Source organism: Nycticebus coucang, chromosome 11 (assembly GCF_027406575.1).
Source record: "Nycticebus coucang isolate mNycCou1 chromosome 11, mNycCou1.pri, whole genome shotgun sequence".
NCBI lineage: Eukaryota > Metazoa > Chordata > Mammalia > Primates > Lorisidae > Nycticebus > Nycticebus coucang.
In genome coordinates, this window is record NC_069790.1 from 11,080,329 (window position 1) to 11,224,507 (window position 144,179).

Genomic DNA, 144,179 nt, shown 5'->3' on the forward strand with positions numbered 1-144,179 from the left:
ACCAAGGGCGACAAAGTAAGACTCTGTCTAAAAAAAGAACAACCCAGAAAATGTGTTTCCATTTACCAAATCCTGGTCAAATGTAATTCTCAAGACCTCATACTCCTAGACATAGGACGTAGGTGGAGTCTCCCCACTTGGGTCTTTCCCTCTGCCAGAGGCTCTGGTGCTTTTTACTCTTTCTGTTTCTCTTTCTGTCTAATAAATCCTATCTTACCACTGATCTGTGGTCCATGGGTTCATTCTCCGAATCCCTGAGACCAAGGACCTACCGAAGAAAGAAATTCCGGTAACAATAGGAAAGAAATGCACTAAATCGTGCATTATTTGTGGATTCAGAAAAAAATATTTTGAAAGTTTTAAAAATATTCTTAATGACTGCCTGTTTTATAGATGTATTATGATTTATACTGTAGGGTATAGGGAACCCCAACCCTCAAATCAAGTAGGTGGAATAAGCATGTCATGATTTAGGGAGAGAAATCTGAGAGGTGAGTCTGGAGCTCAGAGGACTGAGGGGCTTAAAGACAGGACCTGCTGCTCGGTACAGAGGGAGTAGGCTGTCCAACCTGGTGGCATTACGTGACGTGAGTAGGAGGCCATTGTTTTGAACTAAGCTCCTGCTAGGCCCCAGCAGACCAGAATGGAGTCACTCACGCTAGGTGTCACATCATCCCAGTGATCTTTGAAAGAGCCAGTTTTTTGGCTGGGGCCGGGTTTGAACCCGCCACCTCCAGTATATGGGGCCGGCGCCCTACTCCTTTGAGCTACAGGCACTGCCCCAAAAGGGCCAGTTTTTAAAAAATCATTCATAGCAGCAGATTGGAAAGGTCACATTTCTCCTGAGCCAGCATGACAATAAAGTCCCCTGTTTTAACCCTATCAGGAATGTAACTTTATGGAGTTTTGCCACTGCACTCCAGCCTGGGCAACTGAGTGAGACTCTATCTAAAACAGAAAAAAAAAAAAGAAAAAGAAAGAAAGAAAAGAAAGTAACTTTAAAATAACCTTTTTGGGGTGGTGCCTGTGGCTCAGTGAGTAGGGCGCTGGCCCCATATACCGAGGGTGGAGGGTTCAAACCCAGCCCTGCCTGAACTGCAACAAAAAATAGCCGGGCGTTGTGGCGGGCGCCTGTAGTCCCAGCTACTTGGGAGGCTGAGGCAAGAGAATCGCGGAAGCCCAAGAGCTGGAGGTTCCTGTGAGTCCTGTGATGTCGTGGCACTCTACCAAGGGCGGTAAAGTGGGACTCTGTCGCTACAAAAAATAAATAAATAAATAAATAAAATAACCTTTTTGTTCCCTGTTTCTGCTTCTTCAGTCCTTTTCTGCCTACAAGGCCAGCTCAGGTCTTTGGAATGCCCTTTCTAAATCTTCAGATGAGACACTGCCTGATTCATGGATCACTGATAAAAGTCAATTGATATTTAAACTAAATTTGTTGCTTTTTAGCAATGGGCTATGGGTGGAGAGGATGGAGATGTCTGAAAACACTGTGGAGTCATGGTGAGCGAATGGGTGGGGCAGCATGGGCTGGAGCAGGCCTTTCTCCCTGAAGGTCTCACCGGGCAACTGAGTCACCAAGGCCACTTCCCCACAAGGGCCTCCTTGGCCATGGGTGAGGTTTAGAGAAAAAGTGGCAGGTGACTGCACCTTCCCACCAGGGTGGTTGGCCTGGGCCAGAGGAGTGTGGGAGGGAGAATGGGGATGGCCGCTTCACATCAGGGTCCCCTGGACATAGTTTTGTCCTTTTGGCTGCAAGGATCTTGGAGAGCTTCTCAAATGTATGACAAACTCCCACTCCTGTTTTGTTTCCTCATACCTGCTCCCACAGCTCCACCTTCTGAAGCTTCTGTAACCCTGTAGTTTGACTCCTGGCCTGGCTTAGCGGGCCAAGTTTATGACCCTGTGTCTCTCCCCTTTGCTCCTTGTTAACTGACTGGCTCCATCTTTTCTTGTTTCTTGAAGTTCAGAAAGGATCTGTGGCTGGCCAGTTGGCTGATTTCAGCCAGGGCTTGGCGAGTCTCCCGCTGAGTTGGCTCCCACACTGAGTAGTGAAGAGAGGAGGGACAGAAAGCAGGACAGAGGACATGGGGGGCAGTCAATGTGTGCATCGACACACAGGGTCAGCGGTCAGGAGAGGCAAGCTGGACATGGTATGTGGACTGCACACCCAGCTTGCCACCGCTACCTGGGACCAGTGCAGCGGCTCGCAGCTGGTCTCCCGTTGCTTCCCTTCCTTCCACACTCTCTTCTCAGCATAGATGCCCAGCAGCCTGGCTGCCCTGCCGGTTCTAGCTCAGAGCACTGCACAGGCCGGGGCTCAGTCAGTCACAGCCCTCCCATGGTCCACCAGGACCCCAGGCTATTTGGAGGCTCTGCCTCACCATCGGCCCCAGACCCCACATCTGGCATGCCCAGGCTCCACCCCAGGTCCCACTCAGGCCCCACTCCAGACTTGGCAAACGTATTAGAATTTTAAAAATAGCTTTTATTGTTTTTATTTTCTTTGTCACAAAAGTAATAAATATTTGTTTTCTTTCTTTTATTTATGTTTTTGAGACAGAGACTCACTTCGTTGCCCAGGCCAGAGTGTGGTGATGTCATTATAACCCACCGCAACCTCAAACTCCTCAAGCCTGCCTCAGCCTCGCCAGTTGATGGAATAAGCTCACATTTTGTTTATTTATTTATTTATTTATTTATTTAGAGTCCTACTTTGTTGCCCTCGGTAGAATGAGACATAGCTCACAGCAACCTCAAGCTCTCGGGCACAAGTGATCTTCTTGCCTCATTCTCCCAAGTAGCTGGGACTACGGGTGCCCACCATAACCCCTAGCCATTTTTAGAGATGAGACCTCATTCTTGTTCATGCTGGTCTTGAACTTGTGACAAGTTCACATTTTAATAGAGGTGGAGTCTTGCTTTTGCTCAGTCTGGTCTCCTCCTAGCCTCAAGCAATCCTCCTGCCTTAGCCTCCCAAAATGCTAGAATAACAGGTTGCCCATACTTATAAAATATAAAAATAAGTAGATAGAATTAAATAAAATTTGCTTCAATCCTATCTCCCAGAAAAAAAATTTTTTTAGTGTATTTTAGTTTATGTTCTTTTGGTATTCCAATTGTAATATTCCAACAGCCCTAGATCCCATGGCAGGTATTTATATAATACAAGAGTACAGGGTAGGCTCCGTCACCCACGCCCCCTCCACCCCGCCCCCCAGTAGGGGCCAACAAGGCTGTTTCATGGGCCTGCAGGCATGGTCTTTGGGGTGCCCTCCATGCTCCTCTTTTTGCCTCTGTCTCCTAGTTGCCTGTGACCAGCAGGCCCTTTGGCTGTGGCTCCAGCGGACATGTCCACACCATAGGCATCATCTTCATTTGCTTCCAAATCTCTGAACACTGAGTCAGGTAAGGTGCTGACATCTTCAAGGTGAGACCAAAAGTCAGCTATACCCCAAACCTTGCTGGCTGGTCAAAGAAGGGATGAATTTCCGCTGACACTCCCCCTTAGATTTTGGATTTGTCTATTTGGCATCTGTTCCTCTGTTCCTCACAGGGCTAACTGTATTAGCCATATTTTTTCCTCCTCTCCCCTCCCTTCCCTCTCCTCCTCCTTTCTTTCTCCCATCCTTTCCCTCTCCTTCCCTCTCCTCCCCTCCCTTCCTTTCCCTTCTCTTCTTTCAATAGGTTTTCTTTGTCACCCAGCCTGGAAGGCAGTGGTGTGGGTCACAGCTTACTGCACCCATGAACTCAGGGGCTCGAGTGATCCTCTCACCTCAGCCTTCTGAGTAGCTATGACTATAGGTATGCACCACCACAACTGGCTAATTTTTTAATTTTTTTTATAGAAATGGGATTTCATTCCATTACTGAGGTTGGTCTTGAACTCGTGGCTTCAAGCATTCTCCTGCCTCAACCTCCCAAAGTGCTGGGATTATAGGCATGAGTCACATGCCTTGCCTATAGTTTCTTATTTTCTTTATTTTATTTTATTTTTTGAGACAGAGTCTCACTATATTGCCCTAGGTAGAGTGCCATAGCGTCCCAGCTTACAGCAACCTCAAACCCTTGGGCTTAAGCTCTTCTCTTGCCTCAGTCTCCCAAGTAGCTGGGACTACAGGCGTCCACAACACCCGGCTATTTTTTGGTTGTAGTTGTCATTGCTGTTTGGCAGGCCCAGGCTGGGTTCGAACCTGCCAGCTCCAGTGTATGTGGTTGGTGCACTAGCCACTGAGCTATAGGTGCTGACCCTCTTTTTCTCTTTTTTTTTTGAGACAGAGTCTCACTTGTCATCCTAAGTACAGTGCCCTGGCATCATAGCTCACAGCAACCTCAAACTCTTGGACTCAAGCGATTCTCTTGTCTCAGCCTCCCAAGTAGCTGGGACTACAGGCACCCACCACAACACTTGGCTATTTTTAGAGATGGGGGTCTCTCTATTGCTCAAGGTGGTCTCAAACCTCTCCAGGCAATCACCCACCTCAGCCTCCCAGAATGCTAGGATTACAGGCCTAAGTTACCATGCCCAGTTATTTTCTCTAGTCTTTTTTTTTTGAGATAGAGTTTCACTTTGTCGCCCTCGATAGAGTGCCATGGAGTCATAGCTCACAGCAACCTCCAACTCTCGGGCTTAAGCAATTCTCTTGCCTCAGCCTCCTGAGTAGCGGAGACTACAGGTGCCCACCATAATGCCCGGCCATTTTTGGTTACAATTCTCATTGCTGTTTTAGCTGGCTGGGGCCTAGTTCGAACCTGCCACCCTTGGTATATGGGACCAGCGCGCTACCCACTGAGCCACAGGTGCTGCCCCTATTTTTTTTTGTGTGTGTGTGTGGTTTTTGGCCAGGGCTGGGTTTGAACCTACCACCTCTGGCATATGGGGCCAGTGCCCTGCCTTTGAGCCACAAACACTGCCCTATTTTCACTATTCTTTTTTTGGAGACAGAGCCTCAGGCTGTCACCCTGGGTAGAGAGCTGTGGCATCATAGCTCACAGCACCCTCCAACTCTCAAGTTGATTCTCCTGCCTCCGCCTCACAGGTAGCTGGGACTATAGGCGCCTGCCACAATGCCCGGCTATTTTTTGGTTGCAGCTGTCGTTGTTTGGCAGGCCCTGGGCTGGATTTGAACCTGCCAGCTGAGGTGTATGTGGCTGGCGCCTTAGTGGATTGAGCCATAGGTGCCAAGCCCCTATTTTCTCTATTCTTAACATTCTGGCATTTGTGACCTTGCTGGCTAAGGAAAGATTGCCCCTCCTAGGGCTAGCTAATTCTTGTAAATAGCCAGGGATCCCTGAGAACACACCTTTTTTTTTTTTTTTTTTGTAGAGACAGTTTCACTTTATTGCTCTCGGTAGAGTGCCGTGGCCTCACACACCTCACAGCAACCTCCAACTCCTGTGCTTAGGCGATTCTCTTGCCTCAGCCTCCCTAGCAGCTGGGACTACAGGCGCCCGCCACAACACCCGGCTATTTTTTTGTTGCCATTTGGCCGGGGCTGGGTTTGAACCTGCCACCCTCGGCATATGGGGCCAGTGCCCTACCCACTGAGCCACAGGCGCCGCTGAGAATACACCTTTTATATGCAAACTAACTAGCACCCACTCCCCCAAGCTCCTTTATCAAACAGTCCTCTACCCTAAATCAACACAGGGTGAGGTACCAGACAATAGGGATAGCTCCAATACTCCAAAGCTCAGCAGAATTATTCAAACTAGCCAGTTTAAACTGCTCACCCTGCCCTGCCTCACGTTTCTCATAGTAACCCCAATAAAGGACCTGGGCTGTTTTCCCCAGCTCCTGCTTCTGCCTCCTGACCAAACTAGTGCTTCTCTCTCTTTTTTATTTTTTTAACTTTTAAAAAAATTTTTTAATTTCAGCTTGCTTGTTCATTCTTCTTCGTTTGAAGTACTTTTTTGTTGTTGTTCATTTTCTTCTTCTTTTTTTTTTTTAATGTTCTTCCTTTGGCGATTCTTTTTCCCGTTGTCTCCCCAGTAGCTGGGATTACAGACGCCCACCACAACGTCCAGCTGTTTTGATGTTTCTTTTTGTTGTTGTTGTTGTTGCAGTTTGGCTGGGGCTGGGTTTGAACCCGCCACCCTAGGCATATGGGGCCGGTGCCCTACTCACTGAGCCACAGGCGCTGCCCTGTTTTTGATGTTAGTAGAGATGGGGTCTTACTCTGGCTCACTGCTGCTCATACTGGTCTCGAACCTCTGAGCTCAGGCAATCCACCCGCCTCGGCCTCCACAGAGCTGGGACTACAGGCGTGAGCCACCACGCCCGGCCACTTAGTGCTTCTCTGTGAGGCCCTGCAGTATCTCTTGATTCTAGAAAAACTGTGAATAACATTAAACTTTATTTTATTTTATTTATTTATTTATTTTTTTTTTTATTTTGGCCGGGGCTAGGTTTGAACCCGCCACCTCCGGCATATGGGACCGGCGCCCTACTCCTTGAGCCACAGGCGCCACCCTATTTATTTTTTTTGAGATAGAGTCTCAAGCTGTCGCCCTGGGTAGAGTGCTGTTGCGTCATAGCTGACAGCAACCTCCAACTTGGGCTCAAGTAAGCCTCTTGCCTCAGTTTATCTATTTTTAGTAGAGATGGTGGTCTCAATTATGTTCAGGCTGGTCTCAAACTCGTGAGCTCAAGCAATCCACTCGCCTTGGTCTACCAGAGTGCTAGGATTACAGTCATGAGCCATTGAGCCTGGCCTAAACTTGTTTTTAAATGGCAAACAACAACAACAAAAAAGCCAAACTAACAACAATAGCATCAAAAAGAATGCAATCCTTAGGAATAAGTTTATCAAAAAGTGCAAAACTTATACTGTAAAAGCTATAAACTACTGTTGAAAAAGAACACTTGAATAAATGAGGAGTTATCCTGTGTCATGGACTGAAAGACTTAATATAACTGAGATGCCTTATTCCCCAAATTTATCTACAGAGTCAATCCCTAGGCTTTTAGTTTTTGCAGAAATTGACATGCTAATCCTAAAATGTATATGAAAATCCAAGATTTGACAAAACTCAACATTTTTTTTTTGAGACAGAGTCTCACCCTGTTGCCCTCAGTAGAGTGCTGTGGCGTCACAGCTCACAGCAACCTCAAACTCTTGGGCTAAAGCAATTCTCTTGCCTCAGCCTCCCAAGTATCTGGGACTACAGGTGCCCGCCACAACACCCTGCTATTCTTTTGTTGTAGTTGTCATTGTTGTTTAGCTGACCCTGGCTGGGTTTGAAGCTAAATTAGATATAGAAGTAATGTTCCTCAACACAATAAAGGACATATAGCAAAGCTCACAGCTAAAATCATATTCAACAGTAAAAAATTGAAAGCTTTTCCTCTAAGATCACAAAAAGACCATGATGCTCCCTCTCAGCATCAATTCTACCCAATATAGTACTGGAAATCCTACCAAAGCAATTAAGCAAGAAAAAAGAAACAAAAGCCATCCAAATAGGAAAGGAAGAAATAAAATTGTCTCTGTTCACTGATAGATAACAAGATCTTATATATAGAAAACCCTAAAAACTCCACCAAAAAACTGTTAAAACTGATGAATTTAGTAATGTTGCAGGATACAAAATCTACATACAAAAATCAGCAGCATTTGAACCCTCTAGTAAGGAATCTGAAAAAGAAAACAGTCCCATTTCTTTAGCCAAGGAAGTAAAAGATCTGTACCCCGACAACTATAAAACACTATTAAAATAAATTGAAGATGACACAAATAATGGAAAGATATCTCATTCAAAGATTGGAACAGTTAATATTGTTAACATTTCCATACTGCTCAAAGTGATTTATAGATTCAATGCAATTCCTATCAAAATTCCAATGGCATTTTTCACAGAAATAGAAAAAACAATCCTACAATCTGTATGTAACCACAAAAGAACCCAAATAGCCAAAGCAATCTTGAGGAAAAAGAATAAAGATGATGGCGGGGTGCAGTGGCTCACTTGGGAGGCTGAGTCAGGTGCATTGCTTGAGTTCAGGAGTTTGAGACCAGCCTGAGCAAAGCGAGACTCTAAAAATAGCCAGGTGTTGTAGGGGGCACTTGTAGTCCCAGCTACATGGGAGGCTGAGACAAGAGGATCACTTGAGGCAAGAGTTTGAAGTTGCTGTAAGTTATAATGCTGTGGCACTCTACAGAGGGCAACAGTGAGATAGTGAGACTGTCTCAAACAACAGAAAAAAAAAAGAATAAAGATGGAAGCATAACACTACCTCATTTCAAAATATATAATGAAGCTATAGTAATCAAAATAGCATGGTTTTGGCATAAAAGCAGACATCATCCAATGGAACAAAGTAGAAAGCTCAGAAATAAACCCATACATTTATGGTCAGTTGATTTTCGACAAAAGTGTCAAGAACATACAATGGAGAAAGGAGAGTGTCTTCAATAAATAGTATTGGGGAAATTCCACACGCAGGGAAATAAAACTGGACCTTTACTTCACACCATATACAAAAATCAACTCAAAATTAATTCAAGACTAAAATTTAAAATCTGAAACTATACACACAGAAAAAAAAAAAACGTAGGGAGAAATTTCCACAAAATTGGTGTGGGCAATGAGTTTTTGACTATGATCCCCAAATCACAGACAACAAAAGCAAAAATAGATAAATAGAATACATCAAACTAAAAAGCTTCTGCATAGGAAAGGAAATAAATCAACAGAGTGAAGAGACAACCTAAAAAATGGGAGAAAATAATCTTCAAACCATACATTTGATAACAAGTTAATACCTAAATCATATAAGAAACTTAAACAACTCATTAGTAAGAAAACAAATAACTCAACTTAAAAATGGGCAACAAAACCTGAATATTTATTTCTCAAAAGAAAACATACAAATAGTCAACAGATACATGAAAAAACCTTCAACACCACTAATCAGCAGGGAAATACAAGTTAAAACTACAATGAGATATCATGTTACACCTACAAGAATTGTTATTATCAAAAAGATAAAAGACAAGTATTGGTAAGGATGTGGAGAAAGGAAACCATTGTACACTGTTGGTGGGAATGTAAATTAGTCCAGCCATTCTTTCTATCTATCTATTTTTTTATTTTTATTTTTTTTTATTGTTAACTCATAGCTGTGTACATTATTGTGATCAAGGGGTACAATGTGCTGGTTTCATATGCAATCTGAAATATTCTCATCAAACTGTTCAACGTAGCCTTCATGGCATTTTCTTAGTTATTCTATGTAGACATTTGTATTCTGCCTTTAGTAAGTTTCACCTGTACCCATTCTAAGATGCACTGTAGGTGTGGCCCCACCCATCACCCTCCCTCCAGCCTAATCTCCCCACTCCCTTCCCCTTCCTTGGCCCTTTCCCCATAGTCTTGTGCTATAGTTGGGTTATAGTCTTCATGTGAAAGCTATAATTTAGCTTCATAGTAGGGCTGAGTACATTGGATACTTTTTCTTCCATTCCTCAGATACTTTGCTAAGAAGAATATGTTCCAGCTCCATCCATGTAAACATGAAAGAGGTAAAGTCGCCATCTTTCTTTAAGGTTGCATAATATTCCATGGTGTACAAGTACCACAATTTGCTAGTCCATTCGTGGGTTGTTGGGCAGTTGGGCTTCTTCCATGACATAGCGATTATGAATTGGGCTGCAATAAACATTCTGGTACAGATGTCTTTGTTATATTGTGATTTTTGGTCTTCTGGGTATAAACCTAGTAAAGGAATTATAAGATTGAATGGCAGGTCTATTTTTAGGTCTCTAACTATTCTCCAAACATCCTTCCAAAAGGAACGTATTAGTGTGCATTCCCACCAGCAGTGTAGAAGTGTGCCCTTTTCTCCACATCCACGCCAACATCTCTGGTTTGGGGATTTTGTTATGTGGGCTACTCTTACTGGGGTTAGGTGATATCTCAAAGTAGTTTTGATTTGCATTTCTTTGATGATTAAGGATGATGAGCTTTTTTTCATGTGTCTGTAGATCATGCATCTGTCTTCTTTAGAGAAGTTTCTCTTCAAGTCCTTGGCCTACCCTGTGATGGGATCACGTGTTCTTTTCTTGCTAATATGCTCGAGTTTTCTGTGGATTCTGGTTATTAGACCTTTATCGGAGGTATAACCTGCAAATATTTTCTCCCATTCTGAGGGCTGTCTGCTTGCTTTACTTACTATATTCTTGGCTGTGCAGAAGCTTTTTAGTTTGATCAGGTCCCAGTAGTGTATTTTTGATACTGCTTCAGTTGCCTGGGGAGTCCTCCTCATAAAATATTCACCCAGGCCGATTCCTTCAAGAGTTTTCCCTGCACTTTCTTCAAGTTATTTTTATAGTTTCATGTCTTAAGTTTAAATCTTAATAGTTAATGGTGAAAGGTGTGGGTCCAGTTTCAATCTTCTACAGATTGCCAGCCAGTTCATCCAGCACCATTTGTTAAATAGAGAATCTTTTCCCCACTGAATGTTTTTAATTGGCTTGTCAAAGATCAGATAACAGTAAGTAGCTGGATTCATCTCTTGGTTCTCTATTCTGTTACAGACATCTACTTCTCTGTTTTTGTGCCAATACCATACTGTTTTGATCACTATTGATTTATAGTACAGTCTCAGGTCTGGTAGCATGATTCCTCCTGCTGTGTTTTTATTGCTGAGTAATGTTTTGGCTATTTGAGTTTTATTCTGATTCTATATAAAACCAAGTATTATTTTTTCAAGATCTTTAAAATATGACAATGGAGCTTTAATAGGAATTGCATTAAAATTATATATTGCTTTGGGCAGTATAGATATTTTAACAATGTTGATTCTTCCCAGCCATGAGCATGGTATGTTTTTCCATTTGTTAACATCTTCAGCAATTTCTTTTCTTGAAGTTTCATAGTTTTCTTGTAGAGATCTTTCACGTCCTTTGTTAGGTATACTCCCAAATATTTCATCTTCTTTGGCACTACTGTAAAAGGAATAGAGTCCTTGACTGTTTTTTTAGCTTGGTTATTGTTCGAATATATAAAGGCTACAGATTTATGGGTGTTGATTTTGTAGCCTGAGACATTGCTGTATTCCTTGATCACTTCTAAAAGTTTTGTAGTAGAATCCCTAGTGTTTTCCAGACACATGATCATATCATCTGCGAAGAGCGAAAGTTTGATCTCTTCTGACTGTATGTGGATACCCTTGATCACCTTTTCTTCCCTAATTGCAATGGCTAAAACTTCCATTACAATGTTAAAGAGCAATGGAGACAATGGGCAACCTTGCCTGGTTCCTGATCTAAGTGGAAATGATTTCAATTTAACTCCATTCAATACGATATTGGCTGTGGGTTTGCTGTAGATGGCCTCTATTAGTTTAAGAAATGTCCCTTCCATACCAATTTTCTTTTTTTCTTTCTTTTTTTTTTTTTTGTAGAGACAGAGTCTCACTGTACCGCCCTCGGGTAGAGTGCTGTGGTGTCACACGGCTTACAGCAACCTCTAACTCTTGGGCTTACACGATTCTCTTGCCTCAGCCTCCCGAGCAGCTGGGACTACAGGCACCCGCCACAACGCCCAGCTATATACCAATTTTCTTAAGTGTTCTGATCAGGAAGGGATGCTGGATATTATCAAAAGCTTTTTCTGCATCAATTGAAAGAATCATAAGGTCCTTATTTTTTGGTTTTTTTTATGTGCTGAATTACATTTATAGATTTATGTATATTGAACCAGCCTTGAGACCCTGGGACAAATCCCACTTGGTCGTGGTGTATAATTTTTTTGATGTGTTGTTGGATTCTGTTTGTTAGGATCTTATTGAGTATTTTAGCATCAATATTCATTAGTGATATTGGTCTATAATTTTCTTTTCTTGTTGGGTCTTTCCCTGGTTTGGGGATCAAGGTGATGTTTGCTTTGTAGAATGTGTTGTGTTAGGTAATATTCCTTCTTTTTCTATATTTTGAAGAGGTTTAGTAGTATAGGTACTAGTTCTTCTTTAAAGGTTTGGTAGAATTCTGATGTAAAGCCATCTGGTCCTGGGCTTTTCTTTTTAGGGAGATTTTGTATAGTTGATGCTATTTCAGAACTTGATATAGGCCTGTTCAACCTTTCCACTTCATTCTCTTGGTAGGTGGTGTGCTTCCAGGTATTGGTCAATTTCTTTCAGATTTTCATATTTCTGAGAGTAGAGTTTCTTGTAGTATTCGTTAAGGATTTTTGAATTTCTGAGGAGTCTGTTGTTATTTCATCATTACCATTTCTGATTGATGAAATTAGAGATTTTACTCTTTTTTTCTGGTTAGATTGGCCAAAGGTTTATCTATTTTATTGATCTTTTCAAAAAACCAACTTTTTATTTATTTATTTATTTATTTATTGCAGTTTTTGGCCAGGACTGGGTTTGAACCCACCACCTCTGGAACATGGGGCTGATGCCCTACCCCTTTGAGCCACAGGCACCGCCCCAAAAAACCAACTTTTGAATTTATTGATCTGTTGTATAATTCTTTTGTTTTCAATTTCATTTAATTCTGCTCTGATTTTGGTTATTTCTTTTCTTCTGCTGGGTTTGGGGTTGGAGTGTTCTTCCTTCTCCAGTTGCTTGAGATGTCCCATTAAGTTATTAACTCTCTTTCCGTTTTCTTGAGGAAGGCTTGCAGTGCTATAAATTTCCCTCTTAGGACTGCCTTTGCAGTATCCCAGAGGTTCTGATAACTCATGTCTTGATTGTTGTTTTGTTCCAAAAATTTGGTGATTTCCTTCTTAATCTCATCTATAACCCATCTATCCTTCAACATAAGGTTGTTTAGCTTCCATGTTTTTGTATGGGTATGCAGGTTCCTGTTGTTATTGAGTTCAACTTTTATTCCATGATGGTCTGAGAAGATGCAAGGAATAATTATTATTTTTTTAAATTTGCTGAGGTTAGATTTGTGGCCTAGGATGTGGTCAATTTTGGAGTATGTTCCATGGGCTGATTAGAAGAATGTGTATTCAGTTTTTTTGGGATGAAATGTTCTGTAGATGTCTGTTAAGTCCAGATGTTGAATGGTTAAGTTTAAATCTAAGATTTCTTTGCTTAGCTTCTTTTTGGAGGATCTATCCAGCACAGCTAAAGGGGTGTTCAAATCTCCAACTACTATGGAACTGGAGGAAATTAAGTTGCTCATGTCTGTTAGAGTTTCTCTTATAAAATGAGGTGCATTCTGGTTGGGTGCATAAATATTAATAATTGAAATCTCATCATATTGAGTATTACCTTTAACAAATATGAAGTGTCCCTCCTTATCCTTCCTTATTTCAGTTGGTTTAAAGCCTATTGCACCTGCAAATAGGATTACAATGCCTGCTTTTTTCTGCTTTCCATTTGCCTGGATTATAGATGACCATCCCTTCACCTTGAGTCTATATTTGTCTTTTTTTTTTTTTTTTGTAGAGACAGAGTCTCACTTTATCACCCTCGGTAGAGTGCCGTGGCATCACACAGCTCACAGCAACCTCTAACTCTTGGGCTTAGGCGATTCTCTTGCCTCAGCCTCCTGAGCAGCTGGGACTACAGGTGCCCGCCACAACGCCCGGCTATTTTTTTGTTGCAGTTTGGCCGGGGCTGGGCTTGAACCCACCACCCTCAGCATATGGGGCCGGCGCCCTACTCACTGAGCCACAGGCGCCGCCCCTATATTTGTCTTTTAATGTAAGATATGATTCTTGTATACAGCAGATATCTGGCTTGAGTTTTTGTATCCAGTCCACCAACCTGTGCCTCTTTAGAGGATAATTTAAACCATTCACATTAATTGAGAATATTGATAAGCCTTTTGAGAGACCGATGGACATTTTTAATCCTTTTGTGACTGTGGAAGTTGGAATTTGATCAAAATTCTGGGTGGGTTTACTTTTGTGGTGGAGGATTACGCTGGTCTTTATGGAGGATAGGTCTGAGAATATCCTGGAGAGCTGGTTTAGTTATGGCAAATTTCTTCAACATGTGAATGTCATTGAAGTATTTAATTTCTCCATCATAAATCAAACTCAGTTTAGCTGGGTACAGGATCCTGGGTTGAAAGTTATTTTGTTTTAGGAGATTAAAAGTCAATGACCATCCTCTTCTATCTTGAAAGATTACAGCAGAGAGATCTGCAGTTATTCTAATATTCTTGCCCTTGTAGGTGATGGTTTTCTTTTGTCTGGCTGCTTTCAGAATTTTCTCCTTCATATTAACTTTAGTGGAATTGATTATGATGTTTCTGGGGGATGTCTAATTCAGGTTGAGTCGTGCTGGAGTTCTGAAACTGTCTGCTATCTGAATTTCAGAATCTCTTGGCATGTCTGGAAAGTTCTCCTTCATAATCTCATAGAGAAGAGACTCTGTGCCTTGTGAAGCCACTTCATCACTTTCAGAGATCCCTATAAGATGAATATTGATTTTTCTTTTTTCTTTTTTTCTTTTTTGGTAGAGACAGAGTTTCACTTTATGGCCCTTGGTAGAGTGCCATGGCATCATACAGCTCATAGCAACCTCCAGTTCCTGGGCTTAAGTGATTCTCTTGCCTCAGCCTCCCGAGTAGCTGGGACTACAGGCGCCCGCCACAACGCCCGGCTATTTTTTGGTTGCGGTTCAGCCGGGGTCGGGTTTGAACCCGCCACCCTCGGTATATGGGGCCGGCGCCTTACTGACTGAGCCACAGGCGCCGCTCCTGAATATTGATTTTCTTTGAATTATCCCAGAGCTGTCTGAGAGAGTGATCTGTTTTTGCCCTCCATTTCTCTTCCTCTTTGAGAGTGTGGGAGCGTTCAAAAGCTTTGTCTTCAATGTCAGAAATCCTTTCTTCTGCTTGCTCCATTCTGTTACTAAGGGATTCTACTGTGTTTCTCAGATCTTCGAGGGCTGCAACTTCTTGTCTCAATGTATCAAAATCTTTGGTCATTTGGTCTTTGAATTCGTTGAATTCTTGAGACATCTTTTGGGTTACTGCTTGGAATTCTAATTCAATCTTATTTGCTATCCAGATTCTGAATTTGATTTCTGACATCTCAGCTATTTGTTTGTGCATGGGATCTTGTGCTGTGTCTGCCCCATTGATCCTTGGGGGAGTTGATCTACTCTGATTATTCATATTGCCAGAATTTTTCTGTTGATTTCACCTCATGATGGTTTTTCACCATTGCCTCTGGCCGTTCTCAGAGTTGGGGAGGTGTTTTTCCAAGTTAGACCCCAGCTGGATCACTCTATTGTTGCTGTATCTTTGTAGGGAGTGACCCTGTGTGGTTCCTCTGGGGCTGCCCCAGCCGGGGAGTTCTCTATCTATTTTTGAAACAGAGTGAATCACTGTATGCCCTGGGTAGAGAGCCCTGGTGTCATAGCTCACAGCAATTTCAAATTCCTGGGCTTAAGTAATTCCCATGCCTCAGCCTCCCAAATAACTGGGACTACAGGTGCCCACCACAATGCCTGGCTAGTTTTTCTATTTTTACTAAAGACAGGTTTCACTTTGCTCAGGTTGGTCTCAAACTCCTGAGCTTGAGTGATCTACCTGCCTTGGCCTCCTAGAGTGCTAAGATTACAGGCGTGAGCCATCACACCCAACCACATCCAGTTATTTTAGAAGATGGTATGGAGGCTCATCAAAAAACTATAAATAGGAAAAAAAAAAAAAAAACTACAAATAGGCGCTTGGTGCCTGTGACTCAGAGGCTAAGGTGCCAGCCACATACACTGGAGCTGGTTGGTTCGAATCCAGCCCAGGTCTGCCAAATAACACTGACAACTGTAATCAAAAAATGGTCGGGTCTTGTGGTAAGTACCTATAGTCCCAGCTACTTGGGATGCTGAGGCAAAAGAATCACGTGGGCCCAGGAGTTTGAGGTCACTGTGAGCTGTGACGATGCAGCACTCTACAGAGGGCAACGAAGTGAGACTTTGTCACAAAACAAAACTACAAATAGAATTACTGTATGATCCAGAAATTTCACTTTTTGGTGTATATCTACAGGAATTGAAATTAGTGTGTTGAAGAGATGTCTGCAATTTTTTTTGTACTCTTTTTTTTATTGTTTCAAGTTAATTGAGGGTACAAATAATTAGGTTACAGTGTTTGTATTTGTTAGGCATAATCCCTCTTATAATTGTGTCCCACCCCCAAGAGGTGTGCCATACACTCTAATATTGTGCCCATTAAGTGGGAGCACACTCACCCCTCTCCCTGCTCTTTTATGGTTTGTGCTTCTCTCTCTCTCTCTTTCTTTCTTTCTTTTTTTTAATTAAATCATAGTTGTGTACAATAATGCAATCATGAGGTACTACGTGCTGGTTCCATATACGGTCTGAAATATTTTCACCGAACTGATTAACATAGCCTTCATGGCATTTTCTTAATTATTGTGTTCAAACCTTTATATTCTACACTTAGTAAACTTCACCTGCACCCTTCCAAGATGCACCATAGCTGTGGACCCACCAATCACCCTCCCTCCATCATTCCTCCCCCTCCTTTCCCCTCACTTGCCCCCTTCCCCATGTTCTTGTACTGAGATTGGGTTATATCTTTTGTATGAAAGCTATAAATTAGTTTCATATTAGGACTGAGTACATTGGGTACTTTTTTTTCCATTCTTGGGATACCTTGCTAAGAAGAATATTTTCCAGCTCCATCCATGTAAACATGAAAGAGGTATAGTCTCCATCTTTCTTTACAGCTGCATAATATTCCATGGTGTACAAATACCACAATTTATTAATCCATTCATGAGTTGATGGGCACTTGGGTTTTTTCCATCACTTAGCAATTATGAATTGGGCTGCAATAAACATTCTGATGAGATGTCTGCCTTTCTATGTTCATTGTGGAACTACTTATAATAGTCAAGATATAAAATCAACATAAAGGTCCATGAATTGATGAACAGAGCAAAAAATAGAGTATATGTATAAATAGAATATTATTCAGCTTTGGCTTGGTGCCTATAGCTCAGCATCTAGGGCCCCAGCCACATACACTGGAGCTGGCAGGTTCGAATCCCGCCTAGGCCTGCCAAACAACAATGCAACTACAACCAAAAAATATCCAAGCATTGTGGCAGGTGCCTGTAGTCCCAGATACTTGGGAGGCTGAGGCAAGAGAATCACTTAAGCACAAAAGTTTGAGGTTGCAGTGAGCTGTGATGCCATGGCACTCTACCCAGGGCAACACAGTGAGACTCTTGTCTCAAAAAAAAAAAAAAAAGAAAGAAAGAAAAATAATAATATTATTCAACTTTAAAAAAGAAGGAAGTTCTGGCTCAGCGCCTGTTGCTCAAGCGGCTAAGGCACCAGCCACATACACCTGAGCTGGCGGGTTCGAATCCAGCCTGGGCCCACCAAACAACAATGATGGCTGCAACCCAAAAAATAGCCGGGCATTGTGGTGGGTGCCTGTAGTCCCAGCTACTTGGGAGGCTGAGGCAGGAGAATCGCTTGAGCCCAGGAGTTTGAGGTTGCTGTGAGCTGTGATGCCATAGCACTCTACCCAGGGCGACAGCTTGAGGCTCTGCCTCAAAAAAAAGAAGGAAGTTCTATCATTCCTGACAATATGAATGAAACTGAGGGGGCTTTATATTAACTGAAGTAAACCTTGCTTCCACTTAAGTGGAATCTAAAAAAATCAAACATAGAATTACAGAAGTAGAGAGTAGAATAGTGGTTACTAAGTGAAGGGTGGGGAGGTGATAGATGGGAAAAGGGGAAATCTTGGTCAAATGGTACAAAGTTTCAGTTAGATGAAAGAAAATCATTCTAGTCATCTATTTCATGTGATTAGTTAATAATACACATAGTGTATATTGCTGGTCGCAGTGGCTCACACCTGTAATCCTTGCCCTCTGGGAGGCTGAGGTGTGAAGATCTCTCGAGCTTAGGAGTTCAAGACCAGCCTGAGCAAGCTCCAGACCTTGTCTCTACTAAAAATAGAAAAAAAAAAATTAGCTGGGTATTGTGGCAGACACCTGTAGTATCAGCCTCTCAGGAGGCTGAGGAAAATTGCTTGAAGCCAGTAGTTTGAGGTTGCTGTGAGCCAGGCCGACTGCATGGCATTCTAGCCTGGGCAATCCAGTGAGCAATTTCAAATTGTTAAAAGAGTACATTTTATTTATTTTTATTGTTGAGGATTCATTGAGGGTACAGAGAATCAGGCTGCACTGATTGCATTTGTTAGGTAAAGTCCCTCTTACAATTGTGTCCTGCCTCCAAGAGGTGTGTCACACACCATGACCCTTCATCCCCCTCCTGCCTTACCTCTGTCCAGTCTCCCCTCCCCCCACCCCCCACCATGTACTAGGTCATTAATTGTCCCCATATCAGAATTGAGTACACTGGATTCTTGCTTCTCCATTCTTGCGAGGCTTTGGTAAGAAGAAAGTATTTCAACTCCATCCAGGTTAATACAAAAGATGTAAAGTCTCCATCTTTTATACTGGCCGAGTAATATTCTAATATTCCATTGTATACATATGCCACAGACTTTTAATCAATTCCTGGATTGATGGGCATTTAGGTTGTTTCCACAGTTTGATGATTGTAAATTGAGCTGCAATAAACAGTCCTTATGATAAAATGATTTTTTTTTTCCTTCTAAGTAGATGCCCAGTAATGGGATTGCAGGATCAAATGGGAGGTCTACTTTGAGTTCTTTGAGGATTCTCCCTACTTTCTTCCAAAAGGGTTGTATTAGTTTGCAGTCCCACCAGCAGTGAAAAAGTGTTCCTTTTTCTCCACATCCATGCCAGCATCTGTAGCTTTGAGATTTTGTGATGTGGGACATTCTTACTTGGGTTAGGTAATACCTTAGGGTGGTTTTGATTTGCATTTCTCTAATGATCAGGGACAATGAGCATTTTTTCATATGTTTGTTAGCCATTCATCTATCTTCTTTAGAGAAGGTTCTTTTGTTGGGACAGAGTTTCATTATGTCACCCTCGGTAGAGTGATGTGGCATCACAGTTCACAGCAACCTCTAACACTTGGGCTTAACCGATTCTCTTGCCTCAGCCTCCCAAGTAGCTGGGACTACATGTACCCGCCACAACGCTCAGCCACTTTTTTGTTGCAGTTGTCATTGTTGTTTAGCTGGCCCTGGCCAGGTTCGTACCTACCAGCCTCCGTGTATGTGGCTGGTGCTGTAACCACTGTGCTACAGGCACTAAGCCAAGAGAAGGTTCTATTTATCTCTCTTGCCCACCGATATAAGGGATTTTTTTTTCTTTTGAGTCAGTCTCAAACTGTCTTCCTGAGTAGAGTGCCGTGGCATCACAGCTCACAGCAACCTCAAATTCTTGGGCTCAAGTGATTCTCTTGCCTCAGCCTCCCAAGTAGATGGGACTATAGGTGCCTGCCACAACACTTGGCTATTTTGTTGTTGTTGTTGTTGTTGTTGTTGTTGCAGTTGTCACTGTTGTTTTAACTGGCCTGGGCCAGGTTCGAACTCACCAGCTTCAGTGTATGTGGCCCGATGCCCTACCCCCTGAGCCCTGGGCAACATCAGGGATTTTTTTTTTTTAATGTCGATTAATTTGAGTTCTCTGTAGATCCTAGTTATCAAGCTTTTGTCTGATTCATAATGTGCAAATATCTTTTCCTATTCTGATGGTTGTTGCTTTGCTTTGGGTTGTTGTCTCTTTAGCTGTACAGAAGCTATTCAATTTAGTTAAGTTCCATGTGTTTATTTTTGTTGTTGCAGTTGCTGTTGATGTCTTCTTCATAAAGTCTTTCCCCAGTCCAGTAACTTCAACTGTTTTCCCCACAGTTTCTTTGAGGATTTTTATTGTTTCATGCCTTAGATTTAGATGTTTTTTTATCCATCGTTAATCAATGTAGTTAGTGGAGAAAAGTAAAGGTCAAGTTTCAGTCTTTTACATCTGGTTATCCAGTTCTCCCAGCATCATTTATTGATTCTTTCCTCCAGTGTATGTTCTTGTTTGGTTTATCAAAGATTAGGTAGTTATAAGATGTTCATTTCATTTCATGGTTTTCTATTTCGTTCCAGATGTCTATATGTCTATTTTTGTGCCAATACCATGCTGTTTTGATCACTACGGCCTTGTAGTGCAGCCTAAAGTCTGATAGGCTGATGCCCCCCAGCTTTGTTTTCATTACTAAGAATTGGCTTAGTGGCTGGGCATGGTGGCTCACGCCTGTAATCCTAGCACTCTGGGAGGCCAAGGCAGGTCGATTGCCTGAGCTCATAGGTTCAAGACCAGCCTGAGCAAGAGCGAGACCTCATCTGTGAAAATAGCTAAGGCTGAGACAAAAGAATTGCTTAAGCCCAAAAGTTTGAGGTTGCTGTGAGCTGTAACACTATGGCACTCTACCAGGAGCAACAAAGTGAGACTCTGTCTCAACAAAAACAAAAACAAAAAAATCCCTAAGAATTGCCTTGACTATACGGGTTTTTTTCTGGTTCCACACAAAATGAAGAATTATTTTTTCCAAATCTTGAAAGTATGATGTCAGTATTTTAGTGGGGGATTGCATTGAATCTGTAGATTGCTTTGGGAAGTATAGACATTTTAACAATGTTGATTCTTCCCAGCCATGAGCATGGTATGTTGTCCATTTGTTAATATCTTCGGCTATTTCTTAATTTTCTTCATAGAGGTCCCTTACCTCTTTTGTTAGGTACATTCCTAGGTATTTCATTTTCTTTGAAGCTACTGTGAAGGGAACTGTGTCCTTGAGTAGCTTCTCATCTTTGTCTCTATTAGGATATACAAAGGCGGGCGGCGCCTGTGGCTCAGTCAGTAAGGCACCGGCCCCATATACCAAGGGTGGCGGGTTCAAACCCAGCCCCGGCCAAACTGCAACCAAAAAATAGCCGGGCGTTGTGGTGGGCGCCTGTAGTCCCAGCTGCTCGGGAGGCTGAGGCAAGAGAATCGCTTGAGCCCAGGAGTTGGAGGTTGCTGTGAGCTGTGTGATGCCAAGGCACTCTACCGAGGGCCATAAAGTGAGACTCTGTCTCTACAAAAAAAAAAAAAAAGGATATACAAAGGCTTCTGATTTGTGGATATTGATTTTATATCCTGAGACATTACTGTATTTTTATTTTATTTTATTTTTATTTTTGTGAGACAGAGCCTCAAGCTGTCGCCCTGGGCTCACAGCTCATAGCAACCTCCAACTCCTGGGCTCAAGTGATTCTCCTGCCTCCGCCTCCCAAGTAGCTGGGACTAAAGGCGCCCACCACAACACCTGGCTATTTTTTGGTTGCAGCTGTCATTGTTGTTTGGTGGGCCCAGGCTGGATTACAACCTGCCAGCTCAGCTGTATGTGACTGGCACCTCAGCCACTTGAGCCACAGGCGCCAAGCCTACTGTATTTTTTTTAAATCACTTCCAGGAGTCTTGGGGTTGAGTCTTTGGGGTCTCTAAGTATAAGATCACATTGTCGGCAAAAAGGTAGAGTTTGACCTCCTCTGCCCCCATTTGGATGCCCTTTATTTTCTTCTCTTGCCTGATTGTATTAGCTAGAACTTCCAGCACTATGTTGAATAGTAATGATGATAGAGGACAGCCTGTTTGGTTCCTGTTCTAAGTAGAAAAGCTTTTAGATTTACTCCATTTACTATAGAATTAGCTGTGGGTTTGTCATAGATGGCTTCAATCAGTTTCAGAAGGGCGGCACCTGTGGCTCAGTCAGTAAGGTGCCGGCCCCATATACCAAGGGTGATGGGTTCAAACCCGGCCCCGGCCAAACTGCAACCAAAAAATAGCCGGGAGTTGTGGTGGGCGCCTGTAGTCATGGCCACTTGGGAGGCTGAGGCAAGAGAATCGCTTAAGCCCAGGAGTTGGAGGTTGCTGTGAGCTGTGTGAGGCCACGGCACTCTACCGAGGGCCATAAAGTGAGACTCCGTCTCTACAAAAAAAAAAAAAAAAAAATCAGTTTCAGAAAAGTGCCACCTATGCCTATATTCTTCAGTGTTCTAATTAGAAAAGGATGCTGGATTTTATCAAATGCTTTTTCTGCAGCTACTGAGAGGATCATATGGTCTTTGTTTTTGTTTCTGTTGATACAGTGAATAATGTTTATGGACTTGCATATGTTAAAACAACCTTGCATCCTTGGGGTGGAACCTACTTAATTGTGATGAATGATTTTTTTTTTTTTTTGTAGTTTTTGGCCGAGGCTGGGTTTGAACCCACCACCTCCGGCATATGGGACCGGCGCCCTACTCCTTGAGCCACAGGCACTGCCCATGAATGATGTTTTTAATGTGTAGCTGTAAACTGTTGGCGAGGATTTTATTGAGAATTTTTGCATCCATACTCACTAGTGAAATTTGGTCTGTAATTCTGCATCTATAATTCATTAGTGAAATTGGTCTGCGATTCTCCTTTTTAGTTGAATCTTTTCCTGGTTTTGGTATCAGGGTGATGTTTGCTTCATGGAGCATGTTGGGGAAGATTTCTTCCTTCTAAATTTTTTGGAATAATTTCTGCAGCATGGGTATAAGCTCTTCTTTGAAGGTTTGATATAATTCTGGTGTGAAGCCATCTGGACAAGGGCTTTTTTGTTGTTGTTGTGAGATTTTTTTATTGTTTCTTTGATCTCAGTTCTTGAAATTGGTCTGTTCAAGAGCCTTGATTAAGTCTAGGGAGAGGGTGTAATTCCAGGTTTTGATCCATTTTCTCCACATTGTCAAATTTCTGGGCATAGAGTTTCTTGTAGTACTCAGAGAAGCTCTCTTGTATCTCTGTGGCATTTGTTGTTATTTCTCTTTTATTGTTTCTGATTGAGGTTATTAGAGATTTTACTTTTCTTTTGGAGTTAATGTGGTCAAAGGTTTATCAATTTTATTTATTTTTTTGAAAACCAACTTTTTGTTTTGTTAATTTTCTGAATGATTCTTTTGTTTTAAATTTCATTCATCCCTGAATTAATTTTTGTTATTTCTTTTCTTCTGCTGGGTTTGGGATTAAATTGTTCTTCTTTTTTTAATTCCACAAGATGGCTCACCAGTTTGTTGATGTGCTTTCTGTTTTTCAAGTGTAGGCATCTAATGTAATAAAGTTCTCTCTTAAGACTGCTTTTGCTGTATCCCATAGGTTTTGGTAACTTGTGTCTTCATTTTTGTTATGTTTGAGGAATTTTATTTAATTTATTATTATTTTTTGAGACAGAGCCTCAAGCTGTCGCCCTGGGTAGAGTGCCATGGCATCACAGCTCAAAGCAACCTCCAACTCCTGGGCTTAAGCAATTCTCTTGCCTCAGCCTCCCAAGTAGCTGAAACTACAGGTGCCTGCCACAAAACCTAGCTTTTTTTTTTTTTTTTTGGTTGTAGTTGTCATTGTTGTTTGACAGGCCTGGGCTGGATTTGAACCCACCAGCTCTGGTATATGTGGCTGGCACCTTAGCTGTTTGAGCTACAGACACCAAGCCATGTTTGAGGAATTTAATGATTTCCTCTTTTATCTCTTCCTGAACCCAACTATCATTTTGCATAATGTTGTTTAATTTCCAAGTCTTTGTGTGGGGATGAATGTTTTTGTTGGAGTTGAGTTTCATCTTTATTGCCTTGTGGGATACAAGGTGTAATTTCTATTCTTTTAATTTTTCTGAGGTTTGCTTTGTATCCTTGGATGTGGTCAATTTTGAAGTACGTACCATGGGCTGATGAGAAAAATGTATATTCCTTAGCTTTGGGATGATTCTGTGTATGTCTATTAATCTCATTTGTTCTAGGGTCACATTTAAGTCCTTTGCATCTTTGTTTAGTTTCTTTTTAGAGGATCTGTCCAGTTTTGTCAGAGGAGTGTTAAAGTCCCTATTATGGTGTTATGTGATATCATATTGTTCAAACCCTTCAAGGTCTGTTTCATAAACCTGGGAGCATTTAAGTTGTGTGCACAAATATTTAAAATTGAAATGTCTTCTTGTTGAATTGTTTCTTTGACCAGTATAAAGTGTCCACCTTTGCCTTTCTTAATTTTAGTTGCTTTAAATCCACTTGTATCTGAAAATAAGATTGCAACCCCTCCTTTCTTCTGATTTCTATTTGCTTGAAATATTGTTTTCCATCCCTTAACCCTGAGTCTTAATTTGTCCTTCAAGGCTAGATGTGTCTCCTAAAGAAAGCATATGGATGGCTTGTGCTTATTTATCCAATCAGCCAGCCTGTGCCTCTTCAGGGGTGAGTTCAATCCACTGACATTTATTGAGAGAACGAATAAATGTGGTAGAGTTCTATTTCTCTTAGTTTGTGGAAAAGTCCATTGTGTAATTTTACCCTTTGGGCAATTGTGGAAGCTATGTTTTGGCCTTTTGCTTCTGGGTATTTACTTTGCTAGGTGGTCAGTATTGAGAATAGGTCCCAGTATTTCCTGTAGATCTGGTCTGTGGCAAATTTCCTCAATGCTTGTGTATCAGCAAACAATTTCATTTCTCCATCAGTTTTGAAGCTTAGTTTAGTAGGATATAGAATTCTGAACTGGAAATTGTTTTGTTTAGGAATGTTGAAGGTGGGGGCTGGGCATAGTGGCTCACACCTGTAATCCCAGCACTCTGGAAAGCTTACTTGGGTGGATTGCTTGAGCTCAGGAGTTTGAGACCAGCCTGAGCAAGACCCCATGTCTAAAAAATAGCTGGGCCTTGTGGTGGGTTCCTGTAGTCCCTGTTACTCAGGAGGCTGAGGCAAGAGGATCACTTGAGCCCAAGAGTTTGAGGTTGCTGTGAGCTATGACACCCTAGCACTCAACCCCAGGCGACTAAGTGAGACTCTGTCTCCAAAAGAGAGAGAGAAAAAAAAAAAAGAATGTTGAAGGTGGATGACTGTGCTCTTCTGGCTTGGAAGGTTTCAGTTGAAAAGTCTGCTGTCATCCTAAAGGCTTTGCTTCTGTAGGTCAGTTGGTGCTTACTCCTGGCTGCTTACAGAATTTTTTCTTTCATTGTGGCTTTGTTATTTTTGTTTGTTTGTTTTTGAGACAGAGTCTCGGTTTGTCACCCTCGGTAGAGTGCTATGGTATCATAGCTCACAGCAATCTCAAACTCTTGGGCTTAAGCAATTCTTTTGCCTCAGCCTCCCAAGTAGCTGGGACTACAGGCCCCCGCCACAATGCTATTTTTTTGTTGTAGTTGTCATTGTTGTTTAGCAGGCCCAGGCAGGGTTCAAACCCACCTATCTCGGCATATGTGGCCAGAGCCCTAACCACTGAGCTATGAATGCCAAGCCTGTCATCCATATTTTGACTTCCCCTTCTGTCAAGTCCATTAATTCTTTATAGGTGGAGTCTTCTGGAGTAACTGCCTCATGGTCCCTGGGGGAGTTCCTCTGTATTTTTTTTTTTTTTTTTGAGACAGAGTCTCACTATGTCACCCTTGGTAGAGTGCTGTGGTGTCACAGCTCACAGCAACTTCAAACTCTCAGTCTTAAGCGATTCTCTTGCCTCAGCCTCCCAAGTAGTTGGGACTCCAGGTGCCTGCCACAATGCCTGGCTATGTTTTTGTTGCAGTTGTCATTGCTGCTTTTTAGCTGCCTGGGCCGGGTTTGAAGCCACCAGCCCTGGTGTATGTGGCTGGCACCCTACCCACTGAGCTACAGGCACCACCTGTTTTGGTTTTTCATGTTGCTTGAAGTCTTCTGTTGGTTCCTCCTCATGTGTTCTTTCTTCTTGCTCACTTCCTTGTCCTCCTTTTTATTTCTCACTGCCTCCTTTGTTTTAAACAAAAGTCCTTTGCTCTTGATGACAATATATTGCAATGTATTGCTAGGATAGTGGCGCTGTGGTTTTTTTGGAGACAGAGCACAGCCAGCAACCTCTATGGTCCTTATTCTAAACTTAGTTGCCTTTGGTGATTGCCTAATTGTTTCCTCAGCATTCAGACCCTGGCAGGGATTTTAAAGTTCACAAGAATCCATAAAGGGCAGGTCTCACAATGCCCCCTGACTCTAGTTCCCAAGGAGTGTGGGAATCCCTCAGCTTGTTTCAAGAGTGGAGTTCTGATCCCGGCAGGTGGAATCAAGATGGCTGTGCTTTAGGCCCCTGCTAAGACCTCCCAGCCACCAAGACCTTCTTGCTAGCCACCAAACTTATGGCAAGTCCACTCCAACCCACATTCAAATGTAGTTGTCGTATAGTGTTTTGAGTCCACCCACTCTTTCAAGCTTGCCACTCAACAGTTTCCCCATACCACTGAAAACTCCAGAAAGGCTTCTTCCTGTCTGGACCTTTAGGGGCAGTCAGCTGATCCCAGCTGGTTGCAATCACTTGCCTAATACATCAGATTTCCACCACTCAGGATCATATGCTGTACCCAAATAACCACCTCCTCACTGTGCACCCTGAGCTATGACTCTGGGTAAGGTCTTTGCAACAGGTATGGCCGGGTTCTGTTTTTTCCCCGTCATTCTAGGAGTGCTCAGCTCAATGAGCCTTCTGGTCTGCCATCTTGCTCCGCCCCCTTATTTATTTTTTGACAGAGTCTCACTTTTGCCCTGGGCAGAGTGCTGTGACATCATAGCTCACAGCAACCTTAAAAGGAGGGTGGTGGGTTCAAGAACACTTGGGGTTTTAAGAAAGTTCCCATGGCAATATAGGTCCATGCAATCTCCCCCACCCCAGCCCTTCTCCAGCTCTTTGGCCGGGGCAGGAGGGTGAGGACACAGGAGGAGGGGTCTGTGGAGAAGAGTGAGACTGGGGGGCACAGGAACAAGGTCATAGCCATGGTGTGTGATGGGGTTAAGTAGGGCAGCCTCTTTAGGAACCTTGGAGAGGATCTCTGGCTCTCATTCAGGGAAGTCTTTGATGATTTATTTCAGGGATTGAGCAAGCCAGGTGTGACAGTGGATACTGGAGCCAGTGGAGTGTGGAACCTGAGTGGAGTCCTGGCATAGAGACTCACTGGTTGAAGGACCACGAAATTCTATGCAGGGAGATTTGCCACTATTTGTGTTCTGTCCAATCCCAATTGAATACTATCCTGAAGGGGAGCTCACTGCCCTGTCAGTTGGGACTGAAGTAGCATTGGGTATTTAGTCTAATTCCCTGTTTCTATCAGAGGAAGGGAAACCTAAGTGAGGGCCTCCTAGTCGTCTCAGTGGGACGTGACAGCTGCTTCCTCAGGTGTAAACACCTATGCACAAGCGCAGGGTTGGAGTGAAGGCTCAGTCCCTCACTTGGTTGCCCCTGGACAGAACTGGCTGAAATCACAGAGCTCACAAGGTTGGCAATGCCCGTCAACTGACCAGTTACTTGAAAGTGACACAGGTGTCACTACTGGGCGTCAGGGGGCACTGCAAGCTCTCAGGCCTGGCTCTGAAACTCCCTCCCTAGCAGAGCAACCTGGCAATCTCCCTGACTTACTTTGGGCATTTTGGGTCTTTTATATCCAGAAGAGTACAAGGAAGCCATGTTGGGCCCAGACTCTGATCCCACCTCACAGTGACATGAGGTCTGCTAATCCTTCAGCTCACCCCACTCTGCCCAGCAGTTGGACAGAGGTGGGTTGGCACCAAGCCCAGATGCAGTGCTGTTGTAGCCCACACCTCAACCACACGACGCCAGCTAAATCTGTGTGGCTACCCGAAGCCATGACCCAACACCACTCTTGTTGTTCTGTTCACATACACACTCACAACTGCTCCTGACCCATTAAGTCTCGTATAACCACACAGGATGCTCCCTAGATTTTTTTCCCCAACATTTCCAAAGGGGACAATTAAAAACTAAAGCTGAGGGCGGCGCCGGCTCCATATAACGAGGGTGGTGGGTTCAAACCTGGCCCCGGCTGAACTGCAATCAAAAAATAGCCGGGTGTTGTGGCAGGCGCCTGTAGTCCCAGCTACTCGGGAGGCTGAGGCAAGAGAATCGCTGAAGCCCAGGAATTGGAGGTTGCTGTGAGCTGTGTGATGCCATAGCACTCTACTGAGGGCTATAAAAAAAAAAAAACCAAAAAAACCCTAAAGCGGCAAAAAAACTAGGGAACCATTTGTATGACGATGTGTTGAGTATATCACCACTTAGCATGAAAATCCTGGTGGCAGTGACATCTGGTCCAGTGTGGTCTCCCTGTCCCCATCTTCCCAGAGCTTCCACAAGTTCTCCTTGCAGGGTTCTCAGGGCTGTGGGCCTGCACACAGAAGGCCAAGACTCCACCTACTTCAACAGTTTCTAGGGGAGCTGTGCCTGTTCCTGTACTCACAACTGTCTCCAAAAGGGCCTGTGGGTGGTTGACACTGTGCTGAACTTGACCAGTTTGGGCTCTGCTCACCCAGATGTTCTGCCCTTCTGGCCAGCCTGGAAGCTTTTTTTTTTTTGTGTGTGTGTGTGTGTGGTTTTTGGCTGGGGCTGGACTTGAACCCGCCACCTCTGGCATATGGGGCCGCCACCCCAGCCTGGAAGCTTTTATGGGCAAATCCCAGCTTCCCTCACTGCAGCTCACCCTGAAGCCATGTTTCCAAAAGGTCTTTAGATTGTGGTGGCAATAAAACCCTGGCTCACCAGCATGTCAGGTGAGCTGGACAGTCAGTGGTGAAGCTGACGGCCAGCTCCCTCCTCTGTGTAGGACATGGCCAAAAGCCTCTCCAGGCAGATAGCAGTTTCCATATAGCTCTAACCCATCCTGCCCCAAAGGGCTGCATTAGGTACAGAAAGGTGTGCAGTTGTCAGGGGCAGGAGTGTCTGACTCTAGGCCCTGCTCCACCTGGCACTGGTTGGTGGCCAAGCTGTGAAGGCAGTAGCAAATCAAGGAACACAGGTAGGTGCTGCCTAGAAAGCAGGTGGCAGGTAGAGGTTCAAGGGACACTGAGCTCTTCCTCAGGGGTGGGACTGGCCAACTCCTCAAGAGGCCAATGCCTCGCTTGAGGGATGAAGATAATAGGCTCTTGGCAGAGGGGACTAAAAACACATGTCGGCAGGGAGGTCTCATCTCCAGGTTGCGAGAGCTGGTGGGCACCAACTAGCATGTCTGAGTCAGGTAAGCCCGCAGGCACACTGGTCAAACCTCACCTGTGGAGGTGCGGAGTGCAGAGTACTTTTTTGCAAGGTGGAATGAGGAAGAATACCCAAGAGCAGTGAGAGCTCAGAAATAAGGCTGTACCCAAAGGCAACATGGCAGCCAAGGCAGCTTCTGCATGCCTTGCTGTGGCCTGTGAGGGAGGGCAGAAGGCCATGGGGCCTGGAGCCCCGGTTTGGGCAGAGCTGGGTTGGGGCATAACATGCAGCAGGACAGGTGGTAGTCACTGCTCCCCATCCAACAAGGAGGGGCTGCTTCCCAGGCAGGTTGAGAGGGGCCTAGTCCAGGCCCATTCTCTCAGGGGAGAAGGCAGAACAGACAAAAAGATGCAGCAGGGCGGCGCCTGTGGCTCAGTGAGTAGGGCGCTGGCCCCGTATACCGAGGGTGGTGGGTTCAAACCCAGCCCCGGCCAAACTGCAACAAAAAATAAAAATAGCCGGGCGTTGTGGCGGGCGCCTGTAGTCCCAGCTACTGGGGAGGCTGAGGCAAGAGAATCGCTTAAGCCCAGAAGCTGGAGGTTGCTGTGAGCTGTGTGACGCCACGGCACTCTACTGAGGGCGATAAAGTGAGACTCTGTCTCTAAAAAAAAAAAATGCAGCAGACAGGCCCATGGATAACTTAGTTTATGGGTCAAGCCAATGCACTGTAAAGTTGTTTTTGTTCTTTTTTTTTTTTAACCAAAATAAATAAATCAGATCTGTCCCTGTGTAGGTCAAAGTGATAGATGAAAGGCAGCTGGCCCCTTGGATACGGCCTGCCTCTCTCACCCCTGCCCCTCTTCTTCCTCTTCTGACCTGCTTTGGCACAGCAAAGAAAATGATGCATCAGACAGTCTCCATTAGGTTAAAGGGAAATAGCAGAAAGAAAGAAGAGTGGTGGGAGGAGGGAGAGGCCACAGGAGGAGGTAGAGGGTCAGCAAGATCAAGACAGAGCAGCCAGTGCTCTGGCTGTGGGGACCCCAGCAAGGCTTCCTGGCCACAGAAACCTTGTGGGCTCCAGGTGCTGCCCAGTCCCAGGTGAGGGTGAAGGGGACATGCTTGGTCTCCCAGGCAAAGCCCAGGACCCTTGAAGAGGCAACAGAGAATGGACACTGCAGAGACTGACACCGCCCTCCCCGTGCCACGTCAGGCCAAGGCTCTCTCCTGCCAGCTGCCTGTCTCCTCGGTTCACTCCATAGCCTTGGCTGCCCTGCAGACCTCTGCTAGTATGTCAGATCTCACCCCAGGATCCGTGGTGGATTGGAAGGCTTGGCCCCACGATGAAACTACCCTAGTCTCAAATACAAGAGCCTGTACCTTGCTGGGTAACAAGGTTGCCAGCACAGTGGGAAGCCACGTGAGGCCCAGTCCCTGTCCTGGGAGGGTGGTGCTGGTGGAGAGGGTCACGGCCAGAGCCTTCTCTGTGGGGGCTCCTTTGCTCCTCCTGCTCCTCACTGCCTCCGTAAAAGCCACTCAGCTTGACGGAAGTCAGCTCAGTCTGAGCAGCGTCTGGCCTGTGGGGCAGCCAAGCACTCAAGGGGGGCAATGACCTAATTCCTACAAGAGCAGAAGGGAGAGGAGTGCAGCACAGAGAGAAGGGCAGAGGTGTGGGCAGTGCTGAGGCACTATTCTTTAGTTGAGAAGCGAGGGGCAGTCATGGATGTGGAGAGGGCAGCAGCCCGAACAATCCTAGGCAGCATCTAAGTGAAGTTCTTGAAGGCGTCTAGGTCAAAGGCTGTGTCCAGGAGGCGCTGTAGCTCCGTCAGGTGGGTCTTCTTATTGCCAGTGGCTGGGGCAGCTGCTGGGTCCCGGCCAGCATACCTGAGAGAGAGAGAGATGGGGAGAGAGGGAGAGAGACAGAGACAGAGAAGGGTAGAGACAGACAGGGCGTAGTGAGGGCAATGGCCACCAAGTGGGCCAGGCCTCATCCCTCTCTTACATGTACCCCAGTTATGACCTGCTAGTCTGAGGAAGGGATCCTGCAGCCTCCCTGGCAGGGACCAAGTCCTTACCAGACGGGCTTGGCGCGGCTGATGGTGGTCCGAAGTCTTGGCTTCACATAGTCATAGTAGCCTTGGTTCTTGTGCTCCTCCTGGCACCAGACCAGCTCCGCATTGGGGTACTTCTGCACCTCTTTCAGCAGGAGGTCAAAGGGGAATGGTGACAGCTAGGGGACAGCAGGGGTCAGGCTAAGAGGGAGACATTCAGAGGGCAGGCAAAGTAGAGCACAGGGAGGCTGGCATTCCAGAAGGGCAGTCTGATGGTGGCTATTCTAGGTGGGGAAGTCCAGGGATCTAGAATTCCCCACCTCTGTCAGTGATGTTCTGTACCAGACACCTAGCACCCTGCAGGAGGGACACTGGCACCTAGATGCCATGCCATGTGCCCTCACCTGCTCGATCCTTGTGATGGCCACCTGCTCCACCATGTCCCTTGCTTTGCGCTCCCGCGTGAGGTCATAGTACACCTTGCCGGTGCAGAAGAGAAGCCTCTTGACATTTTCTGGGTTCTGAGCTGCAGGGCCATCTTCTGGGATTACCCGCAGGAAGTGGGTTCCTACAAGAGAGTTCCCATGGTCAGGCTAGTTCTCTCAGGAATGTGGCCAAGATCAATCCAGGGCCTGTCCCACTATGTGTGAGTGGAGGATCCCAAGAGACAAGGCTGTGCCACACGCTGCTGCCAGCACTCATGTTTTTTTTTTTTGCAGTTTTTGGCTGGGGCTGGGCTTGAACATGCCACCTCTGACATATGTGGCCGGCGCCCCACTCCTTTGAGCCACAGGTGCTGCTCCAGAACACATGGTTTTTAAGGGTCAGTGATGCTTTCCCCTCACCAAGTCTCTGATACCCATGCTATGTGCTCAGACCAAGAGCTCTCTGAGAAGCACGATACATAACAAATACACAGCAAACAGGAACTTTGGATATCAAGTAACATCAGGTTATTATACAAAACAGCTTATCACACGACTTCTAGTACAAATAAGTATATTAAAACACTCCACCTCTTCTCCATTCATACTAATGATTTTACAAATATAAGAACTTTCACATAGTCAGAGAAAACATTCAGCTACTGGAGGCTAAGGCTGCTGTTCATGAGAAAAACACAACAATGCTTACTTGAGGGAACCATATTTAAAACAAGGTCTCACTTTCACAGTGAAAATTCTCAACAAATGAGGAATACATGTAGAGCAGTGGTTGTGACCCACAGGAACTGTATTAAAGGGTCCTGGCATCAGGTTGAGAACCACTGACGTAGAGGAAACAATCAATGTGATAAAGGCCATATGTGAAAACTCACAGCTAGCAATATAACCAGTGGTGAAAGACTGAAAGGTTTTCCTCTAAGATCAGGAACAAGGCTAATGTGCACACTCTGGCCACTTCTATTCAATATAGTACTAAAAGTTCTTAGCCAGGGCAATTAGAGAAGATAAAGAAATAAAAGGCACCTGCTCGGTGCCTGTAGCACAGTGGTTACGGCACCAGCCACCGCACTGAGGCTGGCAGGTTCGAACCCAGCCTGGGCCAGCTAAACAACAATGACAACTGCAACAAAAAAATAGCCAGGCACTATGGTGGATGCCTGCAGTCCCCACTACTTGGCAGGCTGAGGCAAGAGAATCACTTGGGCCCAAGAATTTGAGGTTGCTGTGAGCTGTGACGCACAGCACCTCTACTGAGGGTAATATAGTGAGACTGTCTCAAAAAAAAAAAGAAAAAAGAAAAAAAAAGGCCCCAAAATAGAAAAATGAAGAAGCAAAATTATCTGTTTACAGATAATATGCTCTTGTATGTAGAAATCCCTAAAGATTGCATAAAATACTGCTGGAAGTAAATTCAGCAAAGTAATAGGACTCAAAACTCAACACACAAAACTAAGCTGCACTTCTATATACTAATAATGAATAATGTGAAAAGGAAATTAAGAAAAAAATTTCATTGGGCCAGGCGTGATGGCTCACACCTGTAATTCTAGCACTCTGTGAGGCTAAGGCGGGAAGATCTCTGAGCTCAGGAGTTTGAGGCCAGCCTGAGCAAAAGTGAGACCCCCATCCCTACTAAAAATAGAAAAAATTAGCCGGGTATTGTAGTGAGTGACCGTAGACACACACACACACACGGCAAAATATAGCTCATGCCTATAATCTTAGCACTCTGGGAGGCTGAGATGGGCAGACTACTTGAGCTCAGGAGTCTGAGGCCAGCCTGAGCAAGAGTGAGACCCCATCTCAACTAAAAATAGAAAAAGTAGCCAGGCAGTGTGTGGGCACCTGTAGTCCCACCTACTTGGGAGGCTGAAGCATGAGGATTGCTTGAGCCCAGGAGTTTGAGGTTGCTGTGAGCTATGATGATGCTATGGTACTCTACTCAGGCTGACAAAGTGAGAGATTCCATCTCAAAAAGAAGAAAAAAAAAAAAAGATTCCATTTATAATAGCATCAGAAAAAAGAAAAAAAAATAATTTAATCAAACAGATGAAAGACTTGTTCAGTGAAAACTGTAATGTCACACTGTTCAAAGAAAAAGATAGAAATAAATGTGAACACATATTTTGTTTATAGGTTGGAAAACTCATTACTAAGAAGTCAGTACTACTTTCCCAAAGCAATCTACAGATTGAACGCAATCAATCTCTATGAAAATCCCAATCATATATTTTATAGAAATAGATAGTTTATCCTAAAACTTATAAACTCAAGGGACTCCAAATAACCAAAACAAATTTTTTTTTTTTTGTGACAGAGCCTCAAGCTGTCGCCCTGGGTAGAGTCTGCAGCATCACAGCTCACAGCAACCTCAACCTCCTGGGCTAAAGCAATTCTCCTGCCTCCACCTCCCAAGTAGCTGGGACTACAGGCGCCCACCACAACACACCGGCTATTTTTTGGTTGCAGCCGTCATTGTTGTGGTGGACCCGGGCTGGATTCAAACCCGCCAGCTCAGGTGTATGTGGCTGGCGCCTTAGTCCCTTGAGCCACAGGCACCAAGCCAAAACAATTTTTTTTTTTTTTTTTTGAGACTGAGTTTCACTATGTTGCCCTTGGTAGAGTGCTGTGGTGTCACAGGTTACATCAACCTCAAACTCTTGGGGTTAATTCTCTTGCCTCAGTTTCCCAGTAGCTGGGACTATAGGCGCCCTCCACAAGGCTCGGCTATTTTTTAGTTGTTGTTATAGTTGCCATTGTTGTTTGGCAGGCCCAGGCCGGGTTCAAACCCTCCAGCCTCAGTTTATGTGGCCAGCACCCTAACCGCTGTGCAATGGGCACCGAGCCAACCATAACAATTTTGAGAAAGCAAAACGAAGTTAGAGGAACCAGACCTCCTGATTTGAAAAGTTACTACAAAGTTACAGTAATCAAATTAGTGTGGTGCTATCATAAAGACAGACATACAGACCAATGAAATGGAATAGTGAGCGAGCTTAGATATAAACCCTCATATACAGGTCATATGATTTTTGACAAGGGTACCGAGACCACTTAATGGAGAAAAGTTAGTCTTTCTTTCAAACAGTGCTGAGGAAACTGAATATCCACATTGAAAAGAACAAAATTTGGATCCCTTATACATGGAACAACACATACATGAAAAAAATAACTCAAAATGGGTCAAAGACCTAAATGTAAGAGATAAAACAAACTTTTAATTTGGCAATGATTTCTTAGATATTAACAAAAGGCATAGGCAACTGAAGAAAAAAAGACAAACTGGACTTCATAAAAATTAAAAATAGAATAAAATCCCACAGAATGGGAGAAAATAAAAACCCATAGAATGAGAGACAATATTTGTAAATCATATATCTGAAAAGGGATTACTATCTAGACTATGTAGAGAAATCTTAAGACTCAACAACAAAAAAACGACCAATGAAAAAATGGGTAAAGGCTGGCTTGTTACTCATAGCGCAGTGGTTACAGTGCCAGCCACATGCACCAATGTTGGTGGGTTTGGGCCTAGCCTAGGCCAGCTAAACAATGACAACTGCAACAAGAAAATAGCCAGGCATTGTGGTAGGCACCTGTAGCCCCAGCTACTTGGGAGGTTTAGGCAAGAGAATTGCTTAAGCCCAAGAGTTTGAGGTTGCTGTGAGTTTTCATGCCATAGCTCTCTACGGAGAGTGACATAGTAAGACTCTATCTCAAAAAAAAAAAAAAAAAACTGGACAAAGGATTTGAATAGACAGTCCAAAGAATATATACAAATGGCTGACAAGCACATAAAATATCATTAATGTTCCAATGTAAATCAAAATCACGACATACCATTTCACACTCATTAAGATGGCTACGAAAACAATTCAGAAAATAGTGCTGACGAGGGTGCAGAGATGTGGAGCACTTGTGCACTGTGGGCAGGATATAAAATGATGCAGCCACTGTGGGAATGTTTGGCAGTTCTCAAAAAATTAAAAATAGAATTACCATATGGTCCAGCAATCCCACTTCTAGGTACATACCCAAAAGAATTGAAAACAGGGACTTGAAGAGGTATTTGTATACTCACATTCATAGCAGCTTTATTCACAATAACAAAAATGTGGAAGCCATGGATGAATGGATAAGCAAAATGTGACATATACATATAATGGAATGTTATTTAGCCTTAAAAAGAAAGACTTTCCGGCAGCACCTGTGGCTCAGTGACTAGGGTGCAAGCCCCATATATCGAGGGGGGTGGGTTCAAACCCAGCTCCGGCCAAACTGCAACAAAAAATAGCCAGGCATTGTGGCGGGTGCCTGTGGTCCCAGCTACTTGGGAGGCTGAGGCAAGAGAATCTTGCCTAAGCCAGGAGTTAGAGGGTGCTGTGAGCTGTGACGTCACGGCACTCTACCAAGGGTGACAAAGTGAGATTCTGTCTCTAAAAAAAAAAAAAAAAAAAAAAAACAAACCAAAAAAAAGACTTTCTGTTATATACTACAGAAATGATGGACACCGTAAACCAGGGGTGCTCAATCTTTTTCTCTGTCGCACACTGGAGGAATAAGTTGTTTTAATACACAAACAGTAACACTAAAATATACAAATACTAATGGAAGCTGACTAGGAAAAATAAGGTCCATGTATACTTTTAGTGACACCTGACACCACAGATAAGCAAAAAAAGTCCTCGCAAAATCAGCATGTGGACTGTGAGCCACAGGTTGGACACCCAAGTAATATAGACATTATGATAAGTGAAATAAGCCATCCACAAAGGACAAATACATATGATTCCACTTACACAAGGTTTCTAGGGTAGTAAAATTCATACAGACACAAAGTAGATGGCAATTACTAGGGGCTGGGGGAAGGGCAACAGGGAGTCATTGTTTAATGGGGACAGTTTCAGATTTTTTCTTTGGAGACAGAATCTCGCTTTGTCACCCTTGGCAGAGTGCCCTGGTGTCACAGCTCACAGCAACCTTGAACTCCTGGGTTTAAATGATTCTCTTGCTTCAGCCTCCCAAGTAGCTGGGACTACAGGCACCCACTACAATGTTCAGCTATTTTTAGAGACAAGATCTTGCTGTGGCTCAGGCTGGTTGAACCTATGAGCTCAGGCAATCCACCTGCCTTGGCCTCCCAAGGATTTCAGCTAAGAGTTTCAGATTTTCAAGATGAAAAGAGTTCTGCAGAGAAATGATGGTGATAGTTGTACAACAATGTGAACGTACCTAACGAGTCACTGAACTACATATTTAAAAATGGTAGAAGGGTGGGCATGGTGGCAAATGCCTGGCAATCCTAACAACTTGGCAGGTTGACACAAGAGGACTGACTGAGGCTGTGAGTTTGAAACCAGCCTGAGCAACATGGGGAGATTGTGTTTCTACAAAAAATAGAAGAATTAGCTGGAGCAAGCCTATAGTCCCAGCTACTCAGGAGCCTGAGGCAGGAAGATTGCTTGAGCCTAGGAGTTTGAGGTTGCAATGAGCTATGATGATGCCATTATACTCCAGCGTGGGTGACACAGTTACACCTCTGTCTCACAGGAAGAAAAAAAAAAAGTTAAAGTAGTGATTTTATTTTGCACATTTTGCCACAATTAGAAAAAATTGGGGCCAGGCGCAATGGCTTATGCCTATAATCTAGCACTCTGGGAAATTAAGGCTGGTGGATGCTTGAGCTTAGGAGTTCAAGATCAGCTTGAGCAACGCGTTGTTAAGACCTATTCTCTGCTAAAAGTAGAAAAAGTAGTTCAGCATTGTGGCAGGTGCCTGTAGTTCCAGCTACTTGGGAGGCTGAGACAAGTAGGATCGCTTGAGACCAGGAGTTTGGGACTGTTGTGAGCTATGATGCCATGGCACTCTATCCAGGGTGAAAGAGTGAGACTGTCTCAAAAATAAATTCTGAATGACATGAGCCTGGCTTCACACAAGCGCAGCTGGCATGTTACTGGACAGGTCCTACCTCCCAGTATCTTTTCCTTTTTCCTGAAGGACATATTGTGGGGCTAGGCCTTGGAGCTGAGACTGAGCTGCCACTTGCCTATTGGAAGAGACCACAAGCAGTGGCACCACTCTCAGTCTCGGACTCACTGTGCTGGCTCTAATTGAGTCCTGGAGCACTCACACGAAAGAGGCAGCAACTCCCAGGCTGGATGTGAGGTATGACATTTGACCAACTTGCATGTAAGCTGTGACTTTATACATCAGGTATCATGGGTCTTTCTTTACTCCATAACCAAAAATGTGGCAAAGCCATGGTAAGATTCACAAATACTGGGCTGTGCCTGTGGCTTAAGGAGTAGAGTGCCAGTCCCACATACCAGAGGTACCGGGTTCAAACCCAGCCCTGGCCAAAAACTGCAAAAAAAAAAAAAAAAAAGATTTAACAATACCAGATCCACAGTGCAGCAGCAGAGAACCCCCAAACCCACCGTTTCCCCAAGGAAATCGAGGAAATGCCTATCTCTCTCACACCCACCTGGAAGCATCTCATCAAAGCTGGTTCTGGCCTCAGGGTGGCGCAGCAGGGATTTGGGGGTGAAGATAATTAACTGAAATACAAAACAACAGGCTCATGGTGGACTAGGTTCTGAAGATTCCAGAAGGAGAGTTCAAAGCAAAGGTCTGCCTAAGCATGGAACGTCAGCACATTAGAACACAATGACTTGCCCTCCCAGCTTGCAATGGGAGCATCATATCAGAAGAGACAGGAGGCGAGAAGGAAGAAGAAGGACCATCAGTTTCCCCGCTGTTCACCTTCCTCAACCAGGAATCCACAGGACAGTCCCTCCCTCCAGGGTCTCTATCCCAGCCTGCTCCAAGCCCCCTGCACCCTACCCTGTGCTTCCCTGTATTCAGGAAAGAGCCCTGAGCCTCTTCTGGGCAGACCCAGAGCAAATGCACCCACAGCCTACCTAAAGTGTGACAAAACTGGCACTAGGCTTTCCTGCCTTGTGGGCCCTCAGGCTGTTGGGGACACATGGAGTTGTGAACCTCAACCCTGCACTCCTACCCTACAGCATCCCCAGGCAGCAGGCACTCACTCTCCTGGACCCTTCCTCCACACTCTTTCTCATGGAGCACTTTTCCCACTTAGACCTCTAATCAATGTCTATTCACCCTCTGACACCCTAGGATTTGTTGCCTAGGGAATCTTTACTCCTTTGGCACCTGCCAAGATTCATCTTTCCTCTAGAGCTCAAGGAGCTTCTATGATACCTTGTCCATTCTCTTCACGGGGTGGGTCTACAGCCTCAGTGGAGCACTCTGCACATGGTGCCCAACAGTACTCCAGCATGGGGATGAGAATATGCAGTTTCCAGGTGGCAGCAGTGAAGAGGAGCACACCCGGCTCCCTGATACTATGTTCTATCTACACCCCCCTGTAGGTGCTATCTAGCCAACTGAGCAGACTAGTGCAGCAGGCTAGTCCTAGTGTGACCAAGAAAGGTCCTGCCACTGACCGGCTTCCGGAAGGGCAGCAAAATCTGGCGTCGTAGGACATGGAAGAAGTTGCCAGGGGTAGAGCAGTTAACAACAATCCAATTGCAATCATACAGCTGATTGATGTCGAAGTTGGCTTCTTTAAGTTCCTGCAGCAAGGAAGGAAATGCTAGAGGCCAGGTGGTAGCACCGAGTGTTCTGGGGTGTCTGGGGCAGAGGGGTGCCCGACTCATCGGAGATGTGAGCAGACACTAACAAGAGCGAGTCCAGCTGGCCTTACACCCTGGGGAATCTCAGTCCCACCTAATCCCCCCATTTCTCTGAGTTACTGCTCAGCATCAAACAGATGCTATTTTAAGGGACATAAGTTCTACCTGAAACCAATTTTAATCTTCCTTCAAAAGTGACTTCCAATAGTCTTCTTTGAGCTCTTTAAGTTTCATTAAAATCGTCCCAAAGTTCTCTCCTCCAGTGTCTGCCTGAATCACGAGGCAAGGCAGCTGCCCCCCTCAACCCCGGAACTCTTGCTGAGGTGTGCACATGGGTGTTTCTGTGCTGTCAGCAACATCAGGAAGCAAATAAAGGGAGCCCTGCACTTTCTTCTGTGCTCTGAGAAGTCTCTCATTTTAGGGAGACCAGCAGTTACAGGGCCACACCTATCAGCCAAATGAGCTTCTAGGCTGAAGAAAGGGGCAGGACCAAGGTCTGTGTGACACCTCAGGACGTTTAGAGAGGAGGTTTCTCCCCAGATGGGCATGGACCGTTCTACTCACTGGTAGGATGTCTGGGTCATCATTGCACATCTGCAGGAACCGCTCTGGGCGGGCAGAGGAGTGTTCTGGACCCTGGAACCAGACACACAGGGTACAGTTTGGGAGCTCTTGCATGCTGACATTTGCTGCTCCTCCTTAACTGACTTGCTCACTTCTGGTTATCTTTTTTCCTGATGGCAGGATTCAATTCTTTCCCCTTGCCACCAGCAAAGCACTTGGCTCCTTATTCCACACCAGAGCTTTAAGATTGTGCCACACTGAGTCCTCTGTAGGGGGGAGGTGAGGGAGCCGAGGAGGCTGAGCTGCTGGCAGCAGGTGCCGAGTGTCTCGCAGACGCCTGTGCGTCTGGATGGTCCACATCAGCACCGCCTGCTTCTCATCCACAGCAGGGGTGGGGGGGTGGCAGCGTAAGGGGGTGGGGCGGATATGGGGCATGCCGGCCACATCCAGAAGGGCTACTCTGCCGTTTCAAAGTGACATTCCCATCTCAGATGGGCGAGAAACACCAGCAGAGTCTTTAGAAGTCTGGTGCGAGCCACTGGCTCCGGTGCCAGTCTTTGCAGTCAGGGTCCCTAATCTGGCCCAAGTCCTAGGTCTCCCAGGAGCTCACCATGCCCTCCATGCCATGGGGCAGCAGCAGTACGATGCCATTCTGCCGCACCCACTTGGCTTGTCCTGGGCAGATGAACTGGTCGATGATGCACTGGGCAGTGTTGTGGAAGTCACCAAACTGGGCTTCCCAGAGGACCAGGGCATTAGGACTGGCCATGGCAAAGCCCAGTTCAAAGCCTATAAGGGATGAAGGAAGGAGAAAACCGTATCCAGGACACCCATCAGTGGGCAGGTGGGGGCGGGGTAGGGGAGCCTGGCAGCATGGGCTCTGGGCACTCACCCAGCACACCATACTCAGACAGCGAGCTGTTGCACACAGTGTAGGGGGCCTGATTGGGCCACAAGTGGTTCATGGGGATGCAGGTTCTCTTGTCGACATTCTGGTCATGGAGCACGTGGTGGCGGTGGCTGAAGCAGGACAACAGAGATAATAACCAGGACCTGACCTGACAGCAAATGCGCTGGGGACCCACATGGAGTGCAGAGATTACCATTGCTGAGACCTGGACTTCCCACCAGGCAATGGCAGAGTTTAGCACTACTCAGGTCTTAAAAGGAGCGCTCAAAGAAAATCAGAGAGGTACTTTTAGTCTGAGACAAATGGGACTTAGTAATTGTCTTTTAGAAAATAAACACCAACGGCCTTCCCTTTCCATCTCTTACTCTTTGAAGGGCAACAAAACCACAGAGTGTTACCTGAATGTGCCACGCTCCACATCCTGGCCGCTCAGCCGGATGTGGATACCCTCCTTCAGGAGGGAGCCGAACGCCATGTACTCTGCCAGAGCCCAGTCCACAGTCCGGTTCTTTACCAGTTCCCCGCGGGTTTTCAAGATCCGACTCAGTCCTGAACAAACATAGCTCTCAGCTGCTGCAAGCCCAGGCCTGTGTGCGGCTGCCCCACTTCCCAGCATGCTAATGGGAAGAGCAGCCTTCCTCACCTATTGCTTCCAGGTTCGTAAATGGATAGAAAAGCTGTGACCTTAGTCCCCTCTTTGCTACTGAGCAAATGTAGGACCACAAGGAGGTGAGAGGTGGCCCTACCCAACCACCCCATGGGTTTTAAGCAGGGCAGGGAGGGAGTCTCTGCAGGACATAAGACAGGCCAAGCACAGTCCTGGAAAGTTGTTGCCACTGGCTGCACCCCAACATTTCCATAGCTCAGCACAAGCTTGTTACCTCCATGAATGGTAAAGTTCTCCACAGGCACAGAGCTGGCCACGTTCCCAATGTGTGTCAGAATATCCTCTGTCAGGCCAGTGGAGGGGCAGGACATGCTCCTGGGCTGCCCATCCAGAGTGAAGAAACCTAGGAGAGGAAGAACAGCTGAGGCAAGGCACCTGCTTCAGAGAAGGAGATACTGCAAAGAAATGGCTGTACTTTTCCAGGGACTAAACTGTGGCAGAAGGTGATTTTGGGGAGAAATCAGAGTGAGAGTGCAGCCTAGACGGTGTTCCCAGAAAGTACTAGCCTGGGGGTCTGAGTCAAGGGTCCACAGGGGGTCCTGCTGAAATGGTGCACACCACTGTGTGCTGTAGGGCAGAGGGAGGGGCTTGAGTCTTTTTCTGTAAAGGGGATTCATAGTTTTATGAGGTTCACAAAGGAGCTTATTGTGGTCCTGTTTCTTCACTCACCAGGCCAGGGGGAGTCAAGCCAGTGCTTGATGTGCAAGATCTTCTCATCTTTGGATCTGGCAAAAGCTTCCTCACAGATCTTATCGTACTTGGAAATTTCCTCCTGGAGGGTTGGTACAACACAGTAGTATAGGCACAGTACACAACCACTGTGCACATCCATGTGCGCCCACCGGCCCCACGGGACACCCATGTGTGCCCACTTGCACCCCACAGATGTGCATTCCTGAGTGTGCGTCTCGGCCTCTTGGTTTATTCCTCCCCAATATGTGTAATCTTTCTAAGATTTCTGAGAAGACTGCAGAACATCATTCTTTTCACTACTGATACAGTAGAGCCTCCATAGCTGAACACCTCCATACGTTGACCTAATTTTCACAGACTGGACGTGCACCACATGTACATATCAATACAGCAGGCCTACTTCCTTATGTTGATCACCTCCGTATGTTCACCAGTTTGTCACACTTCCTTGGGTGGTCACCACATAGAGGTTCTACTGTTTCTTCTCCATATTTGTTGGGTGGAGATCCAGCTCAGAGTTTGAGGTTCCCCACCCTAGTATTTTTCCTTAAGAACTGGCCCAGTTTTCATGGTTCCTAACATGGCTCCATCCCCAGGATTTGTCCTGATCTGGGCCCTCTTTGGTTTCTGTGCTTCAGACATGGCTCCTCATGTTCCCTATTCTCCTCTCCCTTCTTTGAGGCATCCCTCACAACCAACTAGCACTTACCATCCAGATTACACCAGTCCCATTACCAACGTAAACCGTCCATGTACCTCTCACCCCTGCACAGTTGGTGTCAACTGAGAAAACCTATTAAGTAGCCACTACCTCATCTCCAAAATATGCCCCTCTTTTCCCCAAAACACTGCTTAAGGCTGACCATCTTCACAAAACATAGCCCAGACATTCCCAAAAGGTTACGTATTGAAATGCTGCAGCTGTAAATATTTCACACACTTTCAAATGGATCTTCCTAACAGCAAAAGTGAGAATGAGCCCTGTGGCTGGCCTTTCTGGTGCTCTCCAGCTCCAGGAAGGCTGTAGGACAGAGCGCAAGGACGCACCTCGTACTCTGGCTGGTTGACCACGCCCTGTGACACCAGCAGCTCAGCATATTTCTGCAGCACTGGCTTCTGCTTGCGGATCTGCTTGTACATGAGCGGCTGTGTGAACATGGGCTCATCCATCTCGTTGTGGCCGTTGCGACGGTAACACACCTGGTCAGAGCCATGAGAGAGGACATCAGGGACTGTGGCCAGCCCTTCAGGAAGCAGTGATGTTGGGGCACCTGCCTCATCTTCCTATGTGATGGCAACACGCTGCATGCCGCCTCACTTGAGCATCACTAGAATTAGGATCCTATCTCTCCTTCACACAGCAGAGTTGCTTTGACTGTCAAATGATGTAGAATGAGAGTGATTTAAGAATACAAACCGTTCACAAAGCAGCCCCACCACTATACCAGGAAAGCCCAGAAATAGCCCCCTTCACCACCACAGCCCCTGTCTGGAGAGTACTCGGTATATGTAGGCCCAAATACTTGGAGGTTAAAAAAAAAACAGCTTGTGTGAGGCCCACCACTAGAGATCCCTGAAGTTACTCATCAAGCTAAGCTCTGCTCCTTGGGACACAAGGGTACCGAGGCCAATAGGAGTGGGCTAGACGCTTAGCTCAGAATGTGCTGTCCCTGGAGTCACTCACCAAGTCAACAACCACGTCCTTGTGGAAGGTGCTTCTCCACTCGGCTGCCACCTTGCACACGTACATGACAGCTTCAGGGTCATCTGAGTTCACGTGGAAAATGGGAGCGTTCACCACGCGGGCTACGTCAGTCGGGTAGGGGGAAGAGCGGGCCATCCTTGGGTCTGTGGTGAAGCCAATCTACAAGGAACATACAACCTGGCAGATGGCACCTGACACAGCCAGTGCAGGGATGAGAGGGTGGCAGGCAGGGCCGGGCATAGGCTGCACCTGCCACTTGGCTACTCTGAGACAGTGCCCTAAACAGCTGTGAGGCTTCCCCCACTCTTCAAGTTTTGTTTGATTTTTCTTAGTCTGATAACAAAATTCATACTTGTTCAACGTAGAGAATTTAGAAGAGATATTATAAAAAAAAAACCAGTTACTTATAATTCTATACACTACTGGGTAAATATTTTGGAAGGCAGACATACGCACCACTATACCGTCAATGCTGCCTGGTGGGGTAAATATTTTGATGTCTTCACTTCTATACATATTTCTTTCTTTTTCTTTTTTTTTAGAGACAGAGTCTCACTCTGTCACCCTCAGTAGAGTGACATGGCATCACAGCTCACAGCAATCTCCAGCTTTTGGGCTTAGGTGATTCTCTTGCCTCAGCCTCCCGAGTAGCTGGGACTACAGGCACCCACCACAATGCCCGGCTATTTTTTTTTTGCAGTTTTTGGCCGGGGCTGGGTTTGAACCCGCCACCTCTGGCATATGGGGCCGGTGCCCTACTCACTGAGCCACAGGCGCCGTCCGGCCCGGCTATTTTTTTAATGCAGTTTGGCTGGAGCCGGGTTTGAACCTGCCACCCTTGGTATATGGGGCCGGCGCCCTACTCACTGAGCCACAGGCACCACCCATATATGCATTTTTTTTTTTTTTTATTAAATGTATAGCTGTGTACATTGATATAATCATGGGGCATCATTCACTAGCTTCATAGACCGTTTACCAAGTTTCACATATACCCTTGTAAGATGCACTGCTAGTGTAATCCCACCAATCCCCTTCCCTCTATCCACCTCCCCTCTCCCTCCCCTCCCTTTCCCCCTTCCCCCTATTCTTAGGTTGTAACTGGGTTATAGCTTTCATGTGAAAACTCTAAATTAGTTTCATAATAGGGCTGAGTACATTGGGTACTTTTTCTTCCATTCTTGAGATACTTTACTAAGAAGAATATGTTCCAGCTCCATCCATGCATATATGCATATTTACATAAACAAATAAGTAAATTATACAGGATGGCCATAAAATTAGCATGCAATTTAAAATAGTGTGCAATTTAAAATTGTACATGAACTTTATGGCCACCTTCAGAATTCAGAAATGAAATTTAACTACTAAATAGTATATATATATACTTAAAGTGTGTGTGTATATATATATATATAGTATATAAATACATATATTTACATATATAAATATATTTAAAATTTAGGATCTTAGGGCAGTGCCTGTGGCTCAAAGGGGTGGGGCGCTGGCCCCATATGCCAGAGGTGGTGGGTTCAAACTCAGCCCTGGCCAAAATCTGCAAAAAAAAAAAAAAAAAAAAAAAAACCCCAAAATTTAGGATCTTATTTCTGTATTTTTGTACTTTATTAATATCGTGACCATGTTTTTTGGAAAAGAAAATTTATTTATTTATTGTTTGAGACAGAGACTCACTTTGCTGCCCTCAGTAGAGTGCTGTGGCATTATAGCTCACACCAACCTCAGACTCTTAGACTCAAGTGATTCTCTTGCCTCAGACTACTGAGTAGCTGGGACTACAGGCGCCACCACAACACTCGGCTATTTTTTAGAGATGGGGTCTTACTCTAGCTCAGACTGGTTTTGAACTCCTGAGTTCAGGTGATCTGCCGGCTCTGGCCTCCCAGAGTGCTGGGATTACAGGTGTAAGCCACTGTACCTGGCCTTCAAAAGAAAGTTTAAAGGCTTCATAACATTCTTCACCACTTAGATGTACTAAAATTTAATTATATATTCATAATTTTTATAACCAGCGTTTAAAATTTTATTTTATAAACTATTTCATGGCTCAGCCCCTGTAGCACAGCGGCTAGGGTGCCAGCCACATACATTGGGGCTGGTGGGTTCGAACCTGGCCAGGGCCTGCCAAACAAGGACAACTAGAGCAGTGCCTGTGCTCAGCGGTTAGGGCGCCGAGGCAGGTGGATTTGAACCAGGCCCTGCTAAACAATGCTAAACAATGACACTGCAATAAAAAAGTAGCCGGGTATTGTGGCGGACACCTGTAATCCCAGCTATTCGGGAGGCTAAGGCAAGAGAATCGCTTAAGCCCAAGAGTTAGAAGTTGCTGTGAGCTGTGATGCCACAGTACGCTACGGAGGGTGACATAGTGAGACACTGTCTCAAAAAAAAAAATATTTCAAACACAGGGTATGATATCATTACTACATTGCTCCCCCATGAGGCCGTCATCCAACGTTTCACCATATTTGTTTCTGGGCCTTTCTTACACATATGTCATAGCTGAAGCCTCAGCCCACATATGTCCCTGACCACAAACCCCTGAAATCAGAGGACACTTCCACAAGTTGCTGTTTGTATTTCATGTGTCTTATCTTCAGAGTTTTGTTGGGAATTTAATTTTTTTTTTTTTTTTTTTTGAGGCAGAATTTCACTTTGTCAACCTGAGTAGAGTGCTATGGCTTCATAGCTCACAGCAACTTCAAACTCAGTGTACACTGATTCACTCACCTCAGCCTCCTGAGTAACGGGACTACAGGTACCTGCCACAGTGCCCAACTATTTTTAGAGATGAGGTTTCACTCTTGCTCAGGCTGGTCTTGAACTCAAGAGCTCAAGCAATCCACCTGCCTTGGCCTCCCACAGTGCTAGAATTACGGATGTGAGTTAAATTTTGATATACAGTAGAATCTCTGTAAGTTGACTACCCAAGGGACTGTAACAAACTGGTCAACATACGGAGGTGGTCAATGTAAGGAACTTATATTGAGTACATGTGGTGAATATGTGGTCTCTGAAAATTAGGTCAACTTGGCGGCGCCTGTAGCTCAGTGGGTAGGGCGCCAGCCACATACAGTGAGGCTGGCGGGTTCGAACCCAGCCTGGGACAGCTAAACAATGACAACTACAACAAAAAATACCCTGGCATTGTGCGGGCGCCTGCAGTCCCAGCTACTCGGGAGACTGAGACAAGTTAATTGCTTAAGCCTAAGAGTTTGATGTTGCTGTGAGTTGTGATGCCATGACACTCTACCGAGGGTGATACAGTGAGACTATGTCTCAAAAAAAAAAAAAAAAAAAAAAAAAAAAAAAACCACAAAGAAAAGAAAATTAGGTCAACTTAAGGAGGTGGTCAATGTTGATAGGTGGTCCACTATGGAGGTTCTATTGTAATTTCAAACTCATGAGAAACTCAGAAAATATTACAAAGAACTCCCAGACAGGGCGGCGCCTGTGGCTCAGTGAGTAGGGCGCTGGCCCCATATGCCAAGGGTGGCGGGTTCAAACCCAGCCCCGGCCAAATTGCAACCAAAAAATAGCCGGGCGTTGTGGCGGGTGCCTGTAGTCCCAAGCTGCTCGGGAGGCTGAGGCAAGAGAATCGCGTAAGCCCAAGAGTTAGAGGTTGCTGTGAGCTGTGTGATGCCACGGCACTCTACCTGAGGGTCGTATGTGAGACTCTGTCTCTACAAAAAAAAAAAAAAAAAAAAAAAAACAAAAGAACTCCCAGACAGTCTTCACTTAGATTCAATTGTGGACCATCCTTGTTTGCTAAGAGCAAGGACATTCCTTTACCTACCTAGCCACAGTACAGCACTCAGCCTCACACAATTTATATCTGTAATTATCACTAAGCTACAGTCCACACACACACACTGTATCCACTGTCCTAATATTGTCTGTATAATCTTCTTTTCCCTCAGTCCAGTATCTAAGGCCAAGATACTACACTGCATTTAGTTGTCACATCTCTTTAGTCCCTGTTACTCTGGAAAGTTCCTCTGCCCTCCTTGGTTTTTCATGGCATTGACATTTTTGAGAGTATTTACATGTTTTTAAACCATACTGTTATGTAATCTATGTTCCTTATACATGATATCATGCTCTAAGTACTGTGTAAATCCTTTGCAACGTGCCTTTTGTTTAACATTTGTTTTTATGATTTCTCCGGTTTGAAACGTGTAGCTGTACTTCCTTTAGTAGAACTTAGAAATGACATTTAACTACTAAATAGTACATAGAGTGTACATGTATTTTATCCATTCTTCTATTGGTGGACATTTAGGTTGTTTCCAGTTTGTGGTTAATGTAACATCACTGTACACCTGCTTATATAAGTCTTCTGCAAACACTGAGTTTATCTGTAGTCTACTTCTAGGAAGGGACAACTTGAGCCATGGGGACAGGCATTGCAACTTTTTCTGAATGCTACCATATTGCTCTTCAGAGTGGGTGTTTGACTCACACTCCTATCAAAAGCATATGAATATCCCGCATCTTCCACTTACCACACTGTGACAATTTCCTTAGAATGTTAAACTTTTTAGTGGATGTATAGTATCCCTTCCTATGGCTTTGTCAATTTTTATACAGACTATTCTGTTATTGGACATAGTTTGTTTACTAATTGTAACAAATGTTCTTGTACAAAAAAATTTAGCATCTGCTTGTTTACTTAGGAGAGAGTGATCTATTGATGGATCAAATGATTATTTGTCTCACTCAGTCTGTCACCCAGGAGGTTTCTAGAAGGTCTATTCCTATTTTTAATATGTCCTGAGCAAAACAAGAGCCTAAGCTATGCGGCCACTTCCTTTTCTACTATGTCTTTACTGACTTCACACCACATCATGAGCAGTGAGTCAAAGCAGTTAAGAGATTAAAAAAGAAAAAGAGAAGGTAGTGCCTGTGGCTCAAAGGAGTAGGGCGCTGGCCCCATATGCCAGAGGTGGCGGGTTCAAACCCAGCCCCAGCCCAAAACTGCAAAAATAAATAAATAAAAAAGAAAAAGAAAAAGAGCAAAACCATGGGTCCTAGGAGAGGCCTAAGAATTCTGTATTTATCTTAAATGGCTTTTGAATAATTTCCTTTGTTACACTGACTGAAGCACAGATCAGAAATAGTGAGACACTAATGAGAACATTAAAAAATGATGTACTGGCTTATTGCCCGTCGCTCAGTGGTTAGGGTGCTGGCCACATGCACCGGAGCTGCTGAGTTCGAACCCAGCCTGGGCCTGCTAAACAATAATGACAACAACAACAAAAATAGCTGGGTGTTGTGGCAGGCACCTGTAGTCCCAGCTACTTGGGAGGCTGAGGCAAGAGAATCACTTAAGCCCAAGAGTTTGAGGTTGCTGTGAGCTGTGATGCCCCAGCACTCTACCAAGGGTGACAAAGTGAAACTCTGTCTCAAAAAAAAAAAAAAAGTTTTCTGCATTGTACAAGTTTTTAATAACATATTTTTATAATAAGAAAATAATGAAATTGCTGATTCAGATGTTCTAAGTAAGAACCCTAAGTCAAACCCTCTGGCTGATGCAAGGTACCTGGTTGTTGACAACCACGTGCACCGTGCCGTGAGTTGTGTAGGATGGCAGGTCGCTGAGGTGGAAGGTCTCATAGACGATGCCCTGGCCAGCAAACGCGGCGTCCCCATGCAGCAGGATGGACATGACCTGAAGACACCAAAGGAGACCCCTAAATACCACATGTCCTAATCACCAAGGTCACAAGGCAGAGAGGAAATGTGTCATCATTTCTTTCAAAAAATAATTTGTTTGAGATAATTTCAAAGACAGAAAGCAGAAAGGACCCCCAGCCCCCTCTTCCCAGTCCAATTTGCTAGTGCCTTGGTGTGTCTTTTCCACACAAAGGTACTCTGTCATCCTGCCATCACTGTCTGTTTTGAGCACAGGAGAGACAGCCACAGACCCAATGTCCCCATGGGTTTCTCTCCAACAAGATCACTCAGACCTTCCTCTCCAGGAGCAGCACTGGCTCAGCCACCGAGCCCAGACTCCATGTGGGAAGGGTGGCACTGGCTTCCCCGTCTCTTCAGCTCCTCGTCTTCCCATCTTCACACCCTGACAGGCCTTAGGTACTCATTCGGGAAGGACACACTGCATTAGCTCAGGTAAACTCTGGTCACCTGGATAGGCCAGGGTCTGCCATTCTCCCTATAACTCACCATTTTCTCCTTGGTAACGAGGACAGTGGTAGTATTTTATGAGGAGAATCTTGAGATTCTGGGCTAGAGTTTCATGGTGGCTCATGCCTCTAATCCTAGGACTCTGGGAGGATGAGGCAGATGGATTGCTTGAGCTCACAAGTTCGAGACCAGCCTGAGCCAGAGCAAGATCTTGTTGCTAAAACCCAGTGCCTATAGTCCCAGCTACTTGGGAATCGCTTGAGCCCAAGAATTTGAGGTTGCTGTAAACTGTGATGCCACGGCACTCTACCCAGGGCAACAAAGTGAGACTCTGCCTCAAAAAAAAAAAAAAAAAGAAACTATATTCTGTCTCTTCTCAAACCTCCACCCCAGCTTCAGCATCACTGACAAAGGCACCTAAATTAGCCCTCTGGATGGTTGATGGATGGCAAACACCAATTTGGGTTTCTCCTACATTTATTAGGTGCTATTCTCTGCAAGGAAGAACTTTCCTCCTGCCCCATTTATACATTTGTATTAATATGGACTCATCGTTCCTATTTTATTTGATAGTTTCTATGTAACTCATCAATATCGTTGGTTATTTTGAGGCGCATGTTGTTCCAAAAATGGGGGAGGGAGCTCCTCCCAGCAGCCTCCTGTGTCTCTGGACAGGTCCCCGTCATCACGAGCGCTCTCCTGCTTTCTGGTACAACAGAGCAGTGCAGCCTTATGTTTTGCTGTCCCTGCTTAGCCTTGGAATCAGCTGTTTCTCTAAGGACCCTGGTTCCTCTAACAGACAATGGGATTTAAGACCAATATTTGTGTGCTCACTGCTACTAGGATATCATCATTTCTAGGCCCATTCAAGACACAGCTAGAAAACACGTGTGCATCTACATGCGCACACATACAGGGCTATTTCTGTGAGTGTGTATATGTAATAAAACTATGAGTTCATACTGATACCTTCAAATTCCAATTCAACACCTTCCTAAGCCACCTCCTTCCATACCTATAAATATCTCCCACAGCTGTGACACACTCTGTTCCCATCTCCTTAGATACGTTTACCTACTTGCTCAGCGTCCCTGATGCACCAAACATGAGAGCCCTTTGCACCTCTACTCCTTGGATACACAGCCTATGCCTCTCCAAACCCTTTGTCTCAGGGTTCTCCAGAGAGAAGCAGTAATAGGATAGTAGGGTAAGGAGAGAGAAAATGATTAATTTTTAAGGTAATGGGCTGGAAACCCAGGGAGGACCTGATGTTGCGGCTTGAGTCCAACGATCATCTTTGGATGACCGGCAGAATTCCTTCTTCTTTGGGGATCTCAATCTTTCTTTCAAAGTCCTTGAACTTATCAGATGAGGCCCACCTATATTGTGGAGGGTCACGTGCTTTATTTAAAGCCCACTGGCTTAAATGCTAACCATCTAAAAAACGTCTTCACAGGAACTAACATCTAGACAGGCATTTGGTCGAACAACTGGGCACTGTGGCTGGGCAAGCTGAAATAACACTGCCCATGGGCCTGCTGACCTGTGCCTCCCTGAGTTGCCATCACCACCCTGCTTCTCACTACTATGTGAAGTCTTCCTTGCAAGGAAGGGAGGGCTCATGATTTCCTTGTTAGAGACAAAACCTAGAATGTTTTAAAAATGAAACCACACGTCTTGCTTTTTGGTGAATGTGATGGATGTTCATTAGAACAAAAGGACATGGGCACAAGCTGCTGGTTTGCTCAGGGTCCCCTGGGAGGGTTGTAGAGCTCTGACACAATGCCCAGATTGGCTGCCTTGTTGAGTGTAGAAACCACTGATTTTAAGTCACTGATATTTCATTTTTTCCCTGATTCCCACAGTGTGTCATTTCTTCCTGCAGATACTTTTCAGTGTAATCTCAGTCTTTTGATGGATACTTGTAGTTAGTCTCCTCATCCTGAGATTTTCCCTGATCTTCAGGTGACATCATTTTGCTACTGCCTTGTCATACTACAGAGAGGTAACTGGCTACAGAAATCTCCTCTCACAGATGTGAGGAATCTCCATGTGTCTGATGGCATGACCCTGGCAGCCTGACGCATGTCTCTGGCAGGGGCGGGTTCTCCTTGCTATAGGTTGCACTGCTGCAGTGAGGATGCGCTTTCTTGGACAAATAGCCCAAAGGCCACATTAACACTGAGCCAAACTGGGTCAGTTTCACAATCACACATGAGGTTGTGAGATGACCCCAGCTACATTTATAGAAAGTATGCAATTTTTCTTGAATGCTGGGAGTTATGTAACACACATTGCAGCTCCCTGAATTCTGGATTTAACAGAAATCCAAGGGTGTCAAAAGAGTAGCAGGAACAGGCATAAGGCTGAGCCTGCTGCTGATCTGGCTGAGGACATGTAAGGGCTTGGGGCAAAATGAGGGGGTAGCTCAGAAAGAGGAACTGGCAGCTGTCCACACCAGGACAAGGGCAAACAAGTGACCACACAGTGTGTGTGGACATGAAAACAAAGGGACAGCCCAGAATTGGCTACGTGCAGATTTGTGACCAAATAGAGGCTAACCAGCTTCCTTGTCTTGACATCAGACAAAAGGACCAATTAGTGTGACTATTCACAGCAGTTTTTTAATATTCCCCTGCTGTTTCTCTAATAATTTTATTCCTTTTTGGGAAATTTCCAGTATTGTAAGTATTGCTCGAGTACATTTCTGTCCATAATTTATGAATGTAGGAGTCACCCAAAGTTTCTGCAATCTTGTTCCACTACTCAGTCCTTGGGCAAGCATCCTAGCTAAGGATGCCTGAAATTCCAAAGGCACCAGCCACCCCAATGCTGGTTTTCCCTATCCCCAGCCAATCTCTCCTAGGATAAGCACCCCCAGACACCCAGCGTCGTCACTGGTCTTGGGTACTGCATGTCTCCCAACAAAGGCCTATTTGCATCTACTTGGAGTTTCTTTGGTACTATCCTGACCCCTGAACTCAATGCTGTGGTGCAATGACCTCTATGTCCCCATGAGTAACATTTTTACTTTATACTGAGTGCTGATCAATGCAGGAATTATTTCCTGTTCCCAATGAACCCCCAGTCTGACTTTATGACCCGTAATTGTGGTCTCTCTTCCACTAATCCTCTAAGCATAATACTAGTACATCTATAGTACTTTCAATTACGGAACCCAGTAAACTAATAATTGGCTCCACCTCTAAGAAAGCTGACTCTCTCTCTAGGGCCCACCTGGGAGGCTGGACTCTCCCTGCTCTGTGTCTCTGCTCCTGCCTTTCATCTTTATCTACATAAATCATGCCATTTTTGCAGTATGACAACTACCTACTCGGCTGAGGAGAGGCCTGACTGCTTTCTCTCCCTTGTCCGACTCTAGCCCATACCCACACATACCTCTCCTGAGGCTCTCCATGGTTAACTGCAGTTTCCTACCACACTGTATGTTCTATTAGCTTCCTTATGCATGATTTAAAAAGAAAAGAGACTCCTGAGGCAGGCTGGTGATTTCTCCTTTATATGTTCCCCAGAACACACACAGGAGACATTATAATTTTTTTTTCGATTATTTATGCTTTTTCTGATAACTTGAGTTTTAGGTCACCATTAAGTAATAATAACACTATTGCCTATAGATAGAATTCTATCTTGAGGGTAAATAGTTGTAACCCACTGAGGATTTCTATACACCAGCAGACTGCTGCTCTAACTTCCTTTTTGAGACAGTCTCACTTTGTCCTACTTGGTAGAGTGCTGTGGCATCACAGCTCACAGCAACCTCCACCTTTTGGGCTTACGCGATTCTCTTGCTTCGGCCTCCCGAGTAGCTGGGACTACAGGCGCCTGCCATGACGCCTGGCTTTTTGTTGTTGTTGTTATTGTTGCAGCTGTCATTGCTGTTTTAGCTGGCTGGGGCCGGGTTTGAACCTGCCGCCCTCAGTATATGGGGCTGGTGCCCTACTCACTGAGTCACAGGCGCCGCCCCTGGTGCACTACTTTTAACTCACGGTTCACTGTGGCACAACTGAAAATGCGGAAGCAGGACCCCTCTCACACCTGTGAGCCTGTCCCTCCATCTCTTGTGACCTCCTACCTCAGCTAGCAGCGAGCCCATTTCTCCTGATATCTCTCAGTGCCCAATTGCTGCTCACGCTTAACCACACTTTTCCTTACAAAGATTCTCCTCTTTTTCAGTGGAAACACCTCTTTGTCCACCAACAGCAATGGCAAATCTGGCTCCTCTATAGACATATGAAGGCAAAGGCAAACTCCATACCTAGTTCTGGCGATTACAACTTTGAAAGGAGATATATTTATAAGCAGGACTATTTTACTATTGTTATTCTTTTAAGTTTGTTTAGAATATTTTGTTAAAACTCCAGAATCGTACCACCATGGGCTCTGGGCTGTATCAGCAATTAGAGCCCCACATTGCAATGTGGGGCCAGAGGAACCTTCCTCACAGGCCTCTCCCAGGGCCTTACCTTTTTCCCCTCCGTGTCCCCGCAGTAAAACTGCTCAGCTTTTGTCTTGCCCATCACCACAGGGTCTGCAGCCTCAAGGTGGGAAGGGTTGGCCACCAGGGACAAGGTGATGTTCCTATCAGTCACACGGTTGATCCTCCGGTGATACATGCCCAGATGATACTTCACATCTCCAGAGCCCTGATGGGGTAAACGTTGAGTCTGGGCCACAACAGTGCTTTTATATAGGATGTCTACCTTTTGGACCCTGACACTGAAGGATGGGAATGCCTTTGCCCAGATTCACTCCTACCCAGGACATAGGGATTCAGATCCTTGGCCAGAGGGAACATCCTTGTGCCCAGAGGACTGTGGGACTGCTGGGCCTCTGACTGAGAGAAGGGACACTGCCACTTCCCTTGTTCCAATGTTGAAATTCTTCCAAGGAAGGAAACCCATAAATGGTACAGAAGAATGGAGCCCCTGGTAAGTGGTTCTGAGAAACAAGCGCAGCAAGGGGCCTTGTGTAGGCTGAGAATATGCCGAGTGTGTCTCTACATGGGTGCCTTACCTCATCAGCTGCCTCCAGCTTTGAATCAAACTGACAGAAAATCTGCTCCAGCTCCTTCCTGATGACATTCGCAAGCACATTCAGACGCCCCCTGAGACATATTGGGGGAAGTGGGGTGAGCAGAGCCTGGGTCGGGCTCTTAGACAGCAGGAAAAGTTGCTATCAGCCCCTCCTCTTTCCCAAGACATAGTGCTTCCTTCTTCTCTAAGAGTAACTGTGACCCAGACCCCGCCTTCTAGGCACGCAAGACCATAATGTGGTAGGCAATAGAAAGTGCAGAAATACCATGTGCTGGTGGCTTCCTCAGCCTCTCCTGCCTCCCTGTGCCCCACCCCTAGTTCTGAGATCTTGGCCTCCCATTCAATGTTAAGGAAACAGCTTTCCTTCCAGGTTAAGACCCTGACAAAAGCATCAGGGTTTAGCTATTATAAAAATGCAATGTAAGGTCAAACGCCAGTGTGAAACCATATGCGGCCTTAGCTGTGATAGTGACTCTGCGGAGTCCTCCAGGGGCAGAGGATTTGAGAACCCCCTGCAAAACAAGACACCCTCACATATTCAATGAGTTCAGGTTCACAACTGGCAACAGAGGAGGGAATGGTTGCTCACCCAGGGCCCCAACCTGGTGCCTCTTTCGCAGCCCACAGGCACGGCAGAACACCAGTGGGGTGTGTTCCTGGCAGTACCTGTGAGGCATGCCCATGATCACGTAGTCCACTCCATTCTCACTCGACTTGTCAATGATGGTCTTAAGGGCAGGGATCAGCACCTCGCAGCCTTCCAGACCAAAGCGCTTCTCGGAGGACCACTTCCGCTGCAGAAATTCCTCAAACCTGCATGGGGAACAAGCCACCTTGAAGCGTTGTGTCATGAGGGCCAGTCCTAAAGTCATGCTTTCCTGAATGACAACGGGAGGCTCTCAGAGGCTGACTGACTTGCTTAGTGGTGGCTCTTCACATGTGTGTGGCTGCAGCCATACCTACTCCTCAGCCAATGGGCTGCACACAGGCCCAAACAATACACTTGGGGCCACTGCTTCCCTGGGAGCATGTGCCCTGGGACCCTGGGCCAGACTCATACCTGGTGGATCGCACAAGCCTGGCTAGCAGGGTCCGCTTCTCTTCATTGGTGAATTGCATGATCCCAGGGGTTTCAAACTTCTGCCGGATCCACTGGCACTGCTCCAGGTCATTGATGAACATGAATTCCACCCCGATGTGCTGGCAGTAGGCCATCTATCCACAGACACACACAGGCAAGGGACTTCTAACCACATTGGCTGAATGACAAGAGCTGAACGCCCATTCAGCCAGAAGGTAGGAGAGGGGCAGGGCAGGGCAGGAGCAGGGGTTCCTTCTCAATCCCACCTGAGCCAGGCGGCCAAGGAAACAGACTCGGAGGGCTGGCAGGCCAAGGCTCTCCTCACAGGGCCACGAAGTATTCCCTTCAAGAACCTGGATCACTCACAAGAACCTCCTGCCCTCCAGAGGCCAGGCCAAGGAGCAACCCCAGTTCCATTCCATTACCTTCATAGCAAGAAGCACAGGCCTTATCAGCTGTGGGACTGAGTCCCTCTCTAGGAAAGGCAGGCTGTCCTCAAGTCAGACATGTACCCACCACCCCTATCAGGAAGGCCCATGTGCTGCCATGGGCTCAAAGGCCATTTAAGATTTGCACAATTTTTTTTTTTTTTTTTTGTAGAGACAGAGTCTCACTTTACTGCCCTTGGTAGAGTGCCGTGGCGTCACACGGCTCACAGCAACCTCCAGCTCTTGGGCTTATGTGATTCTCTTGCCTCAGCCTCCGGAGCAGCTGGGACTACAGGCGCCTGCCACAATGCTCGGCTATTTTTTGGTTGCAGTTTGGCCGGGGCTGGGTTTGAACCCACCACCCTCGGTATATGGGGCCGGCGCCCTACTCACTGAGCCACAGGCGCCGCCCCAAGATTTGCACAATTTTTAATTTCTTTATTTTGGAGATAGGGTCTCTCTCTGTTGCCTGGGCTAAAGTGCAGTGGTGTCATCATAGCGCATTGCAACCTCAAACTCTTGGGCTCAACTGATCAGCTTGACTCAGCCTCCCCAGTAGCTGACACTACAGGTGTGTGCCACCAGGCACAGCTAATGTTCCTGTTTTTCTGTAGAGAATATTGGTATGTTGCCCTATCTGGTGTTTTTAACTCCTGGCCTTAAGCAATCCTCCCACCTTGGTCTCCCAAAGTGCTAGGATTATAGGTGTGAACCACAGTACCTGGCCAACTCCTACTTTTTAATAAATGACTGTTCTCAGCAACAAAGAAGCAGGATTGCCTACATGACTAAAGTAAGGGTCCTGAGCAGACCAGTATTTCCTTTACTGGGTCCACACTCCAAGGCTCGGAAGAATAGGAGACAACCGAGAAGAGAAGAGAAAGATTTCTGAGAGGAGGCTCTGGGCTCTCAGAAATCCATGCTGCAGAGGCCCAGGCCCAGGGCTTGATCTGCACAGCGTCCTGGAGGACCAGAATGAGGGTCTGAAAGCACACTCCAAGTTGGCATAGAGTAAAAAGGAAATGGGCCCCGCTGTAGCCATAGAGACACTTTAAAGACCCTGGAAACAACTTTAACTGTCTGCACAGCAGTCACCACTGCCAGAGTACTCAGAGCATTAAGTCCTGCTCAGCACCTCCTGTCTGTGACCCCATCTGGTTTTCACAATAGACAGGGAAACCAGCTGTCAGGGCAGTTAAAGGTCTAGATCAGGCAGTTCCAGATCTAAGATCAGGTCCCTGTACTATGCGGGATGGGGGTGAGGTGGGGAGTGTGGGTCTTCTTACACACAGGCCACATGACTATGAAACAAAGCAAACTTTGTCTGAACTCAAAATTATGGTTAACTGCAATATGCTAGTTATCATCCTAGTCAACAGAAGGAAATTCTGCAGCAGTGATGAAAGGAAGAGAAAGAGGAAATGCTATTGGGACAGATAGTGGTATTTAAGGTATTTTCATTAAACCCTGCTAAGGTTTGGATGTTCCCTCCAAACCTCATGTTGAAATCTGATCCCCAGTGCTGGAGGTGGGGCCTAATGGGAGGTGTTTTGCTCCTGGGGTACAGATCCCTCATGAACAGATTAATGCCCTCCCTCAGAGGTGAGTTTTCACTCTATTATTTCCAAGAACTGGTTGCTAAAAACAGCCTGGCACCTGCCCACCCCTTGCTTCCTCTCTGGCCACATGATCTCTGAGTGCTCCCCTCTGCCTGAGCAGAAGCAGCCTGAAGCTCTCACCAGATGCATGAGTTTTCCAACCATCAGAATCATGAGACAAATAACTTTTTTCACTACACTCAGCCTTAGATATTTCTTCATAACACAAAATGGACTATGACAACAGTAAATCATACTTCCTAATGACATCAATGACGATAAAACTGGGAATTTTTAAATTGGATGCACAAAAAGTCCACAGTATGAATTAGCTCCCTGTCCCTAACATTTTAGCTAATACTAGCTCATTTTACAGACATTTAGGGAACCACAGTGCCTGACCAACCAGCAGAAGAAAGCATATTTCTGTAGACATCTGTTCAAGAAGGCATGGCTCAGCATGGCTATTCATATCAACAAAGACGACTCACCCTCCCTCGGGTCCATGTCAGAGTTGCCAACCCAGTGACTAGCTCCCTGTCCACTCTTTGCTGTCTTAGCCCTAAGTGACTTGCTGGGGAGGGGGAGAATCTTCCTTTCATCACTGCTGCTGTCCACGAATGCAGACGCAGCACAACTACCTGCAGGCCTTTCCTTTTTATACTTGATGGGGGCAGAATTCCCATTATTGAACAATTCAGTTCAGTTCAGGAAACTGTTCAGTTAAAAGCTCTAGAAATCAGTACCTCTCCAACATTATCCACATGATGTTGTCTATTAAATTAGAGATATAGTTACTAGCCTCTGGATCATGTTTTGTTTTTCCTGTTCTTGTTACATTTCAAGGAGAAAAGGGGAGCAAGTTTTAGGAACTGAGTTTCTCTAAAGAGACAAATTTCAAGAAGCCAAGAGGTCACTTCCTTTAATGTTTTAAAGAGCTATAAGTTGACCACTGTGTCATGTGACTAATGGCTTAAATTATACCTGATTATGCCAATCTAACACATACACACATAAATAAGTCAAGTACCACCATCAGGCAAGATGCTGAGGAGCTTATGCAAATGTCTGTAAACTATTGTGACAACAGGGTCATCTATGCCTGGGCCACTCTGGGGACAGGAGTGATTATACCTTGTAGGGTCCAGGTCCAACTGTCCCAGACAATAAGAGCCAACTCCAGGGCTCTAGCATCAACTGGGCTGAAAGGGAGGCATGCTGGACCTATGTGTCAGCCTAAGAAGGAGCGGTCAGCAGGCAAGGGTGGTCAATGAGGAGGGATCTTTAACATGCTGTAGGCTCTAAATCCCTTTAACATGACAAAATCAGGACTATTTGGGACTCAAGATTCAGAGAGGAAGTTAGCCACAAAGGACATTAGCACCCCTGCCCTGATTCTGCTCTTTGGGAAGAAAGGTGCTGAAGGGGCCCCTGAAAGGAGACACTGCGGCTTGCTATGGAGATGGCAACCCTAGGGGAGCTTTCCAGTGAGAGAGCTTAATGATGAGCTGCTGGGCTCCCCAACGGGACTCCTCTGAGGTGAAGGGTGCTAGTGCTAAGTCAGCTCTCTGTGCAGGCTGGTCTCGTGAGATAGCGGCCCTAACAGGATCAGATATAAGAAATTCACTCAGGGAGTGGGGTGAGGCACACAAGCAGCTAAGTATTGTGCAGGCAGGGCCACCTGGAGAAAGACTATCCATATGAGTGCTGTTTGGGGTGGGGTGGGGGTGTGTCTAGATACCACGAGAACTTCTACAACACCAGTATCCAATAGAAACATAATGTGAGCCACGTGCAATTTAAGTTTTTCTTATAGAAACAGATGAGATTAGTTTTTCTCTTTGACTCAATATAGCAAACATATCTTTTCAATATTTAAAAGTTATTGGGCTGGGTGCAGTGGCTTATGCCTATAATCCTAGCACTCTGGGAAGCCGAGGGGAGTGGACTGCCCTGAGTTCACGGGTTAGAGACCAGCCAGAGCAGAGTGAGACTCCATCTCAAAAAATAGCCAGGTGTGGCAGGTGCCTATAATCCCAGTTACTCGGGAAGCTGAGGCAAGAGGATCGCTTAAACCCAAGAGTTTGAGGTAACTGTGAGATATGATGCACGGTACTTTACGCAGGACGATAGCTTAAGACTCTGTGTCTTACCAAAAAAAAAAAAATATATATATATATTTATATAAATATATATATATATAAATATATATTTTTAAATTTTTATATTTACAAGTGGCTACTGGCTCCCATGAGGAATAGGGCAGAACTGGAGGTTAAGGCTAGTGTGGTGATGCTGGTGCAGATAAAGATGCTAGGAAGGTTAACACTGAGCACTCCTCATTGACTGCCCTTGCCTACTGACCGCTCCTTCTTAGGCTGACAGGTCCAGTTTCTACCACCTTCTCTCCCATAAGCCCGGAAGTGAGGAATGAAGGTGGGGAAGCAGCTCCAGGCTGAGATGCTGACCACAATGTAGGATATTTAATGTGCTTGTCACAGACTGCAGAAAATGCCACCATCTAACACTCAGATCTTTTCCTGCCACTCTGTAGCCAAGTGTTGAACCACTGACAAGAGAATTTCAAGTTAAACCTCACTAGCAGCAGCAAGGGCTCATATGTGGGGTGGCAGGGGATTCTGACTTATGGGACCTGGGCTGTGATTTGGGAATTGAGGTTTCTGAAAGCTCCCCACGGGGTTCTAATGTCCAGCCATGAGAAGATAGACTCTCTCTCTCTCTCTGAGAGTCCTGTGGCCAGTGTGGTTCCACACAAACTTGCTGGGAACTGTCAGGTGCTATCTACAGATTCAGAGTCTGCATGACAGGCAGAGTCCAGGCAATCTGTGCATTCAATTTTTTTTGGGGGGGTGGGGGGGGGAACAGAGTCTCACTATGTCACTTTTTTTTTTTTTTTTAAGAGACAAGAGTCTTATTTTGTCTCCCTTGGCAGAGTGCTGTAACATCACAGCTCACAGCAACCTCCAGCTCTTGGGCTTAGGCAATTCTCATGCCTCAGCATTCTGAGTAGCTGGGACTACAGGCGCCTGCTACAATGCCCAGCTATTTTTTTGTTGCAGTTTGGCCGGGGCCGGGTTTGAACCAGCCACCCTCGGTATATAGGGCTGGGGCCCTACCCACTGAGCAACAGGCCCCACTCCTGTACATTCAATTTTGAGGGACTCCATTCCAGAGTATTTTCTCAGTCTGTTTTATCTTTGATTCTTTTGCTCTAAATACCATGAGCAGCAGTAAGTACTAGTTAATAGCTAACACTTGGCACGGACCTATCATTGCACGCATTCTTCCTTCTGGAATGGGCACCAAAGTTACCCTTCTACTGAGGGAGGCTACAATTTGCCCAGGATGGAAGGACTAGACACAGGCCACCTAACCCCAAAGCCATATCTCTTATCTGCTATCTATAACGTGTGTGCATGAAAAAGAGTTCCCTGGCATGCTCAGCACTAACAAAGTTCAGCAAGGAGAGGGAAAAAGGAAGTAAAGTCTAAGTCAGAGCAGCACGGAGGGAGAAAGGGGAGGAGCCCCAGCATTTGGCTAATTCCCAGCTTGGGGCTTGCGCCTCAGAGCCAACTTTCCAGGGAATGTCACACATCTGATATAAACCCTCACTGGGATTTGACAACAGAATTTTTTATCACTCTCTGCGACTGATCACAAAAACAGGTTTCTATCTGCAAAACAGCAAAAGAAAAAGTTCTCTCTCACAATCTTTAAAGGAATGGGGCCAAGAAAAAAAAAAAAGAAGAAAGAAGAAATCTAGTCTTAAAGCCATCCTGCTAACACAGGTTCTTAGTAAGTCCAATAGACTTTTCTGGAAACTGTACCGTGTTCTTACCTCTAGCCGACGAATGATTTCCCGCAGAGGAAGTGCTGACTCCTGTCCTCCGATGAAAGTAGTGGTGGGCAAGTGGAAGACCTTGTCAAGATCAGATTCATCCAGGCCGTAGAATCCTGCAGGGTGATGTGGGCAGGACAAGCAAGATGAGGAGAGACAGGGAACAGCCATGCAGGGAATCACAGTTTATGGAATGGGAAAGGAACTCCCCAGGGGAGCAAAATGAGAAAAAAAACTATATAAAAAACCCCTATGTAAAAACAAGTAATGTTTTACAGCCAGAAACATAAATTTTAGCAATAAATTAAGCTGAGAACATTACCGGCTAATAGGCATATTATTAGTTCAGTGCATTAGTTATTCATAATGTAGAGACTAATTTATTTCAAGGTCCCAAAGATAAAAAACAATTTTGGGCAAGGGAAGAGAAGGCCATGAAAAGCCATGGGGTAAGTCAACTGAAAACGAAATAAAAATAGTTAAGGTGAGAATTAAAGAAGAAAATGAGGAACTGATAATAGAATAGCAGATCATATATAAATGTGGTGAATGAGAAAAGGCTGGGGGACTAAAAAGTGAGGGAAGAACAGTTACCAGTAGCCAAGCAGTATGTTAGAGAGCTGCTGGACAGGGGTCCAACAGTGGGCAGCAGAACAGTGTGCAAATAGCCCCTGACCTCTGATTAAGGATGGTCCTCTTCTCCCGAAATTCCCAAACTGCACTTTCTAAGCCCATTCTGCAGGCAATACTTGGCAGCCACAGATCTAACTCTCCCTTCTTCCCAATCCAGTAACTCCTCAAGAACTAAGTAATCACTAATGTTCTCTGGAGCACTAACTATGAGGAAGATGCCTCTTTTTCAAACCGATAAAGGGTAAAGATGGAAGGGCTCTTTCTTTGGCATTATGTTTGGTTCATCTTGCAATAATAGTCAAAGCAGAAGGCTGGTAAATGGCACCGTATGTTCTTTTTCGGGTTTGGCACTTTCCCTGACATAATACATCTCTTAGAGTAGAGCAAAGAGCACAGTTCAAGAGTCACCAGCACTTGAAAACCTTACACCAGCATTTTCTCAGGCTCCAGGAATGAAAAGTGAACCTGTAAATAAGTATTCTACAAAGTTTCCAACATCTAACTAGACAAGACGCAATATTCTCATTGTTTCCTGGCCAAATTAAGTGTAAGTAAGAGCCACTGTGACACATAAGGGTCCAGTATGGAATTAATAGTTAATTAATATAATTATAACTAATTAATATAATATAGTTAATACACAGTTTGCCAATGCAACTGTGTACTCGGGTCCCTTGAGAGATTTATAAAAATGTATGCTTCCAAGCTCCAATTCTGGTATTGAATCAGTCTGAAAGTGGGCCCAGGATTCTCCCCAAGTAACTGATTCAAGCTGGGTTTAGGAGTTACAGCTTTTATTTATCTAATGCTTTAGGAAAGTTTTACGTCTTAAAAGCAAACTGTGTTTTCCAAGCTTTATTTGTTTTATTAAAACAAAAGAAAATCTGGCTTTTTTAAAGCTGAAGGGTGACAGTAGAAGCTTAGTTCGAGCTACTCACCCATTTCCTCCTGTTAGTCTGTCAATAATAAGGACATAGCAAGCACCAGAGCCTAGATAAAGCATGTGACTTTTGTCATTTACAGCCCAAGCTTTCGGGCAACTGCCCTATGGTGTTTATGAAGGAAAAACAAAATCACTTTCGAGAAATGAAATGTGTTAATGAAAAACTTCAGGCCAGGGGACCAGAGGATCCAATTAACATACATTTTGTTAGAAAGCATTTCAATTGTGGCATTAACTAGTCCGGTATATCCTTGTATATGAGAACTGTGTACTGGTCGCGATCTTTCAGCATGACAATGCTGTGAAGTACAGGCCTGCAGACATCCCTAGGCCTTACCATGTGACAGTCTTTCATGTGTATCACCCCGAATTCACAGTTCTTAGGCTATACTGTTGAGCCTCAGAACTACCTGCCATGTCTAGTCCTTTTAGGCATTTGAGAAATCTTCAGATGCATGTTTTGGGAAAGGTAGACATTTTTACCCTATTCCTCCTACTGAAAGTACAACTAAAAACCTTAGACATTACAGGTAAAATAAACATAAGACAACCCTGAAAGATAGAAAAAATGCAGACCAGTCAGGTAGGTCTTAAGGAAAAATACAGCGGGGAGTTCCCTGGGTTTTCTCGTTGCTGCTAATACCCCAGACTCAAGAGTAGAAAAACCAGCAACCCCCAAAGTATAAGGGGTGTATTTGATATCAAAAGCCCAACAAAAGCTGCTCTCTATCCAAAGGACCAGCAAAAGGACAGCCTATCAAGATAAAAAAACCTTGGGTCAGCACCTGTAGCCCAGTGGTTAGGGCACTGGACACATACGCCAGGGCTGGTGGGTTTGAACCTGGCCAGGGCCTGTTAAACAATTACAACTATAACAAAAAAATAGCTGGGTGTTGTGGCAGGCGCCTGTAGTCTCAGCTACTTGGGAGGCTGAGGCAAGAGAATTGCTTAAGTCCAAGAGTTTGAGGTTGAGGTGAGCTGTAAATGCCATGGCACTCTACCAAGGGCAACATAGTGAAACTGTCCTCCCCGGCCCTGCCCAAAAAAGATAAAAAACCTTTTAGATAGTAACTGCTCTACTCCAGCCAACACCACAAAAAATACTGTGGTCCCACACTCACTCTCACCAGGCTATAATGAATCCAAGCCCCAAACCCATCCCTGAGGTTTCAGAGAAGACCCAAAGGGGAGGCTAGAATTTCCTCCTCTACGGGAGGTAATGCATCAGACCCCTCCCACTACCCTAATACTAGTGGAGACATAAGGGGACCAGGACTTTCATCCCGCCTGTAGTAACAAGATGGTGCCCTCCCCTTTCTACCATATAGTAGTGTCCAGATGTAGTCTGCTATAACAGAAGATTTGAATGAGATCCTGACTATCATAATGTCCCCAGAGTCTTGGTTTCAATAAAATATTTACAACAACAATAAAGAATATCTCAGACTGAATAAGAAAGGGTACTCAACAGATATAACCATGATAACAGAGATGGAGCCATCATAAAACAATTTCAAGGAGCAACTATGAACATGATGGAGACAAAGTGAGTTATGGAATACAAAGGCTCAGCAAAAAACTGAATGGCCAAACAGGTATTAAAAAAAAACTTTAATTGACAGGCAATGGCAGAATGAAAGGGCAGAGAATCAATGAATCTTAAGGCAGAACAATAGAAATTAACCATTCTGAAAGAAAGCAAAAACTGAGTACAGCCTCAAGCATATGCAGATACTAGACTACAACAAGAATTTTTTTTTGGAGACAGAATCTTAAGCTGTCACCCTGAGTAGAGTGCCGTAGCATCACAGCTCACAGCAACCTCCAACTCTTGGGCTTAAGTGATCCTCTTGCCTCAGTTTTTCTATTTTTTCTATTTTTTTTTTTTTTTTTAGTAGAGACCAGGTCTTGCTTTTGCTCAGGCTAGTCTTAAACTTGTGAACTCAGGCAAACCACCCCTGCCTCGCCGGCCTTCCAGAGTGCTAGGATTACAGGCGTGAGCTACTGTGCCTGGCCTATAACAAGATATTTAATACATGTGAGTGAAATTTCAGAAGCAGGAGAAAGAAGTTACTTGGCTTAAATGTTCTCAAATATGGCAAAATACCCAAACTCACAGATTCAAGAAGCCGAGTGAATCCACTGGATATGCTCAAAGAAATGCATGCCAAAACACATCACAATTAAACTTCTGAAAATTAAAAACAAAAATGTTGAACACAACCATTGTAAAATGACACCTTGACTACGGGCGGCACCTGTGACTCAACGGAGTAGGGCGCTGGCCTCATATGCAGGTGGCCGGTTCTAATGCAGCCCTGGCCAAAAACTGCAAAAAAAAAAAAAAGACACCTTGACTACAGGGAAAAAATGATTTGAATGACAGAGAATTTCTCATTAGAAACCATAGAGGCCAGAAGGAGTGGCATACCACTTTCCAAGACCTGAAAGAAAAGGATTCTGTCTAACCAGAATCCTGTATCACCCAAAAGTATCCTACAGGAATGAAGGAGAAGTGAAAAAAAATTCTCAGAGGAATGAAAATTTAGTTTGTCACTAATAGACCTACCCTAAAAGAATGACCAAGGAAGTTCTCTAAATAGAAAGGAAACAATAGAAGAAGGAATCTTAGAACACCAGGAAAGAAGAATATAAAAAGCAAAAATCTGGATAAATACAATAGACTCTCAATCTCCTCTGGGTCTTCTAATTAGGTTTGATGGTTGAAGCAAATTTATAACAGTGTCTGATGTGTTTCTACGTGTATTTATAGAAGCTATTTTTTTTAATTTTATTTTTTTAATTAAGTCTTTTGTACATAGCAGAGAAGCTATTTAAGACAACTATATTATAAATGGAGAAGAGTAAAGTAAGGTTACACACTTAACTTGAACCATGTAAGTGATGATACCAAAAGACTGTGACAAGTTATATCTACATAATGTAATAATACCTACAGCAAACACTAAGAAAGCTATACAAGAGGATATACTCAAAAACACCATAAGTAAAGATAAAATTTTAATATATGGATTTACAATCCACTGGGGGACAGGAAAATGAAAAGAATAGAAAATAAGGAAGAAAATGGCAGTACATCAACAAATACATTAAATATAAAACGATCTAAACATACTAAAGAGACTGATGAAGTGGATCTAAAAAACCCCCAACTAGATACTTATCTCTAAGAAACTCACTTCAAATATGATATAAGCAGGTTGGAAGTAAAAAGATGAAAAAATATATCAGGCAAACATTAGTCAAATGAAAAGTAGCAATAGCTATATTAATATTGAATAAAGTAGACTTTAAAGGAACATTATATTATGAGACATAGCAACCCTATACAACAGAGCTGCAAAATATGTGAACCAAAACCTGGCAGGACTAAAAGAGAAAGACAAATTGCACATTTATAGTTGAAGACATCAATGCCCCTCTCTCAACAACTGATTGAAACACTAGACAGAAAATTGGCAAGGAGAGAGAAGAACTCAACAACCAATCATCAACTAACAGCATGTAATTGATATTTACATAACACTGTCTCAACAATAGCATTCTTTTCAAGTACTCATGGAACATACACCAAAACATACAATATACTGGGCCATTAAAAAAATATCAACAAACTTACCAGAAATCACACTAGGTGCATTCTCTAATCACAATGAAATCAAACTGTAGTACCCAGCCAAAAGACCCCTAAAGGCCCCTAATTGTCTCAGCCTGAGTCCCCTGCACGTCTCAACTCCCCCCCCTTGGGTTAATTCCTCAAACAGGTTTCGGAATAGAACAAGGAAGTTCTCTGAGTCCCAAAGACTCCTAGCCACAGGTAAAACAATGGTGGAACTTACCCCAACCCCCTAGCAATAGCTAACAATGGTGGAAACCTTACTCAAGCAAAATTTCCCAAGCCAAGTTTGTCCCCATGCCAGCTGCCACGATGTAACCCCCTGACTTGCTGTAATCCTGCCCTCGTACCAACCACCACCCTGTAGCCCCCCCGAGCCAACTCTGTAACCCCACCCCTGGGCTAACTAACTGCCATGTTCTGCTTTTGTTTTTACTTGCTTGCATGGTAACAAAAATGGTATAAAAGACAGCCTGCTTTTCTCTTCAGTGCCTTTGCCTCTTGGGCTGCGCCCTGCCTGCACAGGTGTAATAAATCACCACAGTCCCCTGTGCAGGTATAATAAATCACCATGGTCCCCTGCGCAGGTGTAATATATCACCATCTGATTTATACCTAAAGTGGGGTCTGAGTCTTTCTTACAGGTGGCACATGAGTACAACAAAACTAGAAAGCATTAATAGAAAGGTAACAGAAAGTCTCTCAACAACAAGAAACTAAATAAGAAACCAAAACGTCTGGCTCGGCACCTGTGACTCCAGCAGCTAAGGCGCCAGCCACATACACCTGAGCTGGCGGGTTCGAATCCAGCTTGGGCCCACCAAACAACAATGATGGTTTCAACAAAAAATAGCCAGTGTTGTGGCGGATGCCTGTAGTCCCAGCTTCCTGGGAGGCGGAGGCAGAAGAATCGCTTTAGCCCAGGAGTTGGAGGTTGCTGTGAGCTGTGATGCTACAGCACTCTACTCAGGGTGACAGCTCGAGGCTCTGTCTCCAAACAAAAAAAAAAAAAGAAAGAAAAAAAAGTCAAACTGAATGAAAATGAAAATATAACAACACATCAAATTTGGTGAGACACCTAAAGCAGTACCAAGATGAATATTTATAGCAGCAAATGCATACATCAGAGAATAGAGAAAGTCTCTAATAATCAATAACCTAAGTTCCTACTCCAAGAACCTAGAAAAAGGCAAAAACCACAAGCAAAAAACAATAGGCAAAAGAAAGAAAATAATGAGCAGAAATCAATTAAGTTGAGAGCAGCAAAACAAGAGAAAAATCCATGAAACAAGAAGCTGGTTCTTTAAAAAGATCAATAACATTGAAAAAAACCTCTTGCCAGACTGACAAAAACAACAAAAAAAGAGTACAAAACTCATGAATATCAGGAACAAATCATAATTTCAGATATCAGAAAGATAATAAGGGAACGCTATGAATGACTCTATACATCTGACAACTTTACTGTTGCTTGAAAAACACAAACTACCATTACCCAGAAGAAATAGATAATTTGAACAGCTAAGAATGACTAAGAAGGAAATCTAATAAAAATCTCTTGAAAAAGAAATCTAAGAGATGGTTTTGCTGAAAAATCCTATCAAATGTATAAAGAAACATTAACACCAATTTATACAATCTCTTCCAGAAAACAGAATAGGAAGAACACTTCTCAATTCATTTTATGAAGACAGAACTATCTCGATAACAAAAGCAAAGTACAAAAGAAGAAAATTACAAAATATATAGCTATAGCAATATATTAACAGGATTATACGCTATGAACAAAAAGGGTTTATCCTATTATTTCTAGTTGGTTGAATATTTAAAGCTTGATCAATAAAATCTACTATATTATCATTAAACCTTTTATATTAAAGAAAAATCATATGATCATATCCACAGTTGTAGGAAAAAGCTGGACAAAACTCAATATCTATTCATATAACAAAACTATCATAAAAATAGGAATAGAGGAGAATGTCCTCAACTTGATAAATAGCATCTGTAAAAAATATCTACAGCTAGATTATACCTAATAAAGACTGAATACTTTCACCCTAAGAATAAGGTATAAGGCAAGGTTCGGTGGCTCACACCTGTAATCCTAGCACTCTGGGAGGCTGAGGTGAGTGGAATGCTGGAGCTCAGGAGTTTGAGACCATCTTGAGTTGACTGACACCCAGTCTACTAAAAATAGAAAAAAATCAGTCAGGTGTGGTGGTGGGTGCCTGTAGTCACTACTACTTGAGAGGCTGATGTAGGAGGAGTGCTTGAATCCAAGAGTCTGAGGTTATTGTGAGCTCTGATGATATAACAACACTCTACCCAGAGCAATAGAGTGAGAATCTTCTCAAAAACTAAAAATAGGAAAAAACAGCCAGGTGTGATGGTGGGTGCCTGTAGTCACAACTACTTGAGAGGCTGATGTAGAAGGACTGCTTGAATCCAAGAGTTTGAGGTTATTGTGAGCTATGATGATATAACACTCTACCCAGGGCAACAGAGTGAGACTCTGTCTCAAAAAAAAAAGAAAAAGAAAAAAGACATAAAGATATCTACTCTCACCACTTTTTTTTTTTTTTAATTGTTGGGGATTCACTGAGTGTACAAAGAACAAGGTTACACTAACTGCATTTGCCAGGCAAAGTCCCTCTTATAAATGTGTTCCTCCCCCAAGAGGCAGCTCACAGCAACCTCAAACTCCTGGGTTAAAGTGATCCTTCTGCATTAGCCTCCCAAGTAGCTGGAACTATAGGTGCTTAGAACAATGCCTGGCCCATTTTTCTCTTTTTAGCAGAAAAGGATTTTCACTCTTGTTCAGGCTAGTCTCAAATTCCTGAACTCAAGTGATTTTCTCAGTTCTGTCTCCCAGAGTGCTAAGATACAGAAGCTGGGCCACCACACCTGGCCCACTCTCACTCACCACGTTTATTCAACATGGGGCTGAAAGTGCTAAGTACTCCAATAAGGCAAAAAAAGGAAATAAAAGACACACAGATAGATTGGAAAGGAAGAAATAATTTCCTATTTTTAGATAACCTGTCTATATAGAAAATCCTGAGGAATCTATAAAAATAGTCCTAGAATAAGTAAGTTTATCAAGTCTCAGGACACAACATAAACACAAAAATCAACTGTATTTCTATACACTACCAATGACTATATGGATACCAAAATTAAAAGGAAATAATACTTAAGTGTAAATCTAACAAAATACGTGTGGAACTTAATGCTGAGAACTACAAAAAGGTAATGAATGAACTCAAAGAAGATCTAAATAAATGAAGAGATGTACTACCTATGCTGATGGATTGGATAGAAACACAGTAAAAACTTCAATTTTCCCCAGATGGATCTGTATGTTTAACATGATTCCTTATCACAATATCAGCAAGGGGGCCAGTGACAGTTGTTCAACACCCACAATTCTAGCACTTTGGGAAACTGATATGGGAAGAATGCTTGAATCAGGAATTTGAGGCTGCAGTGAACTATGATGGTGCCACTGTGCTCCAGCCTGGGCAACAAAGTAAGACTCTATCTCAAAAACAAACACAAAAGCTGGGCGCAGTGGCTCACACCTATAATCTTAGTATTCTGAGAGGCCAAGGCAGGTAGGATCCTTTAGCTCACAAGTCTGAGATCAGCCTAAGCAGGAGACAGACCCCAGCTCTAATAAAAATAGAAAAACTAGCCAGGCATTGAGTGCCTATAGTCCCAGATACTTGGGAGTCTGAAGCAAGAGGATTGCTTGAGCCCAAGAGAATGAGGTTGCTGTGAGCTATGATGATGCCATGGCACTCTACCCAGGGGGACAGAGTGAGATTGACTTAAAAACAAAACAAAAACAAGAAACAAACCCACAAAAATACTAAAACAAAAAACAGGTCAGCAAAATCTTATGTAGAAGGAGACATGCTTATTCTCAAATTTATATAGAAAGGAAAAAGTCCTAAACTAGTCAAAAGCAATTTTGAAAATAGAACATAAAGTTCAAAAACTGCAGTAATCAATATAGTGTGGCACTTATGAAAGGACAGACATATGAATAAGAGGAAAAGATCAGAAAAGCCAGAAATAGACCTACACAAATAAGTTCAGCTAATTTTTGAGGAAAGTGCAAAGGCAACTCCATGAAAGAATGACAGAATTTTAAGCTAATGGTGCCAGAACAACTAGACATTCATAGGCAAAAACATAAAAATAACAGTAAAAGAATCTTGATATAAACTTCATAACCTATATAGAAATTTACTCAGAATCGATCCTAGATTTAAATGTAAAAAACAAAGAAATACAATGCAAAGCTTTTGGAAATAAAACCTTTAGAAAAATATGTAGGGAGAAAATCTTTGAAAGTGTTCACAGTCCAAACACCAATCATGATCCATAAAAAGAAAACTGATAAACTGGACATCATCAAAATTAAAAAAGTTTGCTCTGCAAAACTCTATTAGCTGGGCAATGAGAATAATCTAGTCCTTCAACAGATGAATGGTTAAAACAATTGTGGTACTACTACACCAGGGAAAATTCTCCACTATTGATACACACCAACAACCTGGAATAATCTCTAAAAAAATTATGCTGATTGCAAAATGCCAGTCCCAAAAGGTTATACACTGTGATTCCACATGTATAACATTCCTGAAATGACAAAGAACATAGCAGTGGTTGCCAGGGGTTAAATGTGATGAGTGGGACAGGAGGGAATAGATGTGGCTATAAATAGATGTGGCAAAACATAATAAGGCATCCTTGTGGTGACAGATACTCAGATTCAGTGCAGTGTCTGATGATACAATGTACAACTTCACAAGATGTCACTACTGGGGAGATTGGCCAAAGGGCACAAGATCTCTCTGCGATTTCTCACAACTGCCTATGAATCAACAATGATCTCAAAACAAAAATTTAAATTAAAAAGTAGAGTCTCACAGGCATTATGAGTAAGATGGAAAAAAAAGAGAACTGCTTAAAGAAGTCAGAGCGAAAGGAAGAAATCAGCCACCAAGGTGGATGACAACAGGCAGATGATTCCCCAGCACCTCAACTCTGGATTCTGTAAAGGTGTTCTGCTCAGAAGCGAGGGGCATCAAGGATTCCTGGCAAGTTTTTCTAATACTTCAGTTATCCTTCAAACATGGAACATTTTGGAAGTAAATGTCCAAAATGCTCAGGAAGCATAATCTGGAAGAATCCAGAGTCCAGTCAAGCTGGAGCATAGGAAAGCCACCATGCAGAGCTGAACATGGCCTCAGGTCTCCAGCTGGCTACCGCAGAAGCTGAAGGTGAGAGCTATGCTGAAGATGGGAGTCATAGTGAAGTAATGGTGAAACTCAAGTGAAAATGAAAAATGCTCTTCGGGACACAAAATGGACAGAAACAAAATGACACCAGGTAAGTAACTTGGAAACATATTTCAGAACAATTAACAAACTTAAAAACACTTGGCAGAAGTTTTATCAACTTTCCCCAAACTGCATGCTAGGAAAAGTTGCACATCCTATTCAAATGAAGTCCTCAACTCTGGAAAGGTGAAAGGCTCATTATTTTCATACCTCCTACTGTTAGCATTCGAAGTCGTTCCTTGAAAACTGCAAGATCTGAGAAGCAGAGTGGGGTAGCATGGGTGAGCGCAGAAGGAAAAAGACAGGTGAGAGTTAGTTTAAAAACACCCGAAACACCAAAATCCTTCACCGTTACTGCAGAAACAGATAAACATAAACACTAACACAGGGACACACACACACCAAAGGAAAAGTGGGTAGGTTATGTGGCCAGGGGATGAATTCATGAGAGCTATTATGTTAAACATGGGAATTGTCCATAGAACAGCTGGAATGAGGGAAATCAGAAGTAGGCGGGCCAGCTCCCCTGACACTGGTTAGCCATCAGGCGTTTGAGAGCTCCTCATCTGCCTACCCTCAAGAAGTAGCTGACACAGCACTCTTCTGGAAAGTTGCGTATACCTCAATCTAGACTACTTTGGGATGAAAAATTGAGGAAAAGAAAGTGGAAAAGCCTTATTTTTAGAGCAGCCATTTCTCAGGACTAGATTCAGGCAGTACATTAGACTCTAAATCCTAAGATTCTGAAGAATTCTAAAGAATGCACGGGGTCCTTGGTCTCCCCTCAAGAAGGCAAACTAGAATAGAAGAGCTTGGTAGCTGAAAATAACCCAAAAGCCATAGCTATACCTGCAGACTGTCCAATTCCCTCTACCTGTGAACTTTTCACTTCATTTCTACCATATCAAAAAGCTTTCTTGGCCAGTGGTGAAGATCAAGATGTCTATCTGGATATACAAAGTATGTTCCTGACCCTTTGTTGCCTGGGTGTGTGGACCTGGAGGATGGGGTCAGGAAGGCAGGTGGTAACAGGTATACACAGAGGGGCTGATGGCTGAGCACTTCCTTAGAAGCCGATGGTAACAACTCTGAGTCAGAATGACCCTAACAAGCAGGCCTGCTCTCCAGACTCTCACGCTGGTGGAGGCACTCTGGGTAAAGCTCTGTCTCTTTCCCCTAGGATCCAACAGTGTGATCCATGAAGACCTCAGAGCCAAGTTACTCTTAAGACAACAGAACACACAAGTCCTGTATAAGAGTTTCAACACTGCTCAGGGCAAGGATGAAGAATCTTGCCTTTCTCCTTAATTCTTTAGAATCAAGACATGAGACCATGTCAAGCAGTCATCAGCATGCCCATGGAGCACAATGTATGCTGACCACTGGAGAGCAGTCAGGAAAAGACCCACACAGGGGAGGGCCCCAAAGGTACCTCAAATGCTCATTCTCGTTAAAAAACAACTTAAAAGGGCGGCGCCTGTGGCTCAGTCAGTAGGGCGCCGGCCCCATATGCCGAGGGTGGCGGGTTCTAAACCCAGCCCCGGCCAAACTGCAACCAAAAAATAGCCGGGCGTTGTGGCGGGCGCCTGTAGTCCCAGCTACTCGGGAGGCTGAGGCAAGAGAATCGCTTAAGCCCAGGAGTTGGAGGTTGCTGTGAGCTGTGTGAGGCCACGGCACTCTACCGAGGGCCATAAAGTAAGACTCTGTCTCTACAAAAAAAAAAAAAAAACAACTTAAAGGCAATGTGGTAAAATATTTACATTCTAGGTGCTCAGTATGTGGATGCTTTTATTTCTATCTGTACTTTCTTGTGTTTTTAAAATAAAAGGTGAACAAAAGACACAAACCAAAGAAGAGAAAAAGAGAAGATACTTTGATTGTCACAATATACAGAAAGCACAGAGATTTCCCGCACTTGAGTGCTTTGAGGCAGGGATGTGACATTACGAGCTAGCTGTGATTTGGTCTACCCATTCCTGAGCATCTACGGTCAAAGAACCCTCTCAAACATCCCATGTCTACTTGGTCCCGGCCTCACTTCTCTCAAGGGTGACCTTATTCCTCCATGATTTCAACCCCCTACTGTAGGTATGTGCTTGGCTCAGTGGTGCCCTCCTGAGTCACTCAGCCAATCTCATTTCCAGCTCCTCAGTTACCTGCAGTACAGCATGCTGCATTCTCGATCACCCTGAAATTATGAAAGTTGATTAAAAAAATCAACTCTATTTTGGCTTATTCTCAGCCATCAAGGGAGCAAACCAGAGAGCCCTGGAAGGTCAGGGTGATATGGGGGAATGCTGTCATTGTTTACTGTGCTGTTAATGACTCCTACAAGTTGTAGGAGAGGCAAGAATTCATTTAAGTAGCTGAAATGCTGATTTGTTTTTAGACTTTTTTTTTTTGTAGAGACAGAGTCTCACTTTATCGCCCTCGGTAGAGTGCCATGGCATCACACAGCTCACAGCAACCTCCAACTCCTGGGCTGAAGCGATTCTCTTGCCTCAGCCTCCCAAGTAGCTGGGACTACAGGCGCCCGCCGCAACGCCCAGTTATTTTTTGGTTTGCAGTTCAGCTGGGGCGGGGTTTGAACCCCGCCACCCTCGGTATATGGGGCCGGTGCCCCACCGACTGAGCCACAGGCGCCGCCCTGTTTTTGGACTTTTAAATTGACTTTTTAACTACTTAACTCAAGTTCATTTCCTAAAAGTGATAGTAGGAATTTGCAAACATCAATGGTAAACACTTTCCTCCTGTTTCTTTAAAGAATGTTTTTAATTCACCTTATGTTTAAATCTCACATTAAAGTACATCGCAATCATTTTTTGCCAATATGAGAAGTTATACTATAGAATTTATATAGAAACCATAGACGATGGCATTTTTAAGTGGGGATCTAACTCAAATGCCCTATTTGAAAGATAAGAGAAAATTGAGGGGAAAAATTAACAGGAATGTTCTGCATCTTGGGCTGAAAACTTTCTCTCCTTACCCAAACTAAACAAGGAGTGGATGACTAATATAGAATGCAAACCCTAAGGCAAAAATAGCCCATCTTAGTTAAACCTGCAAATCAACCTGTTCCTAATTAAGCAAGGTTTGATGAAAGGAATCCATTGAGCCTCACTAGGTGTCTGATTCGATTTGTTTGTGATTTTGGTGCCAAGGAACCTCACTATGGAGTGTGGGTGACAGGAAATACATACTCAAGAGAATTCATGTTGGAACTCTTGACCCTCCTTCCCAAGGGAAAATGGGGTCTACAGTATAATCTGGCACCAATTAAGATGTGCTTCTGGGGATTCACCTGGAAACTGGCCCCCAACGTAAAATTTTGTTGGAACAGGTATTTCTGGTCCAGCCATCAATTACCTGCACAATTATGAAACATAACCCATATCTAATCAAGAAACTGTTTTAAAATTAATTTTTAAAACTTTAAATAAGGGCGGCGCCTGGGGCTCAGTCGGTAAGGCGCTGGCCCCATATGCCGAGGGTGGCGGGTTCAAACCCAGCCCCGGCCAAACTGCAACAAAAAATAAAAATAGCCGGGCGTTGTGGCGGGCGCCTGTAGTCCCAGCTACTCGGGAGGCTGAGGCAAGAGAATCGCTTAAGCCCAGGAGTTGGAGGTTGCTGTGAGCTGTGTGAGGCCACGGCACTCTACCGAGGGCCATAAAGTGAGACTCTGTCTCTACAAAAAAAAAAAAAACTTTAAATAAAAATAAATTACTAACCCACCATCTCAATATTTTTGTTGCATTCCTAAGCAGCTCTATGTGCATGCATTATCTGATGACAAATCCCACCATCCTGGGACTATTTAGGTGGAGTTCTGTGTCTGCTGAGTTTCTCATAACTGACAAAAGCCTAATTGTTAATGGTCTCTCCCCTGTTACTTCAGAAACCAGGAGAACTTCTGAGAATTGATAGGTGGGGTCCTAGGCTAGCATTTTCCAACCTTTCAAAATTGGTCAGAAGAGATCAGAACTCAATGGAAACCATACCAGATATTCCACTTTACTTAAAAAACTCAGAGCAGACAGAACTCCCCTGCTTGCACTGCTAACCAAGTAAGCCTGCCATGCAGGTGCTGAGCGGGCAAAGTGTGTTCAGGGCAGCAGCATCAGTGCCCCTTGCGAATGGCTTTGCTGACACAGCTCCTGCCCTCATTGCTGCCCCTTGCCTGGAGCTTTTCCAACAAATGGGTGGAACACACTTTGCCAGAAACACCAAGGACTATGTTCAAACACAGGGTTGTGATGTTTCTCCAAAGACAAGGAAAAACTGTGTGACCTGCATCCACACAGAGAAGGGAAATGGGCTGAGTAGAGGAATGGGAACAATCTTAGCTCTCCAAAAAGATGGCATGCAATGTGGGACACCACTGGACATAGTCCATGAACTGTCTACACATTGGTCACTGCATGGTCACTTAACCCACCCCCACCCACTGTGCAGCAAGGTGGGTGGTTCGCTGCCCCAGATCCTCCCACCCCCCATACAGAATGCTCACTTCTTACTTTACAAGTCCCTGTATGAGGCTTGGTGCCTGTAGCACAGTGGTTACAGCACCAGCCACATGCACTGAGGCTGGCAGGTTTGAACCCAGCCTGGGCCAGCTAAACAATGATGACAACTGCAACAAAAAATAGGAAGGCATTGTGGCAGGCACCTGTAGTCCCAGCTACTCGGGAGGTGGAGGCAAGATAATCACTGAAGCCCAAGAGTCTGAGGTTGCTGTGAGCTGTGATGCCACCACACTCCACTGAGGGTGACACAGTGAAACTGTCTCAAACAAAAAACAAAACAAAACAAAACAAAAAAAAGTCCCTGTATGAGATGCTATATGGCTCCCTTGTTATTTGGGTACAGCCCATTCTTCACTGTTGCTAAATCCTGTGTGATCCTGGCCTTCTTGCTCGACCTCTCAGTTCCTGAGTTTATCTCATTACCAGAGAGTTCAGCAGATGCTCATCTTAAAAAATTGTTAATGAGCCCATCAACTCACACTCACAGAGCTTAGAACCTCCAGGCACTACTCTTACCCTAAGGAGTTTGTTTAATTTTGAAACCACCTTAGCAGGTAAGTATCATTATTCCTGCTCTACAGATGAATGAGGCACAGAGAGGTTAAGCAACTAGCCCAAGGTCACATAGCCTGTAACAGCAGGACTGAGACTGAGGGGCAGTACAGCTCCAGAGTCCAGGCTGTGAGGTGTGAATGAAATGATGAATCTTCAAGTGTTCTACGAACTGTCTAGTGGTCATGTCTACCTGTTGGTTTCTTGAAGACCTGCATACACCAAGGGTGAGAGTTCAAGACCAATATTTCTACAGATTCAAATGTATAATGAATTTATGCTATTTCCATTTTTTACACTATTTCCATTTTTTACACCTAAAGCAAGTATTATGATTTTTTAGGATTAAAACACACTTTTGTCCTGCAAAGTGGACACTGTTCACTGACTGTTAGTGGTTCCAAAGGGTTCCCCACCAGAGAGGTCAAAAGTCTCTCTTCCACAAAGGATTTCAGGAAGCTTTGAGGTCACTTCTATGGATTTTAGCCTCATGGCTTCCAAAGTCCTTTGGTCCTTTTCACAACCATGTTGTTGCTGAACCTGGAACCACAAAGCTCACAGAAACAAATACCTCGAGAGGGTGATCCAGGGTGGAATATAAGGCAAGGCCTGGTGACGGCCTGGGAAGAACTGCAGAGGCAGGATACCTAGATTCTGGTCCACGACAGCCACTAGTGAGATGGGAAATTAGGGGATGGGTATGTTGATAGCACTTGGGGTTTACCCTTCAAAGATCACACTTGTTTAGGACCATCTGGGGGTGTGCCCACTTGATCTAATCAGTCTGAAGGTGGACAGAAGATAGCTTTAGTGCTTCCCAAGTAATTCTAGTGTGCAAAGTTGGGAAGAGGAGCTGGGCCAATGCAGGTTTTGGTGGGAGAGGGTGAAACAGTCACCCTACTTGTTCCTTTCTAGTTGGAATTTTTTTTTTTTTTTTGGAGACAGAGTTTCATTTTGTCACCCTCGGTAGATGGCCGTGGTGTCACAGTTCACAGCAACCTCAAATTCATGGGCTTAAGCGAGTCTCTTGCCTCAGCCTCCTGAGTAGCCGGGACTACAGGTGCCTGCCACAACGCCCAGATATTTTTAGAGGTGGGGGCTCACTCTGGGTCAGGCTAGCTTCGAACCTGTGAGCTCAAGCAATCTACCCACCTCAGCCTCCCGGAGTGCTAGGATTACCATTGCACCTGGCCTCTAGTTCAAATGTTTTGCCACATGTGGAAAACTATTATCCTCTCCCTGGCCTGACTACAGAGGAACATTTTCCTCCACAGAGATGGCTCCCAGAAACAGATCCCTGTGCTCTTCATCAGAGAGACACGAGTCCAGCAGCCAGGGGAGGAGTTCCACCCTGTTCCAACAACCTGGAAGAGGCCCTGCAGGTCTAAAAGGCTCTGGGGGCAGTGCACACAGAGAACCAGAGAGGCTGTGGTCAGACTGGGGATTATGGGAGGAGAGTTACTACACTAAGGAGTAAGGAGTAAGACAAAGGCTCTAGAACCCCCCAGGGGCACTGCAAAGGTCCATTTCTTGGGTGCACAAAGTTGCTACCACTAAATGCAGTAGCAGAGTTCATCTCACATCTATTCTGTAATCTGAACTGGTCCAATGCATTAAGATTCAAGAGGATTTCGCTAAACTTCCTTCCTAAATCCACTGGGCTAATATGACATGGAGGGAACCTTTTATTTAAGAGTGTTTTTGAAATCAAGACAAAAAAGCAATTACAAACCATCCATGTCAATTCCAGAATCAATGATGTTTGATGCCTAACTTTACCTGATTAAGGTGTGATCCCCTAGTCATAATTCAGTAATGCCTGTAAAGACATCTGGGCACTGCAGAGCCTAAGACTGTTTTTCTGTACCATTTCCGCAAAGTGCCTGCAAAGAGGCTAATTCCATTCCCTCCCCAAGAGCAGTATTAGACAAGTAAGTGATGATCAATTTCATCAGCATGCACAGTGTCTGTTGTGAACACCCTGGCCATTTTCAAAATTAGTCACATCATTTCTTTAGTACAGGTTAGCAGCACAGTGGCATAAAGCAGACTAACTCTGGAAAGCAACTGCAAGTGAGAGCCCAGCCACGACACCCACGTCACCTCACAAGGAGGAGGCGGTGCAAGGGGGAATATCTTCTGGCAACTGTGACAAAACCCCAGTTATAATCCACACATGCACCTCCCAAAGGCCCTGGCCTCCTAACGCTGTGGGAACGTCTTCCAAAGTTTCCTTGGTGTGATCACCAGCAATTACAAATCGAAGACCCAGACTACACAACTTGCTCTGAAATTTGCCCTCTAAGGGACACAAATGGCCTCCAGTCAAAGCCAAGGCACACGGGGCTTTGGAACATGATGGCTGTGACAGCAGTTCCCGAGCAAGGCCTCACAGATGTGCCTCATTGAAGGCAGCGCTATACTAAGATTTGGAAAGCTGAAGCCAAAAGAGCGATTCTCTGAAGTGCTTCTGATCCACCTGCCCCAGGTGGACAAACTTTGTCCCTGTGCCACAAACCTTTTAGTCCAAAATTTTATTTTCCAATTTTGAGACTTAAGACAATCTGGCTGAAAAAGTGGGATAAAAATAGCTTGCCCAAAACACACTAAGGCTGCAATACCAATAAATTTCAAGTGATCAGAACAAAAGGAAACTTAAGAGCCTTTCCCTCCTGCCTGGACATCCTGGCTACTACAGGCTGTGGCACAGCGAGAGGAGCTCAAGCAACGCAGCTGACTGCTCTCAGACCCTCACCAAGTTTGTCTGTGGATGAGATAATGTCAGCGGGCACGGAGGAATCCAGATCAGCATCCAAAATCCCCAGGGGGTCCAGCTGTGCTACATGGTGCCCTCGTATCTATGAGTGGACCAACGATGAGAGGGAAGGACACACACAAAAGGACAGGAGAAAAAAAAGAGGGAAGGGGTAAAAAAAAAGCAAAATTACATTAAAATTAGCATTTACAGATTAATTCTCACCCACGTTTGAAGAAACAGTTACTGGAGCATCATCAAAATTTACACAACTAATTCCGAGAGGATCAAGTTTTGCAATGTGGTGACCCCTGACCTGGAAGTAATAACACAAGTAAGTCATTAAGCAGATCCAGCAAGCTGTGAGGAGCGGTAAAGAGTTACACTTCATGCAAACCTTTCCCAAAGAGGAACACAGCACCAATGAACCCATACAACAAAATTAGTTTTTAAAAGTCTTGGAATAGTTTATTCTAAAAGCACTACTGTACATTAATGCAGTTTATTAAAAAAGGGATGAACTTCTCAGATTATAATAAATTTGGGCAATCTGAAAGGATCCATTTTTATTTCTTATTTTTTTTATTGATAGAATCACATAGATACCTGCCCCAACGCCTGGCTATTTTTTTTTTGATTAGCAGGCCCAGGGCAGGCTCGAACCCACCAGATCCGGTTCATGTGGCTGGCGCCCTAACCACTGAGCTACGGACACCCAGGCTGAAAGGATCCATTTTTAGGGACTTTTTTTTTTGTGAGACCATCTCACTATGTTGCCCTTGGTAGAGTGCCATGACGTCACAGTTCATAGCAACCTCAAATTCTTGGGCTTAAGCATTAACTCTTGCCTCAGCCTTCCAACCAGCTGGGACTACAGGCGCCCACCACAACGCCCAGCCATTTTTTGTTGCTGTTGTTATTGTTGTTTAGCTGGTCCAGGCCGGGATCAAACCTGCCAGACTCGGTGTATGTGGCTAGAGCCGTAACCACTGTGCTATGGGTACCGAGCCATTTTGGGGGATCTTTATACAGTTTCCCTAGATAAAAAAGAATGAGATATGTTGGGGAATTCTTCCTCCAATGTGTAGCCTTCATCAGCTTAAAACACAAAAATTTCCTTATAGAGTGGGCGGCGCCTATGGCTCAGTCGGTAAGGCGCCGGCCCCATATACCGAGGGTGGAGGGTTCAAACCCCACCCCGGCCAAACTGCAACCAAAAAATAGCCGGGCGTTGTGGCAGGCACCTGTAGTCCCAGCTACTCGGGAGGCTGAGGCAAGAGAATTGCTTAAGCCCCAGGAGTTGGAGGTTGCTGTGAGCTGTGTGAGGCCACGGCACTCTACCGAGGGCCATAAAGTGAGACTCTGTCTCTACAAAAAAAAAAAAAAATTTCCTTATAGAGGAAAATAAAGGCTTGGGTATTGGCCTTGAAGAAGGCGGTATGGAAGATATCCCACTAAGAGAATGTGTACCTTTATTATAACCACATGAAGAGCCACCAAGTAGGTCAGCACACAGCAGAAAAACCCTGCTACACCCCAGACTTAAAGCACCTGACATAAACTTGAAAAAAAAAAAAAGAGAAAGAATATCCCTTCCAATTTGAAGTTTCTTTCAGTTTGGGGTATTTTATTCAAAATTTCTTTCTTTCTTTTTTTTTTGAGACGGAGTCTCACTACATTGCCCTCAAGTAGAGTGCCATGGTGTCACAGCTCACAGCAACCTCAAACTCTTGGGCTTAAGTGATTCTCTTGCCTCAGCCTCCCAAGTAGCTGGGATTACAGGCACCCACCACAAGGGTTTTTATTGCAGTTGTTTAGCTGGCCCGGGTGGGGTGTGTGTGGCTGGCACCATAACCACTGTGCTATGGGTGCCGAGCCAATTCAGAATTTCTTATAAGCAACTTGTAAAAGGGAGCAGCTGGTGAGTCACTGAAACATCAGGTAAAACATCGTCTGTCCTTCACGCACTCTCTGTAGGCTCAGCTGCCCGCCCCCGGCCTCTCCCTTCACCTTTCAGTCAGTGAAACATCAGGTCATTGCATGTAGACCATGGTCAGGAAGCACAAGTTACACCTCTTACCTATAGAAATGTCCACTGAGGATAGCACTTAAAGAGTACAGGGCCATTGTACTTACAGCACTCCGTGCCTCTCCTTTCTAATGTGGTATATGCTTTTCCTGGGGAGAAAGCCTTATTTGCTGGACTTCCACTCAAGGGACCAGAGACCCACAGCCTTCTCTATGCTGCCCTGTTAGGACCCCTATTGGAAACCAAAAGTGTAGGAGAGGAAGGAGAATCCAGGGACATGAGTTCCCTTGTTGTCACCTAGGCAGCTATGTAAGCGCAGATGGCAGGGGTCTAGATACCCATGGGAGCTTCCAGAAGGGATGCACGGGTTTGCTTGTCTCCACTTGTCCTCCTTAGAACTATCATGGATCAGGCCGTAAGGTCTGAACTCTGGGCTACCCTGGCCCCCATAGCAAGTAGGCATCCTAGAAAAGCCTGTTACTGTGCTATGAGGAAGAACAGGGAGGAAAAGCCCTGTCCTGCTGAACACTCGCACAGGGAAGGCTGGCTACTGATGGGAATGCTTTTGATGAGAATCCCTCTGTCCTTCGCCCACTCTCTGTAGGCTCAGCTGCCCGCGCCCAGCCTCTCCCTGACTCTACATCCCCCAAATCTACAGGTTTATTTTTTCTTACAGCATTCAGGTGTTCGCAACAGGGAAGGGGGCATCCACCACTCGGCACCCCCCCACCACACATTGCTGTGGAGGCCATTTATTTCTTGATGCCCAGAGGCTGACTTTGTTTCCCTGTCCACAAATCTTTCTTGACAATTTAGAAAAAGAAATAAGGAGCTGGGGTTTTTTTTTTTTTGTTTTGTTTTTTGAGACAGAGCCTCAAACTATCCCCCTGGGTAGAGTGCCATGGCATCACGGCTCACAGCAACCTCCAACTCCTGGGCTCAAGCGATTCTCCTGCCTCCGCCTCCCAAATAGCTGGGGCTACAGGCACCTGCCACAACACCCGGCTATTTTTTAGTTGCAGCCGTCGTTGTTTGGCGGACCCAGGCTGGATTTGAACCTGCCAGCTCAAGTGTATGTGGCTGGCGCCTTAGCTGCTTGAGCCACAGGTGCCAAGCCCAGGAGGGCATTAAAGGTGCCAGAGGATTTTCTCAAGAAGAGTTAGCCTAGCTCCTATTCTCCTGTATATTTGTTTTTTGCCTCCCTAAGACTCCAAAGTAGGGAAGAAGCACCTGGTATATAAGGAGGTAAAAGTTAAATGACAACACATGCTTAGAAAGGCCAACAGTACCATGAGGCATGGCCTAAGAAACACCATGCCCTTTCCTGCACATTCAGCCCGCACCCAGCTTACCTGATAAGCTCTGATGAGAGACTGTACTGCTAGGTGGTCCTCCACAAGCTTGTCCACATTGGGCTGTGCCTCCACAAGGGACTGTGCATGGGCCACGGCAGCCAAGGAGCCTCGGCTCAGGGGAAGGGGGCTCTGGTAGGCAGTGCCCGGAGGGGCTCCAGCATTGGTGTTGCGAAAAAAAATGTCCCAAGACTAAAGACAAAGAAGGTACAAGGTTACCTCACTGTCCCCTACATCCAGGGCATGTGTGTGGCAACAAAGAGCTGCTCTCTCAGGCTACTCAAGTCTATCACAGTCTGCTCTGGACAGCCATGTCCATCTGCCCCAAAGCAGTGGGGTTCCCTCAGAGTTAGGGCCCCCTGCTTTCTGCCCCTTTCAGTTTGCCTTTAGAATGCACCTTCTGACACAGATGCCCTGTGGTCTTCTTCCCATCAACATACACATCCCGAGGGACCACAGGCAAATAGATCTCCTCTACTTCCATACAGTGACGGCCTCTGCTGACCACGAGAGCTAAGGAAGAGGTCAACAGAGATGCTTCCTGTCCCAGCCTTTTCTCTAGTCCCTAGCACTGGGGAAGTGATGCCCTCGGCATTCTCTCTGCCAATCTCAAACCCTGCCAGTTCTTTAGTGAGACGCACCCTGACAAGGAATACTGATGGGATGTAGCATCTCTCTCAAGATCCTAGAGGTTCGCCATAGCCTTTGGAGGGCCTAGGACCACCTTGTCCATGTTTTCTTACTCTTCTGGACACAAAATGGAATTAGATCCCTTGTAAGAGGAAGCACTAACCCTACAGAGAAATAACTTCATCTTTAATTCAGGAAGGCCCTAAGGAGCTAAGAGCTTAGGGTGCAGGTCAGAAATCAAAATTCAAATTTGAGTTCTGTGATCTTGGCATATTACGTAACTTTCTTAGTATTCTCATCTATGAAAACAAAAACATTTGCCACAGGTATGCTATAAGTAAATAATGTAGTAGTTAAAGAAACTCATTAGCATATGGTCTAGCAACTAACAAGTACTTCATAAAAGCCAGCTGTTCCTACCACTTTGAATTTCCTGAGTGATACTATGAATTAATTCATTTACTTATATTCCTATTTTTGTTTATTTCACATTTGGATGATTTATAATCTGCATAGTATAAAAGTTTATCTCATACAAAGATGAGTTTTTAAAATATTTTAGAGATTAGAGATACTAAAACTTTACAAAAGTTTTTTACCAAAAAGCCCCGCTATTAAAAACCAGATAGTTTTGAAAAAGCAAAACATTGTTTTTCTTTTCTGTAATACATTCTCCAGATGTTTTTTTTTTTTTGCATGTTTAGAGTATCTATTTGCACAAAGCAATGTCATGAACATATGACTCACAAGTTCTGAAGTCTGATACTGTGAGCTAGATTGATGCTGGTAATTTATCAAGTGCCCCTAGGAGTAGAGAGATGAATTGCAAAACCCTTTAATGGTTTCTAGCATCCAGGCAACAAACCCCTCTGGCCTTTCTCACTTTGCCCTCAGACTCAGCATCTCTGTGAAGTAAGATTCAAGAATGAAGTCAAAATAAAACTTTTTCTCTAGGTTTTCAGGAACAGACAGGGAGAGCTTGGTTATGGGCAGACCTAAATAAAAAGCACCACAGGAACTGCAGATATTTTCCTCTGAGGCTTTAAAAAAAGAGCTATAGTTATGCGTGCTGCAAATTTCTTTCACTTTGTCTCTCTTCTACTCCAACCTCTACGAAATGAGAACCAGGAATAATAATTTCTAATGGCCTAAAAGAAGTGGGAAGTGTGTGTGTTGTGTGCGTGTGTGTGGAGTATGCTGCAAAGCCATGGGAGTGATTTTAAAACTTTTAACTCCTCATCCCATCAGCGCCAGAAACTATAAATAAAAATGCCTGGGAGGAAGGAACTAAGGGCCAGTACTTTTCACTTCAGAATGTTCTCATACAGTAGGGAGAGAGTGGCACAATGTTAAATGTTTTGCATAAAACTCTCATCATCTCCTTTTTAGCAGAGCTGCTTGGATCTGGGCAGGACTCAGAATTTAAAAAAAAAAAATTTTTTTTTTGAGACAGAGTCTCACTACGTCGCCCTTGGTAGAGTGCCGTGGCATCACAGCTCACAGCAACCTCAAACTCTAAGGCTTAAGTGATTCTCTTGCCTCAGCCTCCCAAGTAGCTGGGACTACAGGCACCTGCCACAATGTCCAGCTATTTTTTTTCCATTGCTGTTGCAGTTGTCGTTGTTTAGCAGGCCCAGGCCAGGTTCGAACCCGCCAGCCTCGGAGTATGTGGCTGGTGCTCTAACCACTGAGCTATGGGCATCGAACCAGAGCTAAAAAGTTTTGATGCCATGGCTATTCTTGACCTGATAGGATTTCAAAGAATATACCACTTTGGGGGGAAAAATGTAGACAAACTCTTGTTTTTGTTTTTTTGAGACAGAGTTTTACTTTGTTGCCCTTGGTAGAGTACCGTAGTGTTGTAGCTCACTCTTGAGCTCAAGCAATTCAATTGCCTCAGCCTCCCTGGTAGCTGAGATTACAGGCACCTGCCAAAATGGCCAGCTATTTTTTAGAGATGAGGTCCTACTCTTGCTCAGGCTGGTCTCTAACCTGTGAACTCAGGCAATCCACCCACACTGGTCTCCCAGAGTGCTAGGATTACAGGCATGAGCCACCGCGCCCAGCCCTATTCTCCAGTTTTTAAGATTCGTCCATCAATATACTCTGATTAGACACTCTTGAAAAATTCAGAGAGGAGAATTTTACTTGATTTTTGTCTTTGCCTTCTACCAAGATACTACCTAGATGTGCTTCCTGTCTGGGATTCAGGTGGACATCAAACAGGTCTGCCCATGTCTGGAGATGAGAGGGATAGAGATGCCTACAGAAACCTTTAGATTGGTCCGTAGGGTCTTCTGGCTTTTTAAGAGCCATGCATGGCTCTTAGGGTACAGATGCATCACTACTGAGAGCACTGCTGTAAACTGCAGCCAGCCACAGATCAGAAAACACATTGTGATGACATGCAGGTCTGGGCTGCCTCACCTAGGGCAGTCTGGCCTCTCACTGAAAATCTTTTTGAAGAGAGTTTGTGGAATGTTTAAAATATTCCTTTTGGTATTCAGAAAAAATAATTAAAAAAAAAAATCAAAATACTGGGCTGGGTGCCAAATGAAGGAGGCCAAGGAAGGTAGATTGCTTGAGTTCAAGAGTTCGAGACCAGCCTGAGCACAAGTGAGACCCCATCTCTACTAAAAGTAGAAAAATTAGCTGGGGACGGTGCCTGTGGCTCAGTGGGTAGGGCACTGGCCCCATATACCAAGGGTGGTAGGTTCGAACCCGGACTCACCAAACTGCAACAAAAAAATAGTCAGGCATTGTGCCGGGCACCTGTAGCCCCAGCTACTCGGAAGTCTGAGGTAAGAGAATCACCTAAGCCAAGGAGTTGGAGATTGCTGTGAGCTGTGACGCCACAGTACTCTACCGAGGTCAATAAAGTGAGACTCTGTCTCTAAAAAAAAGAAAAGAAAGAAAAATTAGCCGGGCATAGTGGCTGGCGGATGCCTATAGTCCCAGCTACTTGGGAGCCTAAGAGTTTGAGGTTGCTTTAAGCCATGATGTCATGACACTCTAACCAGGGTGACAGAAAGAGACTCTGTTTCCAAAAGATAAATAAATAAAATAAAAATCAAACCATCGGGGGTATATTAAAAACCACTGTAGCTCTTTCCCTTGAAGCAGGCGGAGGTGGCTTGTGCAGCAATGACCAAGATTAAGGCCTGGGACCTTTGCAGTAGGAGCTCTAAAAATAGCTGGATGATCTCAATTGTCCCAGCTCTAAGTCACCAAGGTGACAGGTGGCATGGCGTCCAAACCCTTCCAAATCTGAGTCAGCCATAATTCCATTGCCCACGTTCTCACCGTCATTAACCAGACTCAGAAAGAAAACCTCAGGGAAGTTCTTTCTTTTTTTTTTGGTAGAGACAGTCTCGCTTTATGGCCCTTGGTCGAGTGCCGTGGCCTCACACAGCTCACAGCAACCTCCAACTCCTGGGCTCAAGCAATTCTCTTGCCTCAGCCTCCCGAGTAGCTGGGACTACAGGCGCCTGCCACAACACCCGGCCATTTTTTGGTTGCAGTTTGGCCAGGGCCGGGTTTGAACCCGCCACCCTCGGTATATGGGGCCGGCACCCTACCGACTGAGCCACAGGCGCCACCCCCTCAGGGAAGTTCTATAAGGACAAGAAGTACAGGCCCCTGGATCTGGGCCTAAGAAGACACATGCCATGCAATGTGGCTCGACAAGCATGAGAAGAACCTGAAGACCAAGCAGCAGCAGCACAAAGAACGGCTGGCTGTATCCACTGTGGAAGTATACGGTCAAGGCCTGAGTCTAACAGCATCGATAAGAACACAAAACTGGATGGCGGTGCCCGTAGCTCAGTGGTAGGGTCTTGGCCACATACACCGAGGCTGGTGGCTCAAACCCAGCCCGGGCCAGCTAAAACAATGGCAACAACAACAAAAAAAATAGCTGGGTGGTGTGGCGGGCACCTGTAGTCCCAGCTACTTGGGAGGCTGCAGCAAGAGAATCACTTAAGGCCTAGAGTTTGAAGTTCTTGTGAGCTGTGACGCCACAGCACTCTACCCAGGGCAACAGCTTGAAACTCTGTCCCAAAAAAACAAAACAAGGGTGGCGCCTGTGGCTTGAGGGAGTAGGGTGCTGGCCCCATATGCTGGAAGTGGTGGGTTCAAACCCAGCCCCGGCCAAAAACTGCAAAAACAAAACAAAACAAAACAAAAAAACTCCACAGTGCATGTTCTTATTAGGAGGCCGAGGCAGGAGGTCGGCTTTAGCTCAAGAATTTAAGACCAGCCTTGCAATACAGCAAGATCTCATTTTCTTTTCTTTTTTTGAGACAAGGTCTTGCTTTGTTGCCCAGGCTAGAATGCAATAGTATGATCATAACTCACTGCAACCTCAAACTCTGGGGTATTTGGAACTACAGGTTCCTGCCACTATGCCTGGCTAATTTTTCTATATTTTTGTAGAGACAGGGTTTCTCTCTTGCTCAGGCTGGTCTTGAACTCAAGAGCTTCAAGTGATCTGCCCACTTTGGCCTCCCAAATTACTAAGATTACAGTTATTGAGCCACCATGCCCCAGCCAAGACCTTAAAAAGAAAAATCTCAAAACCTATCAAACTGCACATTTAAAAATGGTGACATGTTATGCAAACTGTATCTCAACAACAATTTTTAAATGTTTTAACAAATCAAACTATCTGCGGTTTTACTGTTTCTTTTTTCTTTCTTTTTTTTTTTTTTAGAGACAGAATCTCACTTTGTCGCCCTTGGTAGAGTGCTGTGACATCACAGCTCATAGCAACCTCCAGTTCTTGGGTTTAGGGGATTCTCTTGCCTCAGCCTCCTGAGTAGCTGAGACCACAGGCGTGTACCACAACGCCCAGCTATGTTTTTGTTGCAGTTTGGCTGGGGCCAGGTTCGAACCTGCCACCATTGGTATATGGGGCCAGCGCCCTACTCACTGAGCCACAGGTGCCGCCAAACTGACTTACTCTTACGAGGAAAAAATAGAGGACACCTTAGCATTGTCTTGCTAGGGCAAGGTAAGGCTGTACAAGGACACAGGAATCTAGAAGGTAGCTGTGCACAAACATGCTGGACACCCCAAGTGTTTCTGATATTCTGGACCTTTTGCAGCAGGCTCAAGCATTCCCTCCTTCGTGGAAACAGGGGTGACTGAGGACTACATGCCTTGGCTCCCACTCTGTTGGATGCAGAGATAACTAGGGACTGTGTGCCTTGGTTTGCTCATCCTGGTTCTAGAAGCAGAGATGAGCAGGGACCACGCACTGTGGCTGTCTATCCTGGTTCTGGAAGTAGACACAACCAGGGAACATATTTGGCTGTCCATCCTTGTTCCTGAAGCAAAGATGACCAAGTACTACAAGCCTTGGCCATCTATCCAGGTTCTACAAGCAGAGATGACTGGGGACTGCACACTTTGGCCACTATCCTTGTTCTAGATGCAGAGATAATGAAGGACCACTAGCGTTGGCTATCTATCCTGGTTCCAGAAGCAGAAATGACTGAGGACCACACATCTTACCTTCTCTCTAGGTTCTAAATAACTGAGGGCTTAGTCTGAAGGGAGCAGCTCTTTCAATACAGCAGCGATGTGGGAGGTGTCAGCCTAGCTGCACCTACCCTGCACAGCAAGAACCAACAGCAAGCTGCTGCCACCACATAAAACCTAATCAAGTTTCTTCTTTTCTAGCGTCTCTGCTCTCACCACACAACCTCACCCAGTCCAGCTCTGCAGTCCTTGAGACTACAATAAGGCTCATGGATAGGGCATGACCTTCAAATGAAGCAGGCACAGAAGAGCAACACAATCCAAACTTTCTTAAACCCTTAAAACATACTGTCTTCCTTCCACTTAATAGAACTCGTTAAGTGTCTGGAAATATAGGGCAAAGTCACCCAAAAGCAAGACTTTGGATCAGGGGTCCTCCCCAGTTTACAAATTCCTTTAATCTGGGGGACAACATCTGTTTATGGATCCAAAGCCAAAAATCATAGCAAAATTACAAGTTTATCTCTCTTCAGTAAAATTAGCTACTGAATAACAATAAAAATAGAAAACAAGCAAACAAAACAGTAAGATTAGTAGCAGCAGGCCAGGTGAGGTGGCTCAAGCCTATAATCCCACCACTCTGGGAGGCTGAGGTGGATGGATAGCCAGAGCCAGAGTGAGACTTCATCTTTAAAAATAGCTGGGTGTTGTGGTGGGCACCTGTAGTCCCAGCGACTTGGGAGGCTGAGGCAAGAGAATTGCTTGAGCCCAAGAGTTGAGGTTGCTGTGAACTCTGTCGAGGCAACTCTCTCCTGAGGGTGACAAAATAAGACTCTTGTCTAAAAAAAAAAAAAAAAAAAATTGTAGCAGCAGTGATAGGAAGAGCTAATTTTTACTGATGCTCTCTGCAGGGTTTTCTCACTCACTGAGAACACTTGGCCTCCTCACCATATCCTCCCCAGGAAGGGGTTTAGGCTCAGGCAGATATGGAGTCCCTGGCAGGGTGGTGATAAGGTTAACTGAATGACAGCAGAGCAACCCTTACATAAAGAACTCTGGTCCCTCCAGTAAAAGTGCCTCTTCCCCTGGCTTACCCTCCCTATAGCAAGCCAGGAAAACATTTGTATGCTTCTCGGCTAAACAATAAAATGAAAGGAATTTCCACCTAATAAAGACCAGGGGCCTAAGGTCAAGGTAAGGTCAAAATCAGCTGTCTGGCCCTGGGAACACAAAGGCTGCAGGACCCCTTCCAGCCCAGGCCCTAGAGAGAAGGCAATTGTGATCATCTCATCAGGCCTCCTCTCTCTGACCTTTTGTGCTTGGAATAAAACTCAAGTTGATTTTCAATTGGCTGAGGACAACCACACAGACAGAAATTCAGCAATTCAGCTAGTGCTGGAAGCAGTCAGAAAAAACTGGTTCATACCGGTACTGAGCTACTACTGGGAATCCAGGGGAAGGACTATGTCAGGAATGCAGCTTCCATGGCCTTTCCCTTATTCATCTCACCCCACCTCACTCCCCAGTCAGCTCAGCCAGCTCTAGCACCATTGGGAGAGTACCCCACCCCACTCTCAGACAAGAAGCCCATCCTTCTCTGGGACTGGACTACACATCCAACAATAGCAAGTCCTTCTACACTATGACCTGGAGTCATACTAAAAGGTTTTCAGACTTGAGTGATGGAATGTTCTATATTGACTGCAGTGATAGCATAAATTTAGCAAAATTCACTGAACCACACACTTAAAATGGGTGAATTTTAGTGGTACACCTCAAAAATGTTGAATTTTTAAAAAAGGCTTTAAAATGATGGTCAATTTTTGGCCTGTAGGCTTCACCTCCCCACAGATTGCTGTGGCAGCAAGACACACCAGAAGCCGGAACATACCTGCGAAGCCTCAGAGCCCCTGCCTGATCCCATCCATCCCTGCAGGAGCTTCTGATGGGGCTATTTCCCTCCTGGGCCTAGACATCACAGCCCAGCCCCATCTCTCCAGCTACTTCCCTGTCATCCTGCAACTCTGCCTCTCTTCTCCAATGTCTTCTACTCCCCAAGGAGATATTTTCTTCTAGTTCCTCAAATCGCCTTCCCTTGCCTCCCTGTCTCTCCCTTTCAACACCTGCATCAGAATGGGACCTGCCTTCAGTAAACACTCCCTCCCACCCACACACCCGTTTCCATTCTACATGGCATGCAGAACGCTCCCTGCCCATCCACCTCTACCGCCCCAGCGTTTCCAGGGCTCCTTCCTTTCTCGAAGCCCTAGAAGTTGTTTTTCCCCTGGGATGTTGTCCCCTCCCTTGACATGGCTCCCTAACTTCCACTGCCTCCTGGAGAGGCTTGCCTCTTCTGATAATCCTAGCCCCTGTGTGTTTCCTCCCACATTCATCTCTACCTGAGATCTCTCCCCTGCTGTCAGAACTAAGTGTTGCCCTATCTCAGGGGATAAATCATAGCTAGGCTGAGACAAGTGGGTAGCCAATCAACGCAAAGGGAAGTCCCTCCCAAATGAACAGAAAGCTTCACAAGGAAAGCTCTCGAGTGTGAAAAGATACCTGGAAGGGGGCAGCACCTGTGGCTCATTGGGCAGGGCGCTAGCCCCATATACCAAGGGTGGCGGGTTCAAACCCAGCCCTGGCCAAACTGCAACAAAAAAATAGCCAGGCGTTATGGCGGGTGCCTGTAGTCCCAGCTACTCGGGAGGCTGAAGCAAGGGAATCGCCTAAGCCCATGAGTTGGAGGTTGCTGTGAGCTGTGTGAGGCCACGGCACTCTACTGTGGGCGATAAAGTGAAACTGTCTCTACAAAAAAAAAAAGATACCTGGAAAGGACAGAAGCCTACTCAATGGAAGGTAGCACCTGCGTCACTGGGGACACCACTAAAAACCTGAGCTGACACAAGCAAGCTCATGTTTCTTGTTGAGAAAAATAAGTCTGTTGTTAAGCTGCTTAAATTAACTTTTCTATCTCTCCAAGCCAAATTTATTCCTAAGTATCCCTTGCTCTTCTCTGAACATTCCAGAATCCATGGTCTCATGTGGGTAGGGGCAGCAACTTCTACTTCCAGAAATGTTCCAAGTGACAAAGCAAGTGAAAAGGAGAAAGTATAGTAATTGGCTAAGGGGGGAAAATCTGATTTAATAGCACCATGATCTAAGAGCACAATATCATCAAAAACACTAAAGATAAAAGTTTTCTGAAATAGAAATGGTTTTTCATGAGTGAGAAATGGAGGCAAAGTCAGACTTTGGCTCCTTTATGGGGAGAAATGTGGAACTTGGGCCTCAGTACTTGCCTCAGGGTGGTGGCACAGACCTCTGAGTCACTGACCTACAAGTGTGTTCCGAGCTCCACACCCCAGTCCCGGCCCATAGCTACAGTCATCTGCCTCTTCAATCTCTTAATCGGCTTCTGTTGCACAACTTATGACGTAAGGAAAATATGTGTCCCCTTGCTTTGTCTTGAGTGTCAGCTCTTTGATTATCAGAGATGACATCATTGGTAAGAGGAAAAGGTTAAAATGTTAAAGTACATGGGCAAGGCTGCAAATGACATTCAAGGGCAGGAATCAGGCAGAAAAGGTGGGCCTCAAGGAATGAGGGGTCCTGGGCCAGAGAAGGGTGTGAGAAAGTTCTCCCTCCCACAAAGCCAACTTCTATGCTCAGCAAGGAGCTGTGGGATTCCAACAAAGTTCTTACCACACATAACCATTTTTACAAAAACTGAGAGTTAGATGTATGTAAGATATACTACGTAAAAGAATTAATACCATTATTTTAAAAAATGCAATTCTGGTTCAATTTAACAAATATCTATTAAAATACACAGCAACCTAGTAGGTTTGTGAACAGAAAAATGTCTACAGGGAGTGTTTACTCTCCCTGAAGGGTAAGTAAGACAAGTAGACATATAAATTCACAGAATGGATACAAGTTCTGAGAGATGAAAAGAAAGACGTGTGGGTGGAAGAGGGAGTGAGGGTTTTCCAAGGAGGCCTGTGGTCTGAGCCATAAAGGGTGGGTAGGATCTGAGGAGCCAGAGGGGGAGAGAGAAGGCATTCGGGCAGAAGAAAACAAAGTGGGAGCACCGAGCCATGGCCCATCCGCCATGTGCTGGGACCCATTATGTGGCCACACACAGACTGCGCAGATGCCAAGAGGCTAGACTGGGCAGGCGGGCTGGGACAAGGTCTTCCGCAGATGAAAGGAGCATGAGAGGCTAGGGAGGAAACCATTAACCACCCCAAGGGGAGCAAGGACCTCACCAGGGTAGTGACTACTCTGCCACCCAATGGCATCAGAAGGAGGGTGGCTTGCAAGCAGGGAGCTCATGTGCCACTACATACCTTCCCTGAGTGAATTTAAGGTCATCAACTTGCTACTGAGATGACTGAAACCAAAATGTGACAGATTTCAGGTGCAAATAATTTTTACATTCTGGCTGAAATGCAGCTAGAACTTCTTTAATTTTAGACAACTAAAAGCACTTAGCTGTAATAAATGAAGTTCTGTGTTCCAAGTCACGGCTCCCTGAAAACTCTCAGACTTCCATGTGACCACAATGCATGCTCCACACAACAGCCAGCACTCTTTCTTCCCAGTTTGAGCAAGTGCCTGAAAGGCTGGAAATGCTTGAGTATCTGCACATGGCAGGTGCTAACTTTTGCTAAGTTAAATTCAGATGATGCTCAGCCTCCTTCTGGGGGCAGCGGGAAGGGGAACAATGTGATAAGAGCAGGGTCCCACCCCATGAGATTCAGAGTCCAGGGTTGCCCCTCACTGCAACAGAGGCACTGTCCTCAACCGCTTTCAAACCCCTAACCAAGAAGCATCTGTCGTTCCCACATGCTGGCTACTCAATGTGGCAGACTCTGCTCTGAGTCAGCCATTAACAGAGTCTCAAGGACCAAGCTCCTCCAAAGTTCTTGGCCGTGAAGTTTCCAAAAGAAGGAAGGAGGGCAGCAAACACACCACCTAACACCAACAAATACCATCATGCAGGACCACACTTTACAACTGCAAGGGCCCACTCTCACAGGCAATAATCGTGGGCCTGCCTGATGTCAACCCCTCCCTCAAGTGGGAGGTCTGTCTCCCATGACTTACTTGAAGAATGGGGAAGTTGCTTCAGCTCTTTGACCTGTTTTCTCATCTATAAAAGTCTCAAGACCGGACTCTTAATAAGACTCTGCCCAGCTTTTCACAATTTAAAAAGCACTTGCACATATACTCCCATTTGTTCAAGAAGCTGAGGAACATGAGGAGGGCATCAGAAGTTGGCTATCAGCCTATAATCTCAGCACTCTGAGAGGCCAAGGTGGATGATTGCTCGAGGCCAGAAGTTCAAGACTAGCCTGAACAATACAGTGAGACTGTCTCCACAAAAAATTTAAAAATTAGCTGGATGCAGTGGTGGGGTCTTGTAGTCCCAGCTACTAGAAAGGCTGAGGTGGGAGAAGCACTTGTGCCCAGGAGTCTGAGTTTGCAGTGAGTTCGATAATTCCACTGCACTCCAATCCAGGAGATAGAGCGAGACCCTATCTAAACCACACCCCCACCAAAACAAAAAAAATAATCCTAACAAACAAAAAACCCCTCAGCCTCAGGTTATCAAAACTTACTATAGCTCCCAAACTATGTGACTGTGGGTGTTTCTGGAGCGCCTGGACAAGTTCCTCCCATCCACAGCCCACCGTAGATGTCATTTCTGTAACTGCCCTCCCGATTCTACCTCAGCCAGGGAACAAGCCCAGCCACTCTTGGTCACCTCGTTAGCCGCCCCCATCCCCCACTTGTCTCTCTTGGGTGCTTACTAAGGACTTGTACGTCATATAATAATCTAGGGAGCAGGCAAACCTGGCTCTGGTCTCCAGACTACATGGAGCCACACCCAGGCTCAATGGCCACACAGCTGATAAGTTAGTGACTGCACCCAGCACTACCCATGTATACCTGCTTATTCAGTTCTGACACTAAAATGGTTTTTCATTGCCATGAACATGAACATGCAGGGCAATGAGTGACCTAGGGACACCAACACATGCCCCTCCTTTGGGCTCATTCTAACACCACAGCCAAACCAATGAAAAGGCGGACACTCCCAGACCATACTGGACATCCTATGGCCATCCTGCCCTAAGGGTAACTAGTGCTGCTCTAGAGGCAGATCTCCCCATTCCTGCCACAGTGTGTAGCCAGCCCTGGTTCCTTTCTTGTCCATAAGGCAGGCTGGCAGGCTGCACAGCCTCTACAACCCCTTCTAATGCTACTCACAAAACTGTCCTAACTTGTGGGCCTGATCCTTTCCTGAAAATCCCGTAGGGACAAGATTTCAAACCCAAATGTAACAGGATATTTCATGTGGGGGAAACCTGTGAATGGACTGCCTACCTCTAGAGCTTTCAGCAAATAATTCCTGCTGTCAGACTAAGCAAAAGTCTCCCAAGAAAGTGCACAGGATGGCAGAGCTGGACCCTGGACCCTAGACCTTCCATCTACACAGGCCTTGCTGAAACCATGCCCAGGGAAGGCTTTCCCTTGTCCAGGACTCTGGACTTTCTATCCACGCTGGCCTCACTCGGACCACACCCAGCCCAGAGCCCTGCCCACCACTATTCTGCCCATAAAGCAAAAACACAATGGTACACCGAGATCCAGACCCGCTGACCTGTACTATAAACTATCCATACTATACTGAGGCCAGTTAAGAATGGGGCTCTATTCAGATATTCCTCAGTAAGAAACCATACGAAGGCAGCAATGCTTTAGTCACCATATACGAGAGAGTATTTCCAAACAATCTCTACTATCTTGGCTGGGCTAGTGGCTCATGCCTGTAATTCTAGCAGTTTGAGAGCCTGAGGAAGGAGGATTCCTGAGGTCAGTAGTTTGAGACCAACCTCAGCAAGAGTGAGACAGCATTTCTACCAAAAAAAAAAAAAAAATTATCTGAGCATGGTGGCATATGTCTGTAGTCCCAGATACTCAGGAGGTTGAGGCAGGAGGATCACTTAAACCCAGGAGTCTGAGGTTGCAGCAAGCTATGATGATGCCATTGCACTCTCTCCTAGGCAACAGAGACCCTGTTTCAAAACAACAAAATTATCTTCCATTTGTATGGGTATACAAATAAAACATCAAAAAATACCCAAAATTGTGCACAGTGGCTCACACCTATAATCCTAGCACTCTGGGAGGCCGAGGCAGGTGGATTGCCTGAGCTCACAGGTTCAAGACCAGCCAGAGCCAGAGCAAGAATTCACCTCCTAAAAAACAGCTGGGCATTGTGGCAGGTGTCTGTAGTCCCAGATACTTGGAAGCCAGAGGCAAGAGAATTGCTTAAGCCCAAAAGTTTGAGGTTGCTGTGAGCTACGACGCCACAGCTCTCTACTGAGGGCGACAAAATGAGACTGTTTCAGAAAAAAATATAAAAGCCCAAGATCAGCAAAGCTGCCTCATCTCTACCCTATGGAATCTGCTGATATCAGAATATTTGCTGGGACTCTATAGTGGACCAAAGGTGGCCCCTATATTACACCATTATGGCAAGGCCTATGAGGGGGTCACCCAGTGGCCACATGTTCTCCCCTCACTATATAGAGACCCCTGGGGGCTCCCTGACACCTTGCTCTGACTAAAGTAATGGGGTGGGAGTGGCAATGTGTGGTCAGGACTTAGGTCTCAAAGGCTCCAAAGCCTTTCTTTTTCCTGTCTGGAGACACCCTAAGACCTTGTACAGGAATTACTCTGGCCTACTGGAGGATGGCAGGGCCCAGCAAGCATCAACTGCTAGAGGACTCCATGGCCTTCAGCCTGGTCCAAGCGTCAGCTGCATGGGAGTCCACTGCAGGAGCCAGCAGGGGAACCCCAGCCATCTCCCAGAATCATGAGAAATGCTACACTGGTGCTGTTTTAAGTTGCCAAGTTTTGTGGTGGTGTGTTATACAAATGTTCACAGTAACCAGACAGAATAAAAAGATTACATCCAAGGCTCAGCACCTATAGCACAATGGTTATGGCGACAGCCACATACACCCAGGCTGGCGGGTTCAAACCCAGACCAGGACAGCTAAACAACAATGACAACTGCGACAAAAAACAGCCGGGTGTTGTGATGGGTGCCTGTAGTCCCAGCTACTTGGGAGGCTGAGGCAAGAGAATCGCTTAAGCCCAAGAGTTGGAGGTTGCTGTGAGCTGTGACACCACGGCACTCTACCAAGGGCGACATAGTAAGACTGTCTCAAAAAAAAAAAAAAAAAGATTACATCCAAGACATCTGTGACCATTCTCTCATGCAGTCTTTTTGATATTCTTCAGAAAATGAGAGCACCTTAGTCAGGTGCAGTGACGTATGATTAATCCTAGCTACTTGGGAGGCTGAGGCAGGAGGATCACTTAAGCCCAGGAGTGTGAGATTGCAGTGAGCTATAATCACACCATTGCATTCTTCCTGGGCAATGGAGTGAAATCCTCTCAAAATAAAAAGAAGAAAAAATACTTAGATGTGGTGGCACATGCCTGTAATCCCAGCACACTGGGCAGCCACACCAGGAGGATACCTTGAGCCCAAGAGTTTGAGATCAATCTGGGCAACATAGTGAGATCTCTCTACCAAAAGAAAAGAGAGAAAAAGAGAGCATGCAAGAAAACAAAAGCACTTAGCACTCTGCCAGGTCTGCATATAATGGCAAGTTTCATCAGCTGTCAGAATCACAACTAGCCAGGGAGGTGGGGAAGACCGCAGTGATCACCTGTTACCTGCGGTAATCCAGTTGAGGTAGCACTACCCTCTATCTTCCAAGGCAGTAAGTCCCTGGGCAGCCTACTTAGGGGGACCTCAGCCCAGCTATGCAAAGCAGCTGCTACAAGGTTTTTATAATGTGATTTTTTTTTTTTGAGACAGAGTCTCCTTATGTCACCCTTGGTAGAGTGCCGTAGCATCACAGCTCACAGCAACCTCAGACTCTTGGGCTTAAGTGATTCTCTTGCCTCAGCCTCCCAAGTAGCTGGGACTACAGGCACCCGCCATAACACCCAGCTGTTTTTTTGTTATAGTTGTCATTGTTGTTTTGGCAGGCCCGGGTTGAGTTCAAACCCACCAGCCCAGGTCTGTGGCCAGCACCCTAGCCTCTGAGCTACAGGCACTGAGCCACCCTGTGTTTTTACATGGTGATTACTTTAGTCATTTACAAAACTGGCACTAAACCTTTAGTAACCTCCGCACAGCCACCAGCTTGACACAGTAAGAAGGCCGAGCCACCCTTCTCCCCTCTGATTTACAAAGTCCAGATCTTTCATTTCCTCAAAGGAAAAAGCAGCAGCCCTGGGGCAAGCACTAGTGGCTATCTGTGCTCTAGGATGGAACTCTCCAGAACAATTCTCTTCTTTTTCATGCTTGATGTCTATTTTCCCGTGAAGGTATTTTTGATCTCTCTGTCCCATTAATTGCTGAACATTAAAAAAATTATTTTTGCTTAGAATACAATATAAAGGGATAATCAAGGAGCCAGTGGCTCAAGCCTGCAATCCGCACATTCTAGGAGGCTGAGACTGGAGGACTACTTGAACTTAGGAGTTCGAAACTAGCCTGAGCAAGAAAGCAGTCACTACGTTAAAAAAAAAAAAAAAAAGAAAGAAAGAAAGAAAAACTAGCTGGGCATTGTGTTGGGCACTTACTGTCCCAGCTACTCGGGAAGCTGAGACAGCAGGATACCTTGAGCCCATGAGTTTGAGATTGCTGTGAGCTATGATGACGCTATGGCACTCAACCCCAGAGCGACACCATGAGACTCAAAAAAAGGAAAAAAAAGGAAAAATAAGAGCTAATCAAAAATATAATGCTCTGGGCCTGGCGTGGTGGCTCATACCTGTAATCTTAGTACTCTGGGAGGCCAAGGGAAGAGAATCCCTGAGCTTAGGATATCAACCTAACCAAGAGTGAGACCCCATCTCTACTAAATATAGAAAAATTAGCTGGGCATTGTGGCAGGCACCTGTAGTCCCAGCTACTTGGGAGGCTGAGGCAGGAAGATTACTTCATTAAATCCAGAAGTTTGAAGTTGTTGTGAGCTAGCTAATGCCACAGCACTCCAGCCTGGGCAACAGAGAGACTGTCCAAAAAAAACAAAACCACACACACACACAAAAAAAAACCATGCTCCAAAAGATGCCCCAGCCTCATTTAGAGTAGACCTGTTTTCCCGCAAGCTTAAAGTTAGCTCAAGTTCTGCCATCCTGCCTCAGTCCCTCCTGCTCTTGGCACCCTGACACCTTCACTGCCTCCCCAAACTTCCTCTCCTTCTACCTGCTAAGAGGTGTCCACACTTCCACAGCTTATAATAAAATAAATGAACAGCCTTTGGCTTGATCTGGGAAGCTCTCCATTGACTTCACAACCCAAAGTTTTGGTCTTTTCTTGCTGCCTTTGGTTTCTGGCCCCAAACCCCACGCTCATCAGCCTACTGGGCACCATGAGCCCCGAGGGTCCCTCACTGTCTCTGCTCTTCCCTGAGACCAGACACCTGCCTTGGCCAGACCCTGTGAAGGGTATCACAGCTCAGCATAACACACTTGCCTTCACATTTTAACTAGCATTTAGCTCATCTAATCATCCTGCCAAGCGACAGGGCAGCACTGCTTTTTCTCTCACACAAAGCTGTCAAGAACTGCAAAATGCCATACCAGTGAAGGCACTGCTTCACATTTCCTGTTGTTTGCAAGGGAGTTAATTCCATTTCCCTAATTAAACCATAAATGCAAAGCCCTAAAGAGTAGAATACTGTGCTCAAGTTGGGAAAGGTATGATCAGTTGGTTTAGCTGGCCAAAAAAAGCCACAATTGCTGAGATTTGTTCCAAGTATGGGAAGCTGAAGATCATCAAAGGGTAACTTCAGGCTCAGTGCCTGTAGCTCAAGCAGCTAAGGCGCCAGTCACATACACCTGAGCTGGCGGATTCAAATCCAACCCAGGCCCACCAAACAACAATGACAGCTGCAACCAAAAAATAGCTAGGTGTTGTGGAGGGTGCCTGTAGTCCTAGCTACTTGGGAGGTAGAGGCAGGAGAATCGCTTGAGCCCAGGAGTTGGAGGATGCTTTGAGCTGTAATGCCATGGCACTCTACCCAGGGCAACAGCTTGAGGCTCCGTCTCAAAAAAAAAAAAAAAAAAAAGAGTAACTTCAAAGCTCAGATCACTGAGACCCTGTTTAGGAAGACCATGCACTTTATGTATACTGTCAGCCCTCCTTATCCACAGGTTCCATATCTGTGATCTAACCATGGACTAAAAATATATGAAAAGAAATCATCTGTACTAAAACATATTAAATGACTTTTTCTCATTAAACAATACACTACAGTAACTATTTACAAAGTATTTACATTGCATTAGGTATTACACTACATTTTATATAAGGGACTTGGGCATCTGAGGATATGAATATCCAAGAGGTGTCCTGGAAACAATCTCCTAGGGATAATTGTATGTATTTCTTGGTAAATCATTCACAAATCAACTGCATAAAAAGAATAAAATATTCAAAATGTATTTCAAACACCAGTCATTACCTAAAATTCTGCCTTGTGAATTCCTCCAGGAAATAAATCACCTGAGCAGCACCTAAGAGGGCTGCAGAGTTTTAAACACAGCTGTTCCTTGTCCCACAAGCACATCAGCCCTCCACACACGCCTCCCCCCTCCCCCCCCCCCCCCCCGTGAGAAACCCCTGTGCTGCACTCAGTACACAATGGTGGGAAGCGTAACTTGGAGCAGGGCTCCTGGCACAGGAGGAGCCCCAGGCCAGGACAGAACCAACATACCATGATCCCATCTTTCAAGGTGTAGGCACAGCAGTTTTAGCACTGCAGAGTGAAAAGGCCCAGGTCACCCCATAACGGTACAATGTATATGCCTGTGCTTTTCCTCCCCTTGGCTGGTGTTTCATGAACCTCGAGAAGCAGCAGACTGATCCGGGCAGAAGGGTAGCAAGGCCAGACTCAGTGGTAAGGCCTGCAGCCTGCACCTGTGCCCTGAATCCACAGAGACCCTCCCTCCTCACAGCAACCATGTGTGCACCCCCAAGAGCTGATGGATGAAAGGCACGAGAAGAAAAAAGAACAAGAAATGAACATCGTTTAACAAGAACAGGATGGCAGGCTTTAGGAAGTGGGCAGAGGTCAAACAAGAAAGCACAGAGCGAGCAGAATTGGGGAGGAGGAAGCCCTGAGGTACAGAGCAATCTCTGACAGGCCCAGAAGGAAAGCAGGAGCAGTGATGGCCACCCTGAGGCCGTGCTAGAGGCACCAAGTGAAGAAGACAATGGGCCCCAGTTCCTTGCATGCCCTGCCCCCAGGACCTTCCTCAGGAGAGACAGAAGCTGGTGGATGCATCACAAGAAACTAGACACCATGCTATGGCTGTGGGTGGGCACCTGTCCCTACCAAAAAAAAATTGAGACCAACATCCAGACTGACAGGAGCAGTTCTCATTACCTGTTGGTCTTAAACATTCACAAAGATAATTTAGTTACGACTATGTTTTTAAGACATATGCGTAAGTTAAAATGTTACCATTCGACATGATCCCAACATACTAAGCTTCAACTGAGGAGGGCTTCACATCCTAAATGAGGAGGCCACCACTGCCAAAGATTCCTAAGATGGGTTAGTGAGGAGCACAGACAACAGACCAGAACTGTGACAGAGGTCTAGGAGAAGACCAAACTTAGGAACAACAAGAAAGAGTGACAGAACAGACTAGAGCAAAGGCAGACCCCAAGCCAGCTGTTAACTGGATATTGCTCTGGGGAGTGGACTTGGAGTAAAAAAGGGACTTTAAGCTCTAATTTGCTCAAGTGCTTCATCACAATTAAACATTTAAAAAGTAAGTTTTCTTTAAAAATAGGGGTATAACAACTGACTACAAAACATAAACCAGCTGGGTGCAGTGACTCACGCCTGTAATCTCAGCACTCTGGGAGGTGGGAGGACTGCTTGAGCTTAAGAGTTTGGGACCAGCCTAGGCAACATAGTAAGATCCTGCCTCTCCAAAAAATAGAAAAAATTGTTAAGTGTGGTAGTATACGCCTGTAGTCCCAGCTACTTGGGAGGCTGAGGCAAGAGGATCACTTAAGCCCAGGAATTTGAAATTGTTCTGAACTATGACTGAGCCACTGCACTCTAGCCAGGGCCAACAGAAAAAGACCCTGTGTCGATTTTTTTAAAAAAGTATAAAACCAAATGAAACACAACAACTTTAAGACAATTGCAAATACTTGAATATAGACTGAGAACTAGGTTCTATTAGGGAATTATCCTGTCAATTTTGTTTAAATTTGCCTTAAAATACTCCAGGGGAGGCTCAGCTCCTGTAGCTTAGCCACTATGGTGCCGGCCACATACACAGGCTGGTGGGTTTGAACCCAGCCTGGGCCTGCCGAACAACAGTGACTACAATAACTGCATGCATAACGGTAAAGAGAGGAATAGAAAATGAACTTCATGAGGAGACCCATCACCCAACTTCAGCAGCTGTCTACATTTTACTAATCTTTAAAAACGCTATTCCTTGCCCCACTGACCTTGTTGGTTTGTTTTGGGTTGGGGTGGCCCACTGGAGTTTTTTGGGGTTTTTCTTGTTGTTGTTGGAACAGAGTCTCACTATGTCATCCTTGGTAGAGTGCTGTGGCGTCACAGCTCACAGGAACCTCAAACTCTTGGGCTTAAGCTATTCTCTTGCCTGTCTCCCAAGTAGCTGGGACTACAGGCACCTGCCACAACCCCCAGCTATTTTTTTTTTGTTGTTGTAGTTGTCATTGTTGTTTGGCAGGCAGAGGCTGGGTTTGAACCTGCCAGCTCTGGTGTATGTGGCGGGCACCCTAGCTGCTGAGCCTCAGGCACCAAGCCAAGTTGCTTATTTTTTGAGACAGTCTTACTCTGTTGCCCTGGGCACATTACCATAGGGTCAGCCTATCACACAGCAAACTCAAACTCCTGGGCTCCAGCAATTCTCTCGCCTCAGCCTCCAGAGTAGCTGGGACTACAGGTATGCACCTGGCTCATTTTTTCCTTTTTTTTTTTTTTTTTTAAAGCAGAGATGGAGGTCTCCCTCTTGCTCAGGCTGGTCTTGAACTCCTGGCCTTAACAGATCCTCCTCCCCCAGCCTCCCACACTGCTAGGATTATAGGCATGAGCCACTGCACCCCACCCAGCATATCTAATTTTATTATCGCTACTTAAATTATGTCTTCTAAAACAAGAGCACAAATAAAGTGAACCATTTCCAAGCTGTGGATTCTAACCTTGTGTGTGTCACAGATGCCTTTGCAAATCTGACAGAAGTCACCTGTCTTTTACCTCAAAAAATGTCCACACATGCTTGGCACCTATAGCTCAGTGGCATGGCGCCAGCCACATAACACCAGACCTGGCGGGTTCGAATCCAGCCCAAGCCTGCCAAACAACGACAACTACAACCAAAAATAGCTGGGCCCATAGGAAAAGTTTATTCACAGGGACCTAATGGAAGCCTTTTGGTGATAAGACCTCAAGATCCAAGAGTATGAACAAAGCCAAATTCACAGTGAGGATAAGCGATGTCAGCGGAGCACACCCTCTGCACAGATGCTACGCATCTTGCCTGTACCATGTCATTTCATTCTCCCAACAACCCTCTAGATAAGGCACAGGAAGTCAGGAACTCTGGGCTCTACCCTCTTCTTACTGTCTTATACTGCCTTCCCAACTCCTGCATTAGGCTAGTTGCCAGCCCTCAAAGTTAAGAAATGGTTATCAAAACCTATAAATATTCATTGGCCAAAAATGAAGAGAAGAAATTCCATCAGTAGGCATGACTTGTATCATCAAACGTGTGGAGAAAGTGTTCGAAAGCACCCTTACAGGTAACAAGAGAAATAAGAAACATGAGAAAAATAGGTAAGTCCATTTATACAGAAATTACATGAGGTGACTTCAGTGCGTGTCACGTATAAGTGTCTGCTTGGAGAGTTAGGGTAGAGGAGCTCTCTGAGCCCCATTCTTTTCCATGCTCCTTCGTTTGTAAATTCTTTCTTCAGAGGCTTCATCCCGAAGAAGCTCTTGGGTGGCTCCTAGAGAGTCACATGCGTGCTCCCTTAATATCCTTGCAGGGTCAAGCATTCGTCCGTTGCTGGACACCAACCCAAGCGACTGCGGTTTCTGCTGAGGCCATACTGGGTCTGATGCAGATGACTCACTCACTCGGTGGGTTGGTGCAGGGCTCCAGCTGCCGTCCTGCCTGCCAGCTCCTCAGGATACTTGCACTTACCTGGCAGATAGCTGGCTTTAACCGACACACCAACATGAGGTGGGCCCACAGCCCTGCGAGCCTTACCTTATGTACACTTTTGGGGTTTTCCAGCCAAGCACAGTACATCTCTTCCACATAGTTTGAACTAGTCCCACTCAAAAAGGGCTCAGCAGCAACAGGTGCAGAATAGCACCGAATCTGTTGAAATGTCCTAGCTGCTGGTGGTCTGTTTTGTGAAAATGTCTTAACAGTCTGAGAAGCTGTCAATGGCCTCAACTTAGCAGCACAAGTCCTTAAATGAAACATTTTTGTCCTGAAGTCTTTCACCACTGCCTGTACAAAAAAAAAACAAAGAAGGTTTGTTAAAATGAGTATTTAAGGAGATGCTACTAGAAAAATAAAAAAAAACATGCTCAACTTTGACTGCAGAAGAGAAAGATTCTAGTTTATAGATGCATTCTCAACACCATGCTACCTGCTAGATGTTACTGAGTTACGTGTCTGAGAGTGTGACAGAGCCGTGACCATGTGAAACTGACAGCATGCCTGTGCTAGTCCACAGAAGGCAGGTGCACAGTTGCAGACGTTACTATCTTTACTATATGTTCAAATCATGGCTAAGTATGGTGTCTCATGCCTGCAATCCCAGAACTTTGGGAGGCCACAGTGGAAGACCGCTTTTTGAGTGGGACCTTGAGCTTGAGACCAGCCTCAGCAACACAGCAAGACCCTGTCTCTACAAAAAAAAAAAAAAAAAAAATTTTTTTTTAAATCCAGTTTAAGGGGTAAGACTATTATACACATATGATGTTCTTTAATTGTTTATAGCATATAAAACAATTACAAAAAAAGGTGGGAAGGATAATTCAGGATTAGGATTAATTACAGAATGAGAAAAGCATTTTCTAATTTATCCAGAAACCACTAAGCACCTGCTGTACTCATGGTATCCTAGACAATACAGAGAAATTAGAAAAATACCTTGCTTGGCTCGGTGCCTATAGCACAGTGGTTACGGTGCCAGCCACATATCCTGAGACTGGCAGGTTTGAACCCGGCCCGGGCCAGCTAAACAATAACAACTACAACAAAATATAGCCAGGCATTGTGGCAGGTGCCTGTAGTCCCAGCTACTTGGGAGGGTGAGGCAAAAGAATCACTTAAGCCCAAGAGTTTGAAGTTGCTGTGAGCTATGGAGCCACAGCACTCTATCAAGGGTGACACAGTGAGACTCTGTCTCAAAAAGAAAAAGATCTTACTTACCCTAAAATAACTTACCCTTGAGCAGAGGAGAAACGAATATAAAAAATATTACAGAGCAAGCGTTGAGTGTTTGAGAGGCACAGAATATGCCAACAAACTCCCTGAGGACAGGCCCCTTCAGGTGGGGGCATGTCAGGGCAGGAAGGACCCACAAAAGGAAAGACACAGATGGGAAGGGCCAGACCCCTGTGGTGCTAGGAAGGAAGTGAGGAAAAGCTGGGGCGGGGCCTCGGCCAGAGTCCTGCAGGACACCTCTGGTACTCAGCCGCCTTTGAGGAACCATGGGGAATGAAGTATGACCAAGAGAACAGCCGGCTCCACATCCCCCTGCACCCAGGGAAGGCAAGAAGAGCTGTGTACTATTCATCCTCTGACGGACCCACAGAGCAGACCCTAACTTACATTTGCATTTCTACTAAAAAGCCCATCCCTAAACTTTTTCTCTCATATGATGTCATAAGAAGGTATTAACATACAAAGAAAGCAAGCTGCTAGCCAGTCAGCATTAGGTCTTGAGATCCAATTCTAGAGTTCTTTAACTGATACTATGTGAACCTTCAGAGTAACATATCATTTGGTAGAGACATTCAATTGTTCAAATACTTTCCATGAAAACTTTGGCCTATTCAAAAACTCCAGGTATTTTGATTTTTGGCTTAAAAGATTATTTCTATTCCATCCATTCAGTGGGGAAAGAATTCTCTTTTTATCTGATGCTGCAAAAGAATGAAGTTGGACTGCTACTGCACAATCACGTACAAAAATTAACTCAAAATGGATCAAAGACTTAGATATAAAAACTCACTGGGGACAGTGGCTCACACCTGTAATCCCAGCAACTTTAGAAGGCAGAAGCAAGAGGATCACTTGAGCCCAGGAGTTCAAGGCTGCAGTGAACTATGATGGTGCCACTGCACTCCAGCCTGGGAGAATTCTCACACAGTGAGAATTTGTCTTTAAAAAAAAAAAGAAGAAGAAGAAGAGCTCAAGCTATAAGACATGCATAGCATTTTTTGTTTTGTTTTGAGAAAGAGTGCCATGGTGTCATCATAGCTCATAGCAACCTCAAACTGTGGGGCTCAAGTAATCCTCTTCCCTCAGCTTCCCAAGCAGTTAGTACTACAGGCATCCACCACAATGCCCAGTAAATTTTTTTTTTTTTTTTTTTGTAGAGACAGAGTCTCACTTTATGGCCCTCGGGTAGAGTGCCATGGCATCATACAGCTCACAGCAACCTCCAACTCCAGGGCTTAAGCGATTCTCTTGCCTCAGCCTCCCGAGTAGCTGGGACTACAGGCGCGCGCCACAACGCCCAGCTATTTTTTGGTTGCAGTTCAGCTGGGGCCGGGTTTGAACCCGCCACCCTCGGTATATGGGGCCGGCGCCTTACCGACTGAGCCACAGGCGCCGCCCAATGCCCAGTAAATTTTTTTATTTTTAGTAGAGATGGGGTCTCATTCTTGGTCAAGCTGGTCCAGAAGTTTGAGGTTGCTAAGAGCTAGGCTGAGGCCCTGGCCCTCTAGCCCAGGTAACAGAGCATGACTCTAGTCTCAAAAAAATAAAATAAAATAACACGTGCTGACAAAGATGCAAAGATGTGGAGAAATTGGAACCTTCATACATTTCTGATGTTAATGTAAAATGCCACATGGGAAAACAAGTCTGGCAGTTACTCAAATGGGTAAACACAGAATTACCACATGACCCATCAATTCTACTCCTAGGTACATAAGCAAGAAAAGTAAAATCTATGCCCATACACAAAAGTGCACACAAATGTTGATAGCATCATTCATAAAAGCCAAAAAGTAGAAACAACAACCCAAATGTCCATTAGCTGATGGATAAACAAAATATGATATATTCACACATATAAGTATTCTGCAATGAAAACAAATGAGGTCAGAAATTAAAAAAAAAAAAGACGAATGAGGTACTGACATATGCTACAACATGGATGAACCCTGAACATTATGCTCTGTGAAAGAAGTCAGACACCAAAGAACCATATTGTAATTTCATTCATAACTTATGTCCTCATGTGGAAAAAACAAAATTGTTTTTTCTTGGCTCTAACATAATAGTCAATACAGAAGATCTCTCTTAGAGATTTCTCCTCACCAATAAGCAATCAGTTCTGCAGCAGAGAGCAGCCGGGTATCCTCCAATTTAATTCTGACACCATCTACCTGGAGATAGCATCAGATCCCACAAATTGTGGGCTCAACCCTACAAGATTGCCCCCTACTTCCAAAGTCAATCATAAGCCCCAGGTTGTTTACCTGTGCTTCTGACCAACCAGCTAGAAATCCCGGATCTCATAATCCCTTCCTTGGGTTCAATTCATTTGCTAAGATGGCTCACAGAACTCAAGGAAACACATTTAGGGTTCATAAGGAAGAATATGACAAAGGACACAGATGAAGAGAGGTGTAAGGAGAGGTGTGGGAAAGGGCACAGAACTTGCATACCCTTTCTGGGAATACCACCCTCCAGGAATCTCCACATGCTCAAGCTACCCGGAAGCACCCTTTTATGGAAATTTCACTGGAACGGTATGATTAAAGCATGAACAACTACATAGAAATGTGATTGGAGTATGATCTAATATCAATAGATTGAGTGGGGCAACCTAGTGAGTCCCGTCCAGATTCTTCTTAGCCTCTCTGCAGCATTCCTTCCTTCTTAGTATGAATGAAGCAGGATCCCTTCTGAAATGGGGGTCTTATGATCTACAATCAGACACAGACCATTTCTTCATTGCCAGTTCCAAGAAAAGTAAAGGAAGATCTCAGTCTACTTTTAGTTTCCATGGCCTGCCTTGGAGAGAAAAAGGAACAGGATTAGGGCCGGGCGTGGTGGCTCACGCCTGTAGTCCCAGCGCTGTGGGAGGCTGAGACGGGTGGATTGTCTGAGCTCAGAGGTTCAAGACCAGTATGAGCAGCAGTGAGCCAGAGTAAGATCCCGTCTCTACTAACAACATCAATAACAGCCAGCACTGCCAGAGGAAGAAAAAAATCAACAAAAAGGAGTTGATTCAAAGGAGTACTTCAAACAAAGAAGAATGAACAAGCACACTGAAATTAAAAATTAAAAATTAAAAAATTAGAAAAAAAAAAAGGAACAGGATTAGTGGTTACGTGGGGCTGTAATAGGGGAAGAGGGAAAGATGAGTTACCCTTCTCAATAAATATGGGGTCTTCTTGGGGGGATGAAAATATTCTAAAACTAGATTGTGCTGATAATTTCACAATACTCTAATGCACTCAAAAACATTCAGCTGTTCAATGTATTTCTTTTATATATATACATATATATATAATTTTTTTTTTACTAGCAGTTTACCCTGACAGGCAGCTTCACACGTACAATTTATTTATTTATTTATTTATTATTATTATTTTTTAGCAGACCAGGGCTGGGTTCGAACCCACCAGCCCTGGTGCATCACACATACAATTTAAATGAATGAATTTTAGGGTATGTGAATTATATCTCAATAAAGTTTTTTTTTTTTAAAATTAGGTCTGAGAAAAAATTGAGCCTATCATCAACAAGATACACAAAATGATACAAGCAATAACCATCAAATCAATTTTAAGATGCAAGAATAAACCTACACTTTTGGAAAAAATAAGATGTAAAAAGAAAAAAAGTAAAAACCAAAGGAAAATTTGTTTTTCAGTGTTAAATACCCTGCTCTTAGGAACTGATACACTTAAGTATGATTTTGTCTTTTTTTTCTTTTTTTGTAGAGACAGAGTCTCACTTTATTGCCCTTGGTAGAGTGCTGTGCCATCACAGCTCACAGCAACCTCCAGCTCCTGGGCTCAGGCGATTCTCTTGCCTCAGCCTCCCCAGTAGCTGGGACCACAGGCGCCCGCCACAACACCCGGCTATTTTTTGTTGCAGTTTGGCCGGGGTCGGGTTTGAACCCACCACCCTTGGTATACGGGGTTCTCGCCCTACTCACTGAGCCACAGGTGTCTGAAATATGAACCCTTTAAAGTCTGTGCCTAGAATTTCCTGAGTGGGGCGCCCTACTCCATAGCCACCCTTAAGCCCCTATAAACAGAATGGGGTAAATAAACCAACAACTGACACCTATCATACAACATAGGCTAAGCAAGGAGTAATTAAAAAAACAAGATCTAACAAAACAGCCTGTGCAGTTTCTTGGCAAATGAGTCTTTGAGGGGGAAAAAGCATGCATCACATTAAGTGATTACTACCCATGAGTACTGGCTGGCAAAAATTTTAAAGGATAACTCATTTGAAAATATTTTCCATTTTCTTTCTTTTTTTTGTTTTGGACTCATGATGAATCATGAATACAATGCTTGCTGCTTGCTATGAAATGGCACCTATCTAAGGGTGCCATTTCATGTCTGTAATTATTTTAGTTTTAGCAATGATACAAAGAACATTAGTAGAGAGTGTATGTGTCAATCCTCCTTTATGGGCTCAGAATCTCAAAGAATTTAACACCTTTCACTAATGACCCCTCATTAAACCTAAGCTGAGAGATAGGAAGGTAGTGAGGATTACGTTTAAACTGCAAAGGCATTCTGTCATTGTTAGATGGAAGCAACTGGTGATCCTGCAGGCCCAAAGGCAGTGCAACAGCAACTCACAATATTGAAATTTAGGCACACCACATAATCTGCACTCAGCTTTCTGGGCCACAAAGTGAAAATAGCAGTTACTCCCAATTTTCTCATAAAGTCTTTGTAACTACAAAACAAATATGAAAGCAGATCGCAAACCCATAAGAATTTTGATTAATGACTAAAGAATTACAATTTACCAAGAAAATAAGTAGTGCTGTCTGTAAAAAGTTCAAGTTCCCTAGACAACCCAAACATTAGCCAATCTGGAGTGGCAGTCACTATTACCTTCTGAAACATCAGTAGGCTATCTCCTCATTTAGCACAAAAACCCACTTAGCTCACCAGTCAAGGGCCTTCACCAGTGGGAGGAACTAACACCTGTGAGGTCTGATCCCAAAGTAAGCTTCATTACGCAGACTGTTTGCTCCTTACCTGAGGTACTCATGACTGCACTGGTACGAACAACTTGACTAGTGAGGGTGTAGGGAAATAGACACCTTTTTTTTTTTTTTTTTTTTGAGAGAGAGAGTCTCACTATGTCAACGTTGGTAGAGTGCTGTGGCGTCACAGCTCAGCAACCTCAAATTATGTGATTCTCTTGCCTCAGCCTCCCAAGTAGCTGGGCCTACAGGCACCCGCCACAACGCCGAGCTATTTTTTTTGTTGCAGTTGTCATTGTTGTTTTAGCTAGCAAAAAGCAAGGCAATTTGTCAGCATGTTCGTAAAGCACATAGTTCATATAGGACTTCTGGTTCCTGCTAAATTTAGCTAAACACATGAAACATTACATTTAAAACAAAATAAAACAGAAGATACCTTTGAAAGGTGGACAGAAGGAAGCGGACTGGCTAGGGACCTCACAACCCAAAGAAAGACCACTGAGTTCCCAGTTTCTTTTTTGCTTCATATGTCCCAGACTAGGTACCAGAGAAGCCTGCAACCTAGAAATACCAACAGAAAGGCCACAACAAAAGCTCACTCTCTAGCCAAAGGATGAGGAAAAGAGCAGCAAGAAGAAAAACTTTTAAACAACAAACGTTCTACTATAGCCAGACTCCTCAGGAAACACTGCAGCCCCACCTTCATCCCATTCCGGTGATGTAAGAATAGAGACCAGGGACTTTCATCCCCACTTGGTGATAAAGATCCCTTCCTACATCCCTCCCCCACTACAAAGTCAGTGGAGTCAGGTGAGAAGCCTGGATTCCAACTCCACCCAGCAGTAAAGAGGCAGCACCCTCTCCTTTCCCAGGCATGGTGGTATCACCAAGGCCTAAGGGGGAACTCTTAAGTCCACCGCACAGGACCCCCTCCCTAATGCACCCCTCCCAGAAACAATGACGCAGCAGCAGTCAGAGGAAGCCTGCTGTAAGTAGGCTCAGACCTAAGTAAGATCAAGAGTCTCATAATATAACACTCAAGTGTCCTGGTTGCATGGAAGATCACTCCTCACATCAAGAACTGAGATGATCCCAAAGAAAAAAAGACAATCTACTACCCTCACCAGTTCAACGCAGACACTAAGACTAGAATGATACAGATGTTAGAATTATTTGACGAGCATTCCAAATGAGCCATCATCAAAATGCTTCCATGAGTAACTATGAACAGGCTTAAAACAGATGAAAAAAAGTTTCAGCAAAGTAGGCCCAGGTGGCCAGATTGCTTGAGCTCAAGAGTTCAAGACCATCCTGAGCAAGAGCGAGGTCCCCTTTTAGTCCCAGCTACTTGGGAGGCCAAGGCAAGAGAATCGTTTATGCCCAAGAGTTTGAGGTTCCTGTGAACTGTAATGCCATGGCACTCTACTCAGGGTGACAGCTTGAGACTCTGTCTCAAAAAAAAAAAAAAAGAGCGAGATCCCATCTCTAAAAAGACAGCCAGGTGTTGTAGTGGGCGCCTGTAGTCCCAGCTACTTGGGAGGCTGTGGCAAAAGAATCACTTGAGCCCAAGTGTTTGAAGTTGCTGTGAGCTGGGGCAGCGCCTGTGGCTCAGTGGGTAGGGCATAGGCCCTGTATATGGAGGGTGGCGGGTTCAAACCCAGCCCCAGTCAAACTGCAACAAAAAAATAGCCGGGCATTGTGCCCTGTAATATTCTGACATTAAAAAAAGGAAAAGAAAAATAAATTAACCACTCTGGAAAACAGACTGAAAAAAAAAAAAGTGAATAAGGAATGAGGGAAATGTGGGATTGTAACAAAGATCTAATATTCATGACATCAGCAAACCAGAGGAGGACAGAAGAAAGAGCTGAAAAAGCATTCAAAGAAATAATAGCTGATGGCTGGGCACCTATAGCTCAAGCGGCTACGGTGCCAGCCACATACACCAGAGCTGGCGGGTTCAAATCCAGCCCATGCCTGCCAAACAACAATGACAACTACAACCAAAAAATAGCCGGGCGTTGTGGCAGGCGCCTCTAGTCCCACCTACTTGGGTGGCAGAGGCAAGAGAATCGCTTAAGCCCAGGAGTTGGAGGTTGCTGTGAGCTGTGACGCCACAGCACTCTACCCAGGGCAACAGCTTGAGGCTCTGTCTTAAAAAGAAAAAAGAAATAATAGCTGACATTTCCCCAAATTTGGCAAAAGACGTAACTTATAGATTCAAGAAGATGAGCTAACTCTAAATGGAATAAACCCAAAGAAATGCACACTAAGACATAATAAACTAAGAAAAAACCTTGAGGACAGCTAGCGAGAAATGATGCATTATTCATGTATGTAAGATAGAAAAAAAAAAAAACACTTGAACATCATAATTCTCATCAGAAACTACGGAGGCCAAGAGGAACTGGCATAACATTAAAGTGCCAAAGGAAAAAAACTGTCAACTTAGAATCATATATCCAGCAATAATATCCTTCGGTAATAAAAGGAGAATCAATAGTTACAGATTCCTTTGTTCCTTCTCCACTCCCACTGCTTCACTTGACCAGCTTAGAAAATTAATTTTTTTTTTTTTTTTTTTTTTTTTTGTAGAGACAGAGTCTCACTTTACTGCCCTTGGTAGAGTGCCGTGGCGTCACACAGCTCACAGCAACCTCCAGCTCCTGGGCTTACATGATTCTCTTGCCTCAGCCTTGCGAGCAGCTGGGACTACAGGTGCCCGCCACAACGCCCGGCTATTTTTTTGTTGCAGTTTGGCCGGGGCTGGGTTTGAACCCGCCACCCTCGGCATATGGGGCCGGCGCCCTACTCACTGAGCCACAGGCGCTGCCCCGAAAATTAAAAATTTTTAAAAAGGGGAGTCAAGACATTCTCTGATGAATAAAAACTAAGAAAATCTGTAGCCAGCAGATTTACCCTCAACAAATGGCTGAAGGAAGAAGTTCTTTAAACAGAAAAGTAATGATAAACAAAGGAACATCAATGGAGGAAGTAAAAGAGAAGGAACATGTATATGGGTACATATAATTTCCTTCTCTCGAGTCTCCTAAATTATGCTTGATAGCTGAAGCAAAAATTATAACACATCTAATCTAGTTCTAAATGTAAGCAGGGAGATATTTAAAACAATTTAAATGAGTGTGGTGGCGCATTCCTATAGTCCCACCTACTCAGGATGAGGTGGATCACTGCAGTCCAGGAGTTTGGGCTGCAGGGTGCTATAATCACAGCTGTGAGTAGCCACTGCACCCCCGCCTGGACAACACAGCAAGACTCCATCTCTAAAAATAAATTAATCGGTTGAATAAATAAATGGACAAGGGCAAAGAGATGTTAAGGGAGATAATGTTTCTATACTTCACTCAAACTGATTCATGATATCAGTAACCTGCTAAGTTATACCTATATAATGTAATATCTAGACATACACTTAAAAAAGCTATACAAAAAGATATATTAAGTATGCCATATATAAATAAAAACAAAATTTTAAAATGTGTCCATCCAACCCACAGCAAGTCATGAAAAAAAGGAGAAAAATGAAAAACAGCAAAAAAAAATAAACTGGAAAACTTAAGTCTTAAACTGTCAATAATTGCATTAAATGTAAATGATGTAAATACCAATTAGAAGGCAAAAATGGGCAAGTGTATAAAATGGGGCCCAATTATAGGTTTGTTTATAAGAAAGTCATTTCAAACACAATAATATATCAGATTAGGCCATCTCTGGAAAAAAGAAAAAAAAACCTTATGCAATGCTGTAAGACTGAAAGTAAAAGAATGAAAATGATACAGTATATCATGCAAATATCAAATAAAAAGTGGCTATATTATCAGATAAAGTAGACTTCAGAACAAAGGAAATTACCAAATACATGAATTTCAGAATTGAAAACCATAATAAGCAAAATAGTAGCCAAAGAATAGAAACAGCCCAGAGGTCCTTCAGGGGATGAACAGTTAGTTAAACTAACTGTGGTACATCCACACCCTGGATGCAATCAAAAGAAACAAACTACTAATACACACAACATCATAGCTCACAGCAACCCCAAATTCTTGGGCTCAAGCGATTCTCTTGCCTCAGCCTCCCCAGTAGCCTCCCCAGCCACAATTCCAGGCTATTTTGTTTGTTTGTTTAGCAAGCCCAGGCCAGGATTGAACCCATCAGCCCCGAAGCATGTAGCTGGCACCCTAACCACTGAACTATGGGAGCCCAGCATATTTGGCATTCTTGACACATCGAAATTAGGGAAATGGAGAAGAGATTCATGGTTGTCAGGAGTTGAGGATTGGGGGCCAGAGGGTCATGGGTGCGGCTTGAAAAAGAAAACAGAACAGATCCTTGGGGTGATGAAAACATTCTGTATCTTGAATTTTATTAATTACAGTACCCGGTTGTAATATTTACTGTAGTTTTGCGAAATAATACTACAGAAGAAAACTGGGTAAAGGGTCATGGGATCTCTGTACTATCATGACTGTATACAATAAATTTGTATGTACAATTTCTTAAAACTGTATAATTCTCAAAATAAATTTAATAATATGTAATTATCTCAGGATAAAATCTAAAACCTTTAAAAGTAGATGGTACGGTATTTTTATCAAACGGGGTGAAGAATAGTATCATTTTACAAAGCAATTCCTCTGTGATACAGATATAATAAGGTAAACATTTGGTATGTGATAAATTTTGCATTCAAATTTAAACAAGAACATGTATGAGTATGTATTTCTGAGATTCAAGTTAATCTTTAAAACTGAATTGTGGTGATGGCTGTGTAACTACGAATATACCTCAAAACACTGAACTGTGCACTTTAAATGAATTGTATAGTATGTGAATTATATCTCAATAAGGCTGTTAGTTATGGGAAAAAACTAAAATGTGAAAAATAGTAAGGATACAATAACCTTTATCTAACTTCCCAAGAACCAGTCCTCAGCTTAATTTCAAAGCTCCAAAAGTGTTATGTATTTTCCTATCAGGTAAGTCTACACAGCAAAATGTGGTTTGACTGTGGCACATAGAGCTGCCCTGCAAAAAAAACCCTCAAATCCCAGGCCACTTTTCTAAAGGTCAGCTGCTCAGAACAGTATACCTGGAAATCAATCTCCAAGTACCAGACAAGGCATAAGGAAATCCCCAGAGTCCCCCCGGTTCTGTTTTGGACAAAGGGGTGGAGACACCAGATAGAGCACGCTGGGGTCCGGGTGGGGCACCGCCGTAAAGTTTTCTACTCAATCTCGTACGTAACTCACATCCAAGTCAGATACAATTTCGAAAGGGAGAAAGATGCCTGAACACTGTTTCTACGGAAAATGGATGTCATCTTAATCAATGCATTTGATTCAACTCTGACCAGCAGATGCCGGGACAGAGCCAAGGTCAGCGGCGTGACCTGCACAGGCAGTCCCCAGCGTGGCCACGCCAAAGCTGGGCACACCCAACAGAACGCGAAGACGCCCCAAGCAGGCCAGGGCGTTAGAGACAAAGCGACGCAAACCACTCGGGCGGGAAGTAGGGAGTAGCCAAAGGTGGACTCCGTCGGACCTCAGCCTGCCCACGTGACGCCCGGCGCGACCTTGGTGGTCACCCTGGCTGCCCCGCCGCCCGCTCCCTCACATCCGCCGTCCAGCCCGCCGAGCGTTTACCCGCAACCAATGGCACACCTCTCCGCGCCCCGCGCGACCTGGGCGCGCGCCCGTACCCGCCAATCTCCGCCTGCCGGGCGGGCACTCTCACACCATTGGTTGCTATGCCCGTCCGTCAGGCCTCGTCCCTCCCATCACCCTCCGTCAGCCTTGCTCCATCCAGCTCCACTCCTCTTGTCACCGCGGCGCCCGGAGCATCAAGGGCGCTGCGGCCTCGACCTCTGCCACGACCCCCAAACCCGAACCGGCAAGCGTCGTCCCTCCTGACGCTGGGCAGGGCACAGAGGAAGCGCGAAGTTACCTGTCTCCGGCTCAGCTCCACCCGAATGCGGCGCCGACACCCCACTCCGGGGCGCCAAACTCTCGGCCCCGCCCCGGCGTGTGGCGTCAGCACGTAGCCCTACCCCCGAGGGGAAGGCCCGCCTGTCTGGCTGTGGGCGGGTCTGTGACATCACAGAGCCGCGTCGGGCGTGATCGCGCAGATATGGACGTCACTGCAGGCCTGAGTCCGTGTTTTTGTAGAGCTGGAGGAAGGACTAAGTTTATGGACCTCGGGAGGCTTCTACGTTACCTTTATAATAATTGTCTCAAAAATAAAAAAGGATGTCCCCAACATCTCGTAGGAACCCATTAAGGGATAGTTAGGTTGATGGGAAATTTGTCACTGCACAAAAATAATTTGAACAAAATTTACCTTTTTAAACATCTGTTTTGCAGACAGACTTTCTGACAAAAGCTTCACCTGCACGGTTGTGTGATGACCTGTGTTATAGATGTTACAGTATCCCCACTCTACAGGTGAAAGAGCCCCATGTGGTCCCCACCTGGGTTGCTCTGACTCGAGAGCCAATGTTGCCAATTAACCCATCACACGTAATTGATAGATTCTCCCTATTTCGAAATGTTAAAATTTGGCAAAAATGTTGTGTCTCAGAATTGGTAAAATATGATAAATTACATTCAATCATATATTGGAAAACTTAGTCCCTTGTCAGTTTTCCCATCTTTATAACAGCAAGGAGAAAGCCTTGTTCTGTGCTGTTTGTAACTTCATTCTTTTTCTTCTTTTCCTTTTTAACAGCGATCATACTTTAGGCTCAAAGCTTTTGTGGGCAATAATATAAGGCTTGAGTTTAAATTGCCTTGCATTCGTGGTTATTTGACTATTTATGGCACGAAATACTGGTTTTCCCCATTTACAGTAAGAATGAAGAGTTTTCTAATAAGTGGTTATATTAAAAGATAATAACTAGACACTAGACATTAGTATGAGAATGTGGCATCCAAATGACTGGAATTAAGGAAACTCTGTTCCAGCCTGTCTTGCATGTTCTCTTGGGTATATTTTCCCAACAAGATAATGAACTACTTAAAGACAAGGACTATGTTGTGCGCAGCAGCAGCAGCAACAGATACTGGGGTGACAGGGAGCAGTAATCTGACCAACGTGATAGTCCCATAGAGGACACAAATATCTGAATCTTGGCCACTCTTCAAACCAAGGTTATGCCGCCCTTCTACAGGTATGATACAGACTTCAAACAATTTCTAAAAGAGAAAGGCAAAGAAAGATGTGCTTTTCTTTTTTATTGTTGGGGATTCATTGAGGGTACAAGAAACCAGGTTACACTGATTGCATTTGCATTTGTTAGGTAAAGTCCCTCTTATAATTGTGTCTTGCCCCCCAAAGGTGTGTCACCCACCCTCTCCCTCCCTCTCTCTGCTCTTTCCTTCTCCTACCCACCTCCCTCCTTCCCTCTCTGCTCTTCCTTTCCCTCCACCCCCCTCCCTCCTTCTCTCTCTGCTCACCCCTTTCCCCACCCTCCTAATGTGTACTAGGTCATTAATTGTCCTCATATGATAATTGACTACATAGGATTCATGCTCCTCCATTCTTGTGATGCTTTACTAAGAATAATGTGTTCCACTTATATCCAGGTTAATACAAAGGATGTGAGGTCTCCATCTTTTTTAATAGCTGAGTAGTATTCCACAGTGTACATATACTATAGCTTGTTAATCCATTCCTGGGTTGGTGGGCATTTAGGTTATTTCTACATTTTGGCAATTGTAAATTGAGCTGCAGTAAACAGTCTAATGCAAGTGTCCTTATGATAAAAGGATTTTTTTCCTTCTGGGTAGATTAATCCTGGGAATGCAGGATCCAATGGGAGGTCTAACTTGAGTTCTTTGAGGGTTCTCCATACTTCCTTCCAAAAAGGTTGTATTAGTTTGCAGTCCCACCAGCAGTGTAAAAGTGTTCCTTTCTTTCTGCATTTATGCCAGCATCTGCAGTTTTTTTTTGTTTGTTTGTTTTTTTGGTTTTTGGCCCAGGCTGGCCTCGAACCCACCACCTCTGGCATATGGGGCCAGCACCCTACTCCTTTGAGCCACAGGCGCTGCCCCCGCATTTGCAGTTTTGAGATTTTGTAATGTGGGCCATTCTTGCTGGGGTTAGATGATATCTCGGTGTGGTTTTGATTTGCATTTCTCTAATAATTAGGGATGATGAGCATTTTTTCATGTTTGCTAGCCATCTGTCTTCTTTAGAGAAGGTTCTATTCATGTCTCTTGCCCATTTATATATGGGATTGTTGGCTTTTTTCATGTGGATTAATTTGAGTTCTCTATAGATCCTAGTTATCAAGCTTTTGTCTGATTCAAAATATGCAAATACCCTTTCCCATTGTGTAGGTTGCTTTTCAGTTTAATTAAGTCTCATTTGTTTATTTTTGTTGTTGTTGCAATTGCCATGGAAGTCCTCTTCACAAAGTCTTTCCCCAGGCCAATATCATCAAGTGTTTTTCTTATGCTTTCTTTAATGATTTTTATCATTTCATGCCTTAAATTTAGGTCTTTTATCCATCTTGAATCAATTTTTGTGAGTAGAGAAAGGTGCAGGTCTAGTTTCAGTCTTTTACATGTGGATATCCACTTCTCCCAGCACCATTTATTGAATAGGGATTGTTTCCCCCAGTGTATGTTCTTGTTTGGTTTATCAAAGATTAGGTGGTTATAAGATGTTAATTTCGGGCGCCGGCCCCATATACCGAGGGTGGTGGGTTCAAACCCAGCCCCGGCCAAACTGCAACCAAAAAATAGCCGGGCGTTGTGGCGGGCGCCTGTAGTCCCAGCTACTCAGGAGGCTGAGGCAAGAGAATCGTTTAAGCCCAGGAGTTGGAGGTTGCTGTGAGCTGTGTGAGGCCACGGCACTCTACCAAGGGCCAAATGTCTATGTCTCTATTTCTGTGCCAGTACCATGCTGTTTTGACTATGATGGCCTTGTAGTACAGTCTAAAGTCCGTTAGGCTGATGACTCCAGCTTTGTTTTTATTGCTAAGAACTGCCTTAGCTATACGGGATTTTTTCTGGTTCTATACAAAATGAAGAATTATTTTTTCCAAGTCTTGAAAGTACAATGTTGGTATTTTAAGAGGGATGGCCTTGAATCTGTAGATTGCTTTGGGAAATGTAGACATTTTAACAATGTTGATTCTTGCCAGCCATGAGCATAGTATGTTCTTCCATTTGTTAATATCCTCTGCTCTTTCTTTTCTTAGGGTTTCATAATTTTCTTTATAGAGGTCCTTCAACTCTTTTTTTAGGTGTATTCCTAGGTGTTTCATTTTTTTCGAAGCTATGGTGAAGGGAGTTGTGTCCTTAATTAGCTTCTCATCTTGGCGTTATTGGTGTATACAAAGGCTACTGACTTGTGGACATTGATTTTATATCCTGAGACATTACTGTATTTTTTGATGACGTCCAGGAGTTTTATGGTTGGCAGGCCTGGGCTGGATTCGAACCTGCCAGCTCAGTTGTATGTGGCTGACACCCTATCCACTGAGCTACAGGCACTGAGTCAGGCATAGTTTCTTGTAGTATCCAGAGATAATCTCTTGTATCTCTGTGGCATCTGTTGTTATTTCCCCTTTATCATTTCTTTTTGAGGTTACTAGAGATTTTACTTTTCTAGTTAGTCTGGGCAAAGGTTTATCTATTTTATTTATTTAAAAAAAATTTCATTAATTTTCTGCATGATTCTTTTGTTTTCAATTTCATTAATCTCTGATTTAATTTTGGATATTTCATTTCTTCTGCTGGGTTTAGGCTTAGATTGTTCTTCTTTTTCCAGTTCCATAAGATGGCTTGTGAGTTTGTTGATGCACTCTCTTTCTGTTTTTTTTTTTTTTTTTTTTTGTAGAGACAGAGTTTCACTTTATTGCCCTCGGTAGAGTGCCGTGGGGTACACGGCTCACAGCAACCTCCAGCTCCTGGGCTTAGGCGATTCTCAGTCCCTCCCGAGTAGCTGGGACTACAGGTGCCCGCCACAACGCTCGGCTATTTTTTTGTTGCAGTTTGGCCGGGGCTGGGTTTGAACCCACCACCCTCGGCATATGGGGCCGGTGCCCTAATCACTGCACCACAGGTGCCGCCCTCTCTTTCTGTTTTTCAGATGTGGGCATGTACAGCAATAAATTTTCCTCTCAGGACTGCTTTTGCTATATCCCACAGGTTTTGGTAGCTGGTGTCGTCACTGTTGTTATGCTCAAGGAAGTTAATGATTTCCTCCTTTATTTCTTCCTGCACCCAAATGTCATTCAGTGTAAGGTTGTTTAATTTCCGTGCCTTTGTGTGGGGTTGAACGTTTTTGTTGGAGTTGAGTTCCACCTTTAATGCCTTGTGATCTGAGAAGATACAAGTTAAAGTTTCAATTCTTTTGATTCTGTTGGTTTGTTTTGTGTCCCAGGATATGATTAATTTTGGAGAATGTTCCATGGGGCAATGAGAAGAATGTATATACTTTAGCTTTGGGATGGAGTGTTCTATATATGTCTATCAAGCACAGTTGTTCTAGGGTCTCATTTAAGTCCATTATGTCTTTGTTTAATTTCTGTTTAGAGGATCCATCCAGCTCTGTAAGAGGAGTGTTAAAGTTCCCTGTTATTATGGTGTTATAAGATATCATGTTGCTCAGACCAATTGAGGTCTGTTTCAAGAATCTGGGAGCATTTAAGTTGGGTGCATAAATGTTTAGAATTGAAATGTCTTCTTGTTATATTTTTCCCTTGACCAATATATGAAGTGCCCATCTTTGTCTTTTGACTTGAGTTGCTTTAAATCTAGTTGTATCTGAAAATAAGATTGCAACCCCTCTTTTCTTCTGAATTCTGTTTGCCTGAAAAATTGCCTTCTAACCCTTAACTCTGAGTTTTAATTTGTCTTTTGAGGCTAGGTGTGTTTCCTGCAGACAGCAGATGAATGGCTTGTGTTTTTTAATCCAATCAGCCAGTCTATGCCTCTCAGTGGGGAATTCAAGCCATTAACATTTATTGAGATAATTAATACGTGTAGTAGCATTCTATTCATCTTATTTTGTGAAAGTCTACTGCTTAGTTTTTATCTTTTTATTATTATTTTTTTTGAAACAGAGTCTCACTATGTCGCCCTCAGTAGAGTGCTATGGCGTCACAGCTCGCAGCAGCCTCCAACTCTTGAGCTTAAGTGATTCTCTTGCCTCAGCCTCCCAAGTAGCTGGGACTACAGGTGCTTGCCACAATGCCCAGCTATTTTTGTTGTTGTTGTTGTTGTTGTTGTTGTTGTTGTTGTTGTTGAAGTTGTTTAGCTGGCCCGGGCCTGGTTCAAACCTGCCACCTTTGGTTTATGTGGCTGGTGCTGTAAGCACTGTGCTAAGGGCACTTTATCTTTTGCATCATATGGAAGCTAGGTTCTGTCCTTTAATTTCTGGGTGCTTACTTTGCTGGTGGTCCGTTGTGATGGTCAGTGTGTAGAACAGGTTGAGGTATTACCTGTAGAGCTGGTCTTGTTGTGGCAAATTTCCTCAATGTTTGCATATCAGTAAAAGATTTTATTTCTCCATCAATCTTAAAGCTTAGCTTAGCAGAATATAGAATTCTGGGCTGGAAATTGTTTTGTTTAAATAGATTAAAGGTAGATGACCATTTTCTTCTGGCTTGAAAAGTTTCATTAGAGAAGTCTGCAGTCACCCTGATGGATTTGCTCCTGTAGATCAATTGGCACTTACTCCTGGCTGTTTGCAAAATCTTTTCTTTTGTCTTGCTTTTGGATAGATTCATCACGATGTGTCTTGGAGAAGCACTATTTGAATTGAGATGACTTGGGGTCCGATATCTCTCTGAAAGGAGTGTGTCAGAATCTTTGGTGATATTTGGGAAATTTTCTTTTTTTTTTTTTTTGTAGAGACAGAGTCTCACTTTATGGCCCTCGGTACAGTGCGGTGGCCTCACACAGCTCACAGCAACCTCCAACTCCTGGGCTTAAGCAATTCTCCTGCCTCAGCCTCCCGAGCAGCTGGGACTACAGGCGCCCGCCACAACACCCGGCTAGATATTTGGGAAATTTTCATTTATAATATTCTCCAGTATGGCTTCCATTCCTCTGGGCCATTCTTCTTCCCCTTTTGGGATATCTGTATCTCGTATGTTTGAATGCTTCATAAAGTCCCATAATTCTATCAGTGAATGTTCTGCTTTCTCCCTCTTCTTTTCTGCCTCTTTAACTATCTGAGTTATCTCAAGAGCTTTGTCCTCTACCGCTGAGATTCTTTCTTCTGCATGGTCTAATCTGTTGTTGATACTTTCTATTGCATCCTTAAGTTCCCTAATTGCTTCAATTCCTTTAGATCTGCTATATCCTTTCTATATTCTTCATACCATTCATCTCTTATTTGATTCTGTTTTTATATTTCATTTGGTTATTTTCCACTTTCTCAGCAATTTCCTTTATTGTTTTCAACATCTGTATTTTAAATTCCCCTTCTGTCATTTCTAACATTTCTTTATAGGTGGAATCCTCTGTAGTAGCTATCTCATGGTCCCTTGGGCGGTGGGGTTTGCTCTGGACTGGTTTTTCATGTTGCTAGGATTTTTCTACTGATTCTTCCTCATGAGTATTTTCTTTTATCTGTTTCCTTGCCCTAATTTTCCTTTCAGTTCCTCTTGCTCTTTAAGTTACTGTGCCTCTGGCCTAAGGTTTTGATGAGTCCTTTTAGTACAGAACAGTTCTCCATTGCTTTTTTCCTCCTCCTGGGGTCCAGAAGTCTCATGCTGTCTCCCTGCATCCCCAAAGGGATGTTTCTGGGCAGAGCTCACAAGCCAGAGATGCCTGGAGCTCTTCCCAATCTCACCATGCTCATTTGCAAAGAAGCTGTTACTGGCTGCCATATTGCTCCTCCCTCACTTTTTTTTTTTTTTTTCAAATGGGGAGTGTAAGTGCTTGTAAGAACAAAGTAGGACTGATGTGTGGGACAAGGATATGGACAGTAGGAGACGGTGAAGGGACCAAGGAACAAACCTTAGTATGCTTTTCTTCATTGCTTATAAATTGTAAAATATATTAAAAATTTGCCACTTAAACCATTTAAGTGTATAATTCCATGGCATTAATTATATTTACAATATTGTGCAACTATCACCACTATTTCCAAACTTTTTCATCACCCCAAATGGAAACTCTGTAATCATTATGTAATAACTTCCCATTTCGCCTTCCCCTCTGCTCTGGTAACCTCTATTATACTTTCTGTCTCTTAATTCACATAAGTGGAATTATATTCTATTTGTCATTTTATGTCTGGTTTATTTTACATAACAGTATTGTCCATCTTGTAGCATAGATCAGAACTTCGTTCCTTTTATGGCTGAATAATATTTTATTGTATAGATATGCTGCATTTTATTTATTCATTCACCTATTATAGGACACTTGGATTGTTTCCACCCTTTGGCCACTGCAAATAATACTGCAATGAACATTGGCTTATAAGTATCTATCTGAGTACCTATTTATAATTATTTTGCATAAATACCTTGGTGGGAATTGCTGGGTCATATGGGAATTCTGTCTAACTTATTGAGGAAGTGATAAATTGTTTCCAGTGTTAGCCACACCATTTTACATTTCCAGCAGCAAAGTATGAAGGTTCCAATTTCTCCACGACCTTGTCAACACTTGCTATTTTTCTTTTAAAAACCAGTCATATTTAGCAGTGGAGAGTTATGTATTATTTGCTTTTTAAAAATTTTATTGTAACTATCTAGTACTGTTGCCAAACCAAAAGAGGCTTGTCTGCCTGTCACTACAGCCAGACACGGAGACCAGGAAGGACCCAAGAAAGCTTAATGATAGAAAACCCAGTAAATCTGGAGAACAACTAGAGTAATCTCCCAAATCTGTTCTGTGCTTTCATTTCCAAAACAACAGTTTTATATACAAAAGTTCAAAGCAAAAACCATATTAGCCTTTCTCTTAAACTATAATAAACAATTATCATCAAAACCAAATGTTTTTCAATTCAAAAGTTAATCTCCTAAATCAACTGTCCTAACCTATTCAAGATATACATTTTTACAGTTGAAGCTACATTTACAAAATGATAAGAATGGAAAACATGGAGAAAACCTAGTATTACATAAACCGACAAAACCAGCTGTGTTATCTTGGCCCTAGCCTGACTAACTCCATCCTGTTCTCACTATCTGCATTCTCAGTAAGTGTGAGGTATTATCTCATTGTGGCATTTCCTTAATGGCTAGTGATGAACACGTGCTTCTTCTTGGCCATTGGGCATTTTCTTCGGAGAACTATGTAAGTAATTTGTCCATTTTTAAATTCAGTCCTTTCGTTGTTGAGGTGTAGGAGTTCTTTATATATTCTGTATTTTTATGAAAGTTTAATTACTTTTTATTGAAAACTGCACTGAATGCTGTGTTCACCTTTACAAAAAACAGTAATGATAACTCACACTAAAATAATATACTTCAGATAACCATTATTTTTGTTTGGGACAGTTTTGAAGTTTTCCTTTTGTGACAAAATAGGAATGTATGAGTGTGGGCATGGTGGCTTACATCTATAATCCTAGCAGTCTGGGGCGCTGAGGCAGATGTATAGCTTGATCTCAGGAGTTTGAGACCAGCCCGAGCAAGAGCAAGAGACCATTTCCACTAAAAAAGAAAAACTGGCTCAGCACCTATAGCTCAGTGGCTAGGGTGCTGGCCACATGCACCAGGGCTGGTGGGTTCGAACCCAGCCAGGGCCTGCCAAACAATAATGACAACTACAACAACAACAAAAATAGCAGGTACTTGCAGTCCCAGCTACTTGGGAGGCTGAGACAAGAGAATCGCTTAAGCCCAAGAGTTTGAGTTTGCTGTGAGCTATGATACCATGGCACTCTACCAAGGGTGACAAAGTGAGACTGTCTCAAAAAAAAAAAATAGAATTAACTGGGTGTTGTGGTGGGCACCTGTAGTTCCAGCTGCTCAGGAGGGTGAGGCAAGAGGATCACTGGAGCCCAACTGTTTGAGGTTACTTTGAGTTAGGAAGCCATGGCACTCTATCCAGGGTGACAGAGACTCTGTCTCAACCCCCTCCCCCCCAAAAATAACAACAAAGCAGGAATGTACATATGCAAAGGCTTAAGAAAGGCCATCTTTTAAAACCAAAATGCAATACATAATTCACAAAAGACCATGAATAGAACATGTAACTAGTTGACACAAATCTAATAGGGTTTGTTAAAATCAGTCACGTATAATACATATAATACATCTGAAGAGTTCTTGTATAAAATATCATGTGACAACTTTATCAATGTCTAAAAAAGTTGGTTTGTTCATAGGCGATCTGACACTATAAAGTGTTTCCTGATACATAAGGAACATTCTTGAACCCTTTATTTATTTATTGGCATCATCAGAGCTCACAGCAACTTCAAATTCTTAGAGTAAAGTGATCTTCTTGCCTCAGACTCATGAGTAGCTGGGACTATAGGCACTCCCCACAATGCCTGGCTAGTTTTCTATTTTTAGTAGAGTTGGGGTCTTGCTCTTGCTTGGGCTAGTCTGGAACTCCTGGGCTCAAGTGATCCACTGGTCTCGGCCTCCCAGAGTGCTAGGATTATAGGGGTGAGCTACTGTGCCCAGCCTGATGTCGGGACTCTTGATGTACCAAGAGTACATCCATTCTAGAGCAGGATGCTCAGGACATGCTGTGCCCAAGGGATAGAGAAAGAAAAAAAGGTCTATTGATTCTTTTTTTTCTATTTTTTTATTATTAAATCATAGCTGTGTACATTAATGCAATCATGGGGTCTATTTATTCTTTAAGTGATTCGATACACAGATGAAAAACTTAACAACAAGAGGCAGAAGTTGGTTGTTAATAAATCACATCCTAGTCTTTCAGCACTTCTGTAAACAGGCAGCTCTAGTTTTCTATCAATGATACATATGTCCAAGGTCAATTTCCTTTTCTCTTTGTTCATCTATTTTTCACTGTCTCTTGGTCCCAAATATATCTGAACGATTACCTTCCAGCATCCTCTGCTATTGCTTCTGATTGTCTCTGTGTTTTAAGGGCTGGGCTGGGTGTGGGAGGTGCTGGCAAGGATGCGCCTCTATAAGGATGATCCCTTACAGGGAACCACATCACCCCATGCCTTGTGGATACATGTATGTGGCACCATTGAGCTTGGGATGAGTTGCTTGCTGGTCTACTTCTGACCAAGGAGCTAAAGAGACAAAAATTCCCTGTTCGTACAGTTTCTTAAGCTTTCTGGGATATGACCTGTGATTGCCCAGTGGATCCCCATGGTAGTGGCCTCCCTCATCTCCAGTTAGTCCTGCTCATGATACCAGGCAGTACAGGGAGCACAGATAAGGTTTGGTGCATCTTCCAATGGACCATGAGCAAAGCTAATTGGCTCTTATCCATGCATATTGAGGGCTGCTCCTGGTATCCTGCCCTCCTGGAAGGCCTAGGCTAAGGCTTTCTTATCTACTAGGTCACTATGGGCTGCATTTATGAGAATGCCGTTTGCCTTATCTGCTTTATAGTAAAGTCATTGATGAGGTGGTGGTTAGGTACACTGAGACTGCAGTGCAAGGCAAAGTGGGCACTCTGATATAGCAAGTCCTGCAGGGTTTAGACCCTCTGCATGTCGAGGGACTGCTCTATCTGTAAAATATGATGCTGAATCCAAAGGTGCTGTCTTGAACAGCAACCACCTGCTGTGCTGTTAATGCACAAAGAAGGTCTGGCCGCCTGTCACTGTCAGCCAATATGCAGAAATGGGAATAGGTCCACCAAACTTGGTGTGTCCCGAAGGCCAGTGATTTGGAGAACAGTGAGAGTAGCTTCTCCAAGACTGTTCTTTTCCTCCATTTCCAGGGTCACAGTTTTATATATAAAAGTTAAAAGCAAGAACTCTACCAACCCTTATCTTAACAGTAATTAACACTTAACTGAAACAACAGTAATCACCATAACTTATGACCCATAATAAACGATAATTGACATGGCCTATGACCCAAGACAACATCTCTAATTCTAAAGTTAATCTCTAAATCAGTAGTTCTCAACCTGGGGGTCGTGACCCCCTTGGGGATTGAAGGACCCTTTCACAGGGGTTGCCTAAGACCATCCTGCATATCAGATATTTACATTATGATTCATTACAGTAGCAAAATTACAGTTATGAAGTAGCAACAAAAATAATTTTATGGTTGGGGGTCACCACAACACAAGGAACTATATTAAAGGGTCACAGCATTAGGAAGGTTGAGAACCACTGTCCTAAATCAATTGCCCTAAACGACTCAAGATAAATACACTTTCAGGTTAAAGCTGAATTTACAAAACAACAAGAATGGGAGATATGGCTCAGTGCCTGTATCACAGTAGTTATGGCACCGGCCACAAGCAGAAGGCTGGTGGATTCGAACCAGCCCAGACCAGCTAAACAATAATAACTGCAACAAAAAAATAGCGGGTATTGTGGCAGGCACCTATAGCCCCAGCTACTTGGAAGGCTGAGGCGAGAGAATCGCTTAAGCCCAAGAGTTTGGGTTAGTGTGAGCTGTGACACCATGGCACTCTACTGAGGGTGACATAGTGAGACTGTCTCAAAAAAAAAAACAAAAAAAGAAGAATGAGAGATATGAGGTAAAAGTCACGTAGGACCTACACCAACCAGACCAACAGACCAGCTGTATCATGCCAGCCCAAGTCTGACTGACTCCATCTTATTCTCACTACAAGTGCTTTCAGCCCAAACAAAGCCGGTGAGGCCCAGAGCCTCCCTGAAGATGCGGGCTGCTCCTGAGGCCAGCTGGCAGGTCAGCTCCATGCTCTCTGTACCCAAGTGCCCTCCCGCAGGAGTGGTATAGCCACACGTTCCACTGGTACAGGCTGAGGATCTGGCAGATGGTAGAATTGGCAGTTCATTGCACGGCTGCAGAGGGCTTGTTGCACACAGCGATCCCGAGCTTGCCGTAGTCTTGACGTCCAAGTTGTCATAGTCGCTGTCTATCCCCACAATCCCTCTCAGGGCCTTGAATTTCCCCGGTCTTCTGTGGCGAAGGTGATGGTGTGGTACATCACGGCGCCCAGGGCCTGGTTTAACACCTCCTCGTGGATCTCCCGAGTGGACTGGGCATCCCAGAGGCCCACAGGTCCTTCTGGGGTCGGCGTCCAGCAGCGCCACCACGTGGCCGGGTGCAGAGGCGGTTCACTATCTGGGGCGGATTCCCTCGCATATGGCGTTCCCTCGCAGCCTCTGCGTATGCACAGGGCTTTTCTTTATGGAGTTTTGCAACTCTCAGATTCAAAGGGCAAAGCGGTCCTCTGAGAACCTAGGGGAACTTACAGGAGTCTACGTGCCTTACGCCACTATGATGCAATATAAATCAGTCCACAAACTCGATAGTTTTACACGGTGGGCTGCATCTCTTTTTGAGGAAATATAGCTTCATCGATTCAGAACCATTTAAGGTGATGAAACCCTCGTCCCGGGTGGCGGGCGGCATCCTCGGCTGCAGCGGCTGCACGGCAGGGGTCTGAGTTAGCTCCCTCCCTGCTCTGGTCGCAACCAGCTCGTCAGGACTGCTCTCAAGACACCTTAAAATGACATGCACACCATATTCTGTATATTAAACCTCAGACATGTTGATATAGGACAAGTGGCATCCCAGCCAGCTCCTGGAGCTGGAAGGCGCGCGCCTCGGCCTTGGTGGTTTTGGTGGGTGGCAGCAAGCAGCGGAACCAGCGGGCTGGAGGTTGGGCAAGGGGGTCCTATTTCCTGGGCCTGGGAATGAAAGGGATTGTAGCCATTCATTTACGACCCAGACACGATGTCCCAGACACGCTAAATGTAACTACCCAGGGCCCCATGTGACACCCCCTTTGTCTACACCCCTAGACAAAGAGGCTGAAGAGACAGAGACAGACAGACAGCTTTTCTCTCCAGATTTGGGTTTTCTCCCTCGCCAGGAGCTCTGGCGCTTCTGTTTTCTTTTCTGTAAATAAATCCTGTCTTACCACTGATCTGTGGTCCGCAGATTCATTCTTCAAAACACCAAGACCAAGAACCTACTGAAGAGCGAAATTCTGATATCAATATGATTTGCAAATATTTTCTTCCATTTTCTAGGTTGTCTTTTCATTTCTTGACAATGTCCTTTGATGAACAGAAGTTTTCTATTTTGGGGTGCTCCTGAAGAGTTCACTTGGGCAGTTCCTAGGGTAGAGAGGGCCTTGCCCCTAGAAGAAGGTGTTGAGCCTCTTGGCTTGTTCTTTTTCGGCAGGACTGGTTGGGCAGCGGGAACTTGATGATGGCATGGTGGCATTGACCGCTGGCCCACAGCACTTGCTGGTGCACTCTCCTCCACCTTTATAATCTGGATGGAGCTGCCCGCAGCCCCATTACCTGCCAGCCCAGGCTCTGTGTTCCCGGTATAGGTTGTGGGTGCTGCTTGGGGAGGTAGCACAGCTAGATGCCTGAGTTCTTCACCCAAAATGGGAGCGTCCTCTAACACCTGTGAACTGGAGACAATTTTTAGCAGAAGACTTCATCTTCAACTGAGATATAAAGTACCAGAGTCATGAAGATTTGTATACAGCAGGGGGTTGGTGTGCAACTTTTGGGAGTAGGTAGGCAGCACCCCCACCACCTTGTACCCTTGCATGTACCCCCAGGTTTTGTTTTTTTTTTTTTTGTCATCCTGGGTAGAGTGCTGTGGCATCACAGCTTACAGCAACCTCCAACTCCTGGGCTCAAGTGAGTCTCCTGCCTCAGCCTCCCAAGTAGCTGGGACTACAGGCGCCTGCCACAACGCCCGGCTATTATTTGGTTGCAGCCGTCATTGTTGTTTGGCGGGTCCAGGCTGGATTCGAACCTGTCAGCTCAGGTGTACGTGGCTGGCTCCTTAGCCGCTTGAGCCACAGGCGCCGAGCCTACCCTTAGGTCTTCATGGACTCGTTCTGTGTCAGCCATCACCCACAAAAGGCTAACAACTTTTTATTTTAAATAATTACAGGCATATAAATTTACAAATATGGTACATAGAGTTCTTCCCATTATTTCCTCAAGAGTGATGTCTTAACCTAACTGTAACACAATTCCAAAAATAGGAAATTGACTTTGATACGATATTGTTAACTAAATTGCAGTCTCTTCTACTTGGCAGTGTTATTGGTGATATATGAGAGTATCAGTTGCACTATATCCTTGTCAACACTTGGTTTTCCCTAGGTCAAAAAGTTTTAATTTTGATGTTGCTCATGTCAAATCTTAGAATTCTTTGCCAAATCTGGGGTTATGAAGATTTAGACTATTTATCCATTTTGAGTTAATTTTTGTTTATGACTATGCAGTAGAGGTCCGATCTCAGTCTTTTACATGTAGAAATCCAATTTGCCCAGCACCGTTTGTTGGAAAGACTATTCTTTCTCCATTCAATGGACTTGATACCCTTTTTGAAAATCAGTTAACCTTAAATGTGTGGATTCTGGACTTTCGAGTCTATTCCATTGGTCTGTATGTCTGTTCTTATGCCAGTAACCCACTGCTTTCATTACTGTAGCTTTGCATGTAATAGTAAGTTTGAAATTGGGAAATGTGAGTTTTCCAACTTTGTTCTTTTTCAACATTGTTTTGGCTACTCAGGGCCCCTTGTAATTTTAATTTCATATTTCATATGAATTTGAGGACTGCCTCCTTCCTTCCTTCCTTCCTCTCTGTGACAGAGTCACTCACTGTCACCCTGGGTAGAGTACCACGGCATCATAGCTCACAGCAACCTCAATCTCTTGGGCTCACGAGAACCTCTTGTCTCAGCTCTCAGCCTTCCAAGTAGCTGGGACTACAGGTGCCAGCCAAAATGCCCAGCTAGTGTTTCTATTTTTAGTAGAGACAAGGTCTCACTCTGGTCTTGAACTCATGACCTCAAGCAATCCTCCTACCTTGGCCTCCCAGAGTGCTAGGATTACAGGTGTGAGTCACCACACCTTGCCTGTCTTTTACATTTCTGCAAAAAAGGCTGTTGGAATTTTGATATGGATACTCCATTTATTAAGCATTTTCCCCAATGTTCCCCTTCTCTGTCTGCCGGCTACACTGGCTTCCTTGCCCATCTTGACTTGCAGCCCACATACCCCTCAGCATCCCCTCTGGCTTTCACTCTTTCCTCAGGTATCTCCAGGGAGCTCCCTTCTTGGTGGCCTCTCCCACACAGCATCATCTCAGTGAGCCAAACCTGGAGGACCCACTCCACCTCCAAACACTTCCGCTATTAGTTTCCTGTGGCTGCTGTATCAACTTACTACAGATGTGACAGATTAAAACCTGGTTCTGGAGGGCAGAATTCTGCAATCATGATGTGGGCAGGGCCCTGCTCCCTCCAGAGGCTGTAGGGGAGATTACTTTCCCTGTCTCTCCCAGTTTCTGGTGGCTCAGGCGTGTTCCTTGGCTTGTGGCTGCAGCACTCTCATGTCTGCTTGCATGGTCACAGTGCCTCTTTCTCTTCATAGTCTCTGTTTTTCTTCTTCTGTTTTTTTTTGTAGAGACAGAGTCTCACTGTACCGCCCTGGTTAGAGTGCCATGGCGTCACACCGCTCACAGCAACCTCCAACTCTTGGGCTTATATGATTCTCTTGCCTCAGCCTCCCGAGTAGCTGGGACTACAGGCGCCCGCCACAACGCCCAGCTATGTTTTTCTTTATATATTTAAAAAATTGTGGTAAAAAAACACATAACATAAAATCTACCATCATAACCATTTTTGAGTGTATATTTCAGCATGTTAGGTATATACACATTGTTGTTGAATTATCTGTTTTTTGGGACAGAGTCTCACACTGTCACCCTGGAGTCATAGCTCACAGCAACCTCAAACTCTTGAGCTCAAGCAATCCTCTTGCCTCAGCCTTCCAAATAGCTGGGACTACATGTACCTGCCACAACACCCACCTAGTTTTTTTGTTTTTTTTTTTTTTTCAGTTTTTGGCCGGGGCTGGGTTTGAACCCGCCACCTCCTGCATATGAGGCCGGCGCCCTACTCCTTTGAGCCACAGGCGCTGCCCTAGTTTTTTTTTTTTTTTTTTTCCAGTAGAGACAGGATGTTTGTTGCTCCTGTTCCGGCTGGTCTTGAATTACTGAGCTCTAGCAATCCACTCAGCTCAGCCTCCCAGAGTGCTAGGATTACAGGTATGAGCCACTGCTCCGTGCCTTATTCACATTGTTTTGAAATGGATCTTCAGAACATTTTCGTCTTGCATATCTTTACTCATTAAACATTTCCCCTTGCCTCTAACCACTGCTAACCCCTATTCTTTCAATGTCTATGCTTTTTTACTACTTTAGACACCTTCATATAAATGGAATCATCTGGTATTTGTCTTTCTATGACTGACATATTACTTATGTTTTCCTTTCTTTTCTTTTTTTTTTTTTTTGAGACAGAGTCTCATTATGTCGCCCTTGGTAGAGTGCCATGGCATCACAGCTCACAGCAACCTCCAACTCTTGGGCTTAAGCGATTCTCTTGCCTCAGCCTCCCAAGTAGCTGGGACTACAGGTGCCCATCAAAATGCCTGGCTATTTTTTGTTGAAGTTCTCGTTGTTTAGCTGGCCTGGGCTTGGTTCGAACCCACCACGCTAGGTGTATGTGGCTGGCGCTGTAACCACTGTGGTATGGGCGCCAAGCCATTACTTATGTTTTCAAGGTTCGTCCATATTGTAGCATGGATCTCAATTTCACCCATTTTGATGGTTGAATATTCCATTGCATATATGTTTATTCACTCCTTGGTGGACATTTACATTGGTTCCACCTTTTGGCTATTGTGAATAATGCTGCTATGAAAATGGCAGTGCAGATTCCTCTTCCAGATTCTGATTTCAATTCCTTTGGAATGTACTCAGATATACCCTTTGGATATATACCCAGTGGGATTGGTGGATGACTCTTTTTAATTTTTTAACACTTGTTATTTTCCGTTTTTTTCCCCAATAATAGCCATCATAGTGGGTGTGAAGTATTTCTGTGTCTCTTATAAGGACACTTGTGATTGGATTTAGGGCCCACTTGGTTAATCCAGGATTATTACATCTCAAAATCCTTAACTTGATTACACGTTTAGATCCTCTTTTTCTGAGTAAGGTCACATTCATAGTTTGCAGGGATTCAAACATGGACATATCTTCTGGAGTCCACCACTGAATGTACTACACTTCTTTTCCTATTTTTTATTTGTTTATTGGAAGACAATAATCAAGATGGAACCATGAGGTCAAAGATTTTTGTCTGTTTTGGTTAGCACCGTGTTTCCATTACAACAGTGACTGGCACAAGTGCTGCTCAGCAAATACTGGTTGAATGAGTGAATGAGGATATGGCTGGCATAGACAAGGAGCTTAGAGAAAGATTGGCAGAAATTGTCCAACACCTTTGAGGGTAGATGTTTTGGGACCTGTGGAATTAGATTATCTAAGGTAAATTTTCTAAAGTGTGAAATACAATCTTTTTTTTTTTTTTTTTTTTTTGAGACAGAGTCTCACTGTGTCACCCTTGGTAGAGTGCCCTTGCTTCATAGCTCATAGCAATCTCTTGGGCTAAAGCAATTCTCTTGCCTCAGCCTCCCAGGTAGGTGGGACTACAGGCGCCCACCACAACGCCCTGCTATTTTTAGAAATAGGGGTCTCGCTTTTGCTCAGGCTGGTTTCAAACCTGTGAGCTCAGGCAGTCCACCTGCCTTGGCTTCCCAGAGTGCTAAGGTTATAGGCGTGAGCCACAGCACCAGGCTGGAATACAATCTTTTTAAGCTTATCCATCAGTTATGACAGATTTAAGGGTCCTCTTTAAGAAAAATAAATTAACAATTTCAAATACTATGTCTCACTAAAATGAATTAGGGTTCCTTGGAAAAGTAGCTGATTTTGTGTCTGGGGCAGGAAATGTACACAACAGAAAGCAAGAAATCCCTAAAGACTGCTAGGATTGTATCAAAAGGACACAAGAGCAACCAAATGTTTGGTGAGATAATGTGAACTTTAAAAAAGGACAATGACAATAACAGATTAAAGCACATCCAATTTATAAAAATCCATAGTTCATGATAGTACTGCCCCTCCTCACCGAAAGCCAAAATTAGTCACAAATAGAGGTTGCTGAGGTATCATTCCATCATTTAAAAAATTGATAAATAGGGCGGCACCTGTGGCTCAGAGGGGTAGGGCGCTGGCCCCATATGCTGAGGTGGCAGGTTCAAACCCAGCCCCAGCCAGAAACTTCAAAAAAAACAAAAAAATTGATAAATAGGCTCAGCACCCGTAGCACAGTGGTTTCAGCACCAGCCATAAATACCGAGGCTGGCAGGTTCAAACCCAGCCTGGGCCAGCTAAACAATGGTACCTGCAATAAAAAATAGCTGGGCATTGTGGCAGGCGCCTGTAGTCCCAGCTACTTGGGAGGCTGAGGCAAGAGAATTGCTTGAGCCCAAGAGTTGGAGGTTGCTATGAGCTATGAAGCAAGGGCCCTCTACCAAGGGTGACACAGTGAGACTCTGTCTCAAAAAAAAAAAAAAAAAAGAAAGACTGATGATAAACTTTATGATGGATGGATGATGCTAACAACCCCAGGACTAAGAGATACAATCCAGTATTACTAAGTGAACAACCACACATTTTGTACTTCCAGATGTGTCCCAACAGGTAGTATATAGTGCCAGCCATGAAAGGTTCTTAGAAAACAACATCGCCAAAACCCCCAAATTAAGTCTGAACCAATTAAGCCTGTAGTTAAGGATAAATACAGATTTTGTGGAGCCAGAAACTATACAAATTTTGGAGTCATCTTAAAGAAAAAAAGACAAAATTACAAATATGAAATTAGGACTACAGGTTCATGTAGGTGAGGGACTGAAGACTAAGCTGCATTAATTTCACTGTAAACCTTCCTAGCTCTAGATTTAATTCTCTGTTTACAGGACATTCTAGGAACAGAGAAACATGTTAAATAACTCATGAAGATACAATTAGCAAAACTCATAACATGAAAATTTTTTTTTGTCAAACGTTCCAGTTTATTCAGGAAGTAAATCGTATGAATAACAACAAGAAGAGAAGGGGAGTTGTTATACATTGAAAGAGACAATGCAGAAAAAGCTGAATTCAATAAAATTTGAATTCCCTTCATGATAAAAATGCTTAATAAACTAGGTATAGAAGGAAGATTCCTCTACATAATAAAGGCTATGTCTGACAAACCCAAAGTTAATCTTTTGCTGAAAGCTTCCTCTAAGAATTGGAACAAGACAAGGATGCCCACTTTCAACACTCTTATTCAACATTGGTGGAAGTCCTGGCCAGAGCAATCAGGCAAGAAAAAGAAAAGACATTCAAATTGGAAAGAAGAAAGTCAAATTGTCATTGTTTTCAGACCACATAGTGTTTGAGATTTTTTTTCTTTTTGGTTGCAGTTTTTTTGTTTGTTTTTGTTTGTTTGTTTGTTTTGGCTGAGGCCAGGTTTGAACCCACCACCTCCGGTATATGGGGCTGGTGCCCTACTCCTTGAACCACAGGCACCACCCAGTCTTTAGATCTTTTTTTTTTTTTTTTTGTGGTTTTTGGCGGGGGCTGGGTTTGAACCCGCCACCTCCGGCATATGGGACCGGCGCCCTACTCCTTGAGCCACAGGCGCCACCCGTCTTTAGATCTTTTATAGAAAAACCTAAAGGTTTTACCAAAAACCTCCTAGAACTGCTAAACAAATGCAGTAAAGTTTCAGGATACAAAATTAATATACCAAGTCAGTACCATTTCTATTCATGAACAATGAACTAGCAGAAAAATTCCATTTACAATAGCTACAAAAAATAAAACACATAGGAATAAACTTAACCAAGAAGGTGAAATAGCTCTAGAAGGAACACTACAGAACACCAATGAATGAAACTGAAGTAGGACTTATGTAAAAATATCCAATGTTCATGGATAGGAAGAATTAATACCGTTAAAATGACAACACTGCTAAAAGCAATCTACATATTCAGTGTAATCCTTTATCAAAATATCAATGACATTCTTCACCGAAATAGGAAAAAAATCCTAAAATTTGTATGGATCCACAAAAGACCCCCAATAGCCAAAGCAATCCTGAATAAAAAGAACAAAGCTGGAGGTATTACCCTACCAGACCTCAACATATATTACAAAGCTGTAGGAGCCAAAACAGTATAGTAATGGCATAAAAGCAGACAGAAAGTCCATTGGAACAGAATACAGAAACCAGAAATTAATTCACTTATCTATAGCCAACTTATTTTTGACAAAAATACAAAAACATCCTCTGGGGAAAGGACATTCTGTTTAATAAATTTGCTGGCAAAACTAGATATCCATATGCAGAAAAAAGAAACTACACTCTCACCTCTCACCCTATACAAAAATCAGCTCAAAGTGGACCAAAGTGGACTGTTGTCACAATACTAACAGAACAAAATACGGGGAAGTGCCTCAGGACATTGGTTTGGGAAAAGATTTTGTGAATAAGATCTCAAAAGCATAGGCAACAAAACCAAAAATAAACAAGTGGGATTATATCATATTCAAAAGCTTCTGCAAAGGAAACAATAGAATGAAAAGTCAACCTTCAGAATGGGAAAAATCTTTGCATATTACTCATCAGACAAGGGATTAATATACAGACTATAAAAGGAATTCAAACACCTCAACTGAAAAATAAAACAACTGAAAAAAACGGGCAAGTGTGGCGGGGCATGGTGGCTCACACCTATAATCCTAGCACTCTGGGAGGCCAAGATAGATGGATTGCCTGAGCTCACAGGTTTGAGACCAGCCCCAGCAAGTGTGAGATCCCATCTCTAAAAATAGCCAGGCACTGGGGCGGGCGCCTATAGTCCCAGCTGCTTGGGAGACTGAGGCAAGAGAATGCTTGAGCCCAAAGTTGGAGGTTGCTGTGAGCTATGACGCCATGGCACTCTACCAAGAGTGACAAAGTGAGACTCTGTCTCAAAAAAAAAAAAAAAAAAAGAAAGAAAGAAAAAGAAAAACAGGTAAGTGATTTGAACAGACATTTCTCAAAAGAAAACAAATGGCCAAAAAATACAGAACAAAAGTGTTCAACATCACTAATCATCAGGGAAATGCAAATGAAAGCCACAACGAGGTATCATCTCTCCCCAGTTAATATGACTATCATCAAAAAGACAAAAAATAACAAATACTGGTGAGGATACAGAGAAAAAGGAACTTTTTTTTTTTTTTTTGAGACAGACTCTCACTATGTCACCCTTAGTAGAGTACCATGGCATCACAGCTCACAGCAACCTCAAACTCTTGGGCTCAAGCAATTCTCTTGCCTCAGCCTCCTGAGTAGCTGGGACTACAGGCGCCCGACACAACACCTGGGTAAAAAGGAACTCGTAATCACTGTTGGTGGGAATGTAAATTAGCACTACCTCTTTGGAAAACAATATGGAGATTTTGCAAAGAACTAAAAATGGACCTACCATATGATCCAGCTACTGGGAAAATCCCATTACTGGGAATTTTTTCAAAGGAAAGGAAATCATTCTATCAAAGAGACACCTACACTCCCATGTTTATCGCAGCAGTCTTCACCACAGCCAAAATACGTCAACCTAGGTGTCGAACAACAGATGAGTGGACAAAGAAAATGTGCATGTATGTGTATATATGTGTATGTGTACACAATACGATTCGGCCATAAAAATGAAATCCTGTCACTTCTGACAACATGAATGGAACTGGAGAACATTGTGGTAAATGAAATTACCTAGAAAGGAAGTTAAACACTGCAGTTTTCACTTATGTGTGGAAGCTAAAAGAAAATTGATCTTATAGAAGTGAAAAGTAGGGTAAAGGCTGGGAAGGGCAGGGGGAAGAGAAGGATAGGGAGAGATTTGTTAAAGGATATAAAATTAGCTGGGCTCGGGCGCCAGCCCCATATGCCGAGGGTGGCGGGTTCAAACCCAGCCCCGGCCAAACTGCAACAAAAAAATAGCCGGGCGTTGTAGCAGGCGCCTGTAGTCCCAGCTGCTCGGGAGGCTGAGGCAAGAGAATCGTATAAGCCCAAGAGTTAGAGGTTGCTGTGAGCCGTGTGACGCCACGGCACCCTACCAGAGGGCAGTACAGTGAGACTCTGTCTCTACAAAAAAAAAAAAAAAAAAAAAAGACAAAATTAGCTGGGCTCATGCCTGTAATCTGAACACTCTGGGAAGCCCAGATGGGTGGATCACCTGAACTCAGGTGTTGGGAGACAAGCCTTAACAAGAGCCAAACCCCATCTCTACTAAAAGTAAAAAACTGAGCCGAAGAGTTCGAGATTGCTGTGAGCTATAGTGGCATGGCACTTTACCCAGGGCAACAGACTGAGACTCTGTCTCAAAAAGAAAAAAAATTACATTTAAATAGGAAGAATAAGTTCTAGTGTTCTATACCTCTTTAAGCTAAAACTATACTTAACAGTGATAAATACTTCCAAATAGCTAGAGGATATCAAACTTCCCAACACAGATAAATGATAAATGGTTGCGATTATGGATATGCTAATTGCCCTGATCTGATCACTATACGTAATATATTGAAACGTGTACCCAACAACTGTCAATTTAAAAAAATTTAAAAAGGGCAGCACCTGTGGCTCACTGGGTAGGGCGCCAGCCCCATATACCGAGGTGACCGGTTTGAACTTGGCCCAGCCAAATTGCAGCAAAAATAGCCTGGTGTTGTGTTGGACGCTGTAGTCCCAGCTACTCAGGAGGCTGAGGCAAGAGAATTGTTGAAGCCCAAGAGATACAGGTTGCTGTGAGCTGTTGACACCACGGCTCTCTACCAAGGGCGACAAAATGAGACTGACTCCAAAAAATAAATATAAAAAAAATTATAAGAGACTTAGACCCTTATTAAACAATCTAATGTAAACAATTTTTTTTGAGGCAACAGGGAAGATTGAACACATAGGTATTACATGATGTTAAAGAATTAATTTTAATGAAGAATGTGATAGTATTTTAAAAAGTCCTTATCTGTTAGAAATATACACTTAAAAGCCAGGCATGGTGGCTCACTTGTGTAATCCCAGCACTTTGGGAGGCTGAGGTGAATGGACTGTTCAGGAGCTCCCAGACCAGCCTGAGCAGAAGTTGGAGTCCCACCTCTACTAGAAATAGAAAAGCTAGCCCAGTCTTGTGGTAGGCACCTGAAGTCCCAGCTACTTAGGAGGCTCCGACAAGAGGATCGCCTGAGCTCAAGAGTTTGAGGTTGCTGTGAGCTATGATGAAGCCACAGCACTTCACCCAGAGCGACAAGAGTTAAGACCCTGTTTTTTTTTTTTTTTTAAGATACACACTCTTGAAGTATTTATAGGTGAGATGACTGATGTCCAAGATTTGCTTTAACATACAGAAAAAAATGCAGAAAGGGACAGATAAAGCGAGAAAGGCTGAAAGTTGATTGTTGCTGAAACTGGATAATGAGTATAGTTATCCCTCAGTTTCCGCAAGGTTTGTTTCTGGACCCCCCACGGCAAATTCTGCAGATGCTCCATTCCCTTATGAAAGTTCAGTTTAATTATTCTGTCTACTTTTATGTGTTCGGAATATGTCTTGGTAAAACATTAAAAACCAAGTTCCAACGTTCCTTTGCGCTAATTCCACACCCAGTAAGTAACTTTCTGGTTTGTTCTTCACTTTCCCGTGCACACAAAAAGTCTAACTAGGGGATGTAAACAAGCCCCAAGACCCTACTCATTCCATGTTTTCCTCCTCCTCTTTCCTTCAATTTAATTAGGCCAGATTTTCAGTGCCGGCTTGTTCGAGTCTTTTCAAAAAATTAAACAGGTAGAATTAGGCAGAGACGCTCTGGAGAACGACGTGGGCAAGAATAAACAGGGAAATCAAACAACTTAAACGTGCAGAATGTCCCACTGGATTCGGACAGATAGTACAAACCATCAACCTGACTGCTGAATGGGGCCAGAATGAAGTGGCTTTGTCGTCCGTTCCATCAGACAGAAGCTGAGCTAAATGCTAACATTTGATAATCATGAGATTTCAACTCAAAACCAAACTTCCAGTTTCTCAGAGGAAGATGTGGACCTCTGGCCGTAATGGGTTTTGGGTCCCCACTTTAGACATGCCAGCTTCGGGAGCCCTGACAAGGTGGGTTCCCAGATGTCATGGAGTGTCGGTCTGGGTTCACCTCGGTTCTCACAGGTCAGACAGGCAAGCTAAAAAAGACTTTTTCTTCGTTTTTAGCATGTAAGGCACTGAAAGCCCGTGCTGAGAAACCCGCGGGCAATCTTCAGGTCATCGGAGCCAACAAGCTTAGCCCGGTTGGGTGACTTTTTGTTTTGTTTTGTAGAGACGGACTCTCACTTTATGGCCCTCGGTAGAGTGCGTGGCGTCACACAGCTCACAGCAACCTCCAACTCCTGGGCTTAGGCGATTCTCTTGCCTCAGCCTCCGGAGTAGCTGGGTCTACAGGCGCCCGCCACAACGCCCGGCTATTTTTTCGATGCAATTTGGCCGGGGTCGGGTTTGAACCCGCCACCTTCGGTATATGGGGCCGGCGCCCTACCCATTCAGCCACAGGCACCGCCCTGGGTCTGACATCTTTAAGGCGCTCTGCCAACCAAACCAATACAAGACACGAGGACAGGCGTCACTCTGCGGTCGCCTTTGCCCGCTGCGGCGATGCCAGTGCGGTGCGCAGGCGTCCAGAGCCGCAGTTGGGGCGGTGCGCGGGAGTGCACCGGATGTCCCGGAGACCTGGGGGCGGGGGGCGCTGGCGTCACTGCGCAGGCGCCCTTCCGCGCGTGGAGTAGGGTCGTTGAGCAAGCGCGCAGGCGCGGGGCAGTGCGCAGGGGCGGTGCATTGTGGTGTACGGAGTGAGGATGGAGTGAGGATGGAGGGAGGGCGCTCCCCTACGCGAACCCGCTCTGGGGCTGTTGCGCGACGTGCCTAGGATGGCGCGCAGGCGCAGAGCGGTGCGCAGGCGCGAGGGGGTGAGGCGCGATGGCAGGTGTTGGAGCCAGGCTTCTCCCTGTGATGGGGCGGCTGGCGCTGCTGCTTCTCGGGTTGTGCACCGCGGGCTCCTGGGGGCTCTACTTTCACATCGGCGAGACGGAGAAGCGCTGCTTCATCGAGGAAATCCCCGACGAGACCATGGTCATCGGTCAGGCGGGCTGAGGGTGGGAAGGCCCTTTGTCTACCGCCTGGCCCTTGGCTATGCCCTTTCCTCTCGCGCCCAGCCAGGTCACCCTACCACGACATGGCCTGCGGGTGCCCTGAGTACGCCAGGCCCCTGCCCAGTGTCCCAGGCTGCACTTTGGAGGGGGCTGGGCCGAGTCATGACTGTGTGTCTGCCCCGCAGGCAACTATCGTACACAAATGTGGGATAAGCAGAAGGAGGTCTTCCTGCCCTCAACCCCTGGTCTGGGCATGCATGTCGAAGTGAAGGACCCTGACAGCAAGGTAAGGCCACCGCGGGAGGTGCTTTGACCGGCATGAAGCTGTTGTTAAGTGGAGCTCCAGAAGTGTATGAAGCTCTGCTCTGCCTGGGTCCTGAGTCGGGGCCCTGGGGGGACAAGAGCTTGCACTTTGAAAGGCTGTATTAAAGGTGGGGCCTTCCCTGCGTGTTGCAGGTGGTGCTGTCCCGGCAGTACGGCTCTGAGGGTCGCTTCACGTTTACCTCCCACACTCCTGGTGACCATCAGATCTGCCTGCACTCCAACTCTACCAAGATGGCTCTCTTTGCTGGTGGCAAACTGGTAAGGGGATTTTCTCAGCTTGGAATCTCTGACTTGCTTCCAAATTTTGATTTTTCGTTAATATTTGTGACACTTTGTCTCACAGTCAGAATTGAGGAGACAGATCTTGCCTTTTACCCCCCAGCCAGGGACTGAGTGCGTTGTTCCATAGATGGGCACAGGTGATTGGTGGCCCCACCACTCAGACACTTCTTGTTTACTTGTAGCGTGTGCACCTGGACATTCAGGTTGGGGAGCACGCCAACAACTACCCTGAGATTGCTGCTAAGGATAAGCTGACCGAGCTGCAGCTCCGTGCCCGACAGTTGCTTGATCAAGTGGAACAGATTCAGAAGGAGCAAGATTACCAAAGGGTAAGGGCGTGTCTCAATGCACTTTATGCTTTCTATACCTATTCATCAAGTTTCTGCTTGGGGCTTTCTCTGTTTGGGAGGTCAGCTCTTCAGAGAGTGGAATGGAGGATATCAGTCTAAATAGTTGGGGTTTTTCACTTTTTCTTTTTTTTTGGTGGTAAAATATATGTAACATAGAACTTGCTATTTGAACTTTTTCAAATAGTTACATGCATCCATGATACTGTGCCACCATCACCACCATTCCTATCCAGAACATTTCGTCTTCCCAAAGTGAAAATTTGTACTTCTTTTTTTGGAGACAGAGAGTCTCGCCCTCAGTAGAGTGCCGTTGCATCACAGCTCACAGCAACCTCCCAACTCTCGGACTTAGGCGATTCTCTTGCTTCAGCCTCTGAATAGCTGGGACTATAGTTGTTCACCACAACGCCCGGCTATTTTTTTTTGTTGCAGTTTGGCCAGGCCAGGTTTGAACCTGCCACCCTCCGTATCTGGGGCCAGCGCTGTACTCACTGAGCCACAGGCACTGCCCTGTACTTTTTTTTTTTTTTTTTTTTGAGACAGAGTCTTACTTTGTCACCCTTGGTAGAGTGTTGTGGCATCATAGCTTACAGCAACCTCAAACTCCTGGGCTTAAGTGATCCTCTTGCCTCAGCCACCCAAGAAGCTGGGACTATAGGCACCTGCCACAAGGCCAAGCTATTGTTTTGTTTTTGTTTTTTTTTGTCACCCTTGGTAGAGTGCCATGGTGTCACAGCTCACAGCAAACTCCAGCTTTTGGGCTTAGGCAATTCTCTTTCCTCAGCCTCCTAAGTAGCTGGGACTACAGGTGCCCGCCACAACACCTGGCTAT

The 144,179-nt window shown here is 44.5% G+C and overlaps 2 protein-coding genes across 5 annotated transcripts in view; one reads left to right on the top strand and one right to left on the bottom strand.

Moving 5' to 3' along the window:
* Positions 1 to 29,559: 29,559 nt before the first annotated feature.
* Positions 29,560 to 117,291, bottom strand: OGDH (oxoglutarate dehydrogenase). 4 transcript variants are annotated; one of them, XM_053608345.1, is made up of 24 exons: positions 117,143 to 117,291; positions 105,010 to 105,258; positions 83,530 to 83,721; positions 80,149 to 80,251; positions 72,526 to 72,570; positions 61,749 to 61,864; positions 55,843 to 55,997; positions 55,449 to 55,595; positions 54,763 to 54,853; positions 54,213 to 54,392; positions 49,124 to 49,252; positions 43,540 to 43,719; positions 42,903 to 43,055; positions 41,832 to 41,934; positions 41,377 to 41,505; positions 40,894 to 41,044; positions 40,478 to 40,605; positions 40,196 to 40,374; positions 39,586 to 39,657; positions 38,833 to 38,961; positions 37,848 to 37,920; positions 31,322 to 31,485; positions 30,942 to 31,096; positions 29,560 to 30,750 (listed from the first exon to the last, which is right to left on the bottom strand). In XM_053608345.1, the coding sequence occupies exons 2-24, from the start codon at positions 105,229 to 105,231 to the stop codon at positions 30,630 to 30,632; spliced, it is 3,117 nt and encodes a 1,038-aa protein (XP_053464320.1). In that variant the 5' UTR covers positions 105,232 to 105,258; positions 117,143 to 117,291; the 3' UTR covers positions 29,560 to 30,629. The 4 variants fall into 4 exon arrangements, with proteins under 4 accessions (XP_053464320.1, XP_053464317.1, XP_053464318.1 ...); XM_053608342.1 differs by lacking the exon at positions 80,149 to 80,251 and adding an exon at positions 80,374 to 80,464; XM_053608343.1 differs by lacking the exon at positions 72,526 to 72,570.
* Positions 117,292 to 141,972: 24,681 nt separating this feature from the next.
* The window catches only part of TMED4 (transmembrane p24 trafficking protein 4), a 3,746-nt gene continuing 1,539 nt past the window's right edge, over positions 141,973 to 144,179 (top strand). Inside the window, exons 1-4 of the mRNA XM_053608619.1 lie at positions 141,973 to 142,378; positions 142,577 to 142,677; positions 142,848 to 142,973; positions 143,180 to 143,326. Coding sequence (XP_053464594.1) covers positions 142,219 to 142,378; positions 142,577 to 142,677; positions 142,848 to 142,973; positions 143,180 to 143,326 — 534 coding nt within the window. The 5' untranslated portion in view covers positions 141,973 to 142,218. The remainder of the gene's footprint in view (positions 142,379 to 142,576; positions 142,678 to 142,847; positions 142,974 to 143,179; positions 143,327 to 144,179) is intronic.

Excerpts from the sequence above, each read along its gene's own strand:
- OGDH (XM_053608345.1), bottom strand. The coding sequence starts at position 105,231 with ATGTTTCATTTAAGGACTTGTGCTGCTAAGTTGAGGCCATTGACAGCT. Across the intron at positions 55,998-61,748 it reads AAATCATTCGTCGGCTAGAG|ATGGCCTACTGCCAGCACAT; the intron begins GTAAGAACACGG and ends GTCTGTGGATAG. Across the intron at positions 41,506-41,831 it reads GCTTGACTCCCCCTGGCCTG|GTTTCTTCACTCTGGATGGG; the intron begins GTGAGTGAAGAA and ends TTCCTCTCCTAG.